The sequence below is a fragment of the Rhinolophus sinicus genome, linkage group LG06, assembly GCF_036562045.2.
Source record: "Rhinolophus sinicus isolate RSC01 linkage group LG06, ASM3656204v1, whole genome shotgun sequence".
Taxonomy (NCBI): Eukaryota; Metazoa; Chordata; class Mammalia; order Chiroptera; family Rhinolophidae; genus Rhinolophus; species Rhinolophus sinicus.
In genome coordinates, this window is record NC_133756.1 from 144,930,343 (window position 1) to 145,053,285 (window position 122,943).

At 42.5% G+C, this 122,943-nt stretch overlaps 1 protein-coding gene across 16 annotated transcripts; it reads left to right on the top strand.

Moving 5' to 3' along the window:
- The first annotated feature begins 16,223 nt into the window (after positions 1 to 16,223).
- Positions 16,224 to 101,334, top strand: CD44 (CD44 molecule (IN blood group)). Of its 16 annotated transcripts, none has more exons than XM_019738545.2 (17): positions 16,441 to 16,683; positions 51,713 to 51,878; positions 55,482 to 55,615; positions 61,366 to 61,437; positions 63,638 to 63,874; positions 71,550 to 71,669; positions 74,227 to 74,340; positions 74,804 to 74,920; positions 77,957 to 78,085; positions 79,606 to 79,734; positions 82,656 to 82,757; positions 84,482 to 84,571; positions 85,409 to 85,603; positions 88,768 to 88,833; positions 92,547 to 92,615; positions 94,701 to 94,779; positions 100,424 to 101,334. In XM_019738545.2, exons 1-17 carry the CDS (start codon positions 16,617 to 16,619, stop codon positions 100,626 to 100,628), a joined length of 2,091 nt encoding a protein of 696 aa, XP_019594104.2. In that variant the 5' UTR covers positions 16,441 to 16,616; the 3' UTR covers positions 100,629 to 101,334. The 16 variants fall into 16 exon arrangements, with proteins under 16 accessions (XP_019594114.2, XP_019594104.2, XP_019594105.2 ...); XM_019738546.2 differs by having other exon boundaries at positions 71,574 to 71,669; XM_019738547.2 differs by having other exon boundaries at positions 71,577 to 71,669.
- Positions 101,335 to 122,943: the final 21,609 nt, after the last annotated feature.

Sequence of the window (122,943 nt, forward strand, 5' to 3'; positions counted from 1 at the left end):
AGTTGACAGCGCAGAAAGATAGAAAGAACCTGGATTCAATATCACTGACTCTGATAATACCACGCTAGGATCTTCCCTTCTTGAGATGTGAAATAATACATTTCCTTATTGCTTGGGACCATTTGAATTTGGATTTTTGTTTGGTGGTTTTTTTGTTTGTTTGTTTTTGTTTTCTACCATCATAATGCTTTTGTATGATGGGTAGAATTATAAATTGACAGGAAAGCAGTGTGAAAACATGATTCAAGAGCCCTGCATCCCTGTCTTGGGAGTGACAGCTGTAGGCCAACACAGTCCCAGGGACAGGAACTGACTGAGGGTTATAGGGAACGAGAGAGTGGGTATAGCCGTGGCTGTGAGATAACAAGGTCCTAATGGTGAGACTCAATCTGCTGTTGTCATGTCCAGCAGGTCAGCACGAGAACAGACTGGGTCCAGAAAGAAACCTCTCATCCCCTGGCCTGATATTTTCTTGTGGAGAAATTGCATCTAAAAAAACATTCCTGGCCTATCTGATCATCTGTGGGGACAGAGCCAGGAAAGTAGTTTCCAGGCTCTCAACTTCATGTGGAAAGGTGCTGGCTCGGGTAGTAGATGGCCATCAGCTGTGACTAATTGGCCATCAGCTGTAATCAGCTAGTCATTAGCCACTAATATAACTGCCATGGCTGGACTAGCAGGGTAGATTGCAGCTAGGAAGTGGGGTTGGTTGGCAGGGAAGCAGACGGCAGATTGTGGATCCTGTGGGTCCTGCTTCCTGTGTCTCCAACCCAGCAGCCAGCGAGACTATCGTGGCATGAACCCCCCATTCATGGCCCCGTTGTTGTTCCTTTTTGGCCTCGCCATATCCTGCGTTCTTGCACGGGGAAGGGAGCTGAGACGCTGCATTACATCACCCTTGACCCTCTCTTTTCTGACAGTAAGTTTGGAGAAAAACTGAACATCCTCCCCATGGCAATTCCCACTCCCTCTGTTTCAGATATGCCGGCCTGCAGTGACGGTCCATTCTGGGCTGCCATCTACTCTGTGGCAAGTGGGGGAAGCCTGAAGGGTTTTATGGGGGGATGTGCTTCAGGTTCATTTCAGGGGGGCAGTGTTAGAAAGTTCCCTGTGGCTGCATAATTGGGCCATATTCTTTTCTTCAGCTTTTCCTAGTAATTAGGCTGATGTCTTAATCTACATCTCTCTGGCTTCTGATTATATTTCTTATTTGGTTTTGAACTCAGAAAGGAAGGTGAAAGGCATTATTCATTGAACCCCTAAACCTTAACCCAAACAACAAAATCAAAACTAGTAAGTATTTTCTTTAACACAAAACATCACATTACATCTACTCTTCCACTGCTCCCACTTATATAATTATATCTCCTGCAGGTGGGGGTGGGGGTGGTTTCATATGTCCAATGTGATCTGAAGTATGGTTTCCAAAATTAAGTGGGCCAGGGTCCCACCAAGGCCTTTAAAGAACCTTTGAAGAGCTCAGGTAAGGACTGAGATTTGGCTAAACTCATATTCAGGATGGACAGTAGATTTGCAAAAGGAGCAGGTGACACAGTTGAGAGTTATGAGTGGAGTGAGAGGTTCTAAAAAAAATTGAACCTGTTGGGTGATTGCACACCAGCCTGTGTTTGCATCTAGAAAACATTTTGAGTTTCAACCACATGGTGTTGAGTCAGCTTAGTCTAAAGGAACAGAAAAATCTTGGTAGTGTTAACAGTAGTCATAGCAGTACTAGTAATAGCTAAGATATACGGAATATAAATTACTTCATTTAATTCAATTATTTTATTCATTCCTCACTACAACCTTATGGATTACATATTATACATGAGCTTTGTTTTACATTTGAGAAAATTGAGACTTAGAGAGATTCAGTAGTTTGTCCCCGGTCCCACAGCTAGCAAGTGCCAAAGCTGGGTTTTTAACCAGGTCATTGGGACTCCACTCTTAATACTAACTCCATATTGTACTCACTCTGTTCTCCCATTCCTGATAAGTTTTCTGAGGAAATAATTCAATAGAAGTAAAAACTCACATGTATTAAAAATTTCCATGAGAATGTCTTCTAGAATTGTGATCAGAGGAAGCAACGTAAAGGTATATCAGCAGGGAAATATTTTAACACATTCTGCTACATCTAATCAATGGAATACTAGACATAATTTTAAAAATAGTAACTCTGGAACTTGCATTGAAAATGAACACTCTAGACTACAATGCTAAGGGAACAAAGCAGAAAAGAAAATGGTGTGTACTCTGTGATGGCAAATGTGTAAAAAGGAAGAATCTGCCCAATGTGATAAAAAACTGAAAGCACATACGCAAAAGCAAAAATAACTTTTACTAACAAGTAGGATTTAAGTGATTTTTTTTTCCAAATTGTTTTCAACATTACAGTGACACTACCTTGTCAACAAAAGCAGAAGAGATCTGTGTGGGGCGTTACTGGGCTGTAGGCAGGATCCCGTTTGTGCACCAGCTAGCTCATTGGTGGGGAGAGGTGCCTCTGGGCATAATAGGGGGAAGCTTCTGCAGCTCATCCTCCACCCGGCCAGCAGCCTGGACCTCGAGAAGATGACAATCAGGTCACATTCTCCTCCTTTCCTGATCCCAGGTCTCCTGTAACTTGAGGCAGACAATGAAGTCCTGAGGGCAGGCTCCTATAAGCATCCTTCAGAGGAGGGAGACTTGGGCCCTGACTCCAGACAGCTGGGAGGTTTTCCAGGACTTGCCCCAGGGGCTGGTGACATCACTGAGACGGAGGAGGAGAAGCACATGGGGCAGGGCGAAGACCTACACACCATCAATTCTTCTAGAGGAAACAACATGCAAATGAGTAAAGGGCAGAAAAGAAACAAAGGCTGAGGTGTTGGTGGTAAGAGACTTTCTTGGATGGTTAAGACAGAAAAAGGCAGTCCATGTAGCCCGTTTTCTCGATCTTAGCTTCTCTCATTGCAGTGGAATGAATCAGAGCTTTGGCGTGAGACCAGGTTCCATCCCTGGCTCCACTGCTTCCTGGCTGTGTGACTGTGGGTAAGCCTCTCTGATCCTCAGATGCTTTATCTGTAGAAGTGGCAATAATGAGACATGCAATTCAATGGCTGTCCTGATCCTGAGAAAGCCTTTCTACCAGCGCCGTCCAATAACATACATGGTGCTTTTGTTGTCCTTTTCGTTCTCCACGTGGATGGGAATCTCTGTAACCACCAAGACAGCAAAGCGTTTCTTGTGCCCTCCATACCCACCCCACGGGATAACTCCCTGTCAGTCTATCGTTCCAGCAAGACATCAGAAAAGCCTGTCACTGCTTCCTGAGGGAAGGGAAAGGTGTGACTCAGACTGCGCCCCAGAGCCATCCTACTGCTCAGAGGATGAGTTTCCAGATGTCGTGTGATAAGAATGGAAACATAGAGAGGCCTGAATCAGGCCGCCAGGGGCTAACGCTCTGTGGGTGGGGAAAGACAAAGGGACAAACCCAGGCTGAGGAGGTGGCAGAAAGGCAGACCAAGGTGGGGGAAAAGAGTGTGAGGTTTTAAAGGGCATGTATGTGGCTGGCGGGAGGGGAAGCCAGTCAAGAGATAGGAATGAAGGGAAATGGGTAGAGGGTGAGCAATGAGGATGTGAGGAAGGCAGGGGAAAGAGAAAAGGGAAACAAGTCAGGAGGAAAAGAGAAGTTAAAAGAAGATAGAAAGAATGGGGAGTGAGAAAGACGAAAAGTATCTGAGAAGCTGATAGAACCCCCATCATCCCTCTCGTCCACTCATGCCCAGCATAGGTGCATGATGAATACAAGGGTGAGGGCGGCTGGCACCGGTCACTGGACAGGGGCTGTTTCTCCACAAAATGAAGCGCTGGAGATGCCATTGTTGGTTGATTTGTCTGTGGAGATCTGTCCAGGGGTCCTCCTGCCCCACAAGGCTGGGCCAGAATAAAGAAGGCTTCCCATCCTTGAGCAAGGGCGAGCCGTGACTTCAACAGTGCCAATCATTATTGTCATAGCCCCATCTGGACTGGGAAGGGGGACAGTACTTCCTTCTGAGAAGGCCAGATTAGGTACCACTGGAACAAAAGCCAAATGTCTTAGGTAACCCCTCTCTCTCTGGGTTTCCCCTCTGGTTTTTCCTGAGTATTCAAAGTTTTCACGCCCTTGGCCAATCTTGCTGGTGAGAAATACTCTTCTAAACTCATTGACCCAGAGGCTAAAGTGACCAATGAGGCTTTAAAAGTTCAGATGGTAGATGTTGGAGCATCAGCTGCATGGCAGAAGAGGGGCTAATAGAACCTCCTCTGAAGGACATCACATGGTGGCCCTGCGTCCTGCTTCCTAGGTTTGTCATCCTACCCTGCATCACTTTTCAGAGGCCACCTGACAGGGCCACTTCACAGCACCTGTAAGACTCAGCCAGATCCCCCTTCCCATTTCTCACAGAGCTGTGATGAGGATGGGTGGGATTTCCTTCGCATTTCTGCTGTAGGCAGAATAGGTCACCCACCTGTGGGGAAGACTGCCCTCAGGACCAGGGCATTTCCCTGAGATGACGTCAGAGCCACTTAACAAGAGTGTGTGTGAGCACATGCATACCTGAATACACCAGCTGTATTCACTGCGTCTTAATATGTTTTTAAAACTAAGACTGTGGTTTGATTCAAAAGTTTATATGTGTATATATATATATATATATATATATATATATATATATATATATATTATAATACATGTGCAAACCTCTAGTGGAAAAAGCTTAAAATCACCAATAATGTAATAATAGTATTGTGGTTATATGAAAGAGCCCTTTCAGAGATAACATTTAAAAATATTTACAGATAAAAAGATGGGACGTCTGGGATTTGTTTCAAAATAATCCAGTGGTGAGGAAGGAAGTAGGAAGTGCAGATAGATACAATGAGCCATGAGTTGCTAATTGTTGAAGCTGGGTGATGAATACATGGGAAGTTCTTATACTTTTCTCACTACCTGTATGTCTATATTTATGATTAAAAATTTCCATAATTGAAAAGAAATTTAAAGATTTTCATCTTCCTTTTGTACCATATGTATCCTCCCATTAAACCTTCATTCACTTCTTTGGAAAAAAAATCACCGATAATCCCACCCTGTATTCTTCCAGTCCTTTTTCTATACATAGATATACATAGAGAAAAATTGTACTCTATTGGGATTTATAACGATGAGTTGAAAATAAGACCTTATTTATTTGATCAACATTAACATTTTGCACACTCGGAGGGATTTCAAAATTATGCTTTGCACTATTTTTTTTGAGAAATTTCTAAAAAGAAAAGAAAAAAAGAAGGGGGTGTCTGTAGTTAAACAATTCAGGAAAACACTGCATACCATGGCACCCTCTTGGAAATTTACCATCTGTGCTAGCAGTGGATTAGACACTACTGAAGACTAGGGAATACAGGACGCGTTCACCGCTGATCGGCAGTGCCTAGTACAGGGCCTGCCACTAGCAGACACTCAATAAGTGGTTGATGGCTAAAAAAAACAAAGGATGGATCTTCAGCCAGGAAACCTGTTAACTTATATTTAATCCAATATTTCCCACTTATATTTCCCAAATATGTTTGTCTGTGTAAGCCTTTTATTGAGGAGCACCCTATAGTAACATCCCTTAAAATTAATATTTTTCGGAAATGGTCTCAAAGCGTTTAATAAATGGTATTAAAACTGGGCTCACAAGGTCACAGTAAGTTGGCAGAGAAAGGCACAGGTTTATAGTCTAGGACTACATGGACCATTTCCTTACCTGTAAACTGGGTAGAAGGTCCTAGATGGCTGATCTTAGAATCAAACCCATGCTGACACCCCATTCTCTTTCTTTTTGCCCCAACCCTTCTCTCAGTGTCTGCAGTTGGACTTACACAGAGTTAAGGTGGAGGATGGAGAAGGGAAGTAATAGGAACTCTTAGAAGATGTAGGCATGCTCAGTGAGTGAACATTAGCTTCGTGTCTCCTTTTTTATCATTGTAGGTAGAGTAAGCCTAGGGGGAAAGTAAAGAAACAAATACAGAAGAGACCATCTACTTGAAGAACTCTACATCAGGGGAAGAAATTGTGGAAAGGACTCAGAGGAGGAGCCAGGAATGGAGAGAGAATTGTGGCAAAGACCACAGCTGATTAAACTTCATGTTCTCCTTTTGTCCCTGGAATCCCAGCTGGACTCCATTTCCCAGCTTCCTTGTAGTCAGGTGTGGCTGGTAGAAGCCAATGGAATGTGAGTGGGAGTGGGGGTCCCGTAGCAGGCTTGACTCATACAAAACCTCACCAACAGTGCTCCTCCATGTTCTTTTTCCTTCCAACTGAATGGAAATGACGCCAGCGAATCTGGAAGTTATGTGTTGAGAATTTCAGAGCCTCCATCAGCCTGAGCCTCCATTCCTCCTCACCCTCCTATTTACCCAGAAACCCTTATGAGTGTTAGATGACCTAAAAGTAAATTTCTATGTGCTTGAGCCATTGTATATTGTTGAGTTAATGTATTAATAGCTCAAATTAGAGCACAAAATACACTAAGGTAGGATAAAAGATGGGCTAGTGCAGTGTCCATAAAGCCAAGCGAATATAGAATTTAGAGGAAGAATGGATCAACAATAAGAGGAACTACATCTGGATATGAACAACTAGAACTTGAGATGTGAACATGTCGGCTGGGGGATGGTAAGCTTCTGAGAATAATTTTTCTCTTTTGATTAAAGGAGAGAACCATATGATGAAAGACCCTTTTCTTCCTGCCTACCTCCTTTCTTCAGCTTTGGATATTGCTGTGTAAGGATTTTATGCCTGGATCTGTGGCAACTATTTTGTGACATGAGGCAAACAGCACGAGAGTGAAAACTGACAAGCTAAGAGTGATGCAGAAGAATGAACAGATTTTGTGCCTGACACTCTGATTGAGCTACGTAACCAACCGTGGAATGACCTTTCTCTATATATTTCATTGATAAAACAATGAAGTCTTTCTTTAAAAAAATAATAATTGTAATTTTTTGGACCCCACTATATTCCAAATTCTGTTAAGCTAAATAGATATACGGTTAGATTATATACTTTAATTTTCAAAACTAATTATGTAAAGCATTAAATGAGGAACTTAAGCTTAAGCTCTAAGGAGTTGAATAAATTGCCCAAGGTTACACAGAAAATAAATAATGCTCTTCAGCATCATATGACATTGCATTCAAAATGATAAGTCTCAAGAACCAGATAAGTGCAGAGAGCCATTTTAGGATGATGGATGGTGGTGGATCATGGAATGAGAAGAGTTTCAGGGGCTTGAGGTGACCATCTAACAAAACGATCCATCAAGATCTCTCTGAGGTACTCCTTCCTAGAGCCTTTCTGAACTACACCAGTCTCCCTCACTACTCTTTAAACTCCATTACTTACTTCTCCTCATCCAGCTCATTACAAACTGCCTTGGTGGGTCACTGGACTTTCTTCAAAGTTGACTTACATGCTAGATTTTTATTACTTGATTGCATTAAGCTCTTCTCTATCTTTAGGCACATGTAGGTAATGGAGAATTACCCTTCCCCAGCCTCCTTGCAATTAGATGGGGTCATATGACTAGGTCTAGCCAATGGGTTGTGAGCTGTAACAGTATATATTATTTCTGAGCCAAAGCGTTTAATCACTGGTATGAGGTCTTCTACTGTTCTCTTTCCCTGATTTCAACAAGTGTGTTAAAACGGAAGTGCCATAAAATCAAAATACCCGGAATCACTGAGTTACTGCATGGAAGACAGCTGCCTTAAAGAATTGCCTGCACTCACAGCAGACTTAGCATAGCAAGAAGTCACTTGAGTGATTGTGTTAGGCCTCTGAGATTTTAGTGATGTTGTTGCTGGACTGTCCTGACTAATACAACTTAATATTTCATCCTGATCAGAGATGGCAAGTCTCGATTATTCATGTTATCATTGCACCATCCTGAAGATGTGATATATACTGTTAATCCATCACTGAATTCTTACCAATTGAGCTGTAAGGCCTCAGAATCTTTCTCATCACAATGACCTAAGCAACCATGACTAATAACTGGAGCTGGAAAATAAAGAGAAACCCACCAAAATCACCTCACTGCCAACAGCATAAAATGCAACCTTCTTACCATGGCCTGAAAGGCCACACAAGAGCTGGACCTTATCATCCTCCATCATTTTATTTCCTACCATTCACTTTCTCTTTCACTCTGCTCCAGCCACGCTGGCCTTTTCTTTCCCCCCAACCAACAATATTCCCATCTCAAGCCATTACATTTGCTGTGCTTTCTTTTTTGAAAGCTTTTCTCATATTTTTGCAAGTTTGGCTCAAATGTCACCCCTTCAGACAGACTTTTCTATCCATCCCATTACCTCCACTCATCTCCTCATTGATAATAAAATATGGTTCTGTCTTTTCTTTTGCTGTTGTATTCCTGGTACTTAGATGAGTGCCTGGTGCAGAGAGGTGCTTACTAAATATTTCTGGAAATAATGAAGGCCACTGAGCTGCCAACCCTGATCTAGACCATAATATTTTGAAGAGAGAGGGCAGGTCCAGTTCATCTTTGTTTTTTCCTGAGTGCTTAGTCCATGTTGTGTATACAATAGATGTTCATTAAATTCCTGATTGATGGTTAGAAGACTTTTATTTTCCTTCATGTCATAATGGTTTCGTGTCTGTTCCTTTTGTCTTTCTTCCACCTTTCATATGCTCTCTCAAGATGTGTCTTCTTTTCTCTCTCCTTCCCCCTCCCTTGGCACATCCTCTCCTAATTAAGTTCAGTTCATGTCTCTTTCTCACCCACACAATGCCTTCTAAAGCAGCAGTCTACTGTGGCTGAGGAACAGTATCCAGCAATAAAATGGGTTCCGACTTGGCCTCACATCCAAGTTTAGCACCTATTCCCTTTTCTGCAGGAGTTGATGCTAAGCCCCCTCAGGACTTGCTGAGAGCCTCATACCTGTACATTGGAACCCAGAAGTTTTACTCTTTGGATGTTTGGAAGAGAAGCAGCTGTTACCATCCGCCAGCTTAAAAGTTTTGCCTTTGAAATAGACTATAAGGCATGTTCAGACAGAAAGGGGCTTTCTGGAGAAGCCCTGGAAAGACAGAATTCAGAAGACCTGCCACTCATTTGGATTGCCATGCAACTGTGGGCAAACCATCATCAGAGATGTTTAGTTTGTATAACAGTGAAGGAGAAATGATTGCATTCTTTGAGTATAATTGGATGATGCAGGGGAGGGGTTGTAGGAAAGGCCACGTAGTGAAAACAGCAAAGGGACTTAAATTCAAAAGACCTGAGCTTTAGAGTCAGAAGTCTGAATTCAAGACCCAAATGTAGGCACATCCTCCATTCATTTGAGCCTCTCTCTACTTCATTGTAAAACAGAGTGATGCCTTCCTATATTCATCCAATCTTTTTGGCTGCAACAGAAATCAGTTTAAGCTACCACAAGGAAAATACAAAGGGTTTATTGAAGGACAGTGGGGTGCTTCACAGAAGTGAGGGGCACAAAATGAGTCAGGTGTCAAGAATGGACTAGAACAAGGAACCTGAAAAGTATCAGAGCTCAAGTTTTTCTGCTTTTCTCTGAGCTTCTGCCGTATTCTTCTTTTTCCTGTTTCTCCGTTCACAGGGAGGTATATAGGTACTCCATAGGTCCCAAGCGTGTGTCTTACAGGTTCAGCCACAGTCCGGTTCAAAATTTCTAGAGCAAAGACTCTGATTGGCCTGACTTGCATTAGCTGTCCAATCAGTCATAGACATGGGCAGTAGAGGTCGCATATTAAAATTATGGCTGCCAGGAGGCTACATTAAGCATCTGGATGCAATATTCAGAGAAGGATCTACAAGATGTGGGCTGGACCAACAATCCAGAATGTGTCTTGTGAGGAGCATAGTCTCTGAATAAACTCTCAGGTACTATAAACAGAACACAGCATTGAATTCTAGGCAGGACATACAGCTATCTCACAATGATGCCATAAGGTAAAAGGCACAGTCTTTAGCAAATCTCAAATTTCTGAGCAAGTAATGAAGGGCTGAGTCTATGCATTTAAAGTCACCTTATTGTAGGAGTCTGATTTTTCAATGAGAATAAGCTTTCTCTACCCTTGACCTTAGCAACTTCCTCTTCACCTCCTCAACTTGAACAAGAGCTTCCGAGAGAGATCTTTATTCTTAAAAGAAACTGACTGGAATAAAATTCAGTGAAAACTAATTAATTAAGACTCCATTGACTTGGCATTTGTACTAGATCAATAATCAGGAAGGGGTCAAAATTTTCTATTTCTACATCTCTCAATAGCAAAAAGATTACCTTTAAGTAAAATAAAGATGTGACTTTGGATAAGTCACCTAACCTCTCTAAGCCTTGATTTCCTTATCTGTAAAATAGGAATGAGCTTTTCATAGAATTGTTGTGACAATGAAATGTCCTTAGATTTGACATGTACTGAGTACTGGTAATTAGCTGCAATATTGATGACAATAATGGTGATGGTGGTGGTGTTGGTGATAGCAGCAGTCGTGGAAGATCATGATGATTAATTACGACAGAATCAAGAATGTTTAAAATTTTCTCAGCACATAGTAATCACATAGTGAATAGAAAAAACAATTTTCAGACAACCCCAAGGATGTTAGTCACCATTTACGTGTTAGCCACAGATGTGACCAAAACAAATTATGCTTACAAGTTCATTAATGCAGATCTCTTAAAGCCTTTGAAAAGATGTTTAACTAACAAATCAGTTGGAGTGGGGAGAAGATGACTAAATAAGAATTTTAGTTATTACATGTGCTTCAAAGGGCATACGATATACTCTTTCATTTGTCTTCCTCCCAATTAGCTCGCTACATAAAGTCACACATCATTCATTCAAATTTTGTCTTCAAAAATTCACATTTATGTGGCAACATGAAAAATTGGTTACCATCTAATTATGGGATTTGGTCCTATTGGCATACTATTTTAACATCCACAGATCTGTGTAAAACCCATTTTGCAACTGACATGGACATATTTAGACCCTAGAGGCACTTGTCCCCTTTGAATGTCCAGGGTGCAGCACCCATGCCGACTACTTTATTTGCTGTATTTTGAAAGACCTACTAGTAATCCTAAAGTTTCAGCTCCATAGTCGCCCTCGGTTAGCTCGAGACTAATTAGTCACTCAACATCATTTATTTATCATGAAAATTGCTTCCCAAATTACCAGTTTATTTAGACTTCACTAATAAGTATTTCACAAGAGCTTTTTAACCACTACTCATTTGCATGTGTAGAATTCACACTGAGAGGGTGAATTAAGAATGGAGTTTTTGGTTTTTTTTACTCTTGCTAGATTGCTCCTTCCCTGGGATGCAGAATTGAATGTTGTCCCTTTAAAAGAGTCTGGTGGTATGCTGTGTTTATAAACCTCAAATCCATGATTCAGCCTCACATTTCCCATCCTTGCTCCACACGGTCTTGCTCACATTTGGTTTATATTTGACTTTTATTTGCTTAAAAAAGACAAGATTTATTACTAGTCAGAAGCCGGCAGGCCCCGATATTTTAGAAAAAAATAAATACACAAACCCTAGTCTGCCAGAGTGAACCATGCTCTGGCTTTACTGGGTCTTCTGAAAGAGGTCACCCAGATAGGACACTGCTGCTTGCATTTGTCTAGAAAATGTCAAGTAGTCTAAATGCTTCTACCTATTGGCTCATGTGGTTTCTGAAGCCACCCTGTGAAGTGCTGGGAAGAAAAAGCACAAGAATCACTCATGCATTTAAGTAATATGTATTTACTGAGCACAGTACATATGCCAGAGATGCAGGATTGTCTGGCACTGAGAGCTGAGTGTCTCCTGGTGACTAAGACAGACATGTCCTGTCCTTAGGTAGGTGGGCGGGTCACTGAGTCCCACCATGAGGCAGGCACTCCAGGAAAGGGTCTTGATGCCTTCTTTTACTCACTACTCATAACAAACTGTGAGAAAGGTCTTATTAACTTCATTTTGTAGATGGGATAAGCGAAACTCCCAGAGGTGAAGTGACCTGAGTAAAGTCACCAGCTGATAAGAGGGAGAGCCGGTGCTCAGATGTGGGCGTTCTTAATCCGAGGCTGCTGATGACATCCTGGATTCTTTCCAAATATGTGATCTCATGTCAACCCAGATCAATTCAAGCTCTCTTTTTTCAGTTTCCCACATCCCATGCTTTGGCTTAGAAAGGTGTCTGGTGCAACATACAACAGATATTGAGCATCTGAAATTAGTGCTTTAAGGATTTAATCTTTATGGAAGCTCAGAGAATAGCCTGGGAAAGTCTTTGTGAGACCAACGGTGTGGGTGGAACAAGGGTGAGAGAGGAGCTTGGAGAGGTGATCCAGGAATTCCCAAAGGTTTCCCCTGACTCAGGAAGTCATAAGGTCAGTTGGAAATGAGTCAGTGGTGGCATGGGGCAAACAACCTCAGGCCCTCCCTAAACCTTGGGGAAGCAGGCAGGCCAAATACTCTCCCCTGAGAGAAGAATCCTAATTACAATCCCTAGCATTTGCATGCCCCTCTACAGTTTGCAAAGTACTTTCATGTCCATTTCTTCATTTGCTGACTGTTCACTGTACAAATGCAGAAGGGACCAGGGTCCAAGATCACCTTGTCTAGTGATTTTAACATATTTTTTAAAAAGTAAAACCCTTTGTCAAAATGAAATCTCAAATGGTAGTCTAGTGTATAAAATTGACGTGAGTGGAAGTTCTGTGGTTGGGATGGGGAAGGCACAGCCTATGCTGAAGCCTTTGCTTTGACCTCTGTGTCTATTTCTGAGGGGTCTCCAAGCAGCCTCCAAGTGCCATAAAACACAGTAGGACAAACGTGTTTCTAGTAAATACACATCCTGCTTCACTCCCCTCCTCCAAAATAAAAAATGGAAAAAAAAAAGAAAGAAAGAAAGAAAAAAAAGAAGAAGAAGAAGAAAGAAAGAAAAGAAAAGAAAGCTGAATGCCCTGGAAGTAACTTGAGATGTCCAAGGCCGCTCTTTGTCTAGTATACGTTGCATGGAATTCACCAGGGCAGGTTTTTCAGAGGGATAATTTCTGAAGATTTAATTTGGAGCCCGTTTGCCCCCCGGTGTTTCAGGAAAGTGTCCTCTTGGTCGCAGAGAGCAGGAGGGTCAACTCTGCTGCTACTGGCAGCACTTTGCAAAGTGCCTGCTCTTCACGTGGGGCTCAGAGACACTGTCGTCATTTCAGAGAGGCCACCCCTGAGTTATGGGCTGCCAGCCACAGAGTGATTGGAGAGTAGGCCCAGTGATGTTTCAGCCTGATACACTCTCTCTGAAAATGCAAGAGGAGCAGTGTATCAGCATGCAGGCTCTCCCCAACTCAAACTGTACATTAAACTAGATAGTGATTGTTATTGGGTGACTGTGTGTTTCCCTCCAAAATTAATATGTTGAGGGCCGGCCCGGTGGCTCAGGCGGTTAGAGCTCCGTGCTCCTAACTCCGAAGGCTGCCAGTTCTATTCCCACATGAGCCAGTGGGCTCTCAACCACAAGGTTGCCAGTTCAATTCCTCGAGTCCCGCAAGGGATGGTGGGCAGTGCCCCCTGCAACTAAGATTGAATACGGCACCTTGAGCTGAGCTGCCTCCCGGATGGCTCAGTTGGTTGGAGCACGTCCTCTCAACCACAAGGTTGCTGGTTCGACTCCCGCAAGGGATGGTGGGCTGTGCCCCCTGCAACTAGCAATGGTAACTGGACCTGGAGCTGAGCTGCACCCTCCACAACTAAGACTGAAAGGACAACAACTTGACTTGGAAAAAAGTCCTGGAAGTACACACTGTTCCCCAATAAAGTCCCGTTCCCCTTCCCCAATAAAATCTTTAAAAAAAGAAATTAATATGTTGAAATCCTAAACCCCAATGTGATGGTATTAGGAGGTGGGGCCTTTGGGATGTGATTAGGTCATGAGGGTGGGGCCCTCATGTATGGGATTAGTGCCTTTATAAAAAAAGACACACAAAAGACTCTCTCTCTCTTCCTCACTCCCATCCTTATGTGAGGATAGGAGATGACAGCTATCTGCAAACCAGGAACCCTGCTATGTGGGCACCCTAATCTCAAACTTCCCAGTCTCCTGAGTTGTGCGAAATACATTTCTGTTGTTTAAGCCACCCAGTCTATGGCATTCTGTTATAACAGCCTGAACTGATTAAGATAGTGGTGATGGCTGCACAATTTTGTGAATATACTAAATGCTACTGAATGGTTAAAATGGTAAATTTTAGGTTATATGTATTTTAGCACAACAGTAATAATAGCAATAGCACCAATAATAAAACTTGCATTGGCTCCCTATTTCCTAGGGATCAAGTTCAAACTTCCTGGTACAGTTTACGACCTGACCCCTGCTTACCTCTCTAGGCCCTGTCTTGCTTTCCCCCTTAAACTCTTTATCGGATCAAATGTTCAGGTCATTCCCAACTGCTCTCCATTGCCTAAACAAGCCACGTTCTTTCACTTTTCCATCTTCACTCACAATTTTGCTTTTAGTAATAATAGGAAACATTTATGTATAGTGCTTATTATATGCATATACACACACATATCTAGTGCTTAATACATGCAGGACTTTTGATTCATTTAATCCTCACAAATTCTGTGAAGTAGATACTGTTAAACTTGAGGAAATTGAGCCTAATTGGCTTATTCAAGTTCACACAACTAGTAAGCAGCCAAGGCAAAGTGTAAAGCCAGGCACTCTGGCTCCTGAATCCCTGCTATTGATCACTACAGAGGACTGCCTGTGGATGCTTTGTCCTCGCAGTTTCTTCTGAAGAATTCCTGGTTCAAATATCACCTCCACTGTGAAGCCCTCGCCACCCCCACCCCCCACTTCTGCGGCATTCCCCAGGAAAGGATGCAGCTCTTTTTTGTAGGATCAACAGCACTCTGCACACACACACACACACACACACACACACACACACACACACACACTGTGCAGTAATAGCCTGCTCCTGAGTCTGATTCCCTACCAAAGTGTGAGGCCCCTGAAGACAGGGCAGGTCTTATTTCTCCTGAACTTTTGAGCACTCACGACACATTTAATGACTTAAAGATGGCTGAGTGCACTTTCTCTCAATTTCTGTCAATAAATAACAAAATCAAAAGGGAATTACTTTCCCTCAGAAATTTTGGCAAGGCTCCTTCAGGGTTTGGCCACAGTCACTGATAACCACTATCATTTCCTGTGTATCTCACCACACAAGAAAGCCCACTCAGATTTACTTTCAGTAGTTCACATTTACAATAAACACTGCTTTTGATTTCCAAATGTTAAACCACAGGATATTAGAGGTAGATATGTAATTATAATGCAAATAATGATTTTTCAAACTCAAAAGGCCTCCCTGAAAATATGACAATCTCCCCCAACCCTTTTTTTGAGATTTATTGGGTAAGATAGATGGGGAAAAGTGGATCACTATTTGCACAGATCAGAGTATAAATGTGACCAAGAAAGAATGGACGGATGTGTGTGTAGATAAGAATATGGATAAAATGATGGGTGGATATGTAGCTGGATGGATGCAGAGATGAGCAAACACATGGGTGGATGGACGGAGAAGATAGTGTACAGATGGGTATGGGTTTGTGAAGAAATGTGAACAAAAATATATGGAAAGATGGATAAGAAGTTGTACGGAAGGGTGGTTGGATAGATGAATGGACAGGAGGACGGATAGATGTATGAACCCTGAAGGGATGTAAGGAAAGATGGGTAGATAGATGAATGGGTGGATGGAATATTTGGAGGATGAATGAGAGTGTGGGTGAGTGGATGAATGAATGGTGGATGAATCCAGGTGCCAGCCTGAGACTGGAGGGTGACACATGGGTTAGTGGAGCCAAACGCCAGCCCCATGGCTGCCCATCGTCATCCTGCTGGAGCCCTTCTGATGCGAAGCAAAAATCCACCGAGCCATGTGGCCTCGTTCAGGGAAGAAGAATCACTCTCCATTCCTCCTCGCCACTTTCCCAGCTCCTCTCCGAGAACATCCAGCTGCCTGTGCAACCCAGAGAGAATTATGCCCCGGCCCGGTTCAAAGAGAAACAGCGGAGGGCCTGAGGCTGAACGCAGTGGGGTGAGGTTTCAGGACTCAAGTCATCTTCCTTCCTGAGGCTGCACTCCAAGCTGACGGGCTCGCTGTGGGAGAAGAAAGCCGGTGCGTCCCCGGGCTCACCGGCCCCCCACGGCTCTCCCGGCTCCCGCCCGGGCAGTCCCGAATTACTATTTCCATAGAGAAAGGGTTGGGGGCGCCTGGGCCCACGCAGAGGAGGGCTGGTACGTCTTTAAACCTCTGCCCGCTGCTTAGTCACAGCCCCCCTCGCTTGGGTGTGTCCTTTGCGCGCTCCCTCCCTCCCTCCCTCTTAGGTCATTACTTATAAAAGCTGCAGCCAACTTCCGAGGCGCCCTCATTGCCCATCGGTACCCCAGCCTCTAACACGTTCGGGCCGCCCTCCACGCCCTGTCCTCCGCCAGTCCCCCGCCCAGTGCGCCGGGACCCTCCAGCTCCACTCGCTTGCTCTCTCTCTGTCCGCTCCGACACCATGGGCAAGTTTTGGTGGCGCGCAGTCTGGGGACTCTGTCTCGTGCAGCTGAACCTGGCGCAGATCGGTGAGTGCCCGCCGGGGCAGCGGGAGGCAGTGACAGGAGTGGCCAGGACAGACCCGACAGCCGCGCAGGCTGAGTTGGCTCTGGGGGCCGGAGTGAAGGGGGCGGCGAGCGACTCGGATTTGGTTAAGGGGGGCTAGGGTTTGCGCTAAGCTGTTGGAGAGTTTGTTGGTGTGAAGTGCCGTTTTGTTAAAAGGAAAAGAGAAAGAGAAGAAAGTTTGCCGGGCAAGCTGCCGGCGCGCAGTTTTGGGCGCAGTTCAGATCCTCAGAAAGTAACTGTACTCCTGGATGCGCACAGCCGGATTCTGGACTAACAGGCTCTTGTGCCCAAGGGTGCCCAAGCCGGACTGGGCTGTGGCTTGGCAGGGCAGGGCTGGGCAGGGCAGGGGCAGGGGCCGTGCACGGGATGGTAGCGACGTGGCCACAGTGGTAGGCACCGTTTCATGTGTGAGAGCTGGTGGCCATGAGCTTTCCAGGAAGGGGTCCTGGCTTCCTACAGCTCTCCACTACGCCTGGGTTCCAAAGCTCTTCCAGTTGGCTCCAGTCACTGACTATCTTACTCAGCGCTAGTGGGAACTTGCACCAGCTCGGTGGTGAAGTTCTGGGTCTCCATGAGTTGCCAGCCTGGGGCAGGGAGTGTGAGTTGAAAAGGCAATGACTGGACAAGGTGCTCATTCCTTGTAAACTTCTGCTTCTGCCAATCAGTTAGGGGAAATCCAGACAGTAATGTGGCTCATATTCCCGCCTGGCAGTCTTGGTTGGCACAGGGACAGAAGGCTGGGCACCAAGGTCGCATCTGGGACCCTGGAGCTGGGGCTGGCCAAAGCTCATCCAGACAGGGTCTGTAACTTTCAGTGGTTGTGGAGGGGGTGGCTGTGTGTGAGGTATTCTGGCGAGGCTGAACTCCAAGCGTTCCTTTTCTTTGTCTATATATGTACAGATAATTACATGGCTGATTTGCTTATCGCTAGCAAAATTAATTTTTCTTTTAAGAAGTGCCAGCTGGGTCATTAAAACCACTCAGCCTATGGTTAATTCTACCCAGCAAGTATTTATTAAACCTAGCTCTGGGGATACCAAGAACGTAAAAGTCCTACCTGGGTACGTGAAACTGAGAATAAGTGGGGAACCAGGATTTAAATTCCAGAAACACAAATAATAATAATAATAATAATAATAATAATAATAATTGGAATGACAGCACTAGCCACCATGTATTGCACACGTTTCCTATGCCAGACACTGTAAAATTCTTTACATGTGTTATATTGTTTTACCCTCATGGTGGTCCAGTGAGACGTGTCCTATTATTAGCCCTGTTTTACAGCAGGGAAACAAACTGAAGCCCAGAGACGTTAAGTGACTTGCCAGTGTTCACACAGCCAGAGGATTGGTTCTCATGTGAACCCAGACCCATTCGCCTATGCTTAGTCAGAATATGTTAGACTGGCATGGACAAAATCGAAAAGGATTTCGGGGAAGGAGGGGTTGTAGTGGACCAGAGGCCTTAGAGGAGATGGGGGCTGGAGATCCAATGGCTCTTAAAAGGCAGAAATACTTGGAATGGGAGAGAAGAGGGACAATTAAGTGTAGGGAGAGCCCTGGACCTGGCCTCAGAGAAGAGAGGCCTCTGGGGAAGTTGATCTGTATGTTACCTTCCAGTGACAGCTTCTGCTTTCTGAGGATTCTGACACCCAACTTCTCCCAATTTGTCTGCCTGATTCTTCTGAAGGACCCCGTCTCCTGATATTTGGCACTCTCCTGACCCTTGAGGTTCTCCCGGAGACCGGCAGGCTCACCCCTACCCCACGTCTCCATGGTCACTTTGGGCAGTGTCACTTGGAGGAAGCACAGAAAATGCCAGTAACAATAACTGCCTGGGCCCTGGCTTTCATGTGCTTGTAAAGTTGTTTGGAAGGAACTAAGACTTGGAAAGGAGACATGACTTAACAGTGGTCTCAGAGTGGGCAGACAGAGAGGGGAAGGAGAAAGACGAGGGGGGAAGGAAAGGCACTTGTCCTTGCTCCATTCCAGGGGATGGTGGGAAGACAGTGAGGAAACTTTGGAAAGGGGCAAGGCTTTGAGGAGGAAGAAAGATCCAATGTTCATATTGGAAAGCAAAAAGTAGAGAAATGGCCAAATGTAGTTAAACAACATTGGATCCAGAAACCGTGAGTTGGAGAACAGATATTTTGAACTAGTTATCTTATGTGGGAGGAAGAAAGTGGCCCTGGGTGCAGGATAGGATGAGCTCTCTTGCACACATCTCCTCCTTTCCTCTGTGGGCCAGAGGTCATTGCTAGGGAATCACGCCCCTGGGGTGTGTCTGAGAGCTCTGGGGTTTGGGGGTGGCATGTGTCCTTCTGTTCTCTCTGAGCATTAGAGACCCCTCTTGCTGGGCATTAGAGCTTTGGCCGTGTTTTCCCATGTGAAGGAGCAAGGAAGCAAATGTCCATCACTGCTGAGGTAGCGTCAGTTAATTCGGTTATTCCCCAAATACACATGGGGCATCTACTTCCTGCAAAGGCAGGGTGCCAGGTAGGCATGTTTGAAGCTGGCAGCCAGTAGGAAAAGTTTCCATTTTCTTCCAAATTGCCCCACATGGGAGGGGATATTGGGTAGCCTGAAATTCTTAGTTTATGACAGACCTCCCTTCCATTCATTCAAGAAATATTTCTTGACTCATGGTCATAAACTCAGAGACGGGGATTCCAAGGATCATTCAAAAAAAAACACCAACCCTTTTTTTTCCCCTAGAAGGAAACAGACCCTGAGAGAGAGGGAGGCATGGCTTCCCCTCTCTCTGACAGACCGTTAAGGCAGGATACTTCCCACACATTGGATTTCTGAAATATCAATGTCATCAACAACTGGAATGAGTTCCATTCACCTCTATCCTCTGCATTGGATGGGCAAGATGTGGTCTACTGGTATTTCATGCCTTAATACTATCTTAAACACACATGACAATTTTTTTTATTTTACTCCACAATATATCCTGTTGGAGTTTAATATAAGAATAACGATATGCATATTTCTTACCATAAAGCAAAGTTGATGCTCAAAGAAGAATCTCTGTACTGTCCTGCGGCTTCCAGGGCCTCCTGGACCAACGCTGGATCCCTCAGAGTTAGAAGCATCGAGTTTTAAAAGCTTGACACTCTGCTACTGTGCCGTATGCTTCTGTTCAAAGCAGCATCCTAAGTCCCCCAGAAAATATCATTTACTGAGCAAGGATTCTATGCAAGAGATTAGCATCGGTTATCTTCCAGAAGCCTCACAACAGCCCGCTACACACTCAGCACAGCACTCCCTTAACTACATTTGCTAGACAAAGAAACTGAGATGCAGGGAGATGGTATGGTACGACTTTTAAGGACACACAGCTGATAAGTAGTGGAGTTGGGGTCTCCCACTGTCTCACATCCTCCACGTTAAACTCCAATGTCTGTGCTCCTTTGATTCATTTCTTTGCCTCTGGCAGACTTTGGAAACTGTGTGTGGTTCTCCCCCGCCCCTGCCCTCCCCTCCCTTACAGCCAGCTAACATGAAGCCAGTTTGAGTGTCTTCTCTCTCCTTGGCAGGCTGTGGACTTTTGGCTGCCCTGCCCTACCCTACCCTGGCCTGTTTCTCCCCAGGTTTGGCCACAGCTGTCAAGAGATGCCAACCTAGTTATTTGTTACTAAAATAAGTCCCCTTCCTTATCAGAGTCCAGCTGCCCTTCTAGACATGCTCTCATTTGCAGGCTTGGAAAAAAGGGAGAGGCTGTTCCTTGTCTAACAGACAAGTTAAGGCAATGCCCTCTGCCTGAAAATTAAGATAGAGGCCCTTCACTGTCTCTCCCACTGAACCTGCAAGCAATTAGATGCATTGACCCAGAAAGCCCCCTTGTCACATGCTCACTGGAAACCCTCAGCATTTAGCAGGGTGTTATGTGCCTCCAGGAGGGAGTCTTGAGGACCCAGGCGGTGCGTTAACACAGTTCACACAGTTCTCTACAAAAGTCAAGGATCTAAGCCCATGTGGAGCTGCAGGTGACACGTGGCCACCCAGTGAGATTTCAGATCAGCCTGCCAAGTTAGATGGTTCCAGGCTGAGGTCCCCAGACAGAGTAGAGGTAGTGAGAGGGAAGCTGGGCCTGACTGGGGAGGGGACAGGGCTGTGTTTCCCCAGCACCTCCCTTTTAACTGACTCCACCCAGAGCCTGAAAGGGAAGTGGCTCTTGTAAAAGAATGACCAAAGCAGGTGGCAGATGCTGCCAGACAATGCATAGTTCTCAAAGGGGATCTTTTCTGCCTCAAAGAAAAATTCTGGGGGTTTGCACAGCAAGAAGCTGATGACTCAATTTCCTTTGTTGTCTCTGCTTGAACGGGAAGCACACAAGTGTTCTTTAGAATTACCAGGGTAGGCTAATGCCTCCCACCTTAAATTTAAACCCCACTTTTCACTCAGCAAATTGAAATCTTTCTTAAAAAAGTGTACCCACAAGGGTGTAAGAAGCCAGCCCAATTTGCCAGCGTAAGGAAGGGATGCTTTCTAAAGTTTGTGGTTGTGGCTCTGGCCTGGTTTCAGTGATTGTGCAGTCCAGACTTTCCAGGAGAATCAGGATTTTGAATATGCAAATACTCTACCAATTGACACATAGTATATATTTTGACTAAATCTTTATATATTTTTCTACAAATAAATGCATGTCTTCGTGTAATTAGAAGTCAAAAAATTTGACTCTTTACGTAAATAAATTCACATCTTTACAACTCCTCAATCAATCTAGTGTCCGATTAAATGATATTTGGTTGAGAAAATGTGTACTTTGGAGAGAAATATTTAGTATTCCTCTGTTCTCCATTTCTTGATCACCACAATATATGAAGTGCCAGGAAAAGCCACCTATTTGATCCTTGCTTGCTGGATGCAGACGTACCTACATGGGTGTGCTGTAAATCTGTGTGCACCTGAACGCATGTGTCCACACATAACGTGGGTCTTGCTAGTCAGTCGCTAAGCATTTATAAGGTGTTTGCTGTGGGTCCCTCACTGTGTTGAGTACAATGGGGAATCACACGTATGAGATGTAGGCCTTGCGTTCAAGAAGTTGATGGCCCTCCCTGCGTGTAAACACAGTACAGGGGAATGACAGCCTGGCCAGTTTAGATGATCAGACTAAGGGCATTGCCAAGCTGAGGTGCAGCAAGGAGGGCTGGAGGAATCAATGACGGAGAGGAGGGACCAATGCGGACAAGATAGGATTTGAATATATGAACAAGAGGGAATGAGAAAGGGGTGTGTATATTTCTGTCATCCTGCTATTGATTTTCCCATCCTCGAATAAGTTAATGAATTAACTAGACAGTATGGTCCACAAATGTTTATGCACTGCCTGCTCAGTGCACCAGGTAGTTAGGCACCGGAGAGGTCATTGTCAGGAGGACGCTGTCCTTGCCCCTGAGTAGCTCACAGTCCAGCATAAGTTTTCCTGGATTATGGCTGACTGTGCGTTCTGGCTTTCACATGCCAGGTTCTGGTAGTACATCCCCCATCCCCATTGTGACAACAAAAACTGCCTCCAGACATTGCCAGATTGGGGGGCGGTGGGATGGTTAAAGTGGCCCCACCTGGGAATCCCTGGTGTAACAGGATGGCGGCCATCCTGGTAACCTCCATCTCTTACAATGAGGTGTGTGGTTTCCATAAGTCACCAGTTAATTAGCCTTACCGCTTCAGAGTAAAATGATGCAGGAATGCCTTTTTATCTTTGGGAGCCACAGGGTGCTAATAACTTTCACACTCCTCAAAGGGGGAAAACTCTAAACATGACGTATCTTTTATCTGTCTTCCTGCAGCACTGGGGGAACCCCATGAGATCAAGGGTTGTTATCTCACTCATTTTTGTGGTCCCAAATCCCAGTGCTGGCCCCGTGGCTGTTATCAGTAACTGTTGAACTGAAACGAATGTCTGGAATACAGAAATAACTCTATCCACACATATGGAATATCACACCTAAGATGCAAATACATTTAGGTGTATATAACAGTGGTGATGGCTGTCTTGCTCAGGGCAGATCTGAGGAGGGCACTTGGCTGGCCAGCTGCCCATCACAGGACTCGTGTTTGGTCTGCCCAAAGATGGAGATCACCCATCTGTTTGTGGCTTTGGTGGCTGCTTGCTGTGGCTGGGATGTCTGTCTAAGGACAGGGTTACTAGATTCCTGAGCTGAGAAGGGAGTGGGAGCCAGGCAGGATGATGACACCAACCCTGAAATTTAAACCTCAAAATAAAACACTCCCCAGCAGCTGCCTGCTTAGGGGTCTGGTTATTTTCAAGATGTTGATCTGAGTTTGGACTCCCTGGGTGAGAGGCTCACACCCATCCAACCTGGAACCCATCCATGCCTGCTTCTGGAAGGTGGTGGCAGCTGGGAGAGAAGCAGAAAAGCTTCACAGAGGATTCTTGCCTTCTCTGTGCATCTCTTGCAGCTACTAAAGGGGGACGTCTCCAGGGAAGCCTGGCATCTGATGGGGAGCCACATTGGCAATGACAAAACATGTCTCCTTTCCACAGAGCTTGCCAAATCTGAAGTTGCCTAGCATGGGGGCAGGTCTTGCATACCCATGGATCGTCTGCTCAGTGAAACTCGGAGACAGGGAGTCAAGCACAAAAAGAGGGCATGGGTGTTGTGGAGGAACAACCTCCTGCCACCAGATATCCCCGAGTCTGGGGTGCACTGGCTGCCTGGGTGTGTCCTCCTAAGTACAAGTGTGGGCAGACAGGTCCCAGGTGGGTGGAGAGGGGCTGAGTCATCAAGGAGGTGATGTGCAAAACTCAAGCCCCAAAAATCTTCCTTGAGTCTTCAGCTGTTGAGAGTATAGGTTAATTGGAAAACTCCAGTGGGGAGAGAGATCATTCACACAGATGAGTAACTGTGAGCATATCCTGGGATATCATTGCCAGGTTCCTTTGGCAGTGCCTGAAAATTCATCTTTCTTCCCCACAACCTTTCTCGAGACTTAGAACTCTTGCACCTTTTGCACTTGCATCTTTCAGCTAGTTGTACCATGTTTCCTTGAAAATAAGACCTAGTCAGACAATCAGCTCTAATGCATCTTTTGGAGCAAAAATTAATATAAGACCCGGTCTTATTTTACTATAAGACCTGGTCTTATGTTATTTTTTGCTCCAAAAGACGCATTAGAGCTGGTTGTCTGGCTAGGTCTTATTTTGGGGGAAACAGGGTATGTTTTTGTGACACCATCACCACTGTTAGTAATAATAGCAAACATTTATAGAGCGCTAACCATGCTCCAGCACCACTCTAAGTGTTTCCTATATACTAACTCATTTAATATATTCTTATATACTAACTTATATTCCTATATACTAATACATTCCTACATACTAACTTGTTTAATCTGTATACCAATCTTATGAAGGAGTGTATTATCATCCCTGCTTATGTATGAGAAAATTGAGGCATAGCGAATTTAAGGAACTTACTTGCCCAAGACCACAGAGCTGGACAGTGATGGAGCTGCAATTCAAACTGGTGGTCTGGCTACTGGGATCATGCTCTTAGTTACTACATCGGTGTTCTTCCTTACTATATCAAGATGTCAGGGCAGCCCCAGAAACTCGAATGATGATTCCTGGTAGTACTCTGGTCGTTTTCATAAACCCCATTTGGAAATCAGGTGTGGGTAGAGTTCTAAGGTCTACAGAGCTGGTTTTGCCCTGCTTTTTCACATGTGATGTTCAAGGAGGGGCCTGGGGCTGCAAAAATAAAAAAGAAGTTGTAATGGAAACTTCTTCCCATTCATATTATGAGTGGCTCATTCCTTCCAATCCCTGGATAGATGGTCTGCTCTCTTCTATGTGATGGGACGTTGGGGAGGGGCTAGGACTGAAAGGGATGGTGAATTGAGTTATGTGTTGATTATCACATCATTATTTGTCACCTGGATGAAAGGAGAAGGTTGTTGATTGATATTTGTCCATAGTCTAGGACTTTGGCTCTTGATTGGACAAAGCTGAGAAATGAACCAATCAAATAGGAGTAAAATGTTTGCCTTCAGCTTAACGGTTCTTGGTACCAGACTCTTCTCTCCACCAGCTCGCATTGATGAGGGAGGGAGGGGAACAGGGAGAAGGCTGTCAGGAATCAAGCTACACTCACCAGGCACAAAGAATTGACCTAAAGCTGGAAGTGTGCCATAGCCTCTTTTCCCAGCCCTAGCCCAAACCAGATGGCCTGGCTTTTGTATGGCCCAAGTCACCATTGCCTGGGGAGGTAGGAAAAGGGCAGGGGGTATGTTTCCTCTGGGTGTCCCTGGCTGAGAAACAAACCACCCAGGAAAGGAGGAGGCAAAGCTCCCGGGGGACATTTGAGTTAGTCTGCAGAAAGGGTCCCAGGCCTTTGGCCTGCAGACAGAGAGTCATCACAGATTCCCCATCTATTTCAATTTCAGTGCATCTCTTTGCACTTGAGCAGGTCTGCAGTGCCTACTAGAAGAACCCATATACTAGTCATGGATCTAGGCAGCATTTTTTCTATTTCCTCTGTCAAAGAGAACCTGCTAAGATATTAGAATGATGATGGTAAAGTTCCTTCACACATGTTCACCATCATGCAGATTGAGATGCCAGGTAGAAACCAGCAATTCCATGCAGTCACTATCTGGTCTTCTGCCAACGACCTAAATGGTCGTTTCTGCTCAGGCCCCTGGCCCCAGTCTTTGTACACTCCAAAAATATTAAATAAGCATCTACTCTGCCAGTCACAACTGTTGCCATTACTGAGTGTGTCTAGTCTGAGAAGCACAATCCAGCAGAGCTGAGCACCATCTTGCAACCTGCAGAAACCAATTGACGTCACAGCGTTAGCCCCACAGGCACCACTTCCCCGCCTGGTGGACAAAGGCGCAAGTACCCTAAAGAGTGCTAGTCACACAGATGCAGATGAGCGTTTAGAGAGGGAAGTGATGCTGCCACCGAATCTCCTGCCCTTAAGTTTGTCTTTGCAGTGGATTCTCTGCAGTGGGACTAGTTGTCTTCCCAAGGTCAGCCTTCGAGATCAGGTACATCCCTGTCGTCTTCCCTGAGTGACTTTCACTTTCCCTGTTGTTTCCTAGTTATTTCTCCCTGACAATTCATAAACACCCCACAAGCATATCTCCATCTAAAAAGAAGTTCAAGGGATTCCTCTGAGCTGTGTATAGCAATCTGTTCTCTTTTGTCCATGAACATAAAAGCTCCCTAGAGAAAAGCCCATGCTGTGTGTACATTTCTGTATCACCCTAGCCCCCAGCTGTCAACACTTCCCCACTTATAGTAGATGCTCAATAAATATTTGGATGGCTGACAACGAATGAAATTTCTAGATTTGGCTAGCAAACCTATCTGTACCATTTACCTTTTGTGATTTAAAAGTTCTGACTAATTCCTTTTCATCCTTTTAAAAACTTTCCTGGCCTATAAAAACCTTATAATTTAAATTTTTTTGAGTACCTCTTGTAGTGATCCTCAAACGTCCTAGAAATTTCTTTTCTCTGCACTCTCTCCAATATGAGTGTATCATGTATCTTTCTTGAGGTTTGACATGTCATGCAAGGCAGGGAAAGTTTAGAGCTCATTAGGTTGTGTCCGGTAGAACAGGGCTCTTGATTTCCTATGGGTCTGTCTGCCTCTATGTGCCAGCACTTACTGTCAAATCTGGCCTCATGTATAAAGAACTCCACCCCTCAAATCATGACACTCAGAGAAAAGATGTCGGCTTTTTGGTCATTACGTTAAAAGAAAAAAAAAAAGAGGGAAGTTGTTTCAATGGTTTAAAACCTTCCATACCAAAGACCACCTGTGCCAAACCGGGTGTGTAGTGTGGTGGGATGGGCGTGAGGAGTTTTGGCTTCAGAAGAGGGTTGTGTAGAAGGAGAAAGGGCAGTGAAACAAGACAGACCTCAAGCCGAGTACCCTCTCTTTTGCTTAAGAGCTGCATGAGCTCAGACAGGTGCACACATTAGGTTCTAGAACAATGTTTAGCACATAGAGCTAAGTGTCTAGCACATAGACGGTGTCTTGAGAATAGAAATGGCTATTATTAGTTCCTCTCTATTACTGATTCACTGTGTGATACTCAGCAAACCTTTTCCCCCCCCCTATTTGCCTCCAATTTTCCACGTGTAAAACGAGAGAATTGGATTCTAGTTGATCTGTAAAGTCCTTTCCAGGCCTCATGTTCTATAAATCCACCAAATCTGTGGGCCCACGATCACCTAAGCCTCATAAGACTTAATGGAAACAATAACATGACTATAATGCAGTGCCAAAAAAAATGACGCCTGGCTTGTATTAAATGTCAGAAGTGAATTATTAATCCAAGTCAGAAACAAGCGTGTGGACCCAGTTACCTCTTAAACTCCAGTGGCCAAGAGTGACTCGTAGGGCCAAGGTACTTCGTTCAGGAGACTCCACCAAATCCTCTCAACCATTTGGAAGTGGGCAGATAAAGAAGCTCGGGCCAGAGAAGTTAGCAAATCTCTCAGTCACATAGCTAAAACTGCAGGAAGCCAGTTCGGGGGTTACCTGAAGGATCAGAAGGCAATATGTAGGGTTTCCAGGCAGGAATTCCTACCTGTTCTCAGGAAATTTTTCCGCTGTCCCATTCCCGCATTCTGAGAAAAGTTGGTTGGGAAATCGGGAAAATCGGCTCCTTGAACCCACGTGGTTGGTAGTATAGGCCGTCACTTTGTGGAAACGATTCATCATGGAGAACAGAAAACAGTTTATATCTCGGGATTTGGGAACGGGAAGGTGAAAAAAATTTCTGAGAACGGGCGGGTAGTCCCACCTGGAAACCTTAGCAATATGTTTTACTTTAAACTGCTTTACAAAACATTGCATCACATGGCCAGAAAAATCAGCCCCTGAAGAAGAGAAAAGATGGTATCCTTCACTTTCAAAACTCCATAAGCACCTTGGGAACTCTACAACATTTTAGTGCAAAATGAACCACAATATTCAGCCAAACTAGTGCTTAGAGGGTGAGTGCTACTATCCTATGGAAAATAACTAGGCGGGCCATGGGAATCTAAAAATAAGCAGAACAAATACACACACACACACACACACACACACACACACACACTGGGGCACTGAGCAAGGCAACCCTTACTTCTACTCAGAACCTTCCAGACTCCCACTGAGATATGTCTTTCTTTTCCATGAAACCAGAGAAGCTCTTGCTCGGGGGAAAAATAAATAAAAAGGAAGTCATAAAGACTGCGTATTACTTAGGAGTTTGCCAAAGTTGGTCAGGGACTAAATCCCCTGTTGGGGTTCTGACCTTCTATCAGTCACTAAAAGTCCTTAGTCGGATGATAGTCCATCTTGGGTGTGCCCATTTCATATCCATCTGACCAGAAGTTGAAAGAAAATATCAGATGGGTTCAGTTCTCATGTCGTATGCAATGCTCTCAACTGTTGCTAGATATGGTTCAGTCACCTGTATCTCCAGCCAGTCCCGCAGACATAGCCTTCCAGGAGAAGCGAGAACCCACAGAGGTTTATTTTGCATTTCTCTGTCTCAGTCACAGCATGATTGTGGGCAAGATTCTTCCCTTAGTGATTGCCTCTGTTTCCCCAGTTACAAAATGGTGATGAACTTACGAGTTCAATTCATTAAAAAGTGCTGTGTGCCTGGCTCTGTGGAAAGAAATGAGGGAAGTAGAAGATCTAGGTTCTGTCCTTAGAGAGCTTACAGTTTGGTGGGAGAAAAACTAAATAGATGAAAGAACTATGCAAGATTATGTATCATCAGGTGCCAAGATTAGGGAAAGCAGGGACCATGTTTCTCCAAAAATAAGACCGGATCTTATATTAATTTTTGCTCCACTAGGGCATATTTTCAGGGGATGTCTTATTTTTTCATGTACAACAATCTACATTTATTCAAATACAGTCATGTCATCTTCTTCTGGAACATCGTCATGACGTACTAAATGCGTCCGTCTGGCTGAGACCTTAACTGGGGCTTATTTTTGGGATAGGTCTTATTTTTGGGGAAACATGGTATCTCCATGAGTGGTAAATGTATGAGAGCTTCATGGAAGGATGGAATTTGAGGATGAGATGAGTGGGAAAGAAGACAGGCAGAAACAGGAGAGAGGAGAGCAACCCACAGAAGTATAAATAAAGCAAGAGCTGAAAAGTTTAAAGTGGAGAAAATATGTATGACTTGATTGAGGTCAGGAGAGGTCTCAGCCTATCTGAATAAGAGCCTCCATGTTGAAAGACAGTGAAGGATGTTGTTGGACAGAATCCAGGTGATCAAGTAACACTGGTTCCATCTTACAAGGTCCAATTCTCTTGCCCCAGAGACGTTCTCATTACATCCTCTTCAGACAATGCTAGACCGACATCAGAAGCAGACTAGCTCCAACATTGGTTGAGATAGAACTTGGGCAACTTTGCCTGAGTTGGAGAGCGGCAATTTAAGAGAATCCCAAACAAGACCTATAGCAGCAACAACAAATAGATTTCAGCCCATATAACATTTCCCATTGATTACCATGTTTCCTCAAAAATAAGATATAGCCGGACAATCAGCTCTAATGCATCTTTTGGAGCAAAAATTAATATAAGACCTGATATATTATATTTATATTATATTATATTACCCGGTCTTATATTATAGTAAAATAAGACCAGTCTTATATTAATTGTTGCTCCAAAAGCTGCATTAGAGCTGATTGTCTGACTAAGTCTTATTTTTGGGGAAACACAATACTAGAAGCTGCCTGGAGGGCTGTGCTAAGAAGCCAAACTTTGACTTAGCTATAGAGAGTTCTGTGATCTATTAGTGATGTCTGCAATGGGCACAAAACGGAGGATTTAACCCCCATGTATTACATGAAGATCACCACAGTAGAGCAGCAGATTTTTCTAGTTTATGTTTCTGATAGTTATGTGCAATTCTGGGATGTTAGCCACTTGAATCTAGTCAGCTAGCCATACCATAGACTCCACCTCCTTCCAAAACAGTATAAATGCAGTTTCTTACACAGAGGAGTTTAGTTGCTTGAGTCTTGTCTTATAATTCACTACCACTGTGTTTTCCCATCACCCCAGTTGAAGTTAGATGTTGGGAGCCAGGAATCTCCTCTGTGTGAACAAGGGCCAGACTTCTTGGCAAAGGGCCCCTTCTCCACATCAGCTTCTCCATCTGCAAACTGAGAAGACAAAAATGATGCCTCACCCATAGGGGTGATAGGAGGAATTACTAGCTAATGTGAGTAAAGCCTTTGAAGATGAAAGGGTTGTATGTGCACGTTAATTACAACTTTTATCAGCCCTGGAGCCTCTGCATTCTCAGCTGCCACTCCAGGGCTCTTCTGTGCCTCCCAAAAGCAGACAGCAGCGGCATTCCACAGACTGGCCCCTCTGGGGCCTGCTGGTAGCATCCAAATCAAGAAGGCTGGATTCTGCCACTCAGACTGGCTAGCCCACTGTGGACTGCTCAAGTTTCCCACTACTCATCCCCAAGGGAAAAAGCAAGTCCACTACCTGGGCAGGTAAGATAAGGTAGAACCCAGGTATAAACAAAAGGCTCCATCAAGAGTTGACTAGAAATAGCCCCCAGGTGAGATTAGGACACTCTGCTCTAATTCCCACCCTGTCAAAGCCTAATTGTGTGACCTTGGGCTACTGGCTTTATCTGTCTAATGCTTCAATACATTGTGAAACACCTGGGAAATAATCCCTCTGCCTTCCCTAGACCTCTCCACCTTTGCCTGCTCCTGTGAAAGTGTTTTGTGCTGGTCGGCAGAAGCACGTGATGTGGAACTACAAGGTCCTATTATTACCTGAGTTAGCTTTTGCCTTTATCTCTGTCTCCTGTTGCTGGTTGACCCCAATCATTGAAACTGTATTCTTTGGAATGCTCACCAATCTCCTTCCAGCTGCCATCCCCTCCTGGGCAGTGCTTATCTAGGGGCACTTGGTATGTGCTCCGGCTTCTTGGTTCTGCCATTTCCTGAGGCATACAGATGCTGTCGGGCTGGCAGGGGACCTGGGTGCCCTGCCAAGTTGAGTGGCAATGCCCTTGCTGGGGTAATTCAATAAAAGTGCTAGAGGCAAGGATGCGAGGGAGGGTTTTTAAATGCTTTGCTAGGGCTTAGAAGGTGCGGGCTGAGCTGGCTTCCTACAGCAGCACCAAAGTATGGATCCAAACAGGCAGAAGAGGAGAAAGAGAAAAGTGACCCTAAGCGAGAAGTTATCATGGGCTGGTGACAAAAAGCCAGAGATGATGGCATATCAGAACAGGAAAGGGTATGTGGGGACAGAGTCCCAGAGAGCAGTTTCCAGGCTCTTGACCTCACGTGGAAAGGTGCTGGCTCAGGTTGTAGATGGCCATCAGCTGTAACCAGTTAGCCATTAGCCACTAAAATAACTGCCGTGGCTAGGCCGGCAGGTTGGTTGGTTGGTTGGCAGAGAACCAGATGGCAGATTGCGGATTGTGTGGCTCCTGCTTCCTGTGTCTCCAACCCAGCCGCCAGCGAGACTATAGTGGTATGACTCCCCTATCTATGGCTCCCTTGATGTTCCTTTTTGGCCTCACCATATCCTGTGTTCTTGTGCGGGGAGCGGGAGCTGAGACCCTGCATGACAGGGTACTATAAGTTATATAGCCTCCTTGTGGGACAGATAAGAGCAGGTTGTCTCAAAGCCTGCAAGTGACTTGCCCAAGAGGATGCAACTAGTTACCGTAGAGTCTTTTGACTCAGTCCAGTGCCCTTTCCATTTCACCCTTTGAGATGATGGAGGACAGGGCATTAAACCAAAGAGGACAATGGGCTGACCAAGGCAAGAAGACTTGGAATGACAAAGCAAGGAAGATAAAAGGGTACTATTTTTTTTTTGTAGCACAATGGGAAATAGTGTAGGTGGAACCTCCATTGTGTACACTACACTGGAGTCTCCATGGTACTTGGATCTGGTTTCCTGTGTAGTATCTTGTACATCCATATATGGTCTTTGTTTTGATCCTTTTTGACTTAATGAGCATTTTGAAATGAGAAGGCCCAGCATAACCTGGCCTGGCTTTTCCCCAGCCTCTCTGAACAATTCTGTAAGTCAAGTCAGCAACCAATGGTTTTCAAAGAATTCACGTGTTCACTCAACACATATTTATTGAATACATGTGCCAGGTGTTCTGCTAGGCATTGGGAATACAGCTTTAAACAAGAGAGGCACAGTTTCTGCTCTCATGGAACTTACAGTCTGTCTGGGAAGACAGGCAGTAAACAACTAATTATGCCCTTATTTAATTATACTTGAAGTAAATGCTGGGAAGGAGAAGCACGAGGTCTTGTGAGAGCATATAACCAGGAGACCTCACCTGATCGAGAGCATCAGAGAAGGCTTCTCTAGACATATAGGATTAAAAGCAGTAACTATGTTTGCAGGATCCCCACAGTTCATTGGAGGGCCTGCTTGTTGGGTGTCTCGACCCTACCAGCTCTCAGGATCAGGGGACAGTCCGGTGGATTGAGTTCAAAGCTCTTCATGCAAATGGAGCCAAGGCAGCCACTCTTCTGGCTGCCTCACACTCAGGTCATCTGAGTAAGAGAGCAAGCAAAGAAAGTTACTCCTCAGAATTCTGAAGGCAACTGGTTTATCATGTCTGTCTTATGATAGTGGTGGGAAAGGAACCCTTAGCACCTCCAAGCTCACTCAGACTTTTAGAAACACATGCTGCAGCCACAAAGGAACCCAAACTCTGGGGAATTATAATTGTCATATGATGGAATGATTTTAAGCCATGCAGGGAAATCCATCATTTACTTAGGCATCGTTAGCAGGAAAGCCTTGGTTTAGGGTCATATCTCATCCATTTTATTGGAAAGTTCTTGATCTTGTTTGGGGCACTTTGGTGGCTGGAGCTTTGATTAGAGTCTGTGTGTAGCGGGTGGTTTTCAGGATGGCTTCCAAAAGTCATGCAGGCACATCTATTGGGTCTAGTCAGCAGCTACAGGCGAGAATCCTGGGCTATGGATGTGCAACCACTTGGCTACAAGGACCTCACTCCTTTGTCTTCTTTGTTGTGGTAATTGGAGACGACCAGAGTAGACTCTATCAGGAGAGTGGGACAGATGTGATGAGAAAACAAAAACCATCACTTAACATGCTTTCAAATGAAAGCATAAATAATAGTAACAGTATCTATCAATTGGTAGAAGCACCAGCTAATCCAAATGGTCAGTTATAAACAACTGTGTCTTATAAATGAGAACAGATTCAAGGTTGTCCCCCTGATGCTGATATAACATCCTTTCACTTCTATTCAGATGTGCTTTCTTGGGTAGGAGAGAGGGATGGAGTTATAGCTATCATGGTTGAACTTAAGTTACAACCCATCTATGCATCAAGCCGTGATGTGTCCCCTATGGAATTGTTGTCTGTCACGTGTGTTTTGGTATACCCATATCAATGCATGCCAGCTGAATATCTCTGCAAGTAACAGAGTAATCAACCCTCATAAAATAATATCTCCTACAACAAGAAGTATGGAGGTAGAACAATTTCAGGAACTCAATGATATCATTAAAGACCCAGTTTTCTGCCACTTCCAGTGTCTTCCTACAGTATAGTCCCCTTCATGGTCTGAAACTGATTCTCACAGTTCCAGGCATCCTATGAGAAACAAACAAACAAACAAAAAATCAGTTTCCAGCACCAGAAAGAGGAATGCTTATTCATAAACATCTCTTCTAAAAAAGGGAGGACTAGCTTTTCCCAAAGTCCTGAATTGACTTCCCTTTATTCCTCATTGGAAGAAAGGGGTCACATTCCATGAAATGCCCAGACTGAACCAATCATTGGCAAGGACTCTGAGCAAGGTGCTTGACTTAGACCAGTCACGATCCACACACAGGTGCTGGGATTTGGGGCCTCAGCTCCCATGAAACACAAGTTCGGGATTTTAAACAAAATCAGGGTTCAATTAGATGTTTGTTGCGTTGGTAACAATGTCTGCTACAATGACTAAGGCTCCAAAGGGTGTCCACCCACCTGGCAGAGCTGTGATTTGAGATGCTATACAGTCTAAAGAAGAAAAAAAAAAAAGGCAAAGCTAAGTTTTTGTGTTCCTAAGCCACACCCTCAACCTTCTGAGAAGACACACCTCATGGATCGAGTTCACCTGGGGGACAGGCTGCTTAGACGAGGATCAGATGGTCTGTGGCTTATACGCCATCATAATAGCTATAACGCCATCCTTTTCTCTTCCCAACAAAAGCATATCAGGGGATAACCTTAAATCTGGTATAATTTATAGGAAATAGACAACCTTGTGCGCAATTGAACACTTTCTTATTAGAAACTCCTTGTTGCAACCATCTCAGCCCTGCTGGAGACGTACCAGGCATAAGAAGCACTAATCAGCAGTGATCCATTTGAGAAATGATGACCTTGGACAAGCATCTCTTCCTGTAAATCACGAGATGATGACCTCCAAGGGAGATAGCCAGCTTCTTTTTTCTCTAACTACTCCGAACGTGTTTTAACGTGTGTGTAGTGTTTGCAGCTCCATTATCTAATCCAGCCTCACATTAGCTTTGGGATTAGCGTTATTATCCTCCTGTGCAAGAGAGAAAGGTAATGACTTTCGCAAGGCCATACAGCTAATTAGTGCAAGTTCAAGATTTGAACCCTAGCTTTCTACCCTCAGAGACCATGTGCCTGTCTCCACACTACTTTGGTTTCCAGTGGACTGGACTTGCTTACAAGGGGTCTAGAATGAACTATTGGATTTCATAGGAACAATTTTCTTTTATAAGCAGGAAAACTTCTTCCTAATAGTTTCTTTGAGTCTGAAACTCGTGTCCAACATTTTAACACTTTAATAAACCCCAAGATGAATAGGAGGGTTTCCTGGGCCAGTCCCCTGTCTCTGCGTGGTCAGCTAAGTAATCTAACAGCATTGGGGGGCAACATTAGGATTCTTTTGTTTGTTTTCCATTCCTTTTTTTTGTTAAATCCTAAATGCCATTAAAAGATTTATCATGACTGCATTCAGGGAAGAGAAGCCCAAGGGATGTTTAATGTGGACCTCAAGGATATGATTGTTTCTTACACAGGAAGGGGGCTGCTTCTTTTCAGAATCGAATGATGAAAGCTAGAGGAAATGGATTCTATTAAACCAAAATGATTTATTTTGAGGGTGAATTTCCTGACCGTGAGGCTTGCTGAGCAGTGGACTGACCTGCTAGTCCCCAATCCATCCCTTCAGGTCTCAGCTGAAATGGCATTGCCTTGGGGAGCCATCTCTTGGGGACAGCAAAAGCCCTGGGGAAAAAGGCTTCCCCTCAAACGAGCTGCTCAGCACCTTGGGCTCCATCACGTTTATGCTGCTGTGCAGTGGACTTGCTGAATGTCTGTCTTCTGCCCCGGGCATAACCTTCATTGGGATAATGACCTTGCCTGGTCCCCGCGCCCAGAACAGTACCCAACACGGGGTGGCCCTGAATGAAACCTTATTGAGTGAATGAGTTTGTGACTGGGATTATCTTTTCTGAAGTCCTGTATCCATTTGAATGTTGGAGGGGTTTTGTGAGATTATGACTTCCATGGTGAATTCAGAATGTGATCTCCAAATCCAACTTAAAAAAATACTATCGTCTATCTATCTATCTATCTATCTATCTATCTATCTATCTATCTATCTACTGGAATAAGGGATAAGTGCTAAAAAAGCAACTGAGGGTCAGCAAGGAGATTCTCTCCTTCCTCTATGGCTGTGCTCCACCCCAATTCCCACCCTTTTCCTTGGCTGGCATCACATAAGAAACAGTCTCTTCTGTGGTTTCTTGCAAGGGCACCAAGGGAAGCTGAATATGTACAATGTCTCACCACTCCGAATGGATGTGAAAAACAAGGAGGAAACCTTTCCATTTGGGGATAGGAAAGATGGGACAAGGTTTGGAGGGGCAAGCCTTGCCTACTTGAGACTCTTCTTGCTGGGGGCAGAGGGAGGGGCTCCCTGTGGCTCCCTTCTGGGACATTCCTGAGGCAGCTCTCTCTTCTTTCAAAGAAGCATTATCATATAATTCTTCCTTATCTCTTTCCTGCATTAATTCATTTCAAGTTTTTTTTCAAAGTGTGTCAGAAACTCACAAAAACCAAAAAATTGATGTTTAGACTATTTTATGCATTTAATAATAACTATTTGAGCTGCTTTGTATATAAATGACATTACTTTGATGCATAAAAATTTAGGATATATTCATTCGGATATATCCAACCGTGGCAGCAAAAGGGTTAAGGACTGATTCTCAGAATATAGGAAGAGTGCCCTATTATCTGTTTGGGTTTCCTGTTCTTTATATTGTTGGGAGGCTAAAGTCAACAGCCGCTCTTGTATTCTGCATTGTTTGCATTGTTAAAACCTTTGGGAAACTCATTTGGTTGCTTCTCCAAATGAGCTTTCCACATCCCCTGAAACACATTTAGAAACAGGCCTCCCTTCAAACAGGCCAGGAGGGAATCGTGTCTCCCAAAGTCAGGTTTCCTTTCTTCTTCTAAAGGCTAGATTTGAGAATGTTCACTCAAGCCCACATAGTTGAGTCTCTGGACCAAGCCAGGCTGCCAGGGGTGCACAAAGGGGTTTGAGTTTAGTGTCTCTGGCTCTCAGAAAGCAGTGTGTGTCCTAGAGTGTGTCCTGGGTTTGAGTCCCCTCGTCAATTACGTGCCTTTAAGCAATTAACTTCCCTGAGCCTCAATGTTCTCATCTTTAAAATCGAGTAATACCTAATATCTACGTAAAGGGTTGTGTAAGGACTGATGTGGTCACGTACATGACAGAATGACTGGCATGGAGCAAGCATTCATCCGTTCCATTGTGATCACTGTCATTATTAGACCTGGGACCTCTCGCTTCACCCGCCAGCCCTAACTTTGTTCCTGCTGCACTTGAGAAATGCTTCCAGCTGCCTTTGGAATATGTTCATTCCATTTCTGGGCAAAATATTAGCCAATAAAATCTCATTTGATTTGACAGGGAGGGTGCACCAGCGTGCTGACACCCACGTGTGCTTACTGGAACAACTGTTGCTGAGCAGATAAAACAGCATGAGTTGTTCCGGAAACCTTGGCTATTGCAGTAGCTGGTGAAAGCGAATGGGGAAATGCATTCCAGGTCCTGTCTTTACTTGCACAATGACAGTCAATCTCCCAGGCTGCTTGTCTCAGCAGGATCAGCGTCTTCCTGCCTTCAGTCCTGGCAGTTGGTGGTGGGGCCAGAGGAGGAGATGGTATTTTCCTCCCTTTATGGTGACGTGTTCCTTTACAGTGCTTTTCCTTGGCCTCAGAGTCTAGAAGGGCCCTTAGGGGCAGTTTAATACAGTAGCGTCCTTCTCATTCTGGAAACTTGGGAGTTTCCCAGAGTACACTTCCTCCCCAGAAGCCCCAGCTTGGAATTTCCTGGTGATGAATGGGGGACCAGCTTCTGAGGCCATAAAGTGCCCACCCATCCATCGTTGGGGTGTTCAATTCTTTCATCTCCCCAAATACCTTTAATTGCCTTAAACTGCTTAGTTCTGCTCTCCTCAAGAAAGGAAGCTCTGGGCACTCCCAGCCACACCTCAGTAGTGACTAACACTTTTACACCTTTGAACAGGAGTGTATGACTTTGTGTCAGGTTCTCATTTTGCTTTTAATTTCATGAGAGTGTGTCTGTGGTGGACTGTGTTGTTCAGGCTGAAATGGACGATTATCAAAGCACAAATGATTTTTCCTGGTGTAACGACATTGTAATTAGAAACTAGCATTACCATCGGTATTAGGGAGCGGTGGCCACTCATCAAGGTTTTATCTTCCCGTGGGAGAAGGAAAAGGATTGACATTTTAAAAGCACCTGTTTTGAACCCAACTCAAGGTTGGTGCTTTACGTATATTTATTATCTAACTCCCATAAACTTCTCTTTGAGGTACTCCCCAAATACCCATTGAATAAATGAATGACTGAATTTCCTCAGAGCTATTTTACAGGCTGAGACACTAAGTCTCATAAAGATGAAGTACCTTGCCTAAGAATGGCTCAGCTCCTATGTGGTGAGGTTGCAATTCAATTCTGATTTCCCCTCTCCTTTGAACATTGCGAGTTCCCATTCAGCTTTATGGGGTTAACCCTATTCTTCCATCCCCAGAGCTGGAGGCCTTGAAAATTCAAGGCATCTCCTTCACCTAAGAAAATAGATTTTTCTGGCTCCTTGAAAATGAAGGGCCTTGAAATAATTTAGAACGGCTGGGAGTTATCTTCAGGAAGGGAGGAGGTGGGAACGTCCCTGTCTCCTCTTCACAGGGGTAGTGAGGCCTCCAAGACCACCAAAGATCAAGGGAGACAGTTGGGGGTGGGCGTCTGGACTCCCAGTTGTGCAGGTGGGGGCTGCTCAGCAGCTTTTCACTTGAGAATTGTCTCACAACTAAAGAATGGTTTGAATTGGCCGTGATGGGGAAATTCACTGCAGGGAGCAACTGGGGCTGCTTGTAGTAATTTAGGAGAAGTCTCTCTAAGGAAATCAGCGATTCTGCCATTTTTTCCCCCTCTTAATTGAAACCATTCTTTCCCTCCAGCTTCCCTGGGCAGGTTCTAGTCTCTGCGTGCTGGAGGCCTTTATTTGGTGTAATCTGAGAGCAGGGTGCTGGTAACACTCGTGTTTTGTCTATTGTTTCTTTTGCTGGCCAGTCCATCCTGCTTAATACATTCACACCACCACTGCCTTGATTGCAGAGTGAAATGCCACAACCCTGCAGGCAAGAGTCACTCAGGTTTCTGGAGTGTTTAGAGAGCAAGTCACAAAGAAATGCAGATTTCTCCTTCTAGAGGGAGAGGGCTGGGTTGGCTGGGATCTAAGGATCATCAAATCCAACTTCTTCCTGGTCTGATGAAGAAGTTAGTGCCTTCTCCAAGCACTAACAGCTTATCCATAGAAGCCCAGCACTAAACCCCAGGTCACTGGACTCAGCCTAACGCTTTTCACACTAAATCAAAGGAACATCCATTGGGCACCCTGCTATGTATCAGACACTGGGGATGCAAAGATGAATAAGGCATGGTCCCAATGGAACCCACTTTGATTATACAGATTAATAGCTCTTGAGGCAGGTTTCTTCCTAGAAGGATGTTTTCTAGATAGTCTGTCTGTCTATCTATCATCTATCTATCTATCTATCTATCTATCTATCTATCTATCTATCATCTATCTATCTATCTATCTATCTATCTATCTATCTATCTATCTATCTATCTAGTAAGAACACATATTATGTAGAGTAAGAGCTCATGTATCTGGATAATTAGTCTCCTGGCTCCTAACTGGAGGTCTTGAGTGGCTGTTAGCAATGATATAGCAAGTGGCTGACCGGTTACTTAAGAATTAAGTCACAGTATGAGGCACTTGATATTTAAGCTGCCTTAAATGCACTTTCATCTTTGAGGTGCCTGACTAATATTGATCAATACTAGCCACTTTGCTAAGTGTTTCAGGTGCATTTCCTCATTTAATCCTTATAAGCACCTCATGAGGTAGGCCTTACCTTCACTTTATTAATAAAGAAACGGAGGCTTAAATGTTAAGAAAACATGGCGTGCCTAACATTCTACAAGAGCCCAAACTGGGACTATAAGCGTGACCACTACACCATCTTACAATAGCATGGGGGCAAATCGCTCCAGTAACTGTAAGATAAAGGATGCTAACGATGCCAGGTGGCCAGGAGATTCTTGTGAGCCTTCAGAGGGCTTGTGAGTGCATCACAGTAGCGCTCTGAGGGGCTTCTCTGTCACTCCGTCTGAGTTGTCTCCTTGAAGTTCTGGCTAAGACCTGGAAGGGGCAGACACACCCCACTTCCATCAACTCTGTACCCAGCTTACGACTCAAATGGAACTCATCCTAGAAACCAGGTTATTCAGTTGCCGTAGGCTTTGCCTTTCAAGTCTCTCTTGTTTCTCTTACTAAATCCAAGTTCTGGAGACATCCCTTTATGGACACTGGAAAGCAAAAATGAATTCCAAATCTGATTTAATCTATATGTGTGGATGTGTGTGGGGGGACAGGTGGGGGGGGGTCCTTCCACAGGGTGTCTGATCTGATCTCAAAAAGAGCTGCATAATAACTAAAATATGCCCATGAGTTCATAGAAGAGTGAGCGTCAGACCACACACTCTGCCTGACAAGGCAGCCCCCGCTAGTTCTCTGTTAGAGCGTCCCCTTTTATTTTCTGCGTGGCACTTTCACTACCTGAAATCGCCTTATTTATATTTAATCATTTACCTGTGTATTGTCTGTCTCCCCACACTAGAATGTAAGCTCTTTGGGGACAAGAACCTTGTATGTCTCCCCAGCAGCCAGAATCATGCCTGACACATAACATCTGTATCTTCTAGAAGGTGCTTTGAATTGATGTCTGTCCCATGTCCTAGGGGGACTACTGGCAATTTGGGAGACACAGATTTCACAGGAAGAGACACAGTTGTCCTCACTCTGATGTTTCCAGAGCACCTCTCAAATGTCGTGGTGAAAAGAGTTTGGACCTTCACCAGGTGTGGTCTCTTGCCATGTTTGATGGCCACTGATCTGAAGGAAAATCAAGACCTTATTGTTTTTGACAACTTCACAACAGGGTCATTTGTAATGGTAACCACTTCCTCCACTTTTAAACCTCCTGTACCTTTGCATGTGTGGGCCATGTTCCTTAAAAGCAGGAAGTTATGCTTGGCCCACTCCAGATGCAAATGAAATGGTAAAGATTTTGGTCCAAACCCTGTGGCTTGAGTCGGATTTAAAAGCTTGTCAGAAATGAGTTCTCTGGAGCCTGGCATTTGAGCCTGGCATCTGTGGTTACAGATGAGATTTCACAGATTGAAAGCTCAGAAAAAAGTGTGAATTACAAGCTATTAGCTCACAGGGCAATTGGAAGTGTACTGATCCTGGAAATCTTTTGGCCCAGATTGTTAAAAATTTCTCCACAACCAGCCTCTTCCTCTGTCGGGCTTCTGCTTTGAGACGTTTGCGTTGCTCTTAAAAACATCTAAAGCATGAATAATGGTAGGTGTTGGGGCTGGGAAGGAGAGCCTGCCTTTTGCATATGTACACACACACACACACACACACACACACACACACACACACACACACATACTCACATACTCACTCACACTCACACTTCTACACGTTAGCACCTGATTGAGAGGGAGAGAGAATAAGAAAAAGATAGAGCTTGAGTTACTAAAATGTGACCTGATGATTTTTGAGCCTAACAAATTCAGAACCAGTGAAAATCTAGAATTCTCCTCAGTCACTTGCAATATTTACTGTTGCAAATAAATACTTTGTAGTAGATCACTTCTCTGCTGATGTATTTGAAGAGGAAAGGTAACCTAAAGGCATTGTTCTGTCTCAACCCACCTGTGGGTCAGGATTGGTGGTAGATGAATTTTAAGTACAGGGTTACTGGCAACCAAGTACCAAGCCTTAAAAATGACTTTCCTTTCTTATAAACTTGTCATACTCATGCCTAGTCCTAAAAAAGCTTGCATGCTCACTCACTTGCATTCAGAGAAGATTTCTTTTGAGTGACAGGGCAAGAGGCCACTGAGGATTTCAAGGTTCCTGGTACCTATCAGAGAGGCATTTTCCCTCCTGTGGCTTGAAGTGACGCTGTGGGAGGATGTTAAATGTTATTAATCTAAGGGGATGTCTGACCAGATACCGCACACCATGGGAAGAGCAGAGGTAGTGACCTGCCTACCATCACAGCTCGGCAGGAATCCTGTCCATTCAGCAAGCTTTTCCTCTTACAGGGTCCCGAGATGGTCAGCCCTGCCTAGGGCACCGGCTTCTTAAGTCCCACTGCAGGACTGAGTTTTCTGTGACATTCTCCCCATCTCATTTGGTCTGTTAGTTACCCCCGGGAGGAGAGAATAGTAACCAGCTGACATCCACTAGCAAATATTAACCCAGTGGTACTCAAATTATCTGGCAAGAGGTGTGATTCTGCAACTGACCTGGAATCTCCCGAAGTTAAGCAATGAGAGAAGTGTTTGTGTGTGGTAGCTAAGAGAGAAGGGGCCCGGCTGCCTGACTCCCAACTGTATAGTCTTAGACAGGTATCTTCACCTCTCTAAACCTCAGTTTTCTTATCTATAAGCAGGTTTGATGATAAGAAAAGCACTTATCTGATTATTGTGGGGATTAAGTGAGATAATTAGTGTGAAGTACCTAGCTCAGACTTCTGCACACAGTAAGTGCTGCTATATTAGTGTTGATATCACTGGGGAGCCCAGCCAGGGACTCATCTTAGGATCTGTAGGAGCTTGGGTGTCCCAACCACATCCTTTACCCCACAGTGCTCTTGCGTTTCAAGCCCCCAGTTGGAGAGCCTGCCTGACGTAAGCGAGAGGTGTGGCTGTGGTAAATTGAGTCTTGGCTAACGTATGTCAGAGACCAGGTATCATCCTAGGGTTTGACTCCCAGCTCTGCCACTTTCACAGTGGGATGCTGGGCCAGTTGTGTTCTGAACCTCACTTATTTCATCTGCAAAATGGGGGTGATAATTTGACCTCTCAAAGCTGCTGTGGAGATCGTATCGTGTAACATCTGGTACAGCATCTAGGCTACTGTCCCACACAGGATAGAGCCTCAGAAATCCCATAGTCTTCTTTCTCACTTGAAAAGATGCTAAAAGACATAGGCAAGAGGAAATACAATTAATGTTGGAGCTACCCAAAGGCTGTGTGGTGAAGTTGGGCTCTGTGGGAATTGGTGGTGGCCCTTTGCACCCCTCTATCTGCATGGCTCTCTCTTGAAGGACAGCAGCTTCGCCTCCATTTCCAGTTCAATAAATCCTGTCAAGCCCACGCTTACCCATCCCCAGTAGAACAGGACTAGAAATTCAGACTTTGTTGTCTCCTTCTTACGGTATGAACTAGGGAAAACCTTTATGGAGAACTTTAAATTCCAAGGTGCTTTTATTCTTGAGACCAAGGGCAAAAAACACAAAAATAATAATAGCAAGCCTGAATCACTGGTAAAGCATTTTTACACAGTGCATTTCATCTCGGCTGCAGCCTTTGAGCTGCAGAGCCCTGTGCTAATTACTGAATGCTCTGACCCTCTTTTTCCACAGCTCTCCCATGGGGTGACTAATGCTTTGGAGCCCCAGCACTACAGCGCTATGCAGGTCTTGCTAAGTGGTGCTCTGATTGGCTCCTACTGTAGTGGTTTCTACAGTGTTCCACTGAACCTTCTAGAGCATTGTGGCAAGTGTCAGGACCATTGGTGGGGTGGGGGCTCGGCAAGACTGAGCAACAGGTGGATGGAGGGTCTGGGGTCTGTCTCTCACTCCAGCTTCCACTGGGGCAGCTCTGCTTTTACCCATCCTAAGTATTGTGATTCTGCCTGAGACGTCATGGGCGGTGTGTGTGGGGGGGGAGGAAGGGGAGGGTTTGTGGTGGTGAGAAAAGTCTGAGCACCATCACGGTTCTCTCTGAATGCGGCCATTTCCCCCTTTGGCTGTTGGCAACCCAGGATGGAAAGGGCAGCTCTATAGAAAATGGAGAAAATTCTACCTAGGAAATCTGAGTTCAAGTCTGGATTTTACTCAAATTCTGTAAGACGGAGTCTCTGAATTTCTTGTTCCTTAGTTTCTTCATCTGTAAAAGTTAACTAGTTCCTCAAAATGCTGGTTACAGACCTGAGCAAAAGCTGTACATGCATTAGGTGATGTGGCCATAATTGTAACTACCCCAGGGAAAAAAATCTAGTTACGAAGCAAAGTGGGACCCTCCTTCTGTTTCCTACTTGCAATAGGAAAACCCCACATGGGCCCCTGAGATGCTTTTTAATTTAATTTACCACATCCTGTGTTTGCCACTAGTCAATCTGCTAAATGATATGATCCAAAAGAGAAGAAAACAAAGATTGCAAGGCTAGATAGAGCCCAGCGTTTCCTGATTGTGATGGCAGCACGCAGGGGTATACCCTGGGGTTGCTCTCCCTCAGCCATTTTCCTGGGCCCTCGCTCACCAAAGACCACTTGGCCTTTCAGAATCGCACATGGAGGTAACAGTTCTGGGACACACGGTTGGACCCTGTTGAGGCTCCACCTCCCCTCTCCTCTCCCCCAGTTCCCATCATCCCACTAGGAGGCAGGAGTGGGAATTCTCCAGACTGTGTAAACAACCCAAGAACTTCATGGGTTTAGTAGTTTGGAGGCGTTGACTGAAGGGCCAGAGGAGTGCTGAGAGTCCCTTTGGACTTGCCTGTGACAGAGTAAATGTGATGGGCACTTGTTGGTTTAGTGTTGGCCGCTGTGACAGGCTCCATGCTCCTTGGACAAAAGGCTGAGAGGTCAGGGACACAGCCAGGCGCCAAGACGTTGGGGTGCATTTCCTTTCTAAGTGCCAAGAGATGAATAGTACAGTTGAAAACCACCCCGGATACATTTTGGAGGACATTCTCTGGGTATGATGGTGTATGACTCCTTTCTCTGCTCATTAAACCCTCACCCGCCTCCGGGGCAATTCCGGGAGAGACTGAGTCACTCAAGACTCATGGTCTGCACTGGGCAGCCAAAGGCAATCCAGCCACTGAGTGTGATTTTGGCCTCATTCGGAAGTGGATGCTGAACAATAGACCCTTTCACCGGACGCCCATCACATGGGCATCAGGGGATGGGGGTGAGTGATGTGGGGCAGCAGGAAGGCTGCCAGCCTTCTGGACTGGCAGACCTGGGTGGCAGCAGGGGCTATAATAGCTAGGAGGACTCCCAGATGGAAACTTCTGGGCTTCAGGCATCAACAATCAGAGAAATGAAGAACAGGGTGTCTTTTTTATGTCTCATTAAGAAGTGGATTATGACTTTACTGGGAATAGCTTGCTCAGAACTTTTATTTTTATAAGCACTTCAGTAGTAAGAGCAGTAGCCTAAGAGTCAGGAATCTAGCAGTGATGGACCTCTGAGGTCCTGCTTTGCTCATACCTGGCTGGGGGAGCCATGCTCAGTCATTCTGGATTGTATTTTCTCTTATGTCACAGGAGAATTTGATTAGAAGATGTCTTGTGTCCCTCCTGGCTTTAAACACAGATGATCTAATTAGCAATAATGCTTTTATTTTTAAAAATTGCTCTTGCCTTTTCCTACTTCTGATGAGAATCAGTTCGGTTAGGTTTGTGAGTCGTATAATGTTTTTCAGACATGAGCTCAGCAAATCAGAAGACAGAAACCGAATCCTGGCTGTTTCATGATAAACACTATAAGCATAAGAAATGTGGGGAGCTCACCAGTGCTTTTGGCTGCCACTGCTCAAGAGGTTTATGTGGGACAGACTCCCAGGAGTTCGATGGAGTCAGATGCAATCCACTTAGAAGACCGTGCTCCAGCTCAATCGGCCTGGCACCTTAGCTTGGTCTGTTGAGATTTGGGGTTGGGCCGCAGACATCTCAAAATATCACAAGGACAGCATGTGGACTGGCACCCCCACCCTGACAAATCCTGAGTCTTAGGGTCCTCCATTCACCCTGCCTGACTTGACTCTGCCGTAAAGGACAGAGGAAGGCTGAGGCTGCAGCTCAGGCTGGATTCTCAATTCCCAAGGGATCATGGCAGCGCACAAGTAGAATCAGAGAGAGAGAGAACCAGTCCACTGTTGGGGAAAGCCAGTGAACATGGAGACCTCAGAATCTTCTCCTGGGAGACAGGGTGGAAGTTCCATTCATGAGGATTTTCCTACTGAAGACTTACCAAGTTCTTGGGCAAAGGGCCCTGTCCTTTTAAGACTTACGGTCTGGAATCAAGAGAGCTCTAATCTTAAAGCGATATTGAATAAGCTCAAATTTCTCTCTCCAGAGCTCTCTTTTAATGCTCACCTCTGCACATTTAGAAAACCACATGGAGAATAAGTGGGTGTCCTGTAGTTTTAGCACCTGTCCCATGCACAATTTAACACTGCGATGTGATCCGCTGGACTGCCCAGCCTGAAACCCTGGTCCACTGCTTACTAGCTGAGGTTACTCATGTCTTCTCAATGAATCAGTTACTTCCTGCATGAAATGGGCATAATAAAAGAGCCTACCACATAGAGTTGTTGTGAAAATTAAATGAATTCTTAGGTGTACAGTGTTGGAAAACTCGTATGGCCCAGAGTAAGTGCTGGGTGAGTACTCCCATTGTTATCATGGCTGGGGGAATTGCACAAGTCATTGAGTTGCAGGAACTGGCTTTTTTTCACATCTTCAAGAAAAACCAACTTCCTCAGACAGATAGTCTACGCTGGGACCAAATCAGTAGGGAAAAAAATCTAATTCGTCTACATCCCAGTGTCTCGTGTTAGAAAAATAAATTAATTCATTTTGGACTCTGGAGAAGTCTGGTTGGAGAAGCGAGTCTCGGGGCGCAGTATGATTGTAGGTCGTCTTATGGTGGTCTTCACTATGTCTGGTGTCCTCTCTCAGGAGATCTGGCGTCAGACACGGCCCAGTGACAGGCTGCAAAAAGGCCATGCCCATCGCTGTCAGATGGACAAAGCCAGTTACAAATGTGATGTGGGAAATGGACCTGAGAGGTGCTGTTTTCGTACCTCATAAGTCTGCTTGTCCTGTTAGGGTGAGGGGAGAAAGAGAATGTTCATTCACTCATTCACTCATTCATTCATTTGTTCAATGTGTGCCTACTCTGTGCAGTACTGTGCTGGGTATTGGGGACACAATGATGAGGGAGAGACATGGCCTCTGCTATCATGAAGCCCACAGGAATGTTGCAAAATTCCAGGATCCTGGAATTTGGTTACTAAAGAGAACGTGGAGATAATCATTTCTTTACATGTTTGTGTCACCGATTTCTTTGAGAAACAAATGAAACCCAAGGATGCTGTTCTCACCTAAACACCTACACACACACACACACACACACACACACACACACACGTATCTATGTACACACAAAATTGTACACAATTTTACAGGTTTATAGGTCCCCTGAAGACCCACTCATGGATTCCATGTTGAAAATCTCTTGTCACCCAGCTCCACCACTAGCGAGCTATGTGACACTCCACCCCCACTCCCACCCACCTCTCAGGAAAGTTCGTGAAGATGTAGATAATGGCAAGTTGGACGAAAATTACACAGTGCTCTACCCTCAGCAGATCTTGTGATTTTCTACCACTCAGGAAATGACTGGGGCAAACCAAGAAACTATTCATTTCAGGCCCTGCAAACTTGGCAAAATTTTGAAATGTGCTGGGGTGATTTTACTAGAGAGATCTATTTTCCTTGATTTGAGGCTTAGTGGAAAATGTCGTTAAAATTAATGGTGTTATGGGTCAGCTATTTATTCAAATAAGAATGAATTTTCCCAGAACCCTCCATAACTGGCAGCATCATACAGAAGTTAGTGACAGAGAGTAAGTTAAACAATAAGGACACTCTCCTGGAGAGCTCCTTTTTAAAACTCTTCCTAATAAGTCACCCTGGGAGACCTCTTCCCATGTAGGTGATGAAATCCCCCGATGCTAAGCCCTGTGACCCTTCCACCCTCCTGGTGACCCTATAGTAACGAGCCCCTGACAGTCCGGGAAGCATTTCTCCCTCCAGGGAGGCTCTACTTCAAATTTAAAAGTGGCCTCAAACAGTTAGTGTTGCCCTTTGGGTATTTCAGAGGGAGGAACTTGGGATAGTTCATTTATTACATGACACAGGAGATTTATTGGAGACCAGAGGGCTCAACGGAAAACATTTTTGATTTATTTCCAGTTGGAAAGGCTTGTTTGAGAGTTGTTACCAGCCATTTAATATTAGCCTCTTGAGTCAACAGCAGATCCTGAACCACAGAGGTCTCTGTTTCTCAGAAGAGATGGACAGACAGATATCTTGGGAGTCCTGCCTCTCTGCAGGGCTTTGCAGTGTGGCCAGTGCCATTGCCACGGACACTGGTGACTATCCTGTAATCTGTAGTCTATAGCTACTCAAGCCTCAGCCTTACCCTAACTTCACTTAAACCTTGGGAATATTCATAGCTATACTTTGGGAAGTTGAGGTCATGAAACGTTACTTAAATCAGAGTTAGGAGTAATAGCCTAGAAGCCTGCTCCTAGGTTAATTAAGCCTGTGGACACTTGCTACCAGACTGGCTGGATTTGAACCTTACTAGCTCTGTGAACCTTGACATGTTTCTTCCCTCCTCTGTGCCTCAGTTTCTGTATCTGGGAAGTGGGTATAATATTACCCATTTCATAGGATTGTTTTAAGGATAAAATGAGTTAGTAATTGTAAAGTGTTTAGAAGAGTGCCTGGCATACGCATAATAGGTGCACAATATGCAGAGGGTGCCAAAAAATGTATCCACATCTTAAGAAAGTAAAAAAGCTGTAGTAAAATTGTAATAGTCAACATGTACCGATAACCAAAGATGTATATACACTTTTTTGGCACCCCCGGTATATTAGCTGCTATTATTGCTGTTGGTATTATTAATACGCTTTGGGGTAATAATTTCGGTTTACATAAGTGTTAAGGAAGCCTGTTGGAAACTCATCATAAATTGTCAGGACTTGAAGGATCCACAGCCCTGAAGCCTTGGTCCCGTTTAAGGTATGAGGGACCCAGAGGGGAGGAACTGTGAACACTCATGGGATAGTTGACCTGAAATGAAGTTTTGGGCACCATCATTGCAATTCCTAGATGGCTAAATGCCATCAGGGTTAGGAGTTGGCCCTTTTTTCATGGGATTAAGATAAATGTATATTGTGGAATTCTCGCATTGCATAGGATTTCTTTACTCATTTGGCAGTCCTTGGCTGATACCACTATATGTCGGGAATGTTTAAGCCTCAGTCTAGGACGGCCGAAATTGGAGTTTATCTGTTTCTTCTTGTCTTGGCTAACCAGAGCCTACACAGCTACACACTTCTTATTTTCATACACACACACAGACATATTCACACAATGCATGCGTGTATCGTCTATAAAGTTATATTGGCTGTGGCACGAAGGATTTTATTCAAAAGTCTCAGCCTGAAATGGTTGCTATTGCATTTGCATATCAGTGTGCCAGGTGGCAAAACTAGAATTAATTTCAATAAGACAGAAACTGCCATTGAGCGCCAAACTGCCATCCACGCCTCAGACTTTGTAACCTGGGAGTGACAGCAGCCACCTGGCTGAGTACTGACAAGCAGTTGGCCTTTCTTGCCATCTGCTGAAGTCTCTGCTATCAGCCTCACCTCCGAGAAGATGATTAGAAGGCTTTGTTTTTCTTTTGTAGGCTAGACAGAAGAGCCCCAGGAAGAGCTGTCACCCAGCATGACAAATTCCCTTTGCTACGATTGGCAGACCAAGGGCAAAGCTGAAAATGTCAGTTAAAAACAAACAGTACTTCAAAAGGGCCTTGTGCATTTCCCTTCTCTGGGCTCCCCTTGCTTCATCAGCCAAGGGCCTTGTGACTGCCTTCAGAAGGACAGACACCATTACACTCAAAAAAGAATTAATCACACAAAAATACATTTTCTCCATTTCACCTAGTTCTGATGTGTTTTTTTAAAGCACCTCATGCTAATGATACAAACAAAAGAAAACCAATTGATATTGGCTTATGTCTTTTCAAAGCTCCATTTCTCGTTTCTTCTTTCACTATTTTCAGAGTCAAGAAAGATCAGACAGAAGTTTAACAGTTATCACCGTTTGCATTTGTCAGACACTGTTTTCTAGTGGTTGGAACCTGCTTCCTGCTCAGAAAGGAGAAAGCAGTTGTAGCTTTTAAAACTCAATACTGACTCTCTCTTTGTTCTTGGGTAACAATTATTTAGGTGTACCTCTCTCCTTTAGAGCGAGGGCTTGCTCTAATGATACGAAAGGATCCTAGGGCAAACAGCAAAGCGGTTTGGAACATGGGTTTGGCATTAAACAGACCTGAGGTAGAATTCTAGTTCTGCCACTTAATAGCTGGACAACCTTGGGACCTCATTTACTTTTTCTGAGCTTCAGTTTTGCCACTTATAAATAATGTGTACATACATACACTAAACTCACCTCTTAGGGTTCTCGGAAACTAATGCCAGTCCCCCCAAAATAATCAGTTTTCAATGAAGGTCTTTGAAGTCTTTTGAGATCCTTACAGAGGATCCTGTAGAACCAGAGGATTTTTCAGTTCCTTATTCAGATTAATGTCTGCAAAACTCACAGAAGTCCTTGGATTGAATCACTCTTTAACCAGTGGATAGCAGTTAGGTCTCAGGTGAAATGCTATTAACACTTGGGAGCAAACTACAGGTCTTGGGTCTATCTGTCAGGATGTTCAATGGTGTTTTTGAGGAAATTTCAATGAGTCATTCACTCATTCAACATTTAATGAGCATCTCCCCTCTGTCAGATACTGCTGTGAGCATTAGAAAAACAGCTGTAAACCAGTAAAAGGCCCTTGCTGTTTTGGAACTTCCATTACAAAAAGGGCAGATGGATAATAACTAAATGCACATACAAATAAACAAGTTGCTGTGAAGACACAAAGGCAAAGAGAGGTGAGGGAGATTCTGCAAGTTGGTTAAGAGTGTTCAGGGAAGCGCTCAAAGATGAGGTGACGTGAAGTTGAAAAACAACAATGTGATCATCTGAGAACAGAAGATTCTAGGCAGAGGGAAAGGTAGATGTAAATGTTGTAAGGTGGAAAAGAGCTCAGGATGCCCAAAGGAACTGAAGGAAAGCTTTGTACCTGGAGCAGAGTGAGCTACTTACAGGTTAGAGAAGGAGCTAGGAGCCAGGCCATGTAGATCTTATCAGCCAAGATAAGGAAATTTATTCTGGGTGCAACCAGAACACATTGGAGATGATAAGCAAAGGAAATGACACTACATGATTGTGGGAAAGTGCTCATAATATAAACAATAAGTGGAAAAAAAGGCTCCCACATCTAAAACTGTATATTTAGTATAATTTTAACTGGAAACATATATACATATTCAGAAAACAAACTGAAAGAAAATATAGCAAAATGTTTAAAATGTGAAAATGTTAAGCTGTAGTTTTCTTACCCTGTTTCCTCAAAAATAAGACCTAGCCAGACAATCAGCTCTAAGGCATCTTTTGGAGCAAAAATTAATATAAGACCTGGTATTATATTATATTATATTATATTATATTATATTATATTATATTATATTATATTATATTATATTATACCTAGTCTTATATATATATAAGACCTGGTCTCATATTATAGTAAAATAAGACTGGGTCTTATATTAATTTTTGCTCCAAAAGACGTATTAGAGCTGATTGTCTGGCTAGGTCTTATTTTCGGGGAAACACAGTAGTGGTGGACTTGTTTTTCCTTCATTAATTTCCTGAATTTTTTAAGTTTTCTACAAGTTTGTCTTACTTTAATAATCAGAAATAAATTATGTGCTTCTTATATTATTTATCTATTCACCTACTGAGGGATATCTTGGATGCTTCTAAATTTTGGCAATTATGAATAAAGCTACTATAAACACCCATGTGTAGGTTTTTGAGTGGACGTTAAGTTCTCAACTCCTTTGGGTAAATACCAGGAGTGTGATAGCTGGATTTTACAATAAGAGACTGTTTAGTTTTGTAAGAAACCATCGAATGGCCTTCCAAAGTGGCTGTAACATTTTGCAATGTCACCAGCATTAAAAGATAAACTGAGGCATATTAAAAATTTTAAGTTTATTTGAGCAAAAACCGATTCTAATCAGGCAGTGCCAAACCCAAGGCAGTTAGGCAGGCTCCCAATCATACACTTGTTTAAAACTTTGCTGTGGAGTAATTGATGGAGAGAAAGTAAGTGATGCTGCTTTACTGTGTCTTATCCCGGATTTGAGTTTAATGTATGGTGTTTTGGATGGAGTTAATATTGAAGGCTCTGGCCAGTAAAGAAGTTTATTTGGCTTTTTTGTTCAAAAACAAACTTTTACATTTTCCAAGTTACTTATGTAAAAGAATCTAACATTTCTGTTTCATTCCTTAGAGTTGAATGTAACCTGCCGATATGCAGGTGTATTCCACGTGGAGAAAAATGGTCGCTACAGCATCTCACGGACGGAGGCTGCTGACCTCTGCAAGGCTTTCAATTGCACCCTGCCCACCATGGCCCAGATGGAGAAAGCCCGGGAAGCAGGGTTTGAGACCTGCAGGTAAGAGACCAGTCAGTACCTGCCGGCTGCGGAAAGCTGACTGCCCGGGGTCCAAAGGGCGGGGCTTAGAACTGGGAAGGCTCCTCCCTGACAGCTGATTGGATGACTGCCTGAAGGGTCTGCCCACCTATTAATTTGGGCCAAGTCAAACTGGAACCTGCATGACAACTGGAAATTTAAAGCCCTCTAAAGACTCCTTTGTGAATCATAGCCGCGTTGCCCAGAGGAGGCCATTAAGGGTCATCCACTGTAATCCTCTTGCCTGAAGTGCTTCCACAGCGCTCCACTGGCTTTGAAGAAGTGTGCAATATCATTGTCGGTACCACAAGAAAACGTAAACCAAATAACAGTGTTTAAAATAAATATGTGCCTGGTGGAATCTTGGCCCTGCAGACTTGGCTCAAAGCAGATTTCTTTCTCTCTCTCTCTCTCTCTCTCTCTCTCTCTCTCTCTCTCTCTCTCTCATTCTTTTCTATGTTGCTCTAGTATGAGAGGGTTAAAAAAAAGCATGAAAATTATTAAGATATGTTACAAGTGACTAGGAAGCGATCAGAGGGACCTATGAAGACCTGAGAGGTTTCTATGGTTACCAAGGGCTCCATGGAGCCTTTCTCAAGCCCTCCTTCCTTCCTTCCAGCTCCAGGACAATCACAGCAGGCAATGGACTTTTTTTTTTAAAATTTCTAATTTTTTTTTTTGTGTTTTTTTTTTTTTTTTGAGTTTCTGCTGACCCTGTGGTGAGTGGTGCACTTAAAGAGCAAGCAGTGGTGACGACCACAGTGAAGTGTTTTAGTTTGGTTTGTTTTCACTAAACTGTGGGTTGTCTGCACAACCGCTCCAAAGTTTCCACCCCAGCCTGTCTTTACCAGCTCTGTGCTTTTGCAATGTAATATCATTAGGTAACGTGGTTCCTCTTTTTCTTCAGTGCACTCATGTACAAATACAGACTGCTTTTTAAAAGTCCAGAGTAACTCTTTATAAAAGCCGCTAAACGTAAGTTAAAGACATCTTTCCTCTGTCCTTGGTTACAGAGCAATGCACCCACTTTATGAGCAGTAGCTGAGACACTTGCTGAAAAGGAAAAGGGAAATCTTTACTTTAAAATTGCACCGTCTAATATGGTCACCACGTGTGGCAGTTTACACCTAAATAAAATTAAATAAAATCGAAATCTTCATTCTAGAGCAGCGCTAGTTATAGTTCAAGTACTCGGCTAGCCACAAGTGGCTAGTGGCTACTGTATGGACAACACAGATTATAGAACATTTCCATTATCACAGAAAGTTCTGCTGAGTAGCATTTCTCTAAATCAAAGAGCAGCTTTGTACAGGTATCTGTATGTGTTCAGAGCTGGGTCTGGGAAAACATAAAAGGGAGCTGAGAGCAGCTGGTAGCTGCTCACCCTGAGCTGCAGGCTGCAATGAAGAAAGGCCAATTAGCAGACGCATTTGTTCTATTCACAATGCGATTTGTTTCAATATGGCCCTGTCTAGGTCAGTAGCCTAGTAAAGTGAATTTAGTAAGCTGAATTTTGATTGTGTAATGCAGACAAGGTATACTTACAAAATACAGAAATGTTCTCATTTGCCAAAAAAGAGGGAAGTTCTTACTGCTCCCACTGGCCAATGATCGAGCATTTAGATGCTGTGCCCTACTATTTACTTCCCACAGCCTCACAGTTAATCCTCAGACTGTACTGTGGTTGATGGTATTACCCCACTGATGGATGAAGCAACTGAAGCTGAGAGAAATCCCCCAGCTCACTCAGGGCCACATCACTTGCATGGCGAGGACTCCAGATTTAGGTCCTGCTTCATCTGAGCCCTGGGCAAGGTTTTAATGACCAAGCCCTCCAGGAGGACTGAGAGCAAAAGGGAGATGGAAGTTTGCTGCGTGGATTTGCTGAGTATTCCTTTCCTGCCTGTGAACGGCAACCTACTCATGCAATATACACACATATAAATTTTAATATCCCCAACGCATGTGCGACCCATAAAACTGGCAGTTGCCATAATGTGGCAAAAATTCAGGCATAACTTGGCAAAGGGAATGCAGATTCTAGAAAGTTGGTGTTACACAGACGTGGTACATACGAATATGATGCGGTGGGATGAGGGTAGGCTCACCAAGGAGTATCATAATTTAAAACAAGAAAAGAAAAACTATGCCAAAGAAGGCTGTTGTTCCACACACAGCTGGTATAAGTGTTGCAAAACTCATTTCCCTAATTTCACTCAGGTAGCTATGAATCAGCTATAGGACAGATGGCAGAGTCTCAGGCTATGATAAAATTTGAGCAGCTACTCTCCTGTCTGCCCCACCCTGATTAGTAGCAATTCTCAGATATGTGGAAACTTATTAACATTTAATTGCAACTCCTCCCCCCACCAAGCTAAGGAGTCTTTGGAGAAACCAGTCTGTCAGTTTAGATGAGGAATTAGTCATGAGAGCTGCAATTGCAACATACGTAGACAGAATGAGTTCTATGTGCTTGGAAACTTCAAACTCAGCCATTTCCATGGGTCTTGCAGGGCAATGCACCTGGCAGGAAAGTTTAAAACGATCTAGGCTATGCATTTTAGCCAGCCTTGCATTTTCAAAAACCTGCTGGATTTAGCTTCTCCCTCTCTGCCATTCCCCTGCAATCACCTCTTCCGTTGCAAATGGTAGTTTTCTAAGCCCATATCTCATTTTTTTGTGGCATTTTATATTCAGGAGAAATTGTACAGTGAGTATTTAGCCACCATGATGCTGCTAGAAGAGGCTGAGTGCTGTGTGTTATCACTGAAAGGGGCTCCAGTCCAACATGTTCCCAGAAGCACCTTGGTGGTGGCAGAGGGGTTTAAGCACTTCTCTGGCCATGCTGCTTCTAGAAAATTCCTGAGCTAAATGAGGCACTGATATCTACTTAGTCACTATTACTCCCATCTTAAGGATGGTCCATTTACTTCCACTGGCAGTGAAATTATGCCCGGGATACTCATGAGGCAAAACGCTCTTGTATATGACATGAACAGGCGTCATGTTTAGGGCATTGGAGTGTGGAATGAGGGAATCACAGGAAAAGGTGAGGCAGGGAGAGACGAGTAGGGGACGGGAAATAAGGCAGGTTTGACATTTAGGGACTGAAATGAAGAGTCGCCTAATCCTATCTTCTGGGAGCTAGTCATTTTATGTATTTTCTGAAAAATATGAGGGTAGTGGAGAGCCAGAGTGAATCTCACATCATAAAATGGTCCTTCTTTCGTCTTTTGTGACTCGGACTTCCTCTGCTTGTTCACACTGACTTGACACTGCTGACCACAAATTGATTTGAAGCTAACATTTTCTTTCGTGAGACTTTTTTTTTTTAAAGCTCTGATAGAACCCCAAATAAAAATCACTTGGTTGCCATCAGTCATGTTGATCCCTTTCCCTCTCCCTCTGCTGTTATTTTTGGATTTCATGTAACTCAGTTGTTGAAACCTCTACCGCCCTCGGGGTGAGCTGAATGAAGCATTGCACTGCATGGCATGGCATTCGATGGTATATGATAAAATACCCATCACAGCCTTGCAGGTGGGTAACCTTGCAGGTGGGTAACTGCTGGTGCTTCTCTTGCAGGTACGGGTTTATAGAAGGGCATGTGGTGATTCCTCGGATCCACCCCAACGCCATCTGTGCTGCAAACAACACAGGGGTGTACATTCTCACCTCCAACACCTCCCAATATGACACATATTGCTTCAATGCTTCAGGTTGGTTCCAAGGGGATTGTCTTTGCATTTTGGATTGCATTTTGGGTTGCGTTTTGGATTGCTTTTTGGATTGTTTTGGATTGCTTTGTGGCCAATAGCAGTTCAAGCCCTGCCAAGAGGGGATGCACGTAGCTTCTAGATGCTCACAGAATATCTCTGCAGCAGAGACGAGATCCCTGTCTCCAGGGTGCTTACTTGCTAAGTTGAGAAAGCCAATAGTAAACAAATGAATATTAAACGCCTTATATGAAGTCAGAGAGTGCAAAGAGCTACAAAAAAGAAAGCAGAGCAAAGGGCTTCAGAGTGTTAGGGATGCTTTTTTTTCAGAGAAGGTGGTCAGGGAAAGAGTCTCTGAGGAGGCGTGTCTACAAGAGCCCTGAGTGAAGTGAGAGAGGAAAGCCACGGGCAGAGTAAACAGCCAGTGCCGAGCTAGACCCGTGGGAGCATCGTGGCCTGTTCCAGGAATAGCAGGGAGGCCGGTGTGGATAAAGCCCAGTGATCAGAGAGGAGAATGCCAAGGAATGAAGTTAGAGAGGTAAGCAGGCGCCAGATCACATAAGGCCTCCAAGGCCACAGTTAAGAGTTTGGATTTTGTTCTCTGTGTGATGGGAAGTCATTGCAGGATTTTGAATAGGGAAATGACATTAATCTAATGTTAGCTTTGGAGAACAAGCCAAATGGCTTAGCTCAGAGGTATTTATTATATGTTAGGGCTAGAGAGAAGGCTGGGAGGATATATGGTAGGTCTTTGACCTTGTTGAGTGTCCTTACCCAACAACTGAGAGCTTGACAGCTAGAGAATAAGGAAGCCAAGTTAAGATTTACGTGCTGGGCTGTTGGCCAGGCCCCCTCCCTGTCTAAGGGAGTTACTTCCAACTATTAGCCCAGAAACACATGCTTATAAGTCTAATTCAGGCCCCAGCAAAACTGAAGAATTCTATGCATCATTAAATCTTCAGGGTCTTTTGAGAGGGGTCAAACCCATAAATGGCAAGTTTTTGAATGCCAACAATCAAATGTCTCACTTCTCAAACTGGGTCTTCTGTTCCCCTTAAAGGTTTGAGATTCTATGAAGGGAAAGATGAAGCCATGTGGTAAACTTGACATGTCTTCCTGGCATGTCAGTTTTCCTTAAAGACAGGAAGGGGATGTTAAATCAGCTGGAAAGTGACTTAAGTTATTTTCTGTATAAGGCAAACATAGATATTATATGTGATAGTAGAATATAAACTCTGCATGGATTTTTTAAAGGTACTTTAAGGTAGGGATATCAAAGAAATTGTGAGATTACATCAGTAGTTTTAGGCTACGCTACTCAGCAATAGTTTTCAGAGTGGGAATTCAGAGGGTTTAGGAAAAAGAGAAAGTATCAGGGCTCATTAGTTAAAAATGGAGTGTGTGTGAAGCCAGTAAAGTATGTCAAATGTATGCAGGTCACTAAATCCATGAAGGGACACTTAAAATAAGGAGAATAAGGAGAAAACTGTAGGATGTTTACTGCTCCCTGTCATATGAACAAAGAACACAAATGGAGTTTGACCAAAAGGAGGAGAGTCCAATTCAGCCTACACCCTTATCCAGTTCCCACAGCCGTACCCAAAATGTCCATTCTAATGACACGATAATAAGAAAAACCACAGGCAAATAAACAGGAAATAGGCACAGAGCTACATGTGGTCTAGCTAGCTTGTCTTAGTGCCAGAACTCATGGAAAATTTGGGAAGACTTGGTGCTTTAGATGAAGGTGTTGGTCATGTGGAGAAGAGCTACCAACAGACTGCCTATCTTTCAATGTCTCTGAGTACTGCTTGTTGGGTCTCCCACTGAATCTTGTCGAGTGAATGTGTGCAATAAATTATGTTGTTGTCTATTCCCATTGTCTCACCTGTTTTACCTGTTGGAATCACTGGTTGGGAAGAATCTTTACTCAAAAAGGTAGAAGCTCACACTTTTGCTACCTGGAAATGAAGCCATCTAGGCAAGCTTCTACTGAGTTTGGGCCTATCTTCAGAGAAGGGAGTTAACAGTACTGATTAGCTTTCCTCTTCTTTGGGAGGGATAGTTCAGTTGAAAAGCTTGAGAAGTCTTGGGATTGTACTGTATACCAAAATAGCTATATTAAAATAGTGAAGTTTGAAGTGACATTTTTTTTCTTTCTCTTTTCCAGATTTACTCAATATGGATAGGCTGCTTTTATCAATTTTTTTAAGTTTTAAGAAGCATATTTATTTATCAGATATATGTGCTCAGTACTGTGCTGGGCAGAGTAGGGTGAGAAAGAACCGAGGGCCATATTTCTTATTTGGGGAGTTAATCTTGTTGAAGTATCAAGACAAAAAGTGAAGGAGCTTGAGAAGAATGTTTAGGGATAAATCAATTCTAAATATCTCGGTTTAGAGTCAGATGATAAGGGTGTTAGGTGAGCGACAGATCTTGATAATCTTGTACTCCATGCAAAAGATCTCATTGGAAAGATCCATGAATCGAATGTAGTCAGAGAACTACCAGCAGGACCCAGGGATATGGTCCCCCCACAAACTGGTTACAGGGACCAAAGCCAGCTCAATCTTAGCAGACAGCTTCTGTATGCTTACAATTTCAGCAATGCTTTTTTCAAACACAGCCTGTGGCTTACCAACAAAAATAAGGCAGACCCTGGAAAGGCTTTGTGCTTTTTATTGCCTCATCTCTCAACGGGAAGGCCCAGCCTGAGCCTGGTGTCTTCTGTGTTAACACAAAGAACTAACTCGAATTAGTTTATTTTTTAAGACTGCTTTGAATAACAGGTCTCAGTCTCTGTTTTTACTATTATTATTATTATTATTATTATTATTATTAGGTTCAGGTGCACAAACCAACATAACAGTTAGACATTTACACCCTTCACAAAGTGATAACCCCCTCTCCCAAGCTAGACTGCATCATTAACATTTTTCTTGGCAATTTTGGTACAGTGGATGCAAGGGGTGAGAGGCAGCCTGTCAGAAAGCTTACGTCTGAGTCTTTCTAACAAATCTTGGGGTTCAGGAAAACCGTACCAGGCCTGATTCTCCCAGTAGAGCAATTCTCATTAAACAGAATGAAAGGCTGTCTAATGAGGCCCTGTTCTCTGACATGGGAGCATGAATGTATTCATTGCACATTTGGGTCATCATCCATCTTAGTATGCATGCCAGATTTGATGTTCTTTATAAAAGTGAAGGTGAATTAGAGCATGAAGGGGGCCCATTTCAACAAATGCTCCAATCATTTACAACAGTGTCTTAATGTTTTTGACATCATACCCCCTTCTATTGCAACTTAACTTCTAGAAATTCCCAGTGCACTACTGTTCCCTGCAGTTGTGTTTGAATTTGGGGGAGATTCTTCCATCGCTGCCATTGGGAAGTCATCCTCCAAAGCCTGTTTCTGGGTATATGCAACAGGACAATATCAGAAGCATGTCACCAAGCAGGCCAGGTTCTGGTGGTGTCCCCAAAACAGACAAAGTAGATGATCTTTAAGATTGCCCATGTTGGCTATTTGCCTTGATTTTCAAATGAGGGATCCATTGGGAAAATTTTGGGGAAGCTGTAAAAAATCTAAAGAAATATTAATTATTGTTGTCCCCCATGGCGTTATGAATTCCTTAAAAGCAGGGACAGCAACATGTCCAATTTTTGCTCCTTTTGCATTATGTGATCTGTCGTATGTATTGAGTAAATCCTTAAAATGCTATGTCTGAAACTTCCTTTAATAATTTCTTATGGCATTGCCATTTAGGGTTTATCTAAATGTTGTTTGACCTGTTGATATTTGTAGACCATTTTGGGGGTTAACATCTTAGGGTGTTTTCTTTTTCTAGAAGAATGGAACATTTTTCTCCTTTTTTCATTCATTCAGCAAATATTTATTCAGTGCCTCTCTGTCCCCATCACACATAAATGTCCTGGCTAAGACAGATAAGGTTCCTACTCCTCTTGTGGAACTTACGTACTTCTATGGAGGTGGGTGGGAATCAGAGAGTAGGGTTTGGGAGATGTGTCATGAACAGCCATCAGGTAAAATGAAGATCATTTTAGAGAGTGGTAAGCCTGAGGAAGAAATGAGAGCAGATAATATATGATGCTGATGGGTGTAGGGGAGTGATGAGAGGCTGGTTTAGATTGGAAGCTGAGGAATGGCCTTACCAAGGAGGCGATGGTCTCTTTGAAGGATTTCTCTTCTAAGAAATCTTTTACTAAGACTTTGTAAGAATTGCTTTTCCTAAAACCTGCTCTTCTCCAGCTGAATATATAAAGCTGCCATTTAGTTTCACTACGAGGCCAAAGAAATTGACAGGTAAAGGGCATCCCCTTTATCTGTGGGAAAAGATGCTCTTAAGAACTGGGGAGCAGCCAAACCCTATTTTGTTCAACTTGTATTTTTATCCAATGTTATGACTACTCAGTGGTTTATGGCAAGACACTTAAAATACTTGTGATAAATAGACTTCCTTGTGATAACAATCTGTCTGCATCCATCCATCCATCCATCCATCCATCCATCCATCCCTTTCTTCCTTCTTTTTTGCCAAAGAACAACTTTGGGAGAAACCAACATAACAAATAAGTTGCCATTTTACATTAAAGTGGCGCGCACACACACACACACACACACACACACACAGTACAAAAGCTGTAATGCACAAATGGATCCAAATTTCCTATAATAGCAAATTCAATTTTAAGCTCTCTGAGTTTTTAGAGCTCAACACAGGTCTAGTTACCAAATAGAGAATTTGGACATGAATGGAACAGTTGGTTGAGACATTCTGCAGTCGTCTTTTAGGACTCAAGGGATGGCATGAACATGGAACTTTCAGGGCCTGTTTTCACAGGGCTTTACACAGTACTTCTCATGGGGCTGCTAGTAACATATGTGGGTGGTCGGACAGGCCCGAGGTACAGTCAGAAATATTTATTCCTGAAGAATGGGATGGAGAAGTAGATGATAAATGGAGGACAAGAGAAAAAGAAGCCAGAGATACCCACAGTGAGATATGCCAAACCAGTAGCCTGAGGAACTATTCTGGGCACCTAGATCAAAGGTAGACAACCCCAGAAACTACATGCCAAGAAGCATTCTATATGGAGCAGTTGCTTACGGAGATCAGTCAAATTAATAAAACATTAATACATTAACAAAAAGACTAACTATGAGTTTGTTTTAAAATTATCCTGTCAAGTTAATTCCTTGTTGATTATTTTAATCTTCAGATTCTCATGCTGTTCATATTGACAAACATTTTATTGTATTTGCCTGTTTTTTCATCATTATGTAGATTATGGGTATTACACATGATTTTCTCGTTATAGTTATACATTTCTTTAAAATTTTTTTTGCAACGTTCCTACATTACTTTTATAAGTTAAAAAATAAATTTCTAATGTGTGTTTCATTAGAGGAGGACCCTGTGTATCTTACTCACCATTGTACGCCTGGCCTTCCACAACACCTGATATAGAACATCTGTATTTGTTAATGGCTGAATTTGTTGGGGTGGGAAGAGGAAGAAGTAAGCTTCCAAACATGTAGGAAGCTAAATAAAAATCAAAAATGCATCACAAAGTTCAGAGAAGTTCCCAGGAGACCTAACTGAGTTTTAGAAAAAGAAAATTAATTGGGATAAGTTACAATAAAACTCCATGTTAATTAACTAATAGAGATGGGAATCAATTTTGCTCCTATTTGTTAGAGTTCTCATGTCTTTTTTCTTTTCTACCCCATAGCATCGGACAAAATGGAAGACTGTACATCAATCACAGACCTGCCCAATGCCTTTGATGGACCAATTACCATAAGTACGTATCTCTTCTAATCTTGATTGAGCTTCCCCACTCTTGGGGAAAGGATCAGGTGCACTTCTATGTTTTATACTTGAATAGAACAGCAGTCATTTCCCTAACACAAATGTCCCTAAGGCTAGGACTTTGGCCATGATTCTGTGTCCCTTCTTCTTTTCCTGCGATGGCTCGAGATGGCTATCTGGTTTACCCCAATACACTATTCCTCAAATTTCAGTCATTTGAAAACTACTTTCACTTTTTGGCATTTCTGTGTACACAGCACTATTATTGATATTTTTAATTTAATTAACCCCTTCTTTTCTGTTTAAAATACATTTGTTCTTTTTAAAAACTTCAAATGAAAAAGCCAGCATCCCTGGTCACAATTAGAAGGGAACCTTAAAAATAAATTTAAAGGCAGGGAAAATGAAATAATGTTCTTAAATGGTACCTGCTGAAGGCTCTGAGCTGTGTTCTCTCTTATAGAGGCGGATGAATAAGTGGTAAGGGAAGGGGTATTCCAGTCCCCCAGATGTTGTGTTTAATTTAACTGGAGTATTGAAAGAGAATTACAAAGTTTATGAACTTCCCGATATGTGAGTCAACATTATTTATACCATGTCCACCTAAAATCATTTTGATTATCCCCAAAAGTAGGCATCAGCACTGGAGCAAACAGAATCTCTCAACCAAATCTTTCAAATAGGTCAACCTATTAACTCTGATATTATTACCTCTGAACCTCATTTCTTTGAGAAGTATCGCAGTGTTGAGGAGGCCTGATTTCTGTCTCCTAAGAGCCAGATCCCTCAGTGTGCATAGGGACAGCGGTTTGGTGGCCAGGGGGTGAGACTCTTCCTGGGCCATACAAATCCCGCCCCCCACCAGTAGGTAGGACATTGGCCCTGGTCTGTGCTTTGCAAAAGGAAGTGGAGGCCTACAGTGTAAGATACGCGGTCTCAGTCAGGCCTGGTTTGAAATCCTAGTTCCTTAGCACCTGGATGAACTTAGAGGAATGACTTACTCTTTCTGAGCCTCAGTTTTCTCGTTTGGCTAATGGAACAACATATGAGATTTTTCATGATAACTAAGAAAGATAATGTCTAATGCATGCCTGGCCCATACAGTAGATGGTCAGTAAATGTTCCACTTTCTTGGTCCCCACAGATCTCTTCTAAAGTCCAGACCTGTGCAAGTTCGGTCATATTTCCTTACTAGATCCTTATCTGCAGACTATCAGGAGGTGATAGAGACTTCAGGATGATTTTAAATTCGTATTTTATTAATAGTTCTACTTGGGCAAGCTAGATAGGTAGACAAAAGGACTCGTTAGTCCTACAAATGCAATGCATAAAATCATTTCAGCTTAAAAAAACACTTGTTCGGTGGGGGGCCCAGACTTGAAGGACGCAAATACTTTTAGGGAAGAACAATGAATGAATTCATCCTTGCTTTTTCTCCTGTCCATTCTAGTCATTTGCTTGTTTAAACCAAAGATTTCAATCTTTATATACATCTGTGCTTCTTAATTTCAAGGTTGAATTTCAGAGAGGCTGCCAGAGGCTCTGTCAATATTTAGGTATGCTAATTTCTTAGCCAGGAGTAAAGGTTCACTTAAACTGACAAAATTTGGCTCTTAGGAAGAAAATCCAATTCTTCATGGATTTACAAATATATCTATCTAACAGCATTTTGTTTCCTACTTCAAATCCTATCTGGAAATAAGCAGAATTAATAGCAACAAAGTTTACACGTTCTTGAGAAGGAAGAGTAGGGTCCAGGAGGGAGATTTATCATGTATTGAGCACTGTCTATCCTTGGAATACTCTGCTCGCGCTTTACCTGCAATATCGTATAGTGCTCATAACAGAAGGTAGTATTATCTTCATTTTACAAACGACAAAACTGAAGCTCAGAGAATCACTTACCTTGTCTAGAGCCACACAGAACTGGAATTCAAACACAGAGACTCCCCAAACACTCCTTCTTTTCCCCTCCCCATTTCCAAAGTGTGTGTGTGGGCAGCAAAGGGTACTTTTCTCAGTCCTTCAGCCACTTATCCCCCCACTAGCTAGATAGTTAGGTGTTACTTTTCTTAAAGAAGAAAAGAAAAATAGCTTTGAAATCACTGTCTTCTGTGATAATCCCCACTCTTTTGTATACTCAGAAAACATCTGCTGTCAAGTTCTGAAAGTGCCTTCCTTCTTTCTCCCAGGTATTGTTAACCGTGATGGCAGCAGATATGTCCAGAAAGGAGAATACAGAACTAACCCAGCAGATATCAACGCGAGCAACTACACCAACTCTACTGAGGATGAACTTAGTGGCTACTCCAGTGAAAAAAGCCCTTCAATAGATTACATCTTCCACACCGACCTTACAACTGCACACCCGACCCAAGGAAAAGACCGTCCCTGGGTGTCCGGCATCCCAGAGAAAACCCCCACTACCAGTAAGCAGAATGAATCACTGTGCTTTCCAATCGCGATTCTTTTGCAAAAACATCTCTGATCTTCTTGAGTGCTACGCACGCATATGTTGGTGGTCTCCTGTCTCTGGAAGTTGGTGACATCATTTCGGGAGGTGGGCTGTGTGGTTGTCAGTGCCCTGTGTGCATAGAGTGAGAGTCAATGGTTTTTTGGGGTTTTTTTGTTTTGTTTGTTTTTCCATCTGCCACCCTGTCTTTCTTACCTGGGGATAAGAAGTGCCATATCGAAAGATTTTTTGAACTTACCTTGTTCTCTTGTCTCAGGGACGTGGTGACCATTCAAGCCTGATACTGAAGCTATTTTTATTTTTGCATGTTTCCTTCTGGCTCTTCTCTACCTCTGGATAGGGTTGTTTTCATAAGTTGGGATCACAGCAGATGAAGACCATTCTATCTGCTCCTTTTTATCACTTAGTTTTATATTTTTATACTTTAACCTGATTTATCCTCATGTTATTGATTGTATAATATTCAGTCATATTCATTACCCATGATGTATTGAACAATTCCTTTGTTTTTGGTCCAAGGAAACATACCTGAAGGAATTATCTGACCAAATTAAATCTGCTTGAGAATTTTATATTTTAGCCTGTAGGGGAAGGCTCTTAATACTCGCTTGGTTTGTGTGGGTCATTCATTACCTTGGGACAGCAAGAGTGGAAATATGTAAACATTACCTTCGATTTCTTTGGGTTTTGGCTTCGCTTTCATTGGAAAATGATTACATCTCTGTCTTGTCTCCTTTGTTTCCCTCTTTGCCTTTTCCCCAAGGTTTGTTTTAAAACATGTTTCCAGGTTGTCTGTGTTCCTTCTGTGGAGGATTATTCAAACTCAAAGAGGGCATCTGCCGCTTGTGCGGCTTTCCTGGTGTGGTGTGGGCTTGCGCTTTTGCTGGCTCTGGCTCTGGGGGGGGGTGGGGTGGTGACTGTGCTCTCCGAAGAGTGTGGCAGAAATTGACCGGTTTGTGAAAGCTCAAGATAGGAACCTTTTATATTCCTCGTCACCCAGAAGCGAAGGAAACCTCCCGAGCTTGATGATTTCATGTAAGGTTACTTGATAATCAGTGATTTAACTTTTTTATTAGCAGCTTGCCAAGGGGATGGTACAGATAGGCTTGGAGTTGTGGTCATTCTCCACAGGTTCTTTGAAGCATTTCAAAAAGCAGATACTATCACAGTGCCCAGCTTTCCCAATCATTGGCTCTCTAGAGCCAACTACTTGTAACTTTATTGTCTGTAATCCCACGGACAATCCTTGCTGAGAGACGCTTCTGCAAACCAGGCTGGCAGTGTTGTTGGCTACGTGTTGCTTCTTGAGTACCCTGCCTTTTAAAAGTAGTATGTTGAAGATGCTTATCGTCAGGGCATGCAATTTTGTCAGACGTTAGCAGACAATAATAGTTGTCTCAGTGGGAAGCAGATCAGATCTACCCTAAAAGACTATTTCCCACCAAAGAAGAAAATCGTGATGTTAACACAGAAGCTGCTAAGAGCTTGTATAAAACAATGTTTCACATATGCTTTAGGAAGGACAAATAGCACGTCTTATGTACATTTATAGCACCTCTTTTAAGGACTGCACCTTGCCTACCTGTTAGTTAGTCAGCAAACATATTTTGAGATCTACCACATACCAGGCCTATTCTAATGCTTAGGGCCCAGTGGGAAGCACCATTAAAAAGTGATACTCAAGAGAGGTAAGGATTAGGAAGCTAGTCATTCATCCAACTGATATTTGAGGTCTACTGTGTGGCAGATGTTGCTCTAGATACTGAGGACTCAGAGTTGGACCTACCTTCCCGGAGTCTAGACATCGTACAGAAATCAAGGAAGAGGAGAGTTATGAGGTTTCATTGAAACACAGTTCAGGATTTGGGTTGAGAAAAGAACTGTGCTTTCCTCTTTCCAGAGGACTTAGCTAAATTTCTTCTAGTAGTTAAGGAAGAGAGGGACTCGTTTGTCCACTAGAGTGAGTCCAGGGCTAACCCGAGAGATACTGAAGTGCTATAGGATCCAATTAGGCCAACGGCAACTCCAGATAAATCAATGCAGGCAAAGAAGGGCGTCAAAGGAAGCAATCAGGTGGAAACTTGAAAGTAGCGTGTGGTGTGCTAGAAAAAGTTAGCACTGGTAAGTTTTTGAACAGACCATATTTTCTAACCCAGTGAGGAGATTCTCAAAACCTCGTGGCTGTTGGACTGAGAGTTGGGACTTGGTGAGAGGGAGTGTTTGAAAATCCTAACGTATGTGGGAGGGCAGAGGTCAAGAGGAAAACTGGCTGAGTACCAAAAATTGCTCTTTGGCTTCGGTGGCTTGTTCCTTCCTTAAGGGTCCGTAGTGGGTGGCAATGGGGAGAGCCAATAAGAACCATCTGCGGAAGTTTTGACTTCCAACAGGCTTTTTATTTTAAGTGTTATTTTTGGAAGATCCCTCCTGGAGGCGTGTCTCAGACTCTTTCCGATCTAAAATTTTCTGGAATCCAGAAACCTAAACTAATTCAGGAAGCAGCTCCTGCCTGGGAATACTCTATTTCCTTGTGTTCTGGGTGTCAAAGAAACCGGTTTTTGTTTTTATGGTGTGTGTGTTTTTTTGTCTGGCATGGTCTACTTGGGTGGGGAAAATTGGAAACTCTGCTGGCTAGGCTGTAGCTTTTTCCATTTTCCCAAAATCTCATGCAACTCCTTTAGGGAAGACAGAAATACTGCCAATTTCTATCTTGTTCTTATATGTTTATTTCTTGTTGTTCTCTTTCTGGTGTGTTATAGGGGAGGGTGGCAGGAGCTATGCATCTTTAATAAGTTTCTGAGGTTAGAATGGGGTGTCTGCGAATTTTCCAGTGGATGCTCAGGTTTATCTCAGGGCATCACTGGTGAAATTGGCTCCTATCTCTCTTCTCTCTAATTCTGAGCAAATGCTTCCTTTGTAGCATAAAACATATTGTGCCGGTGGTTGACGTCTGGTGTGTATAGAGTCCAAGTTGTTAAGCTGGACTTTGTGGACTTGCCGGAGGTTCAATGACAGGCCATAAGGTATACAAGACCACCTGAAATAACACGCAAAATTTTGAGAATGTGTATGTGAAGCATCACGTTTTTGAGGAGACGCCATCACTTTTATCAGATTTTCAAAGGGATGTGTGACTCAAAACGGTTTTTAAAACTCACAAGTGCTTTTGATGTTTCCCCTGATGATCTTTGCCATTCTTCTTCTATAGGGAAACATTCTGGACTCAGTCCGACTCGAGAGTCAAATGAGAGATTTCAAATTGTAAAATATTGCTGGTTATCCTTTCTCTAATTTGAACAGAGTCCAGAACTTCTCTAACTTGAGCAGTTTTGTTTCTTTTCCAGAAACACATTCTGAATTAGAATTAAAAGTGACAGAAAGTGATAGATCGGTACTTGAGAAAGCTTTACCTGATTTCAACATGTTGAACACACACCCTTTGCAAAGTTCCTGTTTAAGTATAAATCTTGACTTGAGAGTAATAAGTGTGAGTGGAGATTTGAAATGCCAGTTGTTGTCACAAGCTACCTGGATAAAATGAGAGACCCAGAAGATACAGGCAAGCACCTCTAAAGTTACCTCAAAATAAATGAGCGAAAGCAACTTTATGAAATGCTGTGCTAAAGACCTTCAGTTCACAGCTGAGTCACCCAGTCGAGTGAATATAAAATCTCTTTCCATCATAGGTCATTAAGTTGCTACTTGATTTTGCTCTGAGCCTTGTGTTCAGGGGACCCTGTTTGAAGAATGAGTAGCACTGAATTGATACCCATACAGAATTCGCACTTCTGATGTTATCCTAAGATTCTAGGAGACTTTAGGAGAGTGGAAAGATAAAACCAGGCCTCAATCCTTCTTTTCTAATCTTCATTCTATAATAGATACGGACATTCTATATAGACAGTACTGAGTGTAAAGGTTTTGTAGAAAGATCTCACTAAACAATATTTTCATAATTGATTCCATTACTTCAACTGTGCACTCAAACAGCCATGCAGCAGCTCAGGAACAAATTAATTGGATATGGTCCTGGTTTGATAATGCACAGCTTAGAACTCAGGATTACACAATAGCAACCACAGGTAAACTGTTATGTCTTCTGCTTATTTGTTGTCCTATGCCAAGTCTTTTAGTGTTTGGGAAAAGGACATCCATTATCATTTTCTACTGATGCTCTGTCAGCACTGTTAATGAGAACAGGCTCTGGTACCATTTCATTTATCAGAGAGGCCTATGGATCTGGGGATACAACTGGATACTCCTAAATGTCCTACTTGTTTTCCTTTTAGAAATGTGCTAGAATCAGAAATATTTTTTTTCCTTTAGGGGCTTCCGTTAGGAGATTCATTCAGAACAAGTCCTCTGGAAAGAAGTCTATTGGAAAAAAGCATGCTCCTACTCTTCCTGCTAATTATTACAGTCAATAATAATGGAGGGAAATATTGATTTACAGATGGAAAATGTAGGCCCTGGACACTTGTTTGGACGTCTGAAACCTGAACTACAAAGTGTAGGAAGAAAGCTGTTGCTTTACATCAGAGTCTAGGCCTTTGACAAGCTCCCTGGATCTTTGACTATTAACCCTGAGTTCCTGCAAAGTCTTTTGACTTGAGAGCTTTTGTGGGAAAAGATTCAGAGTCTATAACAATGGCGGATTACAAGCATACGAGTATCTTCATTTATTAACTTTCGTTGATGGAGGATATGGTCATTTTTCAAAACAATTAGGCATGTTTTTGACAGAAGAAGAGTAATAAAATGGTCCATTACATTTGCTTCACTTGTAAGACATTGAATAAACTATATTCTTTATTTCAACAAATACTCAAGTAAGGAAAACAGTGCTGATGTTATGAGTCCATATCATAGCGATTAAGATAATTCTGCAGAGAGACAGAGAGAGAGGAAGGAAGATAGGGAGGGAAGGAGGGATGAAAGGATGGAAGGAGGAAGGGAGGGAAAGAGATACTGCAGAATAAAGAATATGCTGTTTTTAAATGTTTGCAATGTTTATCTTCATAGGACAAACATTGTGAAAGAAACAATCTTGTCAGTGTCGCATCTTGGGTCATTTCTGGGCTTTCTTGATAGCTGAAAAAAAATGAATATAATTCACCATACTTTTGTATTTTGGGATTTAATGAGGATATTGGTCTCTCTGCTTGAACTTTTTTCAGTTTTTCGTCTATTATCCGATATTCTTCTGATGCACATCTTGGTTACAGAAATGGCCATCTTTAGAAGTTTTCAAATCAGGACTCTTGTTTTTGGTCTTATTAGTGAGATCATTGGGTCACTTTACCTTGGCCTGTCTTTCCTAATTGCTTATTCTATTTTCAAAAGCTGGCACTCAAAATGTCCTATTCTGCTTTGTAAAATACAGTGTTGATCTAAAAAGTGATCGTGGGAAAGGCTGGTGGATGATTTGGACTCTAAATGGAAAAAAGTGGAAAGGCATTTGTTTCCACGTTTCATGTCATATGTCGTTCTTCATGTGTTTGGGATTGCTGGGATTATGTGTCTGGGACTGCTTGCAGAAATATCATATCCTAAATTCTTGGAGGATGATATTGGTTGGCCAAGATAGAGTGTGTAGAAGATGAAGAGCTAGGATTCTGAAGAACTGGGTTTTATTATCATGGACTCTCAATTTGGAGAGGATCTTAAATGGTCTAGTACATTTCACACTCTTAATCATTTAATCTCTTACACGTCTTTCCTCCTACATGATCTTTCTGATGGAGAATATAATACTTTATGAAGAAGCTTGTTGTTGGATAGTTTGGGTTATTACCTTTTTAAATCCAACATTTGGAAAAATAAGTCATCTTGCTGAAATTCTTACTACAGGCCCCAATTTGGCCTTTTGGGAGCACACAAATCTAATTCCTCTTTTACATTATAGTCTTTCAAAGTTCAAAGACAGCTTTCATACTCCCCTTGCGACCTCTCTGTTGTTTAGCTTTCTGACTTCAGACCGGGCAAGTTCCAGCACAATGTTTTTATGTTTAAGGTAAGCAGCATGAACCAGATAATATTTAAGGTCTTTCCATCTCTGACATTCTATGAACTCCAGTTTGGGCCTCCAAAAGAAATGGAACTTCTGCACTTTTCCCCTTTCTTTATGCCATCTATATCCAGTATAGATGACTCTCTTGAGTAGTAAAACTGTAAAAGCATATACAGCATTATTTCTTCAGAACTGATTATTAATCTATCAACAATCAATTCAATAATGGTTACAATGGCTTGATGAGCACTAGTGGTACAAGTCCCAAAACAGCAATCAAGAGGAGAGAATCTCAGGGTTGGTTTTCATGGTTGATTCAATCACCAGAGGTCAAGAACCCTCTTCACATAACAACAATAATGGCTGGTAATGAGTTATTATTATCTCATGTCGTATGTTTTCTTGACAGTCTTCAATAATTCTCATTGACCTTGGGGATACTGTCAAAGTCTAAAGGCCATTCTAGTTTCACAAATATGTGTGATGACTTCTGAAAGATCATGAAGTCTGGGATCTATGTGTTTCATTTGATAGCACCATTAAACATATTTCCTCTTCCTACCCTATAGAATGACTATAGCCTGGGAGGAGGCTAATAAGGGGATTGGAAAAGGGGCCAGGTCTTTCTTGATGACAGAACAAAATTTTGACTCTGAAAAGTATTCTAAGATGACCAAAGTCATAGGAAATTTTTAACTTTTCATGAGAAAATAAAATAGCATAGCGGGAGCTAACAAAATTTAGAAAATCTCTCAGTGGAACTATTCTTGGGGTAGATACTAACAGTGTGAAAAGACAGATGGTCATTCCAGAAGGTAGCATGAATCTCATTCAAAACGTAGGAAATGCCTTTTCAGTAAAGAGATGTCTTCCATGGTAACCATTGAGAAGAGCTGGAGAGTTTCCTCCTTTCTTGTGATTGCATCGAAAATGGAAGAAGTGAGACTTTCTCCTAATCTTGGCTACAGCCCACTTTAGTTAACCAAAAGAGTTGACTAATAAATGCCAGGCATGACTTCTCTGTTTATTGATTAATTTTTTATTTTGGTATATGCTAAAGTATTAATATTGTTGAGAACTGCAGTGTAGCTTTCATTTACATTCACACAATAGATAGCAATCTGATACTAGAGAAGATCAAAAAATGAATTAGCAAATTGTGAATACAACTATGAAATTGTAAAAATGACTGACATGTATTTAGATTCCAAGATTTTTCTGAGGGTAGCTTGACAAAACAAATAGTCACATGTGAAAACTTTCCATTCTATTCTAGATGTCCTAGCTTTAATGTTTAATAAGTGAATAAGTGTATCTAAAAGTATGGAGGAGTGTTTACTGATCTTTTTTTCTTTTACTTTTCTACTTGGATTATGTCTATATTTATTCTTTTAACTTCCTTAAAGAGAATTGTTCAGCTGCAAAGATCACAGCCAATTGTTTTTAGATCTACAAATTAGCTTCAGACACCAAGATATAAGAATTGGGGGCGTACACATCAAATGTTTCACTTTCTTCTTGTAATCTTGGGAATTTCATTACACATTCTGTTCCTGGTTTTCTTCCTATGTCAAATGGGTTGCTTGGCATCCAGCTCAGCTACTAACGCAAGTCACCACAACAGGTATGGATTCAAATCTCATCTCAGCAGGCTGGGAGCCAACTGAAGAAGATGAAAGAGACAAACACCCCATTCATTCTGGATCAGGCATTGATGATGATGAAGATTTTATCTCCAGCACCAGTAAGAATAATCAATTACAGTAGAACCATTTATGCAAGGCTTACCAATTTATCAGAGTGACGCCCAACAGTATTTATCCTGGGAAATAATATGAAAAATGAGCACAAGCCTATGATCATACCTTAGTTATATACCTTGATGAGATTATGAAGGAAGACATAGGTTTTGTTTTAATGGAAGCCAAAACATTTGAAGAAGAAATGGGAAAAGTATCTTTTATAAAATTCTTAATGCCTCATACTCTTCCTATTTTGTCCGTTTGTGTGGTCTGCTGCTACAGATTCTCTTTGATCTGCTGAGCTTTGTCAGAGGACGCCATAGTAAGACATTACAACAAATATTCATTGTGCCTATTGCGTTAGGTGCTGGGAACACAAAGATGAAAAAAGCCAGAGCTCTTGCCTTCAAGGGACTCACGGCCTATGGAAGCAACGGACTTGAGGATGTGATTTGGAGGATATTAATTAAAAGCAGATGATCCTAAATGGAAGATTAGAATGCCCTAGAAAGGCTTAAAATATGGGAACTAGAACTTCTCAAGAATTGTCTTAATCAAAACCTGGTTGAGGTCAAGGAACAAACCTAGAGTTTTAACAAACAAATCAGGCACCAATATAACACAAAGACATTGAAGCAAAGGGCAAATGTTAGCCGAGATATAACAAAATAGTACCAATTATTAAAAACAAATAGTGAAACCACTGCATAATAGTCTCAACACTTGTGACAATTATAAAACTTTTTGAGAACAGAGATGGAAATTGAGCTGAAAAAAATGTTCTCAAAAAGAAAACATGCAGAGATTGGTCTAATAGTCTACCAAATGACTGAGTTTCCTATTCATACCTGTAATGATCAAAGATATTGCTGAACAGAGATAAAAATCCTGAACCCGATGCCATCACAGCTCTGCTTCTCCTCAAAGTATATTTTCCTCAAAGTATATTTGGAGTATTACATGAGCTTTCCTGAGTCACTGGTGTTCTGTCCGTCCAGTTGAAACCTCAAAGTATTGTCTCCAAATGGACAGAACCCAGGGAGGGAGAAATGGAAAAAAAAAAAAAGCTTAGGCCTTGAAGGCATCTAAGTATATGGCATTGATCGGACAAATACTTGAAATGAACTAGATGCTTTACATCTAAGTGGTATATTTCTTAGCTTGGACACCTCTGCGGAGCTTAATCTATAGAAATGGAAACTCTTTCTAGTAACTTCTGAAAGAAAAGCGAATAACTGAAAACATTGGAGCTTTATTATTACACTGGCTCTTGGGTTCAGGATGTGATCCCCTCTTCCACGTGGGGCTATCAGTGAGGATGGTGTCTTGATAGTTGAGAAACTAAACTCTCTCGGGTGGCAACCTAAACAGAGCAACTTGAAAACAAATTGTACGATCACACTCCAGGGGAAAACTTCCCTTGGTATTTTTCATCTCTATGGCATCTTTTCCAATTTCAGTTCACTTTTCTGGTTGGCAGCTATGCACCTAATTTAGCAGGATGCCCTCTGTCTTCTGAAGGGTGTGAAAACTGCCACTTTTTCACACTTATTGCAAATGTGGTCAATGATTTTAAACCCGGTTTTCTTGTGAAATAGAGATGATAGTATTGTAGTTCTGAAAAAGCGTTTTGCGTTTTTGGGGGGTATCAAAACAAAGTTTTAAAGAATTAGGATGGATTTGCAAATTACCTTTTCACAAAAAAACATTGATTCTGATTTTGTCATGATCCTTCTGTCAGGTGTGTCGCCTATTCTAGCTCTATCATTTTCGGTGACAGTATCAGGGCACTGGTAGATGTATGCCTCTTCTTTTTCCCCTGGTGGCTGCTGTGATGGTGGTTGGTTACCTATGGTGTTTTCCTACTGAATGTACGCATCTGGTTTTCCTTTCACTGGCTACAAATGGCTTGCATGTGAAATGCTTTGTATTTGATGAGCATACCTTAGGTATTTGAATAACATCCAGAAGTGTATAGCTAAATCCTACGGCTGTTGTAGGTAGATGTCCTTTCTTAGAATCACCTGTAAGAAAGCTCTGGCTGCTCGGGCTGCTCCTTTCCCCCATCAAAACTGGTAATGAAATAAAGTGATTATCAAGGTATAACTTTCAGGTATCTGCCTCTTCGTCCAGTGGATCAACGCGTAGCACACTTGCCAGCGATGTGAACTCCTTGCGCTTTCAAGTTCCAAGGCTGTTCCAGACTGCATGGATGGGCCAAGCTCTGCCGTCTTTGGTTAACCTCGGTGGAGGGCTGGTGTTTTCAAAGCTGTTCCTCTTCCTACTGCAGCTTCTTTTACTGCTTTCTCCAGAAGATCTCATGTTCTGACTCCAGCGTATTCTATGACAGAATGCAAAGGACACTGACATGCTTACTGATATGACTGAATCCAGCTAAAGGCACTCTCTGCTTTCCCTCCACTTCCACTCAGCCATCTATACAACCTAGTATAGATGATTTACTATAGTATAGCCTAAAGAAGGGGAAAATGTGCAAAACAGGTGATGAAGGCTCAAGAAATAACATTTTCTTAATGACTCCAATCATCATTGTCACAGTTTCAACCACACGACGGGTTTTTGGCTACCCCAGCCCGAATGAGGATTTGCAGCAATGGAGCCCAGACGGTTTAAATCCAGAAATATTACTTCAGACAACTGCAAGGATGACGGGTAATGGGATATGCATTCTTAATTAAAGATTTTTTTCCCTCAAAGTCCATGATGCTGCAAATTGTCAAGATACAGTGGGAAATTTAGGTAATATCTCATCACAGATTCTTAGTAAACTTTTCATGAGGATACTCAGTTGAACTTAGTGGTCCTTCATAAGTCATCCCATCTTCGCACAAGAATTTTATGCTGCATCATTACACAAATGAATATGTTAAAATGGTTTGTGGTGTTGCCCTTGAGAAAGTGGAATAACAAACAGGTCGTCACTAAGAAATTCCATGCCTGTTGGTTTTCTCTTGGGAGGAATTATTGAAGTTCCTCAAAAGTGTTGAGAGCAAATGATCAGAGATACTATTTAGGCATAGAACCACTAAATAGCATACACTTTAATGGAAGAACAGAACCATCAAAGGTTGGTTGATTAAAAGTCACAGCGTATATATACCCATCGTCACAACAGATGTGGACAGAAGTAGCACCAGCGATTATGCAGCAGGCTGGACCCAGGAACCACACTCTCCTCTCATTCACCACGAGCATCCCGAGGAAGAGGAAACTCCGCATTCTGCAAGCACAAGTAAGAAGGATGGTGGTCAGCAGCTCTGGGTTAGATGAGTTAGTGAAGTCCTTCCAAAGAATAGGGAAGACTCTTTTTTAGACATTGGCCACATCTTCTATTTTCACACAGCAAATTTTTTTTAATCCCCAGAACATGAAAAGCTGCCAAATCGGCACACAATTTTTAGAAATCGAAAAAAAAAAAAAATGCTACCTTGTCAGGTTGCCCCCCAAAGCCAAAATGTTTAACAATGTTTAGAAAGTGAAATTGTAAAAAGATCTGAGATACAGTTTTTGTGTTAAAGATTCATAGAGGTTCCACTTGAGTGTTCGTGGAAATGTAGAATGAAGAATGTGTTCTTTGGGTGCTGGGTAGTTGTGTCTGGAAAGAAGGCTTGACTAGTGCAATGACCTTTGGAACCCTCATTTTCTATGAAGATCTTTGATGAATCCAGTTTCTTCTGCATATTCTGTGTCTCACTGCATTGCAGAAAGGCATCTCTTATACTCTTTAGAGGAAAGTCAATAGCTCAGCTGGTCTATATGCAAATTCTATGACTGTTCTTTTTCTGTTTTTAAGCCAAGGACAGCTTGGGGGAGGCTTTGATGCTGCTTTTTCTATTTATGTGCAAACATCTCAGGTTTTCCAAAATAGTCTCAATTCTCACTGCTGGACTATGAGGATAGGACAAAAAAAGTAAGAAATATATACTCTCCTTTGATCTATTTCTCAGAGAGATGCCTATCGTGTTTGGAATAAAAGAAGCTTTAAGTTAGGATAACAACGTGTAGCATTTTTAAAACTAGGGCTCAACCATTATTCTCATAGTCTTGTATACTCCTAAAGCAAAAATGTAAGAAACAGCCACATGGAAGCCAAAGGGAGACCCCAAAGGAATTTGGGAATCCATGGTTTGAGGGATGTCTTCAGACAACAAAAGAAACATTTGCGCTATCAGCTGAGGCATAGGTTAATAAGTCCTAGGCATTGTACGGAATACTTCCAACAGGCCTATGTGTCACTACTTTCCCCAGTAGATTTGCTATGCGCATGAGGATTATGGGCTGAGGTAACAATAGTCTTCTGACACAGGAAAGAAATACAAAGCATAAGTCTCCTCAGAATGCCCTCTTTCTTCTGAGCATCTTGGCATTCTGTACCAATCCTCTTTGGACCCAACACTATAATTCGGAAATTATTTAAGACAGTTTGTACTTAAAAAGCAGAAAGATACTTAAGAGGCTTGGAATTAATGAGTCTCTTGTCTAAAGGTGGTGGTAGGGGGTATCATTAGTGATGGGTAGTTGATAAACCAGACATAAACAGAACCTAAGAGAAGGAAAGCAGCACCAGCGTCAACAATTCTCCTATCAGCACTTCCAAAACATAAAGAGATTCTGGTTGGTGACCTCTGGCTTTATCAAAAGAACATTACAACATAACAGACACTTCAAATAATTATGTGACTGTCTCACAGGACTAAGGAAGGGTTCTAGGGAAAATTAATAATGTCCTTGAATATTATAGAGAAGTGACTCTCTTTTTGATTATAGTACAAAACTCAAATATGAAGTAAGGATGTCATAGTTTCATTAGAAAAATTATGCAAAAAACCCAAACACGTAATTTATTCTTGTTCTAAGAATTTACATATAGTTAAATAAATGTAAAAAGGCTTATTTAAAAAAATAATAACTTTCTAGGTCAACCTTCGTATTTTACAATGGAAATCCTATACTCTGCTAACCCATGTATTGAAAATAACAGGGTGTTTCTGGGTATTTAAAGGATCATTGTGTTTATAAAGATAGTGATAGAAGGAGTGTAGAGAAGTGTGTGTCTGTACACACACATGTGTGAGTGCATTATTTTTTTCTTTTACTTTTCTGTTTTTTTTAAACTTTGAAAAGGCAGTCTATATTAGGGTTACCTTGCCTTTTTTTTTCTTTTTCTTTTTTTTTTTTTGTAATTACACTCGGTGGTTTTCTAACTTCTTTACTTGTTAGGCAGTTATTTAGTTACTGGGAAGTAAAGCTTAAGATTTTGGCTTTTTTCCCCCTCCCATTTGATAACAAGTTAACCCCAGAATGTTTTGGCCAATGTTACGGGAAAATAACAATAAGTTTTATTTTTTAAAATGTCTTTGCTACTATAAAATAACACATATTTTCTAAAATAATGAAATACATCAATTTTACAAGTTGCAAAATAGACTTCAGCTTGGCAAATGGGTAGCCGCTCTTTGTTTTGAGAACTGAAAATTTGCTCTCAGTTGCTTTAGATGAAAATGTCAGTGGCTTACTGGTTTTTCCTATTGGGACCCTCATACAATTTTATTCCATTCATTTTTTCCTTTCAAAAACTGGACAATTACAGCCCTGTGGTTGACATTTTAAGCCTGTCACACATACATATTGTCTATATAATGCCAAACACTGGCTAGAATCGTTTTTTTCCACTGAATTAATTTTGTTAAAAAGTAATTTTGACCATTTGAGAGGCATAACATCATAACGTGTCGGTGGAGGAGGGTCCCGGGCCTTCCAACATCTTCCCTGCTGGGCAAGTCCGCTGCTGGTGCATTTTCAGTGCATGTGACTATGGGTCACGTGACCACCATTTCAGAAGATCTCCTGCTAGGCTATCTTGTCATCGATGGTTGTGTAATATGTTACTCCCCTCAAAACCGCTGAAGTAAGGAGGTTAATTCTTGGAGCAGTTCTCTCAGAACATACAAGGCCATAAACTCAAGTAAAATAAGAACAATACTGGGAATTCACAGACTGTGGTCTAGTTCTGACTCTGCCAATCTGGCTATATAATTTTGAACTAGTCAAAACTTCTTTGGGCCCCATTTTTCCCATCTGATAATTAAAGGATTGGGCCATTTGATTTTTAATATCCCTTTTAGAATATCAGTGGCCCCTCTCTCTCTCTCCTTGCTGTTTTTCTTTTCTACTTTCTCTCCCATGTGTGTATGCTCTTAAAATAGAAAGGTGTGTGTTGGTGAGGAAATTGAACCAGAATGGCTCATAATTGGCATTCTTCTCACAGCCCTGGCAACCCCTAGTAGTGCAACAGAAGAAACAGCTACCCAGAAAGAGCAATGGTTTGTGAATGGATGGCATGGGGAATATCCCCAAACGCCCAAAGAAGACTCTCATTCAACTGCAGGGACAGCTGGTAATGGATGGTTTCACAGCAAACTTGGGTGGAAACTTCCTTTTGGGTTAAATACTGAACATGGAGGATACTGAACAAAAAAGACATCGAAGGAATTTTTGCAAGGTGTTAAGCTTCCTTAATAAATTACACTGTGGTCAACACAGAGCCAAGCCTTCATAGCACATAACAAATTACCTGAACAGAAATGGATATTAGCACATAAAAGAGATGCAGACAATATATATGCAATAATATTGGGTATGTCACTTTCAGACTTAATTTTGGGCATCCCCTGGTGAGGGGATTATTTTGTAGCAGAGACCCTGATCTTATAAAATACTCCCTTTAGTTTTATAAAGGAATTTACTTTTTGATGTGGGTCTAGGATTTACAGCATGGTTCTATAATATACTTGGCTTGTTAGAAAGTGTTTGGTCAGAACCCCAGTGTTTGAACAAATGGAGCCAGACATTTTGAGAAAAATACCTGTTTGATGTCATTTGGCCCTTTTGTCATGTCTGTTTTGATATTTCTCCTTGAATGTGCAAGGTTTTTTCTTAGATTTACAAAAAAACAAACAAACAAACAAACAAAAAAACACACAAAAAAACAACACCTTCTCTACTCTTGAGTTGTGGGGTTGTGGAAATTGGACTCAAGTCTTGTCATCTCTAAGAACTTGACTCTGCAAGTTCCTATGCATGATTCCTCTGTCTGCATGACAGAAACATTGCAATGCATCCTGCCTTGTAAATAAATGTGAATTCCATCTTTTCACTTGGTATCAGTGAAAATTATCCCGATGTTTCCATTTGCAGTATAGAATATAATGCATGACGTCCTTGCAGTGTGTGGCAACTTCTGAATGCATTCCTGGCAGAGCAATGCAGTCAGTGACTGGCTATGGGTGCGGTTGGTTGTTGCTAAGCGGCTACTACTGTGATCTTCACTACCTGTACTTCTTCACTGGCACAGAGTGAAGCAAAAGCATGTGCTGCATTCTTATGTCATTTATACCATAAATCTCTTTGTTAGCGAGTAATGCTTCTAATGAGTTCCATTCATGCTTTTGAGATGAATGCCATTTACTTGCATGTTTTCTCATGGAAGCTGTTACCTGATTCCTTCTCTAAATCACTCGCAGCCTAATGTGCATTTCCCTGGGATGTGGTCTTGGAATGACATCATGTGCTTGGACTCTGACACTTCCTCCTTTTGTGGACGGTGGCAACAAGGTGTGGGTCAAGAACTACTTCTCCTTTCTCTTCATTTGATCTGTCTAGCTCATCTTTTATTCACTGGAGAAGTCATTAATGCTTTTGGTCCTCTAGTTCACATTCTGATTGCTAAGTGAATGAGCATGAATGAACCCATATCTGCTAAAACATTCTGCATTTATGCAACTTCCTGGCCCTGATGCCAGGGAGATGTTTTCATTGTCTCATCTAGAAAAAAAAGTCTTTTTTAAAAATCGGGTTATCTCTGGTCAAATGTCAACTAACACTTTGACAATTGCTTGAACTGCATGGTCACAACAGCCTCACCCCATGACAACCATCCAGATCATAGAATGACAACGCAGAGTCAAGAGGACAGTTCCTGGACTTATTTCTTCAACCCAATCTCACATCCAATGGGACCAGGTCATCAAACAGAAAAAACAATGGGTAATAGCCTCTGAGCTTTTTTTATATTATGTTTTTGAAAGCCACCAAATGGCTATTTTCCTAGAAATATGACCTTGGTTTTAGACCAGACTACTTTCCTAAGGACCCTGATTTTTCTTCAAAAATTAGTTTTCTTAGAAGGAGTGATTTGTACATTCATCTGAAGTCTTGGGCTGAGAGTGAATAATTTGTCAGGAGGATTAAAGAAGAATTAGTCCTAAGATTATGGGAGTGGAAGTCATTTCCTCTGAAAAAGGAGCAAAGACTTCTTTTCCAATTACTTCTAAGTGCAGGGTTTTTAAAAGAGTGAAGTGATGGATTCAATGACTATTTCCATTGTAGACCCAAAGATATAACTTATCTGTGGTAGAGAGATCTTACAGGTCAAAAATTGGTGAGTTACTCATTCTGAACAAGTAACGAAGAAGCTCAGAAATTTTTTTTGTATTCTTGCCACATTTAGAGAAAAATATGATACCCAGTGGCTTAAGATTTAGACCATTCGGCCCTCAGTAAGTGTTCGTGAATTTAATAAATGGACAAATTTTATACAGGCTGCAATCTCTGTTTTCTTAAACATCATTCTTATTTACCTATAGCATTCAAAAACAGAATTAAATGAGAGAGAGAGAGAGAGAGAGAGTTAAAAAAATATATTAGTTGTAGTGCTGCAAGAATGGAAGATTGTGATTTTACTTGACCAATTTTTATTTTTCAAAGCATTCTTCCTTTATCAGAACAAACGACAACTTCCCTTAGAGAATATGGAAGAGTTGGTGTCAGGTAGTGCCATTCTTTTCTCAGTCTTTACAAATCAAAGAATCCATGTTCCTTACTATTCCCATGAATAGTTACTCAAGTTTTGTTTTGTTTTGTTATTTAACAAGACGACTTGGTCATAGAAATTTAACATTCCAAAAAGGGAGATAAACCAAAAGAACCCATATGAGGATGTGAATTTTTATTCATGGCACTGAATATATAATCTGGATCCAAACTGCCAAGGAGCGGCATAACATGAACCTTACTGAGACGAGTACTAAGAGCACAGTGACGATGGCTCTTGGTAGTGAATTGAAAAGTTATCTCCAAACTGAATCCAACAGTTTCTATGGTTTCATTTCTTTAGAACACCCTAACTAACTCATACCAAAATATTAGTGATTAGATATCACCAGATATTGATGATTAGAATCTATACTGGTATTAAATATCTCCCAAATATGCAAGCCATTATGGAGACACAACAATGTACAATTCATGGTCCATGCTTCTAAGGAACTTAAAATTTAATTACAACAAGAAAACATTTAGCATCAAAATATATCTAACAATATGGGATAGCAAGTAATAGATACCAAATGAATGTCCACAATAGTAAACACCAAAGAAATTCAGAGAAAGGCGGATTGGATTTGGTTTTTGAAAAATGGGAAAAGAAACAAAAACTAGAGAGTCAGAGAAAGGAAGTCAGAGAAAGTTTTTGTGGGAAGAAAACTCATGTAAGGACAGCCATAAAGGAAGGAAAGCCAGTGAATGAATTTGTCAAAGTGAATGGATCCATTCGTCATAAAGTAAGGCGCATTTGAATGTCTAGGTTGTGGCCATCACATTGAGAGGCTGACATGTCACCTGCACACCCAGCATATATGTTTAGGCACATGGCTGCTGGAGCTCTGATGATATGCATGGTGGAAAACCAAGCCAGTAAAAGAACGTCAGAAGCAGTATTAAGTATCCATACTGATGAACAAATGGGATTCCATTAAATTGATGAATATATCAAGGGTGATACAATTGGCTCGCACCGTAGAATGGGTGATATACCTCGCGAAGGATTCCATTATACTTATAAAAGGGAAGATAAACAGGAGCGTCTTGAGACCGAGAACAGGCAGGACTTTTTCGGAGGGAGTATCCATTTGGGGTTTTGATTTGGGTTAGCTAGCCTTTCGTCTTTTTTTTAAAATCTGGAATAATATAGTCAGCCACATTTTGTCCTAGAAAGATCTTGATTTTCTTTTCTTTTTGTATGTAAAGTCTGCAGTGTAGAAGTGGGTGCCCAAATTTCAGTTTTTCCCTCTGGAGTCATCTGGAACTGATTAAATCTCTCCAGAGGCAGCAGTGTGGGCGGACTTGGAATTGGAGAGCCAGCAGTAGTGGTGGTGCTTATGGATGATTTGACCTTATTTCACAGTGTTATTTCAACAGAATTGATTGGTGATAGTTTTCTTTTTTAAAAAAAGCATTTATAAATATTTCAGTGAAATTTCTTTACCACTCAATATCGTGTGAGTTAAAATCCAAAGATACATCGTACTTGTGTTTATAGGAAGGCTGATTCATTGACATCCACTATGTCTTATTTCTTGCCCCTGAGTACTTCCTGTGGCCTCCACCTAGTTAGTACTGGATGATGAGTTTATGTTTTATTTGTACATTTACTTTATGAAGTGGAAGAAGACCAAATGAAGGAAAAGGGCTGTAAAAAACTTCTTTGGCCAGTTAAGGGTGTGTGTGACAAAATGGTGCCCGGACCACTACACTCTCTCTTTTCTCTGTGTGTTAGAGCCTATATATCTATAAGAAAGGCAATGTGTATGAAATGGGGCAAATTACACATAAGTTATGTTTCTCTCTTCAAGTTTTGGGAGGCACATCATATGCCCTTCCAGACTCAGCAGAAATAAACAAAAACTGTAGCTTTCATACAACTCAGCCCTTAAATGAAAGCCAGTTACGTCTTGTGATGTTCTTTTGAAGAAACCATAATTTATTCCAATTCTATAGACATGCCTCAATATGTGCTTTCTTTTATCTTCTCCCGGTTTGAATATAAGAATACTTTGGCTGTAGATCATAAACCACCCTCAAATAGCGGTTCAGGAAATCAAACAATAACACTGCTTTAATTCCTTCAGATATGGACTCCAGCCATAGTACCACACTTCAGCCATCTGCAGATCCAAACACAGGTTTGGTGGAAGACTTGAACAGGATAGGACCTCTTTCAATAACAACTCGTAAGGATAATGATGCTTAGCCCCTTTATTGACTCACATTCCTGCTTCAGCTCTTGCTCACATTGGCCCAGATTGAGAGCTTGGTGGTGGTATGGTGCATGTAGTGCTTCGTGGCTCAGCTCAGCCCAGAGTATCAAAGCTGTCTTCATTTCTATCTTTTCTTGGTGGGGTTCTTTACATCTGAGTTTGCCTTCATTCTTGGTGCTTTCCAGATTCAGTGACTTTTATATTTTAAAAAAACCAACAAAATAGGTTGTGGGCCTCCATTCAACTTGATTTTCCTTCCTTAAGTAATATATCAGTGACACCCAAGATGATGGCTAGGACAATGATGTCTCCGTTTTAACTGACCACCCCCTTTTGAGTCTTATGTTTTCTTTATCAAGGCAGAAGAGGGGTAAGACTAGTTTAGTGGGAAGACATTTGGGGTTTAGATAATCACAGACAATAGGGAAATCACATCAGCCCACAGGGGAGAGGGCAAGGCATGTTGTTGACAATTGACAAAGGTGGCAGGGCCCAGGGACATCTCTTTATGTCACTAAACATCTGGTAGAAGCAATGCTAAACTTCTAGTAGTTTTAATGTCTATTATACTCATATGTACAGAGCTATGCTAGACATCAGCCTAAAGCCATTCATAGTTTTTTGACAGAATATGAAAGAAATCCAGAATTATTATAAGAGGGCCTCACTTCACAGAGTCCTTCACGTGAACCCTTTAAGCAAAGGGAAAAAAAATCAGTAAATAGCACAGTGTTAAGCATCAAAGGAGATGCAGAGAAGCCGAAGAATGGTCCCTGCCAGTGGAAGGTCTTGTATTTCCACTTTACGTCCCTGTTGACTTTCGTTCCGATGTTGGGTTTGGGATTCGGTGAATGTCTCTCTCCTGGTTGTAACGTTTATCACTTGGTGGTGGACGTGGCTGATGGAGTGCTTGCCCCTGTAACTCAGAGGTCAGTACTTTTCTTAGAAGAACACAAAAGAAATTAATTCGAAACTGTCAACGTGATTTCAGATATGGGCAATGGTTCAACCTCAAATTGCATGTATGTCAGTGAGGGCCCTGTGTTTGCCCAGGCAAGCGTTTCCTGGCATTTCAGTGCAGTGATGAGAATCCCACCCACAGATAAGATCAAAAACCTAATAATAAAGTAAAATGGTAACTTTAATTTAATGTTCTTCAGGAGAGACTGAAGTATTTCCTCTTATAAACTTGATCTGAGTTACTTGAGCAAGTTATTCTAGATGAACTTCCTCCTCTTTTGTGATTCCAGGTATACTTCGCGCTGTCACGTGCTTTTCGTGTCGAGTAGTCACACTTCTCAACACACAGCTAAGTGCTCTTGATAGGAACGCTGGGAGTCAAACATGACTTTTTCTGTCTCATGTTCTCTGGTTTCCTGAGCAACTGGAAGCCATGCTACAATTGGGGCAGGATGATCTAGGGTAGACGAATTTTTCACTCAGGCTTCTCATTGGCACGTTACCTTTGTTGATTTTACTGGGGAAAAAAAGTAGTTTAGAAGCCAAGTAGGGACAAACGAGAATTCTGTTGTACATTTTTATCAACCAGAAGACAATGGCATGCACAAACCTTGGTATTCTTATGCATCTACCTGTCTGACACTCCTACTTGTATAGTTAGATCCTCCCTGTCCGCCGATAACAGGATTTGTTTCATGGCTTCAAATTAATGCTGGATTCATCCCTCCTTTAAACAGAACAGAGCCAAACTCAAAGGTTGGCTACATCACATGAAGGCTTGGAAGAAGATACAGACCATCCAATGACTCCTACTCCAACATCCAGCAGTAAGGATTGTAAAGCCCAGGTGGCTTCAGCTATTGAAAACAATAAATTATGGGTGTTTTTGCGGTGTCTTTGGTGGAGGTACATCAGTTGGCTGCTGTTATGCTGTTACTTCTGATCAGAAGGTGTGCTGGTGATGGTTCTCTGATTTTTCTGCTTTGTAGACCTCTTAGAAGCCATTTTACATTAAGTGTAAACTATATCTTAAAGGTCAGGTTTCTTAAACTCTAGAGTTAGATTGCTTATATATGATTTATAATTGGTATAAAGGTCTGAATTGTGTTACTGTGTTTTTCTTGCATTAATAATATTATTTTGCCATTTATACTCTGGACCATAAATCTACGGTGCTGGTGAGTAAGAAGCAGTGTCCTTCTGGCAAAGGAAAGAATAAAGCTTCAGGTCTTTGAAATTTGCATTGGCTATTTCAATTACAGGCAGCATAATTTTACTTTTCAATTCAATGATATGTTTCCTCAACTTCACCAAAGGTGGGTCCAACTGAGTAAAAGCTCAAGATGATCTAGTACATGAGTTGACGTCAACATCAGAGTTGTAGTGGCATAAACCTTATTTTAATAACCCAGGCAGGTGTTACAGCAAATGCTTCTTCTGGGTATTAGGATCATCAAAACCTCTTCTGTTGAGTGGTGTCCAGGTGGTGTCAATTGCAAAATACTAATTCTGTGCAACAGTGTAACAAATCACACAGTCTTTTACTCTGTGTTCATGAATAACAAGTGGAAAGCTTTTGCAGCAATTGCACGTTCTAAAGATAAGCACACAATGGATGGTGGTCTTACAAATGTGGGTTTATCACTGATTCCACTTCCACACAGATAGGAATGATGAAGGAGGTGAAAATCTTCCCGAAGACTCAACTGCTTCAGAGGAAGGCTATAGTCCTCATTCTCCAGACACAAACGAGTATAGGACCCTCATCCCAGTGACTCCTGCTAACACTGGGTCCCCTGGCGTTTCTGAAGTTACTGTTGTTGGAGAGTCCATCTCTAACGTTGATAGTTCCTTATCAGGTAATTTGCCCATTTGTTATCTGGTTTGCTTTCTGTATGTGGAGAAACAACATATACTTTCATGTTACAGGGGACAGTTTCTGTGTAGGCTGTGGTTAGACTGATTTGTGACATGAGAATGGGTTTTAGCTTGTCATAATTCTAGTGCAAGGAAACTTAGATTTATTTTAGACCAAGAATGCTTTCATTTGCTGGTGTAATTTTCATTTCATTTTGTGATTTGATTGTTATGGTAGAATTTCTTTCTTTGCCTTATTCCTGATTTTGTGATAGATTATGTTAAACCATAGGAAATTGATATTTTTGTAGGTCAAAGAAGTTCAATATTAGCAATTTCATTTGCTTCATCTAATATATGTTGCCTGGTTAGTAAGGTTTTACCCAACATGTGAATAGTTTCCATATACTAATATCTTTGCTCTGAAATTATTATCTTTTATTGGTGATGGATTGGTGAATTTTGCTTTCGGTGAAGGGCTTATGGATGAACCTCTCTAGTTATGATGCACACTTAAAGCTTTATGATGTAATCTACTACTAATGACTAGGCACTATTGCTCTTGTAACGGCAAAGAGGTGACTGAAGATGACTTATTTGATTGAGTTGGACATGCACCTAGAATGAGAGTGAGACTTTCCTTCTCAAATATTTCTACTTTTCTTTGTTTTTCCGTTCGCATTAAGAAAATAACATTGAAGAAGAGGAAACTGGAAAATACCTACTCTGGCTAAGAAAGTAAAATCGGATTCTTTCCTGGTGCCAGTTCTTCAAATACTTCTTACCACTCACCTACTGAGGCATATTAAGGACTAATGATTTTAAAGATAGAGTAGTCCCCCCTTTATCTGTGGCTTTGCTCTCCATGGTTTCAGTTACCCGTGGTCAACTGTGGTCTGAAAATAATAAATGGAAAATTCCAGAAATAAACAATTTATACGTTTTAAACGGTGCGCCATTTGTAGTAGCTTGATGAAATCTCATGCCATTCGGCTCCGTCCTGCCAGGGATAGGAATCATCCCTTTATCCAGTGTGTCCACCTGTACATGCTACCCACCCCTTAGTCACTTAGCAGTCATTTTGATTATTAGATTGACTGTCGTGGTATTTCAGTGCTTGTGTTCAAGTTACCCGTATTTTACTTAATGCCACAGTCCCATAACTTTTATTATAGTATATTGTTATAATTGTCCTATTTTATTATTAGTTATTGCTGTTAATTTCTTGTTGTGCCTAATTTATAAATTAAACTTTATCATAGGCATGTGTGAATAGGAAAAAAACAGTATATATAGGGTTCAGTGCTGTTTTCAGGCATCCACTGGGGGTCATGGAACATATCCCCTGTGGACAAAGAGGGATAACTATACGTACTTGTTTTTTGTAGCATACATTCTTTCCCTTCCCTCCCCCCCCAAAAAAAGAAGTTTTGTGAGAACCCAATATATAAAAGAGATGACAGCTGCGATGCTCTGACTGATGTGGTGACAGAAAACCCAGAATGCCACACGTGTGGCCTCTTTTCTCTTGGCTGCCCACCCTCGGGCATCAAGGAAAACAGTTTTAAAAAATACTAACCTTGGCAATATCGGCGCAACAGAGCCCCTTACACCTTTTGGTTCTTTATTCACATGGTTCTGCCCTCAGTTATCAAAAATTCCAAGTAGCACTGTCAGTATTCTTCTGGAGAAATAAATCTTAGAACACTGCCTAATTTCCCTCGGCAAAATAAGGCCTGTTATGCAATCTAATGAATTTAAATTTTAAATGGAAATATTAATAGTTACAATAGCCTATTTGTTAATAAATAAAATGCTTTCTACAAAATTGATATTCATATAAGCTGATTCCTTACATATACAGTGGTGGTACAGATTTTCTATGGTTCTCCATGGATTAAATGATTAGTAAGTGATCTGACTCTCATCCTTGGTTTTCTTCCAAAACATTCAGATAAGTGCTCATTTCTCTCCAAACATTTTTCTCAGTCTTTGTGCTAATGTTAAAAACTAAAACATTTGGAATTACAGTGGTGGTGGTGATGGTGCTGGTGATGGTGCTGGTGGTGATGGTGATAATGATACTGGGGGTATTAGTGTCAGTAATTCAGCAAATGCTGTTTTCTGTTATTCTAACCATCAGCTGAGGAACAAAGCAACCTGTCTCTTCTATACAATTACATGAGAGATTACACGTCACTTACCTCCACTTTATGGGAAATAGTGATGATCAGATTATTGAATATTTCTTATATGTACCTTCATAATGGGTGACTATAGCCATTTTACAAAACCATTGTCCTGTTTTGTTTTAAGATTCCAGTATAGTTTTGGAAATGTGTGGGGAGGAGGGAGAAGACCGAGAATTTCCATATGCTAATCCAAGATCTGACCTGTAGATCCAGACTTTAGCAATTTATGAACTTGTCTCAATATAAAGCCTTTTGGTGGTGGATGGTTGAGAAGATGGATTATATTAACTCTTGATGTGGAAAATGCAGATTTCATGTTTTCCAAAATATTACTATTGGAAATGTATTCTAATAACAAGGTATACATTGGTCCCATGTTAGCTATCATCTCCCCATTTCTTTTTCACTTAGTTTCAGACTCTCTTTCTCAAAATAAGCAGTTGACTTTTCTCTTCAAATCTTTATATAATTCAACCCCAAAAACCTTATTGCACCCCAAAATCTTTTTCTATTTCCTGCCTAACAGAAATCCTTTAAATGTCTCATGCCCTAGGCCACAGAGATACTCATTCTCAATGATCACATGTGTCATAATCTAAAGCATACAGTCCTTATTTCAAAGATACAATATCAAATCCCAACCTCAGACCTATGAAGACATCATAATGTTTTTGTCAGAGTGTTGCAGTTATTGGGTTTCTACCAAAGCCATACTTCCTATGGTTATTCTTGACTAACCATGCTGTCCCCGTTTCCTTAATTTTGATTCAAGTTCTAGCCCACTCATCAGTGGATTAAGCAATGAATAGTAATTAATCTTGTGGGCCCATTCAAGGCTCCTTTGCTGTCATTTTGGTTACTTTTAAAAGACTACACTTTGTGATGGCTTCCATGGAAAGGCAAACGTGAGGAAATGCAGATGGCAGTGTAACTGGAATACACAGTCCTGAACCTCCTTTATTTGTCCCTTACAGAAGACCATGACTCATCCTCTGACCCCAGCGGGAAGGGCCACACCACTCAGGGATCTGAAGCAGCTGGTAAGTTTCAGCTGCTTTAGTCATTTGCTATCATCACTGCTGATTGTTAATGACGTATGAGTCAGTGTCACCGGAAAAGTGGTTCTCAAACTTTCTTCGCATGCATCCCCATCATGGGGAGGGATTATTAAGTCACATCAACGGACTCCATCCTTCAAGTTCCTGATTCTGTAGATCTGGGGTAGAGCCTGAGCATTTGTATTTCTAATAAGTCCCCTGATACTGCTTGGGACAAGCACTGCACTTTGACAACTACTGATTTGGAGAAATTCCTCCATCTGAAAAGATCAGGAAGAATTCAAGCAGGGTCTCAATGGAACATTGCATTACACCGAGTGACGAAGACCACGGGTTTGGGAGTAAACATGGCCTGGGTTTGATCCCAGCTCCTCCACATACGAGCTGGGGAAAGTGCTTAGCGGATCCAAGACTCAATGTCCTAACCAATAAAATTGGGATAATAATTAATTGTCACAGAACATCGTTTTAAAGACTAACTGATAGAATACAAGAAAAGCATTTAGCATAACTCCCAGCACATGGCGTAATAGGTAGCATTATTCAGAATTTACTGTGTGCCAGTGGCATTGTTCTAAATAAACACTTTATAGGTCTTAGCCTGGACCATATGAAACTGCCATTTCTCTAGGTCAATAATTATGAGTGATTTCATGTTTCACCAATTTTTAACTCATTTACTCAGCCTACAAACCCGGAGACCTATGTGAGTACTATTATTATCCCAGTGTTACAGATGAGGAAACTAAGGCTCAGAGAGACTAAGTAATTTGGCTGAGTTGATGTGACTGGTGAGTTGAGGGTGGGGTCAGCTTTAAAGCCCAGGGGTCTCGTATCGCCTGTCATGAGCACAGTCTGGAGAAAGCATTCTGTAATGGTCATAACTACCGCCAGGCGTGCATTATTAAATGGTTCCTGTTTGCTGTGACTCAGGTCACACCCATGGAAACATTACTCTAGGCGGCAAACTTCTGACATGAGGCGAGTTTACATGTGACCGCAGACGCTGGGGCTACAGAAAGGCTATATTGGTGTTGTCTTACCGTGATCTCCCTGAGATCACCAGTTCAGATGACCCCATGCAAGCCTGGTCATCCACATGAACTACTGTCCTCTCCTTCATGACTACGTCGGAAGTTGGGTTCCTTCTAGGCTTAAAGGGACATACACTCCAAGCAAAATGAAGATGGATATTTACATGGTGGTTTCAGTAATAACCTTTTAAATAAAGAGAACAAAGATGTGTGTGTGTGGGGGGGTTCATTATAAATCCTTCTAAAATCAAGACAGAAGTCCCAGGCTCTCTGGGGACCTTGGGTGGGGCATTTAGCCTGTCTCAGCCTCAATCTCCTTATTAGAAAAAAGGAGATCCAAACACCAGCCTCAGTTACCTCCTAGAGTTCTTGTGAAGAATATGAGCTATTGGGAATACTAACGTATTTTGGAAATGATAGGGAGTTCTTACCAAAAGACGATGCTCTCTAAAATCAAGAGACCCCAGCTGGGCCAAGTGTGGTCCTTGGATCAGCGGCACGAATTTCACCTCGGGGCTGGTTGGAAATGCAGACTCCCCATCCATTTCAGACCTACTGAATCAAGACATGCACTTTGACTAGCCCTTCCCACTCCACTAGGTGGCTTGTATATACATTCAAGTTTGAGAAGCACTGTCCCGGGCTGTTTTTTTTCACAGTTGAAACCAGCTGAATTATTTCTGTGCACATGTCTCCGATGGGATCCCATCTCCCAACTGCTGCGTCAAGTGTCCCTCTTTGCAGAACTTGCTTTTCCAGCCAGCCCTACCCTGGCTGGATTTGCAGACCTTTAGGCGAGGCGAGACCTGCTGTATCTCATCCATCTTCTTGGCTTTTGCTTGAAGTGAGAATCAGGTGGGCGGGAGCGGTCTCTTTTGTTTGACTCCTGTGCAGGTGTCTATTGTTCAAATGGGAGGTTTCATCTAGTTGTACACACACCCAGATCTTTCCTTGCTAGGAGCACTTTTTTGGAAAACCAAAATAAGGATTTTATGATCCAGGAATGGCCTCTCTTTCAAATATCAAAGGCTGCTGTGAATCAGGGAAAGACCAGCGAGAGTGACTGTACGTCTGAGGGGGTTTCCATGGCCAGAGATCTCCAGTTACGATGGCCAATATCCCATGACCTGTGCAGGTGAAGGCCTGACAATGACCAAGGGCTCTGGTAAGCAGAGCAAGTGCCTTGGACTCCTCCTGAGGTTTGTAAAGTGAGAGGCCACTGTCAAAATGGCACGAGGTATGTTGAAATGGCCAGACATCGTATGTAAGACTGTTTTGCTCCATTTCGAGTTTAACAAAAATGCTAAATTGCATAAACAGGAGCCATCCTGTCCAAAATAACCACCGTAATCAAGATTTCAATGTCTACCTTACATGGTCTAAAGTCTGACTCTCTTAGGAAAGGTTTTCATTTAAGGCCCAGCCATCTTCCTCCATTGGTTATCCAAGCAGACTGCCCTGTTTTTTTGTTCCGTTGGAGGGCTTTAGCATTCTGCAGTGGGTTCCCATTTGGTAGAGATAAACGCGTTCCTTTTAGTGGGATATTTTCAAGTTTTGTTTTAAAGCAGTAAAGGAAGTTTAAAAAACACACACACAAAGAGAAAAACAGCTTTCATTTGGGTGAATCTCTTCATAAAATGTCTAAGTAGTTTCTTTTAAAACACAGTTCCTCCCTCATTTTGATAAGATGCCTGCTCTGCTTTGGGGATTCTTTGTCTTGCGATGCTTCCTTCCAGCTTGAGATTTTTTTGTTGTTGTTCCTTATTTTGTTTTGCAGCACTAGAAAATATACATTCTTCACAAATAAAGCATGTTTCAGTAATACAGAGGGTGCCGAAAAAAATGTATACACGTTTTAAGAAAGGAAAAAACTGTATTAAAATTGTAATAATATATACCAAAAACAAAAGATGAATGCAAGTCATGTGTACACATTTTGTTCGGCATCCTCCGTATATTAGCGGGGACTCTAACAGGGTGATTTTTCATAGGTAGAAAGGTCCATGGCCCCACCAAGCCCTTATTATATTTATGTTTCCTTTTACTATGACATTGGATGTGTTTTTTATATTTACTTCAGACTTTCTGGCATGTGAATCCCCTAGGGATCTTGTTACAATGAAGATTCCGATTTGGCAGCTTTGAGGTGAGGCCTGAGACTCTGTTCCCAGCAACCTCCCGTGTGACGCTTACGCTGCTGGTCCAGGGACCCCACTTTGAGAAGAAAGGTCGTAAATTAAAAAAGGAAAATAACTACACGCAATTACCATTCTTGTGTACTTCTTTAAACCTCTGTGAAATCATGATAAAGTAGATTTTTATTACCCTACTTACGAGTGAGAAAACCGAGATGTGGAGAGGGCAACCTACCCAACAGATGTTGTGAGCAAGAGGCGGAGGTGGGACGGAAACCCAGGCCTGTGTTGCTCTACAGCCCTGCACGTGGCTACTGCTGAAAATTCTCATGTGCAAATCTTAGCCTGAATCAAACTGAACTTTTCAAGGGAGATAACTTACTTGGAACACTTTATATATGTCTGGGCTGGAATCTATAAATAGCTTTGCAATGCTGCAGGACACAGAGGCTGGCCCTGTGTGCTGCTCTGTAAGCCAGGTTACGCGTTCCTAACTTTGGTTGAGAGGTGTTGTTTTTCCCCTTAGGACACTCAAGTGGGAGTCAAGCTGGGGCCAACACGACCTCTAGTCCTATGAGGAAACCTCAAATTCCAGGTGAGTTTCAAGCTGTGGGAAAAAAAAGAAAGATGCTAAAAGCAGGTCTCACCGAATGTTCCAGAAAGGAAGAACCAACCACATTCTCCTAAATGTCCACACTGAACCTAATTGTTGCTTTTTATAAGCCAAAGATAAATGAAAACATTACAGTCTCTTGATAAGAAAAGATGGAACATTCTTTTTTTCCTGAGTTCCATAGATTGGCTGAGTTTACATTCAGACTTGTCCCTGGTCTGTCCCAAAGAAGTGCCATGAGAGTTACTAAAGCTTCCTTCCCAGGGGACTCCATGTCATCCCCAGATCCTCCTATCCTAGACCAGTTTCCCCTTTATTTCTGGGGTTTGGGGTGAAATGTATAATTTTTCTCTCACATTGCAGACAGTATGTTTGGTGGAGTGAAAACATTCTTCTGGTCCTCAACCTACTTTTTCTCAAGGGACAGTCTTCATAATTTATATAGAAGGACATTTCAGACAGTGTTACATGTGTGGTGAGGAGCCTGGGACATGTGGCTTCCCTGAACGTCAAGATTTAAGACATTTGAAGCAAATTCTTCATTTGACTAGGGCTCACAATTGAGTATTTGTAGAGGGGGAGTACAAAAAAGGAAAGGTTTTCCTAGGGTTGTAAATTATCCTTTCAACGCTCCCCTTTTCAGAGGCCTTTAAACTGAGTCTCCCATGGGGCAAAAGAAGAATGTGGCGTGTGCCCCCCAGCTTGGGCATAGCTGGAGGCAGAGCATGTGGAGAGGGAGTGGGCTGCCAGGAAGGAAGGGGGTGGGAGGGATGTAATTTTCTATAATTAGACAGCAGGATGCTTCTCAGCCCTAGTGAGCGTGAATGGGGGGCACCTCAGAGCTAGAGACCCGAGAAAGAACAGAAATGCTTCCCTCCTTTGGCCTCCCTTCCTCCTGACTTGACCTCACTCCCCAAACTCCCCTAACCAGGTAGAGGTCAGGCAAAGGCAGTACTGAGCAGGAAATCAGAGGAGAACCAAGACTCTCAAAGAGGAGAGACAATGAACGACTGCCCCTCTTTCTTATTTCTTAAGCGCTACTTCATTGCACAGATATACAACCCACTTGGCAACTGAATTTATTCAAGTTGTCAAGTCATGTTTTAGTCCTATTAAAGCTTGATTTAAAAACGTGTATAACATTTTATTAGTCTACATGACACATTAATGATTGGAAACATTTTAGAAAATACAGCTAAACAAAAGCACAGAAATGTAAATGACTTAGTATCTACCTCACCATCCAGAAATACCATGGTTACTATTTTCATATATGTCTTTCCTGTCATTTTTCAATGTAATTTATAAACAAAAATATAATTATACCATACATGCTCTTTAGTGAACTATTCTTCTTAACTGGTTGGCCACAGCTTTCCAATGACACAATGGGTGTACCCTAATTTATTCAATTGCATCCTCACTGTTGGATATAAAGTCTCCAACTTTTACTATTATAAATAGCACAGTAATGAACATCTTCGTAGTGAATTCTGAGGTCCTATAAATTCTAGGTCTGCTAGATCAGAAGCCTGTGCATTTTGAAGGCTTTTGACAAATTTTACCAAATGACCTCCCTCCTCAACCCCCCTCTTGAATAGGCACAGTTCCAGCCCTCAACAGGAGTGTCCTTTTGCCCATTTACTTGTATGTAGTCTCAGTCTTTGTTCCTTAATAAAATATAGGGCAGATGTTCTTATATAGGAAAGGAATGTTTCCTTCATGGGAGCCACAAGTTTCCTTTAGTCTACTTAATACTATTGCACCAAATGCATCTACAAGTTTCAACAGGTTATTCTCCACGTTTTTGGAGACATGTTTCTCCTGGAGGGACTTGGAAATCCTGACTGATGATGAGAGATTTAAACAAGAGGCCTGTTGGACAAATACATAGAACAAAATCGTTCTTCCAGTATTCTCTGCATCCTGGCTGGGTTATTTGGCTGGACTCATCCATAGTACTGACGGTGGTTCGTGTTTGGACCATGTCAGGTTCATAAAGTGCATTTTTGTTTTCACAACGTGTATTTCCCAAGTTCACAGTGTCTTTTGGTTCACTCACACCAGAATGGCTGATCATCTTGGCATCCCTTCTGGCCCTGGCTTTGATTCTCGCCGTCTGCATCGCTGTCAACAGTAGAAGAAGGTAAGGGCTCCTCAGCGCCTTCCACTTTGAAGGGGCTTCATTTAAACTTAGGCTGTATGTCCCTGCTGCTCAGAGTGTAGCTCCTGGAACCCATAGCTTCGGCACCCTGGGGGCTTGTTAGAAATGCTGACTCTCACCCCAGACTGCCTGTATCCTGGTCTGTTTTGACAAGATCTTAGAGATTCATGTGCATGGTACAGTTTCGCAAGCCCTGTTCTGGCACGTTCTTTAGAGAAAGGAAACACCGGGATTATATGGACCGACACTTTTAAATAGTGGTTGACTCTCTTGGGGTTCTTAATTATTTTGAGGTTAAACCCACAGAGACTCTTTTTTTATGAAAGTTACGACATATCTCACCAGGAAGGCATAAAAGTATGTACTCATTAATTGATGCATTAAATAAATATTTATTAAGTGCATTCACAATGCACCACATAAAGATTCAGGGACTGGTCCTCTGTCGGAGGCCCATGGGACTTTCTAGAACCCTTACTTAAAACAGGTATTGAGTTCGTGTGTTTGTTTGGTGTGTTCTAAGGACACTATTTTCTGTTTTCTGAAAGCTGCAGTTGAAAGGATTCAAATTACGGCTAAGGAGAGCTCCCTGACAGTGAGGTCTATGAAACAATGAATACCTTCCCTTGCACAAAGCTGAGGAAAGACAGTGAACTCCCTAGAACTGGCATGGGAGCTGCTTTTGTATCCTCAAAGGTCCCTCTCTTTCCCTACCTCAACCAAGACTTATTGTTGCAGAAGTTATGTAAATAACACGTCCCTGGTTGAGCGGTGACAAGGCTCCAGAAATAACGCCACCTAAAGTGAAGTGAAGGAAAATAGTAATTTTAGTGACAGAGAAAATGAACTTGGACAGGGTTATTCCATAAGTGTAAGTCTAAATTTCCTGCTTAAGATGCTTTAAAAATGCATTTTTTTTCTGAGCATATGCACAAGAACATTAAACCTTTTGTAAGTGTCTCCTGAGATTTCTTCTTATAAGGTAGAAGAATCTTATTTCCAAGTTGGGCCACCTTTATTGTATTACTAGATCATTTAACAGGCAAGAAAATGCCCCCTCAGTTTAGGAAAAGACCTGGAGAAAATTAAAGAATCTTATTTGTTGGCTTTCGGAAAGCAACAAATACCTAATTCCGTTGTTGTGTACAGCCTGTGCAGTATCTCTAATTATATGAGGAAATCAAATAATGCCATCTTATACTGGTACAAGTTAATAAAAATGCTATGTTAAAGTCAAATAGCTTTGTTGCTACCTGTACCTTTGAGGGCATAATAAAAAAAAATTAGTCATCATAGCTGATACTGTATAAGGAACAAAAACTAGGAAAGAAAATCTGAAAGACCTCCTAGAAGTCTTCTATGACTAAATGGAAAGAGATTTTTTTTTTCAGTTGAATTTAAATAATGTGACTTGAGGGAGCCCTTACAAAGAGTCTTTATACTTTCCCCCAGCTTCCTTGTTTTCTCTTAGATTACTTTTGCTCAGTTAAATACAGATTTCCTATTGTTGGAAATCACTCCTTTTGTTTCAGGCCATAGAATGCACACATACAGTCATGAGCTGTGCACGTCACCATAGAAACGTTGGCCCCTGATGCTGTGACGCGGGGGAGACCCCCGAGACGCATCTCAGCTGTCCTGGAGAGCAGCTGGAGTCTGTGCAGTGTGGCTGGTTAGCTCACATGTCCGCTGCTCCCCATCATGTCAGCAGTAAAAAGGGGCCCCACTGCTGCGCGCTCCCCCGCTCCCCAAGACCAGCAGTCACCCTAGCAACCGGCAAACAGGGACCTGCGGGATCCAGCACAGCAACTATCTCACTGGGAAAGTAGCTGCCTGGACGCCGTAAATTACTATGTCCTGATCTGATAATCGAAAACAGATTTGCTACGCAGCTAAAGGGTAGTTAATGGCTTCACATGCCCTGTAATGTGCACTGTGCTTCTAAAGCCGCCAGCCATTTTCTAATCCTCTTAAAGGCAGGGGCCTTTGTGCTTTGAAGGGGCCTTTTAGAGAGATACAGAATCCTATTTTCACCAAAGAAAGTTTGGTTGGCGGTACTCCTAGAGATCTCCAACAGGCATTCATTTATTCAGCAAACATCTGTTGAGGGGAGGTTGTGACCGTCAGCACAGGTGAGGAGAAAGAGAAGATGAAAAGCGAAAAGGGTACCATGCCTTCCCTAAAAGAATCTTGAGGTTGTGTGGCAATATTGGCCTGTTGGGTTTGAGTCAGCTAATATTTACTGAGCACACACTCTGCGCCAGGCACTTTTAGATGAATTATGGTTACAAGACAAAAGTAGAAAAGTGTTAGTCGCTGAACACTTTTGATGTTCAAGGGTTGATCACAGGCGTCCAGCAATGTGATCTGTGAGCTGGGTCATCTTAAAGGTTCTGATTTAGGGGTCCTATTCTTTATTCAGCTTTTCCCATCCCTCTCATAGCCCACATCACCTTACCTTGCTCTTCTTCATGTAACCAGAGTCCTTGAATTGCAGCTTTTCAGGGGAAATCGTAGTTTATTCACTCTCCTTACGAGCAAACAAAGGTGTTAGGTGTCAATTGGCTTTGTAGCTATTGGATGAGGCCCAAGAGAAGAAGTTAGGTGCCTTTTTCCCTTAAAGAATTTACCTGATTTCTATGAAGAGGAACAAAAAAATGTGACAGCCTGACCAGAGAAGGCGTCACAACACCAGAATGATTAAAGAATGTTTCTATGCTGATTGTGCAAAAAAGGCCTTCACCAGCTTTCACTCTCATGGGAATAATGTTCTTTTCTGTAAACCCCAGCGGGCAGTCATACACCTGCTGCTTGGTAGGTCCCCTCTATAAAGCCCCATGATTTAGAAACGTCTCCCTTAAACTGTGGTCTAGCTCATCATAATGGAGCTCACCCAACCTCATTCTGCCCTGTAGAAGAGAGCTGTCTATTAGACCTTTTTTGTGATGATGGAAAGGTTCTTTCTATACCTGCACTGTCCAGTACACAACCATTAACCATCCGTGGCTACTGAGCACTCAAAATTTGGCTAGTTGGACTGAAGAAGGGAATTTTTAATTTAATTTTATTTTCATTAGCTTAAATTTAAATAGCCACGTGTGGCTAGTTGCTACCATATTGAATGTCACAGCTCTAACATGAAGCAAAATAACTCTCTAAATATCTTTAAGGATTGTCAGGTGGAAGAGATGTAAAATCAGTTTTTAAGTTACCCCCCCTTAAGTCTTTCAAGAGCGATGCCTCCATGCCTTAAATGTACGTTACCTGGTTTCTAAACCGCACCCTCTTGTGTCAAGGCTGCAGTCTGCCTTCATCCACATTGTATGGTCACTGTATGCTCAGCTAATGCCTGAGATTTAAAAGGAAAGGAAATAAAGGCAGGGTGCAGTTTGGTGGAGATCTCTGACTTTTGGACTCAGAAAATCTAAGTTGTAGATATGATGTGCCATAGCTAGCACTGCAGCCTTGGGCAATATCCTTGACATTTGGGACTCAGTCTCCAATTTACATAAAGAAAAGCTTGGGTTAGATGACTTCTGAGGTCCCTTCATCTCTAATGCTTCTTTTAAAATTCCTCTAAGAAGAATGAGAAAGTTAGAACTTGTCTTTTAAAAGTACTTACTTAAATGCCTGGAGTACTAAGTAATGGACTGAGTTGTTTATGAGAATCATCTTACCCTCCTCAAAGAACTCAGGCAGTAACAGAGACACACAAATCCAAAGGGAAGTGCAGGCAGAACAACGCAAGCGCCATATTCCAAAGCCCTACAGATCGAATGTTATCCACTTTCAAAATGAGCTTTGTCTGTGTTACTAACATCCATCCCTACTTCACCCCCATGCACAAACATTGTTTTATGCTTGTAAAAATACTTTCCCCCAATATTTCATTCAACTTCTCCAGTACCTATTTGGTAGGCAAATGGGAATTACTTTAACCCGAGAATCCGAAATACCACCAGCAGCATTCCCCCTTTGGCCTTTTAAGTCACCTTCATAGGCAATAGGACAAGGTGGGTGGAGGCAGCCAGGAGACACAAGCAAAGCCCATTTCTTATGGGCTCTTGTATGAACAATTACAGCCAGTGACTCTTGAACATTTACTGTGCTCCAGATACTGTTCTAAGAGCTTATCCACCGCCTTAGTTTCCTCACCCCACAATGTTCATTAAGAGCAACAACGATAGACTCATGTATGCAGTGCCAGGCTCTCTTCTCAAGGCCTTTCCACAATCTTGTGAAACTGGTACTCTTTATAGTCTGATATTACACATAAGAAAGCTGAGGCTCAGATAGGTCAAGTGAGTTGCCTGAGGTCACACAGCAGTTACGATCTCAAAACCAGGCTTTCCAAGCCCCTGCTCTTGTCCGTGTGAATGGCATCCATACTCCCAGCCCATGGATCTGTGGCAGGACTCAAGCATCCTTCCCTCTGCCCCTCACCAAGCAGCCTGCCAGAGGAGATAGGATCTACCTCCTGTCGAGGAGGTATTATTTCTATTTCCCCAAACAAGAGATTAAACTTTATGGCCTTGGCAGTCCTAGTGGGAATGGCCCATGATCATGAATAATAGAGGCTTTGTTTATATTACCCCAAATATCCAGCGGCAAAATGAACAATTCCGACTTCATACAGTTTCCAAATCTCCAGATGGTTGGCAGCATGAACAGAGCTGGGCAGAGTCCAGGCTTTTGGTCATAAATGCCTAGATTTGAATATTGACTCTCTGTCTTAATAGCTATGGGACCTAAGCTAGCTATTAAACCTCCCTAGGCCTCAGTTTCCATGGCTGTATAATAGAAATAACAGCTGCTTTGCAAGACTATTGTGAGGATTACATGAAATTACATGTAAAGAAACCTTAAAGTAACAACGAACTATTTGCCTTGTGTAGTTCAACCTCCTATATCCAGGGTTATGTGGAAGTTAACCAATGCTAGGGAAAAAAATCAATACAGCCTTATGCGTCCAGAGAAATGTTTCATTCTTCTTAGTAAATGCAGTAATAACCCTGATGAGGTCAACAAAGTGTTGAGTGGGAGAGGAAGTAATGGGACTTTCTTGAATACACAAATCAGAATGATTTAAAATCATCACGTTGATGATTAATCTAAGTCTGCAGAAATTGCTACAGTGCTTATCAGAGGCAAACATTTCCATTGCACAGCATGTAGGAAGGAGGATTAGAACTTGGGAATCAGACCCACCAGGGTTTGAATTCTGATTCTTTTATTAATTGCTGAGTAACCTGGGGCAAGTTACTGAATTTTCTGAGTCCCAAGGTTTCTTCACCCGCACTAGGAGACAATAATAGCACTGGCTTCCTGAGTTGTGACCACCAGTTCTCCAACTTGAGTGTGCATCAGAAACCCGTTGAGGACTCGTTAAACCACAGATCCTGGGCCCCACTCCTAGAATTTTCTGATTCAACAAGTCTGGCTTTCACAACTGATGCTTTTGCTGCTGGCTCGGGGAACTCACTTTAAGAAGTGCCAATTGTTAAGAGTCAATTAAGATGAAACTGTATTAAGACATTATAAACCGTAGTGATAATGATGGTGGTTTACTACAATGATGATGATGATTGGTCCTTGCACCCTTTTCTCATGATCTTTAAATGATTAGGTGTGGGCAGAAGAAAAAGCTGGTGATCAACAATGGAAATGGAGCTGTGGAGGACAGAAAGCCAAGTGGACTCAACGGGGAGGCCAGCAAGTCTCAGGAGATGGTGCATTTGGTGAACAAGGAGCCCTCAGAGACCCCTGACCAGTGTATGACAGCCGATGAGACCCGGAACCTGCAGAATGTAGACATGAAAATTGGGGTGTAACCCCTACACCATGACCTTGGAAAAAAATGACACGTCACCATTACAGGGAGCTGGGACACTCCTCAGATGCAATGTGCTACTGATTATTTCATTTCGGTTCTTTTTTTAGCATAAAATTTTCTACTCCTTTTTGTTTTTTGTGTTTTGTTTTTTAAAGTCCATCCAATTTATAAAAACAGCATTGCTTTCTGAAATGATGGCCCAATCAACAAGAATTTGACGGTTCCAGTTCCCACCTAGAAGCCACTTACTCCCTGGGGTGTGCTATGGACAGCTTCTAACAAAAACCACAAATCCCTCCTCCCAATCCCAAACTTCTTTCCACCCCACCTCCCAGGTGACAGCCACATGCTAAAGACATCCCCAGGGCTAAGAGGGATTGGTTCCTGGGAGGAAATTTGAATGGGTCCATATTGCCCCTCCAGCAATCCAATCCCTGGGCATTGCTTTCCAGTGGGGTAGGAGATTGGGTGTACTGGTTATACATCCCCTTCTACAGACCCCCTGGAAAATTTTCAGATGCTTCTGGAAATGCCCAAAGGATGAAGCTATTTATCTGTAGTAAGCTATTTATCTGTGTTTTTGAAATATTAAACCCTGGAGGTCCTTTGATCAATATGATTTTTGTTTTGTTTTGTTACTTCGTCAGAAGCATAAAGGGGTTTATGCTGATTCATAATAAACATCTGTACTTCTTTCACTTTAACTTTTGTGCTGTGATCCTTCAGTTTCTTAACCAGCAAGGTCTGACTCCCAACAATTCATCAGGAAGATGTGAGAAGGTCCACCCCGAAAGCCTTCATCTCAGAGGCGCTAAGGCCCCACTCAGGCCCACTCATCCAAATCTCACGGAAGATCAAGGAAGATAGCACTAGGTTATTTCTGAGGCTCCAAAGGCTTTCTGTCCTGTCCTAGACCCAGAATTGTGACAGGAGGAGTTTCAGCTGCTTTATGTTTTAATGGCCACCTGTTCTCTCCTCTGACAGGCTGTGAAAAGTCACATTACATCTGCAGGCATCCCATTTCGTGGGACGTCCCATTTCGTGGCGTCCCATTTCGTGAACACTGACCCCATTGCTGATTTCCAAAAATAATATGGAAGTGCCTTTTGACCTCTTGTAATCAAAGGAAAAACAATGGAAATGAAAGAGAGCATAGAGAGTAGCCAACTGATTGGCACAGGCTGGGGAAAGGGGAGAGGGAGCAGTGTAGATCCTGAGTAATTTTATGGCTGTACTTGTTTATACTTTAACAAGCCAGTTGTCTGTCTCCAATGCAGTTGTTACTCAGGATACGTTAAGTACCTGGGGAAGCCCTCAAAAGGTTACAGGACTTCCCACCATTGGAATCTCATCACCAGATACCAGAGTTATGGTCAAATAAGAGATTAATGGCTTTATCCTTGTCTTGGCAAGTCCTTTGTCGTCTTTATTCCTACGCTCAGAAGGCCCCATTCATCCTGGAACTTCCAAAGGCTACTTGTAATAGGAGAGATTGAATCTATAAAGTAAGGGCTCCTATAAAATGAGACCTCCTTCCTTAGGTCCCCATAAAAAGTCATCTGTTGCCTAAACTGATATGCTTTGCTGGCAATGTTTCTCACACAAAAAGAAGAAAAAGAAAGATGGGGATGGGAGGGGGTAGGCATCAGAGGAGGAGGAGGAGGAAAAAAAGAAGAAAAAGCTCCCACGAAAATCAGGACTGGGCTTATACACATGCTGAAGGAGATACGTGAAGGAGAGAAGCCCGTTTTCTGCTCTCATTCCCAAATTCTGCTCTCCCCTATCCTCCCTCACAACGCCCTCCCTGCCATGGTCTTTGTAAACCTCCTTCTCTTCTTCTGTGAACATTGTTGGCAACTGTTATATCAGCTGTGTGGTTTTCTTTCTATTTTCAAGTTGAAAGAAAAGAAAATGGACATCTGGCCACTCTGTTTGTATCACCACTAGTGTCTGAGTGTTCCCTGCTTCCAGGAGCTTTCCTGGCTATTTCACATGAATGCAACAAGTCACCCTGGGATCAGGTTCAGGGGGGCTAGTCCAGCGTCTACCTGTCCCCCAGATTCCCCTTGGGGCCATGGATAGTCACATGAGTCTCATAGGTAGGGATGGTTTTCCACCCCTTCTAGATATTCCCAAGAAATAGGCTGAGATAGGAGATTGCTTTCTATTTTATTTTGGAATTAAATACAATCTTTTTTAAATTATTGTTGCAGTCCCTCACTTGGATATGTTTCTGTGTTCTCAGCATAGGAATAGGGGAGGCCTTGAGCTCCCCCCCCACCCCGAGATGCACTACCCCTGCAATATTGCCTGAAGTACATCGGGTAGGTTATGTTCTCTCCCATTTGACATAATGGCATAACTCAGGAAGCACAACTTGACTATACATCATTCCTACCACTAACTTGCCAGGTGATCTGGGCTAAGTCATTAAACTGGGCCTTGTTTGTAAAAGTAAGGGACCAGCATTTCATTATTTTGAAAGCTTAAGAGAGCAAAGCTAAGAGCTTTGCAAAGCTGCAAGCTTAAGATGTAATTTTTCCTACAGTCATAAATCTTTGTGTCTCCTAAGGGCTTCTGTTAAATGAGTGCGGGGTGAAAAATAAAATGGACTCCTTCATATCCATTTTGTTTGCAGATTCTAGCCTGCAGAACTATTCAAAAAGTTTTACATTGAGACCATGATGTGAAGAACCAATTTCATGGCCAATGTGTATTCAATTCTGGTACAATAGGCGTAGGAGAAAGGTAACCTCCAACTTCTCTAGAAGAGTAAAATGTACTTAAAAATAAGAATAACATGGTCCTATACCTTTATGGCATAGGTATGCCTTTTGCAAATCACTTTGAGTGTTTCGTGCATTGTTACTTTGATTTTTCACAGCACACCCTTCCTCTGATTTTTGTATATTTATTGATGGACCAGTAATAATGAGGAAACCATGATATGTATATCGCCCAGTTGAAAGCACTTATTGGAAAATATCAAAAGGCTACTATTAAAAGGCTGAAGGAAATGGACGTGAGTCTCTGCTTTAAGGGGGAGACAGAGCTATGTGATTTGGCTATCTGGGTACTTTAGAAGCACAATGTTAAAAGTTTCTGAGGTGGCTGAAGATTCACACTCATATTTTTTCTAAAAGGAAAAACCATCTGGATTTCTATCACCTGAGAATCTTCTTTTGGAGAAAGTTGATGTTTTCATAGGAGGTGTATGTTCCATATATCTCAAACTAAATGAGGTATCGTGAAGTGTTAGTTTTTTAAAAGCCAAGAACTACTCTTGGTCTTCCAGATAAAGAGAGTAAACATACTCACTTCCATTCCCTCCCATAAGCCTCTAAAAGAACAATAAATAAATATTTCAAAAGGCAAAACCAGTGGGGTCAAAGAGAATGAAAGAAGAGACAATAGTAACAAAAATATGAAACTTGGAAATGACGGTTCATTGGTAACTGAGTAAATTTGGAAAAGTTAAATGGTAAACCAGCAGTGGGGAAAGTTGAGTAGCAACCAGATTTGTGTAGAACTCCCAAAAACCTCAGGAATTGGCGGTGTTCACTACCATGTTTTCCTGAAAATAAGACCTAACTGGAAAATAAGCCCCAGCATGATTTTTCGGGATGACGTCCTCTGAACATAAACCCTAATGCATCTTTTGGAGCAAGAATTAATATAAGACCCGGTCTTATTTTGGGGAAACACGGTACCTCTGGATATGGTAGACAAGGTAGGGCTAAAATTCAGAGAATGGGTTTAAAGCCTATTGAAGATGCTGCTAGAACCCCAGATTTCCTTCTCCATTCAAAGTAGCCGAGTCACACTATTCTTTCCAAACTCCTGCAAATGACCGGAAGTTTATTCTCTGAAGAGGGCAAAATAAAGAGTCTTTGATTGAAGGGCAACAAGGCACACACAGTTGACATTAGAAATGTCATACTGAAAAGTGAAACCATGCATAAGAAATGTTGAGACTGCCTAGCCTTCTCTCCTATCTTGGCTTCCAGAATGTCGACAGCCAAGCATGTATGCATCTTCCAGGCAGAAGTTCAGTCTTTCTGGGGAACCTGATAAGCCTGACAGAAAACCCTAAAGATACTAATATGATAGTTCCCCAAGGAAATGGCCTAGCAAAGCAAACTGCAGTGAAGGTCACATCTCAAGCATTGCCAGAACCACCCAAGGCTCTTAGCTTTCTATGGCTCACTCCTACACATGAGAAGCAGAGACGATTCACAAAGAAGAACACTTTTAATAATAATAATAATAATAATAATAATACCATTAATAACCTCAGTAAGTTTAGAGGAGATAATGTATCTATGAAACAAGAACATAATGCTAGAGTAAAATAGGAACATTCAGAAAACACCTTAAAAAGGGGAGCTCTTTAAAATTTAAATGTGAAAACACATAGTTAAAAATAAACTCCATAGAAGGTTTGGAAAATAAAGTTGAAGAAATATCCAGAAAATAGAGCAAAGTCAAAGCAACAGAAACAGAGGAGAAAACAAAAGTAGAGAATCATTCTTGGAAATCCAACGTGCAGATAACAGGAGTTACAGAAAAAGAAAACAGGGAAAATAAAGAGGAAGAAATCACCCAAGAAATAAATCCAAAACAATTTCCCAGAATTGAAGAACATGAATATCCAGACTAAAAGAACCAAGCGAGTACTTAGCATCATGGATGAAAACAGATCCACACTAAAGTACATCATTTTAAAAATTAGTAACAATTGGGTCAAAGAAATTATTCTATAAACTTCTAGAGAGAAAAAAATTGATAATGTAGAAGATCAAGAATCAGAATAGAATCAGACTTTTCAACAGCCACATAGAAGATCCGGAAACAGTGCTTTCAAAATTCTAAGGGAAATATTTCCAAGCTAGAGCTCTAATTTGGCTAAACTACAAATTAGGTGAAAGAGTAAAATGAAGACATTTCAAACATGCATTTTCTCCAAACCCATTCATCTATTCTCAGGCAACTCCCAAAGGATGTCCTCCATCAAAACAAGGGAGTTACCAAGAAAGGGGAAGACATGAGATTCAGAGAGCAAAGCAAAGGGAATTCCTAAAATGATGATAAAGGGAGATCCCAAGATGACAGTTGTACGGCAGATAGAGGAAACGATCAGTCCAAATTGAGGTACTGACTAATAAATGAAACAATGAACGTCTTGGCTTCATAGACCTCTAATTAAAAAGAAAATTACATTTTGGTTATATCAATTAACTGTTGATGTGTTTAAAAAAAAACACACACCAAAATATAATAGCTTAAAACAAAACACATTCGGGGCGGCCAAATGGCTCAGTTGGTTAGAGCGCGAGCTCTCAACAACAAGGTTGTTGGTTCAATTCCCTCATGGAATGGTGGGCTGTTCCCCCTGCAACTAAGATTGAAGATGGTACTGGACTTGGAGCTGAGCTGTGCCCTCCACAACTAGATTGAAGGACAACAACTTGGAGCTGAGGGGCCCTGGAGAAACACACTGTTCCCAATATTCCCCAATAAAAATAAAAAAATAAAAACAAAAAACCAAAATACATTTATTCTTTCTCATGAGTCTACCCATTGGCTGGGGGCTTCTGCTGATCTGAGCAGAGCTCGATTGAGCATGACTAGACTCACTCAAGTGTCTGCGGTTAACAAACAGTTTAACTAGCATCTACGATGGCTTCCTCTGGGATCACTGGGATGACTGGAGTCTCTTTCTGTGTGTCCCTCACATGCCTCAGGCTGCCCAGTCCAGGCCTGGCAGGAATCCAAGCGACAGCAAAGCCCACAAGGCTTCTTGAGGCATAGGCCCAGAATTAAGCCCTCTGTCATTCCACCATTTACTGTTGGTCAAAGTCTGAAGAGCAGCCCAGATTTAAAGGATGGGAAATATATTCTACCCCTTAATGGGAGATGCTGCAAAGTCACATTGCAAGAAGTATGACTGCAAGGAGTCCAACGATCAGGGCCATTATTCAATCTACATCAGACGTGTTGAAAGATTCTTGTGCTCCAGGACACTGCTCATGTTTATGCTTAAGATAAACACACCACTTGGCCACGTCAGCAATAGCATTAGTTTAGAAAACCATAAATAACTTCGTAAGTGCCATGTTTATTGGAAAAGGAAGGATTGGCACCTTGTGTAAATATATGTTTTGGAGATTATCTGGTATAGTGGAAAGAGCACGGGTTTTGGAATCAGACAAACCTGGATTTTAATACTGATGCTACCACTGAACTGAGCAACCCTGCTCACGCATCTGAAATGCCTGGAACCCTAGTTCTCTCGTCTGTAAAACAGGGACAATGAAACCTTCATAGGCTCGCTATGAGGACTAAATGAGGTAATAAGTATACGGCAGTGTCTGGCATATATATCAGGTCCTCAAAAAGATTAATTCCTACCTGAATGTGAATTTATCTCCCCCATACACACAATAGGTACCAAACTTCTCCCTTCACCAGCCCTTCCAATTTCCTGAACTCCAACCAGCTTTTAAGTGTGTGTTGCTATTGCTGTAAGGTGCCTGGAACCAGGATATTTCAGAATCCAAGGCTCCTTGTGAGAAAGCCCTTTGATTTTAACAGAAATGCTTTTTGCTTTCAAAGCAAGAGGAAAGAGCAAGGAGCCCAGGAAGCAGATTGGCTGGCGTCCCTTGATGAAATCTTGGCTGTATAACCTACAGCTGCAGTTTACCCACACTTGCGGCTCCACCCATGCTTTCTTTGATCATAACCTCAAGGCCATTGTCCCGCTCCATCCCAACCCATGCTGAGCCCATTTCCCTCTCAGTGCCCCCTCTTTGCCTTGTCCAGGTGTTAGTGAAGCCGGTCTTACTCTGCCATTTCATTAATTTGCCCACGAGCCTGTCTCTTCCAGGACACAAGCGAGCCTCTTGAGGGCAAGATTTGGTTCTGTATCTCCAACACACAATTCAACATCAATAATAGCTTCAAAAGTTATTGGCTGACGGCCATCTACTGAATTCGGTGGATGCCTGCATTTACATACCTTTGAGCCTTTTTTCTTTGGAGGGAAGGAGAATTCTTATCCCATTTTAAACAGGTGAGGCGCCTGGGGGCACAAAGAAGTTAATTATGGTCCCCAAGCTACACAGTAGAAAGTGATGGAACCTGGGATGGTGCTCAGCTCTGTCCAAAGTCTCTGACTTAATGTGCTTGTCATGCGGGGTGTCAGCTCCCGCTCCCCGCACAAGACCACAGGACATGGTGAGGCCAAAAAGGAACACCAACGGAGCCATAGATAGGGGAGTCATTCCCGTATATTCTCGCTGGTGGCTGGGTTGGAGACACAGGAAACAGGAGCCACACGACCCGCAATCTGCTGTCCACCAACCAACCAACCAACCCCACTAGCTAGCTACAATCCGTGCTTACTAGCTTAGCCACAGCAGTTATATTAGTGGCTAAGGGCTAACTGGTTACAGCTGATGGCCAACTAGTCACAGCTGATGGCCCACTACTACCTGAGCCAGCACCTTTCCACGTGAGGTCGAGAGCCTGGAAACTGCTCGCTGGGACTCTGTCCCCACAGTGCTTTATTGCCTGTTGTCAGAAGTTTGATAAATGGAAGTGGTTGAAGTTAAGCGCTGTCTCTAAATGCTGCAAACCAGGTCAGCATGTCCTGGTTCTCTGTGCCCGTTGGGGCCAAAGGAGGCTTCCAGAAACCACAGGAAGGGTTTGGGGATGAGTAAGCAAAGATACACTTACCATGAAAGCCATATTGGTCATATAATTTATTTAGGAAACTGTAAACAACCTCATAGATGCTGTGCTTATTGGAAAGAGAAGACACAGGCCATGTGTAAATATGATCTTTGCTATGATGCTTCAGGCAAAGGTTCAGGGGAGCAGAAAGTCTGGCTCAACCATACTTCTTTCCCAATTACCAGCACCCCAAACTCCAGCCCTATTCCTTGCCTCTGTCAACATCTGGCCTTCAACACTAGCAGTTGGCCTGCCAGGGCTCCCCATAACTCGCCTCCTCACTCCCACCCCCTCAGGCTTCCAGACTGCTTGTTCATCATGTGATGACTACTGTTTTCCAGTAGTCTATCCAAACCCCTTCCTTCTTCCTCACTCCCTAAAGAGGAATGGCAGGAACCTCAAGAAAGGCAGCTAAAGTTCAGTGAGACAATGGTGGCCTTTAAAATAAGACTCTGAGTTCACATTCAATCCCTGCCGCTTACTCCCTATATGACCTTAAAGAAGTGATTAAATGATTCTGTGCCTCAGTTGCCTCATCTATGAAATGGGAATAGTAATTACTACCAGAAAGACTGCTGGTGGATTAAATAAGACCGTGTATGTAAAATGCATGGATTATGGTAGATGTACACATGTTTCTCTCCTCCTTCCTGCCAATCTTCAATATTTTTCTTGTGTGAATACATAGTAGGTACCTAGATAGACTATGAGCCATGATGTAGAGGAAGTCAGGGCTATTCCAAGAATTTCTGAGCCCCTCCCAAAGAATTAGCCCCTTCTAAGAATCGGGGTCCCAAAAACCTACCCCCTTTCCTACCCTGAGAGGTTCAAATAGCCATCAGAAAGGAAAAGAGTTTCCCCTCTCTTTTCTGGGCAAAGGTGGAATATGCTGGCTTATTATTGCCAACGTCTTACTACACAAAGGTCCAGCCAGAGCCAAGCTTCAGGGTGGCTCCCAGGTGGGGAGAGAGAGGAGATGGGGTGGGAATTCCAGCAGTGTAGCTCCAGAGATCCCGGACCCACACCTTGGGAACTCCTTCATGCTGAAGTGGCGAGACAGGTTTTCAGCACCAAAGGCTTAAGGCTAATTCAAACTCCAGGCAAGGTTACTGGAGTTCAGGAAGAACTTGACTTTCTATTTGCTCCTCCTCCCAGGATTCTTTCAATCTAATTAAGAAATGAAGAAAAAAAAGTCAGGAAAAGCTGTCAGACAGATAAAACTAGAATCAGAGGAACGCAAAGAGGAGCAAGACTTGAACAGCTGTTCTGAAAGAAATTAAGTTACTACTTATTCATTAAGGACCTTCTGCATTTGGCAGATACATAAATCATAATATGTGTAAAGTAATCCCCAAAAGAGTCTCAAAAAGGACTGCATCTCTCCTCTAATTCTCAGTGAGGCTGGCTGCTCTTCCAAGGCAGGGCTGGCCACACTTGGCCTCTCTTCTCTCCCACCCTCTGAAGCCACTTTCACTGGGCCCTGGAGCACAGCACCTTCAGAAGCACAAGCTGTGGCCTGAACTAGTCATTGGTGACGCTGGGCTCTCTGTGTCTTAGGGCAGCACCAGGCTGGGACCTCTCTCAACAGGCAAAGACTCCCTGACTGTTTTAGATCCATTTCCCCTTCAGCAAAATCTAGAGCTTTGTGTAAAAGCTAACTGAGAAAAGTCTTCTGTGCTCATCTGGCTCGCGGAGGATGAGATCAATGGGAATTTCCTCATCTAAATTCATGTTCTTTCAGAAATCATTCCTTTCCCTGCTTATTTCAACCATCCTGTCGGCCTTCTCTGGCCTGTCGATAATGCGCCCCCTAGTGGCCACTTCAAAATTTCCCCTGGTCCCTGTGGAAATGGAGTCTGGCCACCTGACTTCAGTCCTTGAATCCTCACAGTGAACGGAAAGAAGAGGATAAAGGTGGGTGACCTTGTACCAAAAGCTTAGTGTGGAGTGGGTGTGGAACTGGGTTGCCTGTATGGTGGGATAAAGGGTCAGGGGACAACTGATGGTGCACATTTTTTTTTAAATCGGTATCTTGTGTTTTAAAACGGATTAAAAAATCTTGAGGAGAAGGAAGTATTAATTAGTTGCCACTTAATCATAATGTTGAAGACCTCCTATGTAGCGGGCACTGTGCTGTGTGCTAGGCTACACGTCCTTGTCCGAGGGACCCAGAGGAGTGCAGCAAGTACCTGTCGTGACAGAGTGACAGAGGGAGGTACTGGGTGTTTGCTATCTACCTGACACTGCTTAAAACATGTTGTATGTATTAACTCAATTAACTTACTTAACCTCTGGTTAAATAGATCATAGACCCTATCGAGTTATCAGAACCCAACACATGAATATCGTGAAGGTCTTGGAAGACGCGTGGCACAGCCCACTACGCGAGTGTGTGCTAAAATAAGAAAACAGAAATCAGACTCCGAACAACTGTGCGAGAGAAAGTGCCTTATTATTACTGTCATTTTAGTCCCAGTTTTATGCTGGACATGTTTTCTGTTCCAAAAAGTACCCTTTCAGTTTATGAGCAAGTTACACAAATGAGTTAAATTTCAAATAATATCAGTGTGACTGGATGAACCAAGAATTCCCGCTGTTTCCAGGGTTTAGGGAAATGTGACGTGGATGTGATGTTCTTTATTATCCAATGAGAGTAAGGTATCTGATAAATTACCCCGGGAGCAAGATGGGTGTGAGTGCTCCTTTGCCATATTAAGTCTATGGTATTAATTCTGCGAGGACAAGCGTCAAGGTGAGTGGAAGAAAATGGTATTTGTTTTTGAGGTCAGGACAGGAGGTTTCTGAAAGAAATTAATCCTGGAGGTGATGAGATATGTTTGATTTTAGGTAATCCAGGGGAAACCCAGCCACCACCAACGTGGCAATCTCTCCCCAAGTTTTTCCCCCCACATCTCCAATTCCCAGAGACAAGGTCTTATCCCTGGGACTCCAGAGGACACAGAGACAGAGCCACTATTCTCTGTGGAGCAATTATAACTTGAAAGAGGAGAAAAGCAATTGACATCCAACATGGAAGACTGGAAAAGCTGAGGGAAGCAGAAAGAGCACAAATAGGCAGAGATTTGATTATTTCTGTGGGAAGGGTTTATAGATACTAAAAGGAAAGGTGTGGGGACACCAGAGGCAGATGCGGTTAATGGAGAAGAGATGAGGGATGGGAATTAAAAGGAAATGAAAAGCAAATCTTGCAAAGGTACATCTCACATTGTCCACTCCAGGAGGAAACACCACACACCCACACACCAGCTTGTATGGTTTGGGTATAAGGAAGTTAGATCAGGTCTACTAAGTCTGGTGTCCCTCTCCCCACTCTATTCTTAGAATTGTGTAAGGCTTTCAAATAATTGGTAGCTGGCCATACAACATACCTAATAAGTTTCATGTTCCCTGCAGTGTCTTCTGCACCTAGAAGAATACCCGGCACACAAAAGGTGATCAATCACATACATTGAATAAATGCACAGATAAATGCACAAATGCATAGGTGAAATGCACAAATGCATAGCAAGCAACACGCCTTATGTGGCAGAAAAGGAGAAACCTAATTCACTGGTTGTAATTTGGAGGTTTTTCCAGGGTATTTGAATACCGGTATGATGTCTGGTTACTTCTCATCCAAGTCATAACCTAGAATAAAGCTAGGAACATATTCCCCAGGCTAGACGCTAAACAGGAGAATGTCACCAAGATGTCAAAGTGGACCTAGCCAGCTAGCGGAGCAATGGTGTATATAAGAGCCTCTTTTACTGTGGTGCACATAAGCAAAGGCTGTGTGGGGGCAGCTAAATATTGGCTGGGCACTGCCAGTTGGAAAAGGGTACAACACTCACCATTGCTCCATTTGAGAATGGGAATTCCCTCTTAGACTTTCCGTTAAAGTCAACAGCTTGCATATTTATGTATATTCCTTCCTAGGACTTACTCAAACGATAGTAAACATACTGAATGAGTGTAGACCCAAAATACAAAAAGGAATGGAAGAAGGCACTTTAGCAGACAAAGAGATTTCAACAAATTTTGGAAGACAGGAAGTAAATGGTAGAGTTTTCCTGTTTTAGCTGGCGTAGGGAGATAGAACCCAAAGTGTGCACAGAATGAGTCTCTGAGAAGAGGTCCAGCAGAACCCTGGGGATTCCTATGACAGAGGCAAGAACTGGACAGAGACTGGCAGTGAGGAATATAAAAGCATGGCTTGAGCTGGAGCTGGACAAAATTGGCCAAAAGGACCCTCCTGCCCAGGGTTATGAATCTGGAGTAAATGACACACAGACAAGCCACAAGGGAAGAGACTTTCACGGCTATAGGGACAGAGTAGCTGTGTCCAGTGACAGAGCTTGTGTATGGAAGCTGTGATGGCAGCATGCTTGCAAATTAATCTGCCTCCCAGCCTCCAATAGCCAAGAGAAAAATAAAGGAGGGGTATGTTTTCCACTCTGGTTATTACTTACTGAATGGACATTATGCCCAACGACATCTTCCTTATATTTGGGTTTCAACTTCTTCACCCCAGGAATGGGGTTAATAAAATGTACCTATGCCATAGAGTGAGGATGTGGATAAAGATATACATAGATTAATGTCTGGCACCTAATAAATGCTCAGGGAATGTTAAACACTAGCCCTCTCTATGTACCCCATTAGGCAGCATGAGCGTTTCCCCACAGAAAGAATCCTGCTGGAGAAAGAAAAAAGGCCATCCTCCTGCCTTCCTTCTCTTCAGACAACAGCTAGAGACCCATTCCGTGTGGGAAGAAATAAAGGTGAAATATTAGTTTGGGATTTTTTTTTTTTTTTTATCAACCAATTCATTTCAGCTTCCAACACAGCTGTTATAAAATTTTTCACTTCTGGGTGATGAACACACAATGGGATTTATAGATGATGTAATACAGAATTGTACACCTGAAATCTATGTAATTTTACTAACAATTGTCACCCCAATAAATTTAATTAAAAAAAATTTTTTTTTTCATTTCTAATTTGAAATTGGTACAGAAGAAAAACCATTTTTTGTGATTCTGAAACTCTAGCCTCAATCTTAGAAAAACAACTCTTACATTCTGTCAGCCGCCACTGCCTTGATCTCTGCTGCCTTTGCCTTCACCCGGCCTTTGGAGGTCTTTGGTGATTGAGTTTCCCCTTTCTTCCAGGACAGTTAAACATGTATCATTTCCATCAGCGTCATCGGATAGTTACCGGCTCATCAGTGTTTAATTTTGTTTCCAAATGAGGCTACAACAGAGAGGGAACATTTAAGCTGAAAAACCCAGAGCAGGAGATAAATTTGCCTAATATATCAAGGGGTTGTTTGCAGGACAAGCTACAAATTCTCCAGGACCCAAAATAACAACGGTTTATTGCTCATTCATGCTACATGCCCGTCACAGGATCTCAGGCAGACTCTGTCATCATAGCCGTGCAGAGCTCCTGACTAATGAATGGTATAGTTGCCATCGCAAATGTTTTCATTATCTGCCAGAGGAAAAGAGAGATTCTAGAAATGGGAACACTTGTAGAGCTGGAAGAGGCAAGTACTTCTCAACCCCAACACTAAAACATAAAATAGATGCTTTATGCACTAAAAGCCAGCTCAGCCTCAGAAACAAAATCAATTCAAGTACTTGGTCATGATATGTGTTGTTAAAACCTCTGCAGGAACTAATGTGGCATCCATCATATTCTTTCATTTTTTTTAAAAAAATGGTTGAGGGGGAAAAATACCTAAGGACATGGCTCTCTGCCTTCCGCCTGATGGGCTCAAGGTTCCCGCAATTAAGAGAAAGGAATGTGTTTCTAGAAGGGCTGTGGGTGTGGTTATTGGCATATGAGGATGATTAGAGTCAAACAGATAAAAGCTAGCAGCGATTTAAGAGTTGTGATGACAAAGAAACCATGGAAACAGAAAATTCTGTGACTGATTAAGACTCAAAGGGAGTCCTGAACCCTAACTTTCTAAAGCAGAAGATGTTGCTGTAGGAGAGCTTATGCCTGAATGCGCTCTTCAGCTACGCAGCAATGGAGTATAACGGGAAAGGAATGACATTCTTGGAGGTGGAATAAAGGACCATGGCAGGATGGACGGAGGAAGCCTTCCTAGGGTGCTACATGGGCGGGGGGTGGGGATGAGGGAGAATGGGAGGGGATTAGAAAGCACACATTGGTAACTACAATGCTGCCATGGGGATATGAAAGACAGTGTGGGGAATATAATCACTAATGCTGTAAACATCTTGTAGGGTGTCCGATGGGCACATGTCTTATTAGGGAGACCACTTCGTGGATGGTATAGATGCCTGACCACTGCACTGTACACCTGAAGCTGAAGCTGAATAATGTTGTATATCAACTATAATTTAATATACATAGTTATGGGATATGGAGTACAGCATAAGGAATAGAGTCAATGGAATTTTAATCGATATATACGATGTCAGAGAGGCAATAGATTTGGGGAAGGGGGTTATCACTTTGTGAGGGGTGAAATGTCTATTATGTTGTTTTGTACACCTGAAACTAATAAAAATAAAAAGAGAGAGAGATTTCCCTTAGCTGTGAGTAAGGGGCCCTCTAATATCTGCCCACCAGGATGTCTGAAATGCTGTGGCTCAGTGGCTTTTAAGTCTTCCATTTGTCTCCTTTCCAGATGGGAGTATTTATGGTGACTAAATTGTCCTATTTCACCTTTGGAGCATGTGTGTGGATGGTGGAGGAGAAGGGAGAGGCTGCAGAAAACTTGTATTTCCAGTCCATTGATTTCTGGGCCAACGGGAGCCACATCTGTACGATATGTAGGAACTTCCATGCGTCACCGTGAGATCCTGGACTTCGAGCTTGATGCCATGATTGGATGACACCTTGATGTGCTCTCCCTTGGGAAGGAGCTGAGTACATTTTGCGTGTGGAAAATGGAGTGCACTGAATATTAGGTGACCAGAGAAGTGGATTGGGTAATTTATTAGCCCTGTTCAACAAATGTTTCTGGATCTTCTCCATTCTGAGAATATGGTAGGATTGCATTTCATTCTCCCTTGAAGCTGGGTGGGACCATGTGGCCAGTTACGATCAATGAGTTGTGAGCTGAGGTGACATTTAACTCCTCCCACAAGGACCTTCCTAGAGCTCTTTCCCCTCTGGCATGGCAACACATCTGTTTAAGATAGTAGCTGGTTTATCATCTAGGGTCCCTGAGTAACTACAATGAGCAGGATAACCTCTGCACACCTGAGGCAGAACTACTCATATGGTGTGAGCCAATAATAAACTTATCTTGCTGAGGCCACCGAGACTAGGGTGTTATTTGTCAGTCCACTATAACTCATCCTGACTGATACAATGAAAGATGGCAGATATAAGACCAACATGAATCATTCCCTCTTCCCCTTTCCTTTGCAGTCATTGATAATCAGCTGTGATTCTTTCCTAGTGAGTCCAGATAGTGCCTGAGAATCTCCCTCACGGGTGATCAAAGTTGACATTCAAGATGACACTCATTGGCCTGTTGACTTAGCAAATGTTTTAGGGAAGAGAATAATCTGTTATGAGTGGCTGTGCCAGGTATGCACTTTGGGACTCCAGATATCCTTTGAGGTCTCCTCTTTACCAAACATGAGTTTCATGACTCCAAGGGCTGCTAGTGATGCAGGACCTTATGGGATGACAAGTATGACCAAATCTCTTTGAATGCCCTAAAGTCTCATGCATAATTGGGTTTCAAGATTAGACATCAAAGAGTGTTGCACTCAGCATAGAGGTTCAAACACCACAAAAAAATTGATAACATGGCAATATATTCTGCTGGGTTATTTGGAAAAACAGAGCCAATATAGTAGGAGTCATTGAAACTAGAAAGACCTCCAGGCCAGCTTCTTCTTAGGTGAGTATATTTTTTGAATCTCAATTTCATTGTCTGTAAAATAGTGAGGGTGATAACACCTACTTCACAGAATTGTGAAAACTAAATGATCTAACATACACAAGAGCTTGCCACATGGTAGGCATGTGTGGAATGAAAGTTTTAGTAGATACGGTTGGTACTCTGCCCAGATCCCCTTCTCAGGTTGGTGCACCCATCCCCTAAGTGATGTATTGACAACTAACAACTCAGCTCCCTCCTTTCTCTAGAGAATTACTCTCTGCAGATGGGACCTGCCTTACCGTGGAAGTTATGTCCCCCACCCATAAGTAGCCCACATCTAATGACTGACTGGTATGGGTGCTCAAAGACAAGTCTTTCCTTAAGCAAGGACAACACAAAGTTAGACTTTCCTTGAGACTCTCTTCTTGTTCAGCTCTTTCCCTTCCCTATCCGGCTTCCCTCATGTCCGTATGGGGTTTCCTGAAAAGTACTCCCTCAAAGAAATCATGTGAACTTGAATCCTGTCTCAGGTTCTGCTTCTAGGAATCACATGTAAGGCAATAGCTACTATTAATCATAAACATTAGAGATTGTGGTCATGCCCTGAAGCTGCTGAAAACTCTAGAGGGGCACCACTAGCATAGCAATGGATGAGCTCTCCCCAAGAAAACACTCCAAAAATTTTCTTCCAATTTCTGTTCTTGAAACTGTTGAGGGAGAAAACAAGTATCATCTGTGAAAGAAGACAGGCCAGAGGAGAAAGGGAAGCTGCTGGAAATAGACCCAGCCAAGGGAGTTCTGCTGGGTCCTGCTGGGTTGGGCACATTCCACAGAAATAGCCTTTCTCATGACATTTATCTCTTAGTACAGGCAAGGCTGTGAGCTGGGGACTCCCTGAGGGACTTCTCCAGTGAAGAAAAGAATTGCTTCATTTCTGGATGTCCTGTTTCTCATTGGAAGAGCCAGCACAGGCTCCCATCCTGGTGAGAGTCCACTTAGGCAAGACAGAGATTCACTTCCTTTTCTTGAAGAAATCCAGTGTTTTCCTTCGATGCCAAGAATCAGAGTCTTGGCAAATAACAGAAGAAAGTGTAGACGGGCATCTGGAACATCAGATAGTACAGGCTCATTATGTCCAGGAAGCTTCTCTAGAGTAAAGGCAGGGCCATCCCAGGCTGGGTCAGGAGAGGTCATGGGTTAGATTTTTGTGAGGTCAGCTGAGCTCTGGGTTACATGCTGGTGTCCATGTGATATGGTTGGGAAATAGGCTGAAGTGAGAAAGAGGAAGCATGGCTTTTTCTAGCTTCGTCACGAAGAAGTTGATTGATAATGCTAAGGCTGATAACAGCGATGTTGATGATGATGATGGCACCAATGAAGATAGTAACTCTCTTCGATTGGGCCTTTATTATGTGCCAAGTACTGTGCTCAGTACTTGTTGGATGTTCTCTCATCAAGTCCTCTATATCACAGTCATGACTAGCCTCCTTCCACAGATGAGGAAAGTGAACCTACGGGTACAATCCAACGGCCCGTTACTAGGAAATGGAGAGAACCAGGATTTAACCTTGGTTTGCCATTACATCATCTCTAATTCATTTTAAATTCAGGTATCTATGTCCTCATCTGCAAAAAGGCATGGCTAAACTTCAAATACTGTGTTGCCCTGAAAATAAGACCTAGCCAGACCATCAGCTCTAATGCGTCTTTTGGAGCAAAAAGTAATATGAGACCCACCTTATATTACATTACATTATATTATATAAGACCCGGTATCATATTATATTATAACATTATATTATATCCTATCATATCATATTATACTATATTATATTATGACCTGGTCTTATATTAAAATAAGACTGGATCTGTCATGCAGGGTCTCTGGTCCTGCTCTGCACACAAGAACACAGGATATGGTGAGGCCAAAAGGAACACCAATGGAGCCATAAATAGGGGAGTCATACCACTATATTCTCACTGGTGGCTGCATTGGAGACACAGGAAGCAGGAGCCACACGATCCACAATCTGCCGTCTGCTTCTCTGCCAACGAACCTCACTTGCTAACTGCAATCTGCTCTTGCTAGCGTAGCCACAGCAGTTATATTAGTGGCTAATGGCTAACTGGTAACAGCTGATGACCAACCAGTCACAGCTGATGGCCATCTACTACCTGAGTCAGCACCTTTCCACGTGAGGCCGAGAGCCTGGAAACTGCTCTCTGGGACTCTGTTCCCACAGGGTCTTATATTAATTTTTGTGCCAAAAGACTCAGAGCTGATTGTCCAGCTGGGTCTTATTTTCGGGGAAACACAGTATTCACCCTTTGAGGTTCTTTTGGACTCACAGATCTCTGAGTGATCTCTGTACTCTTCACCAAGATGGGAGGAAAGTTTGGGATCAGGAGGGTAAGAAACTGAGAAGGGAGACTCTGTTCCAACTAAACTTTTCATTCAGATGAAGGCAATTTGGAAATTCTCTGGCCCCTCCCTCTGTGAGCAGTATGTTATTCAAGCCTGGAAAACATCTGAGAAATGACAGAAGCCGTTGGAGAATTCCAGGAGAGACAAGTCATGCAATAAAAGGAGTGTACCACTAAAGACTGCCGTTCTATAGTTGCCTTTTTCCCTTAACTGGAGGACGTTAGATATTTTCCAGACAATATTTGGAAGGCTAAAATCTGATTGCCCCAAACCATGGACAAAAATAGATCTTGGGGTTTTATATATTCATTCTGACCCAGCAAAGAGTGTGGAGGGGCAGGGGGGGAACACAATAACATTTCATTTGTCTGCTTTATGGAATTTGTAAGAGTCTAAAGTCGTTGCTTTTAAATGTTTGAGAGTAAGAACAGTATTTACATTGAATGGCTTTATCGTCTTTATACTCTTTTGGGACAAGCAGCATGGACCCAACCAAAACTCCTGAATTAAAGACCGACTCTGTGGCTCAGCTATTCTTAAAAAAATACACGGAAATTAAATATGGCCTCTCAGTGGGTGGAGGAATTACCTGAACTTAAAAAACTACCAGGCAGTAAAGTGTTATTCTAAAAACATTTGCATTTTTGCCAGGGACTCCAGTGTTCTAGTCTTGCATGGTTCGTGTCAAATGTGTGGGCATCTCCACCCATGCCTTCCTGTCTGGGCTGAGAAGTGACAAGTGGAGAGAACCTCATGAAAGCGTCCCTGAACTTTTTTCACCTGTGGTTCTTTGAAGTACAGAATCCTGGCTTCCTGTTTATGTCGCTGTACCTGGAAGGTGCCCAGAAGGTTCAGTGCCTTTGGTGGCAGCCACACAGATCATCATTTTCAGAGATACTGCTCTTTACGATTCTCCAATTTTCCATTGTGGGGCAAAGGGGTACAATTGAAGGGGATACTCCATGATTCTTGGGGTAGATGGAGAGATTTCTGGTGACTTCCTGTAACGTCCTCTGTCAAGCAACCCACTGAAGTTGGGTGGAGCTTGCCAGGCCTAACACATTATTGTTCAAGAAGAGATTAAAGACTTCATATACCCTGTCTAGCTGCCATCAGAGCTGTGCTCAATGGCCTTACCATGTGAGCCTAAGGAAAGAAGTCTTCAGCTTTAAACTTAAATTTCCTTCCTAAAAATGCTCGGCTTTTGCCTGCCTCAGTATCCCCATTAGAGAGATGGACTCCATTAAACAGCCAGCAGTGTGTGGATTCCCAGGGGTTCCAATGGTGGTCCACAAGTGGGCCCACTGAGGGAGCAATGGACAAATAAATAAAAAATTTGAATAGAAATTTTCTGGTTACACTAATGTGCAAACACACACTTTAAAAAAAAAATACTGTATCTAGGAGTACATGTATCAAAGCCTCCCTAGGTTATATACCAGGAGACATATACAAGGACATTCATAGCAGCACCATTTGACATAGAAAAACAACTGGAAATGAGGCAAATGTCCATTGGCAGGAAAATTAATAACCAAAATGTGGCATATTTTACATACTATATTATTATACAGCAGTGAAAAGGAATGAACCACAGCTACTTGTAACAACATGGATGAACTGAGAAACATAATGCTAAATAGAAGAGACATGTTCAAGAAGGCTACATGCATCCTGATACCCTTTTTATAAAGTTAAAAAATAAGCAGAGCTTGTTTCGGGATGCATACGTATGAGATAAAACTATTTTTTGAAAGCAGGGGAATGATAAACACAACATTCCTAGTAGCAGCTTCCTCTGGGGAGTAAAGCAGATAAATGGGATAAGAGAGGAGAACAAGGGTCAAGGGAACTTATTAGTGATGCTCTAGTTCTCGCCTTGGGTAATGGGCTTATGTGCTTCTATATCATCTGCTATTATAACTTAGATATACATTACATATATCCTATTGGATGTTTGAGAATTATGTTACAATAATAAGTTTAAAAAAAATAAACTATCTGGAGGGAGATCCAAGATGGCGGAATAGATAAACACTGTGCCTGCTTCCTTCCATGAACACATTAAAATGACAACTAAGTTATAGAACAACCAACCTGGAGAACCATCTGAAAAGTGGTTGAACAGAAGTTTTATAACTGAAGACATAAAGAAGAAGCTATGTCCAGACTGGTAAGAGGGGCAGAGATACAGAACTGGCTAACCCCAAACCTCCATGTGGTGGATGAGAATCAGGAGGTTTATCTTGGCCATGTAGGTTCCCCCCAGAGGAGCAAGGGACCCCAGCCCCCACATGGCCTCCCCAACCCTCAGTACTGGTGCCAGGAAGAGGAACCCCTACAGCATCCGCCTGTGAAAACCAGTGGGGATTCTGACCATCCAGGTAGGACAGAAGGTGGTGAGAAACCCAGGTGACCTCTTAAAGGGCCCTCATGCAGACCCTCTCACTTCCAGGCATTCAACTTGGGCTCCAGCAGAGGGACAGTAAGTTGGGGTTGTTGGAGACACGTGAGGGTAGACTGAGTTGTGTGGCTTCACTAGAGCTGGAGGACAGTCGGCGTTTGCCCTGTGAGGTGTCCTTTTCTCGAGCAGTCAGCCGGCTGGCGCCATCTTTCCTATGTTGAGTCCTCAAACTACGCTTACAGTCAAATCTGAATCTGATTGGTCTGTTGAGCTCTGCAGCTCTGCCCAGCTGCCTCACTGGGACCCCACCCCATCCAACACCAGAGGCACTTTCTAGAAGAGCAGCCAGCCCCACCACATTGCACTTTTTCTTAAAAAACTATCAGAGTCTGACAGACCCTAGGCACACAGCGACTGGCCTTGGTGTGCTCTGAGATTTTTGCTGAGTAGCTTCAGGCTCAGCACTGACACCAAACCAGAATTTACATTAACCTGGTGACCACAGTGCTTCCCACTGTAATGACTCCCTGAGACTTTTCCTCACCCAGCTTGGCTACTGCATGAGGCTTTACCAGAGGCTGAACCTTAAGGGAGATGGCAGGTGGCAGCAGGCAAATGCCAGGATACCTGAGCTATCTCAGTACTGGTGGCAGACATCCTGGGTTTGCAGTGTGGCCTCTCCCATACACCTCCAGGGTTAGCACAGGCAGCAAACAACCATGGATTGCTTTGTAGCTCTTACCAGGTAGTCCCCTGCCAGTCACAGGCAGTGGGTGACCTTGGCCTGCACTGGAGCCCCAAACAAGAGGCTCCAGAACCAACGTACTTGGAGGTTGGCTTCAGACCACAGCAGAGCACCGCACAATTAGCCCCACAAGCAGCACACCCAAAGATTTGTCTCAACAGGCACCAGAGCCTGCTGGGACAAATCCCATTCAGTGGGTAAGCCCACACCACCCACAGCAGCCTGTAAACTGTGGAAGTGGTAAAACCCCACAGCCAATCATCCTGAGGGTCACTCTCACCCACTAACATGCCAATAGCAACCAAGACTTAACTATAACAGGAGAGCACACACAACCCACACAAGGGACACTCCTGGAACACTGCAGGTGACCCAAGAGACTGTGCCATTGGGCCCTGCAGGGCATCTTCTACAAAAGCCCCCCATCCCCCAGGCCAAGACTGAGGGATGTAGCAGATCTACCTAATATTATACATAGAAACAAACAGAGAGGCAGCGAAAATGAGAAACAAAGAAATAAATACCAAATGAAAGAACAGGAGAAAAGTTCAAACAAAGAACTAAACAAAATAGAGACAAGAAACCTACCAGAGACAGAGTTCAAAACACTGGTTAAAAGTATGCTCAAGGAACTTAGTGAGAATTTCAACAAAGAGATAGCAAGCATAAAAAAGGACATAGAAACGATAAAAAAGAACCAGTCAGAAGTGAAGAATAATTGAAAGAATGCACTAGAAGAAATCACCTGCAGACTAGATGAAGCAGAGGTTCGAATCAACAATTTTGAAAACAAGTAGTAGAAAACACCCAATTAGAACAGCAAAGAGAAAAAAAGAATCCAAAAAATGAGGATAGTTCAAGAGACCTCTGGGACAACATTAAGTGTAACAATATTCGCATCATAGGGCTACCAGAAGGAGAAGAGAGAAAGCAAGAGATTGAGACCCTATTTGAAGAAATAATGACTGAAAACTTTCCCAACCTGGTGAAGGAAACAGACATACAAATCCAGGAAGTGTGGAGAGTCCCAAACAAGGTGAACCCAAACAGGTCCACACCAAGACACATAATTAGAATGACAAAGGTTAAAGACAAAGTGAGAATTCTAAAAGCAGCAAGCAAAGGCAAT

Excerpts from the sequence above, each read along its gene's own strand:
- CD44 (XM_019738545.2), top strand. The coding sequence starts at position 16,617 with ATGGGCAAGTTTTGGTGGCGCGCAGTCTGGGGACTCTGTCTCGTGCAG. Across the intron at positions 55,616-61,365 it reads ATATTGCTTCAATGCTTCAG|CATCGGACAAAATGGAAGAC; the intron begins GTTGGTTCCAAG and ends TCTACCCCATAG. Across the intron at positions 61,438-63,637 it reads TGATGGACCAATTACCATAA|GTATTGTTAACCGTGATGGC; the intron begins GTACGTATCTCT and ends TCTTTCTCCCAG.